General features: G+C 42.4%; 1 protein-coding gene across 1 annotated transcript; it reads left to right on the top strand.

Annotated features, from left to right (window-relative positions):
* The first annotated feature begins 985 nt into the window (after positions 1-985).
* On the top strand, positions 986-111,148 carry UNC80 (unc-80 subunit of NALCN channel complex). The gene is given in 66 exon segments (XM_088523702.1): positions 986-1,336; positions 2,564-2,612; positions 9,924-10,080; positions 10,944-11,242; positions 14,443-14,566; positions 15,530-15,603; positions 16,103-16,242; positions 20,487-20,748; positions 25,009-25,143; positions 25,314-25,536; positions 26,886-27,026; positions 27,819-28,087; positions 28,726-29,094; positions 29,951-30,097; positions 32,005-32,152; positions 33,548-33,696; positions 35,024-35,190; positions 35,855-35,953; positions 37,194-37,402; positions 37,920-38,026; positions 39,052-39,151; positions 43,528-43,700; positions 49,425-49,637; positions 51,049-51,184; positions 53,518-53,651; positions 55,053-55,218; positions 58,705-58,908; positions 60,445-60,545; positions 62,464-62,661; positions 63,295-63,402; positions 64,141-64,225; positions 64,228-64,278; positions 66,455-66,636; positions 67,423-67,554; positions 67,806-67,992; positions 69,138-69,269; positions 69,790-69,933; positions 70,524-70,624; positions 70,713-70,799; positions 71,491-71,674; positions 72,256-72,350; positions 73,241-73,330; positions 73,963-74,064; positions 74,462-74,642; positions 75,553-75,821; positions 76,789-76,923; positions 77,752-77,890; positions 79,004-79,100; positions 79,622-79,792; positions 80,011-80,103; positions 81,772-81,807; positions 82,134-82,352; positions 86,221-86,421; positions 88,780-88,903; positions 91,140-91,265; positions 93,203-93,326; positions 94,035-94,241; positions 95,642-95,826; positions 96,725-96,890; positions 97,453-97,632; positions 99,488-99,626; positions 101,591-101,647; positions 107,611-107,692; positions 107,861-107,972; positions 108,590-108,792; positions 109,610-111,148. Coding segments are annotated over 66 exon segments (9,975 nt in total). The 5' UTR covers positions 986-1,244; the 3' UTR covers positions 109,874-111,148.
* Positions 111,149-112,390: the final 1,242 nt, after the last annotated feature.

Genomic DNA, 112,390 nt, shown 5'->3' with positions numbered 1-112,390 from the left:
TTTCTTGAAGAACCCGTGAGGAATGAAATAGGTGGTATTGATCAGTCTGTCTCCTATCCCAGAAAGGGATGACTTAGGTGAGTTTAAGTGTCTAATATTAAGTAGGGGAATTGAAAGACTCTCATAAGTTTGGCCTTGGCTTTTTGGAGCATCTCTCCTTAAACTTGTACACACACACACACATATATAAAAATATCAATGGATTTTCACAAACTCTTAAAATATAATGGTGGATCTGAGTTGGTCTTTCACTTTATTCTGTAAACTTGTAGTGTATTATCTCCTGGTATTTTTAGATATGTAAGAGGATCTAATCTAGTGGTGATCGGAGACTGAGAAATGTTTCCAACAAACCTTACTCAAGTGAATTGTGTAAAAGAGCAACTTCTCTGGGTTTAAGTTGGGAACTCAAGTACATCTGGCAGTGCACCCAGGCTGTAATGCAGTGCATGCTGAGTTACAGTGTGGTGCCTGAGCTCCACCAGTTGCTGTCCTCTGCACTGCTGTTTTGGATCTTTCTGTGTGGGGGGAACACCACAGGCCACCTCCACCCCCCCTTCCCTGTCTGAGAGGGGTGCACTCAACTGAACCACTCACTTTTGAATTTAATGCTTGCTCCCCTTATATTCCTGCTCTGAAGGGGTGTCTCTTGCCTTGCTCCATGCTGCATGAGGTGCTGCAGGGACGCATGGAAGGCGACTTGACCTTAAACTACTAACAAGCTCTTCTACCTCCTCTTGCCACTCCTCCCCTCTGTGGTTGTGGTGGGACGTGGCCCGCGAGTGGCACGGGAGCCGCAAGGCACGACAGAGGAGAGGCCCTTCCCGCAGCGGCGCCGTCCGCAGCTCCCTCCTGCTGCAGCCTGGCGCTGCCTCCAAACTTTGGCAGGAGGGGGGAGCCGCGGTGCCCGGCGTCCCCCCCCCACCCCGCGCCACCCGCCCGCCATTCCCGTTCCCGCCCGCCTGCGGCTCGCGGTGCTGGGAGCTGTCCGCGGAGGGAGGTGCTGAAGGCAGGGAGGAAGCGGAGGGACGCGGACATCTTCGCTCCCCTAATTTCCTCCCTGCCTTCTGCAGCCATTTTGCACCGGCGAAGCTAAAGGAGGTGCAAGAGGGGAGGGAGGAGGTGGACTGCGGAGCACGGAGGCGAGAGGCTGAAGAGTTGCAGAGAGCAGAGAAGCAACTATGGGAGATCCCAGCTGGTATCTCTGCTAAGAGCAGCTCACAGCAGCAGCTGTCACCAGCAACATGGTGAAAAGGAAAAGCTCAGAGGGCCAGGAGCAGGAGAGTGGCCGTGGCATCCCTCTGCCCATCCAGACCTTCCTGTGGAGGCAAACCAGGTGAGGCTGATCCCTGGGTGATTGGGATGCACCTGCAACAGGGCAGGGGAAGTGAGGGAGTGCAGGCCAGCTGTGCCTGGTGGTGGGGAAGAAGGGGCTGTTGCAGCTGTGGCACGAAGGCATGAAATAAACTGTTCTGTCTGCCCTCTGCATAGGGCAATTGAGTGTATTGGGGTCGGGGGAGGACTGAGGATCGTTTAACTCAGTGGCAGATCCAGACAGCTTCTTGACTTCACTTTAAAACATCTGTGTATTCATGTGTCTGTGCACCTCTTTCCCTTCTCCCTCTCTCCTCCCCCCTTCTAATATGATTCCAATCTACTGGGGCTCTGGCACCAGGAACTATCTTCCATGATGCTGCACCAGACTTGTAGCTTTCATCATATCTGTATTTGCAACAGTTCTGGAAGTGTAATCTATGTTTTGAGAGGTCAGCATGCAAACAGATACGTCAAAGCCTCATCCTATTTCATTGGGTTGGAGAGTAATGATGTATGAGGGGCAGGCTGAATATATGGTTGGGCTTTATGCTCTTTCCGAATCCTGGCTGTCTGTTGCCGTAAGAGTTCTAGACTGAAAACATTGCAGGGGGAGATTTGAAGGTTGTAGCTTTAATTTGAGGCCTCTGCTGCAAAATCCCCCTATTCTGGCTGGTTTCTATGAGCTCTGAGGAAGATGCTGCAAAATAGTGACCTGATTAATCTCATTATTTGATCTCTTTGGAGAGGAATGGCAGCAGAGGTGTGTGTATTTTGTAGCTACAGGGCGCAGGCCTGCATTTTGTGACAAGCCTTCCTGATAAGCAGTTGTAGAGGAAAACACTTAATGCACAACTGATGTGGATCCCTAGCTCAAAATAAAGGCAAGCCCAAGCTCAGTAGTGTTTAACACGTTTTAAACATAATGCTATGAAGAAATCTGTCACTGAAGTAAAATGGCTGAAAACTGTCTAATGGAATATTTGAATCCACTTTAAAGAAATGCAGTGTTTTCTGTGGATAATCTTTCTCTTGGTATACTAGCATGGCTTCTTCTGTAAAAAGTAATAGTATTTTACCAGATGCTATCAACAGGTGCCTATGGCTTATTTTGTGTAATGTCCATCTTTACATATTTTTCAGTTATTTCCAACTTAGTCACATGTGAAAAATCCCTCACCCCCAAATAACCGAACAAAATCCCTACTTTAAGTACCATGTCTCTGACATGTTTGTCTTTCTGTTTCAGTGCATTTTTAAGACCTAAGTTGGGGAAACAGTATGAAGCTTCCTGTGTGGTAGGTACATATTTGTTTCTCTAAACTCATGTTAATAAGTAATACTTCATGCAATTTTATCCGACTGGTGGCTGGTTGGCCTGCTTCTCACCTTACCTGAGAAGCAAATTCAGTCCATATCTTCATTTATTACTTCTGTGTGAAGGGTTTGGAATTTTTCCACATCTAGATAATTTGGATACTGTATACATCTCTAGACACAACAACAATAGTTTGAATATTAGCGGTTCAACTGGCACAGCAAAGAATGGTGTGGGGAGAGTGAGCTAAGGCAACCTGGGCCTCGGTCTGTTGTATGCAGACTTAATTTCAGATGAGGTGAATATGACTTTAGTCTGTGGCTAAGGGAGCTTTTTGGAATTTGAGACTGAAAATATGAGTTTATAACAAACGGTCTTTAAACCACACTTTTCCTGTTGTGCAAGCCAACATATCCTCTGTCAGAAAACTGAATACTCTGTATGTTAACAGCATAATCAGAGGCTATTATGTAGATATTGCTTATAACTAATGCAGATTCATTTCTAACTTTCAGAATGAAATCTCAGTCTAGTTTGTAAAGGGGCAGAAGGGAAGAAATTCAGTAAACACAAACTACATGGATATCCAGGGAACTTAAAAATTCCCTCAACTGTTGCTGATCTTTGGATGACTTGAAGTACATTAAGTAATTGCAGCCAAACTTGACAGAGTGGAAAAATGCAGTCTGGACATGTATCTTAATAGTTTAAAGTAACTAGGTCTCTCTGCAGCAGTTTTCTGACTCTTTTTTCATAAGATGTTAAGCTAGAGAAGCACTAACCACTGCTGACTAAATTTCTAAGAAAGGCATAAATTTTTCAGCGTTGTTGCTAGATGGCAAATGCCGACAGCAGCCTTGCTGTCTCACTGTGTTGGTGGGTTCATGCATGGCAATTCTGCCCTGTGGAGCTCAACATCACTGGTTGTACTGCTGACAGCTCCTGCCTGTACTGGGGATACAAAATGGAGCTTGTTGCCTCATATCCTTCCATGAGCCTCAGGAATGTGCAGGGGCTGTGCCCTGACCCACTGGTGATGGGAGGCTGTGGCCCCACCTGTAAGATAGTGTCACTGCTGGATAGAGGGACAGAGCTGCCTTCTGCACAGCTTCACCTTGATGCAGCTCCCTAGGAGTCTGTGACCTTCTTGTGCTTAATGCTGTGCTGTATTGGCAATGACTGTTGCCCTCACCACAACGTGACTCTACAGGTACCTTTCTGTTATAAACATGTATTAGAATTTGGTAGGCTTAAAGCTGCAAGAAAACAAATAGCTTTAGCTGAAGGATAAGGAACTCTAAAACCCTTGGGGAAAAAGGGAACTGCTGGTGCTGGGTGGGCCTACAGTTAGTAGCAGGACAGTGCACCTGCCTCAGAGGCCTGGGGACTTGTTTCCTCCTTCAGCTGGTTGCCTTGGGTTACCCAGCTGCCTCTGCCAGCGATGTGGCAGCTGCGCTTTTACATTCTGCAGGCTTGGCACAATGCTGTGCTCGAGTGTCATGGCTTGCTCACTGGTGAGCTAAGCGTTTTCATTTAAACTCAGGCACATATCTGACCTGAGGGCTGCAGTGTCATGCTCTGGTAGAAACCCCTTATCCATAAAGGGAGAGGGGTGCTTAGTGTTTGAAGAAATGGAAGGGAGACAATTATCAGATCTGTTTACAATAAATACACAGTCTGTATCCACACCTGGAGAAGAGGCTTGTTATTGCTAAAAACCCTTTCAGTTATATATAACTTGTGGATATGAATGTGGGATTTTTGATGCAACCTTAACTAATTTGCATGAACATCCAAGCCACTTATCACTTGGGTAAAGGAGAACTTGACCCTTCTGCAGTTATTAGCATAATCATTAATTAACACCTTCAAAGGTGGAGCATAATTTTGAGTAACTAATGGGAGGCATCTCGAGCTGTTATCTGCCTCTTTCTTTTGCTCATTGGTGTCCTATCCCTGGCACAGCACAGAAATGCCTGCTCACGTCAACTTCCGTATTATCATCTGGAGTATCAGTGCTGTGCGTGTGAGTGAGACAAAGTTTATGGCACTTGACATGTAGTCAGATTGCTTCCTGAAGCATCAAGCTGATTATCTAACATTGCTACATTGACTAACACGCTTTAAAAAACACTGTGTGTGTTGTTGTGATATGCTTAAAAAAAATTCTGCCCCAAATTATTTTAGGCATATCTAAAGGCTGTTAGCTACCCGACAATGGATGTAACTGTGCAGTATTCTGTTGTTATTCAGGCATCAAAACTGATGGAATTGCTAATATTGTTCATTGAGAAAGCAAATGTGAAGCCTACCTTCAGTGAATATAGTGTCTGGTCTAACATCAGTTTGCATTAGCTTGACCTTTATTTAACATTTATTTGCAGATCATAATTTTCAATGCATAAATAAAACTGATCCCTCTGGCTTTGCTTTTCTTTGAAAAAGTTAACAGCTGCACTGACTTCTGGTATAAAGCCTGTATTCAGTCTATTTAATTGACCTGATTTTTTTATTTCCCCCCCCCCCCCCCCCATTTCTCCCTCATTTTCGGACTCAAAACAATAGAGACACAAGAATATTCAAACTTCCTGCTGTTTCCTGTTCTGAAGGTATTCCATCTTAACATTGTACTTTCTCAAGTGCATCCATCAAATCTGTAGGTGACTTTATAGAAATGAGTAGGTAGATAAGGCTGATCCTTTTTGATAGGCTCGAAGGAAGGACTTGAGAGTATGTTTTTAACTTGCACATTAATTAATTGGGCATGGAAGAACCCAAATGCTTTCTGGAGAAACCTGCAAAATTAAAGCTAACTCCACCACAAATGTTATAATGTGCATTTTCTCGAATGATTAAAGGGGTGTGTGTGTGAGAGATTAAAAAATAAAGACTGCTTCTCAAGCTTCTCTAACTGCTGGGTATGTCTGCAGAAAGCAGATGAGCTTTGGGGCACTGGAATAAACTGTGAATAAAGCTTTTGACAGTGAAACACAGATGCCAAGTCATGCACTATATTTAGCTTTCTGTCTTGCTGGTTTGCAACAACAGTGTTTTAGTGAATGAGGAAGGCTTATTCTCTTCTGTGCTCTGAACTCCTGTGCCACGTGCTTTAGGTGTCCCTGCGTATGCAGGGGGGTTGGACTAGATGATCTCTAGAGGTCCCTTCCAACCCTAAGCATTCTATGATTCTATGATTCTATGAACTCCTAGATCAGCAGTTAATGTTTTAGATCTTCTTAGGAATTCCTCTTTAGTTAGAGAGGACCTTCCCTAGATGACAATACTACCTGCCTGTGCTTCAGGTTACCTGGAAAACTATTAGCTTTCTATTTTCTACCATAATGCAACCTGAGTTCTGGAAGTGCAAGGCAGTGCTCTTCGATTGCAGACAGCTCCAGATACAGTATGTTCTAGAGGACTAATGCAAGCCCCCACTTGGTTGATGAGTAAATATCAAGGTGCTTGAAGTGTGTGTAATGAAAGAAGGGATAGGAGTTTGAGGAAAGAATCCTGCTGCCATGGCCCACTGTTTTGTTTTTTTCTTGACTCATATCTGCAAGGGTTACTCCCCTGGATGAGGATTCCAGTTCACCTGGCATTCCCTAGAGGATGGGATGCTGAGCCTTTGAGCTGCCTGAAGTCTTGTTCGTCTAGTGGCCATTGAGGGGTCTGGCTGACCCCCATGCTTCCTAAGGCAGCAAGTACAGCCCCTCTGGGCTTGAAGAGGAAGATCGTATAATTTGAGCAAATGTGATAGGAGACCCATGGCAAAGGCAGAGCTAGAAGCTGCTCTCTCCTTCTGTATACCTTTTTCAGGCATCTACCTCTTCCCTCTCCAGCAGGCAAGGACATGCAGCCTGGCCTTGATCACAAGGTATATGACAGTCCCTCTGACTCTTAGTGGAGAGTAAAAGAATAGCAGCAGTGAGAAGGCAGCCAGCTAAGACTGTCACAAACAGATGGCATCACCAGGCTCAAAGAAAAATGATAATGAAAGTGACCTGGAGGAAGGTGAACACACATGTGCACACATATATGTGCATGCACAAACCCACCCACCTTGAGCAGTACTGTTTCAGGGATAGGCCTTTCTCCAGCCAAGACAGGATACTAACTTTCTTCTGTCATCTTTGCCGGAAGTGAACAGAGGAATCTGATGACTAACCGTGTAGGAAAAGCTGTATATAGCTCAGAAACCCGAAGTATTTGAAAAAGCTGGCTTGTTTTTAACATTAAACCAGCATTCTTCTATTTCTGAAGTATTCAGAATGTAACTTACAGCTTCCAGAAGTGCCTTAAGAACTTGCTCTCTAATGCCACTGAGGTATTGGAAAATGTGACCTTTAATGGAAAGCTGTAGTGACAGTGTTTCCTACCCTTCAAAACAGAAATCCTGTTTTCAGTGATGCTCTTGCCCTTTCTTCGTCTTATGAATTTAAGAGCCTTGCCACTGTACTGAAAAATGTGGCTTTTTTATAGAAAAAACAAGCTCTTGGAGGTGTTTAAAAACAAACAAAGGAAAAAAAAAAAAAAAAAAAAAAAAACCTTGAAAGACATTTAGATTACTGCTAGTTCTGGTCCTTGGCAGATCCTTTGTGTTAATTCAATTTATTGATCTGGTAGAAATTACTTTTATATTGAGCATAATTTCAGCACATGTAAAGGCTGGAATCCCTTCAGTGAGGGTGCCAGTGAGTCCCAGAGCCAATGCAAAGATGATTGTGGGAGAGTATGGCTGGAAGAGCAAGAGTAGAAGGTGACATGCCTTTTGACAAAAATAAAAATCCAGTCTCTTTCACTGGTCTCTTCAGGCTGTGCTTGAGATGATGCATCTCTTATCTTGCTTCTGGCGATATTCTGCTCATTTACTCTGCCTTTTTGTAAAGTAACTCAGGGTGGAGACTTTTGTCCTTGTCCTAATGCTCTTTTGAATGCTGTTATCTTTGAATGATTCAGATTGCCCCGTTGGTCATAATATCTGGACCTTTCACTGAGTACCTGTCCCACTGTCCCTCTGTCCCACTCCTGGCCATCCCCTTATCACAGGGGACTTCACAGCTTGGAGAAACCTGAAGGAGCTGAGACTTCTTTATAGTTGCTGGATATTTTTGTGAAGGATATATAAGGGGCTCTATTTCCCAGATAGGAATAAAAGTGGTTTTATGTATCAACAAAATGGTTCCCAACAGATCTCTGACAGTAAGAAGTCACAATTTTTTGTCTACATGTCTGAGGTGCGTTAAGAAGAGCATCTCCAGCAGGTCGAGGGAGGTGATCCTGCCCCTCTACTCAGCCCTGGTGAGGCAGCATCTGGAGTATTGTGTCCAGTTCTGGGCTCCACAGTACGAGAGGGATGTGGAGCTGCTGGAGAGAGTCCAGCCCAGGGCCACAAGGATGATCAAGGGCCTGGAACATCTGCCCTGTGAGGAGAGGCTGAGGGAGCTGGGCCTGTTCAGCCTGGAGAAGAGAAGGCTGAGAGGGGACCTGATCAGTGTCTATAAGTACCTCAAGGGAGGCAGTGAGGAGGATGGTGCTGGACTCTTTTCACTGGTGGCCACTGACAGAACTAGAGGAAACAGCCACAAACTGAAGCATGAAAAGTTCCACAGGAACTTAAGGAAAAATTTCTTAACAGTGAGGGTGACAGAGCACTGGAACAGGCTGCCCAGGGAGGTTGTGGAGTCGTCTTCTCTGGAGATCTTCAAACCCTGTTTGGACGCAGTCCTGTGCCACGTGCTCTAGGTGATCCTGCGTGTGCAGGAGGTTGGGCTAGATGACCTCGAGAGGTGCCTTCCAACCTTAAGCATTCTATGATTCTATGTTGTAGTTAACGCCTTCCAGCTTCAGCCATTGCTCCATTAAGAAACTTGATTGAGTTTTCAGACAGGAGTCTGGTATTTTCTAGTAAGTGGGGAGGGCAACTTTCTGCAGTTAGGTTTATTGGCAGATCTCGCACTTCTTGTCTATGCTTCCTCACGTTCTATTTGTGTTTCTACAGGCCTAATCACTTCAGGCACACTCGATGTTCTTTCTGCTTCCCTTTCTTTGCCTGGTGCTTTCGGGGAGTTTCTGTCTTATGCTGTAAATGCAGACAAATGCACATTTCTCCCTCCAAGCTGGCCAGAGCAGAGCCAGCTGTTCCAGGGATGCTGTAGAGCTGCATTAGTGCAGTGCTATGTTTGAACTAGCAAATCCTGTTGCTTAGTCTGATGTCTGTCCACACCACTGGAAGTGACTGTGATTTGGAAGAGCAGTGTACAAAGCTGCTGGGGTGTGCAGAAGAATGCAACTGGTTGTTATTCTGTCTGTTGGAGTGGCTGGTCATTTAAAAGGACTAGTTTGATTACTGTTCTTTTTGCTTTCCTCCTTTCTAATTGTGGCTAATTCTGTCAGTTGCATGCTATTAGCGTTTTTCTGAATCCGAGTGAGAGCATTTGAAGCATCCATTAGGTCTTAAATGCCAACAAATGGGGAGTCAGGAGGCTAAGCTAACAAACAGCAAGCATGTGCATTATTGAAAGTACATTTTTTTTTTAGCTTTAGGAACTTCAGTATAGAAGCATGACTGCTTTTGTGACCTGTAATGAGATCTTTGTATCTGGTCAGAGAAAGAGCAGTTGGAGAAACTAGCAGTAAAGAAATTCCTTGGGGATTTCAAAGGCGGGTAGTCCTGTTTTGTGTTGCTGAAGGCAAAAATAATGAATCCACTACAACCATCAGCTCTTTTAAGCGTTCACAAAACTACTACTTCATGGCTCACCAACAGATTTTGCGCACTGATTATTTTTGTGGCAGCGTGTGAAAACATTTCTTAAGGCATGTGTGCCTTCTTAATGGCTTGTCCTTTATATTACACTTAACTGAAAGGGCAAAGAGTATGTGGGTGTGTGTGTGCGTGCGCATGCATGAGAGAAAAATGTACTGAGCTCTCAGGTCCACAAATGTAGATGTTCATTAGCTTCTGTGACTTGCAGCAGGTTTACTGCTCTGTCAGATGACAGCACAACTGCAAGTCTGGCTTGATCTCAGTACTTGTTTATATGGATGTGATACCTGCTTTAATTCTTTTTATTAGAGGAAAATACACTGAGGGACTCATTTCTTAGTCAAATACATCCACTTGTACTTCAGCTACATTCTTTGTCTTGCCAGGAAAAATATCTTAAAGAATGATACAATGAAAATATGCAGATTACATGTTTTTAATGCAGCATATTTTATGTCCTATAAGACACATGCAGGAATAGATATATGGTGTCTTTTTTTTTCCCTCTTTTTTTGCTCCTTCAAGTCTTTCGAAAGAGTTTTAGTAGAAAACAAGCTGCATGGCCTTTCTCCAGCTCTCTCTGAAGCCATCCAGAGCATTTCTCGCTGGGAACTAGTCCAAGCTGCGCTTCCACATGTGCTGCACTGCACTGCAACGTTGCTCTCCAACCGAAACAAGCTGGGTTAGTGCTCATTTTGAGTTTGGTTTTCTCTGTTACTGAAATTAACAACTGAGATGTCACAGATGGATTCTCAGGGTGCCACACAAGAAATTCTAAATCATATACTAGTTTATGCTCTGGGTTACTGGGTAAACTGGGAGAGCTTCCTCAGTGAAGTTAATGGACTTCTGCTAGGCTTAAAAATCATGGGCTTTAAATTATTTCAATAATGTTTTTCTAGTGTTTTTCCAAACTTGCTAGAACTAACTTTAGCATAAGGCTTGCCACTTGACAAGGATGGGAATATGTATTTCTTTCAAGATATGGTGAAATGCCCAATTGTAGCAGATACTTTAAATAAACTTCAATACTTCCCCCTCAGAAAAAAGTAATAGTTGATTCTCAGTGTGAATTCTCAGAAGAAAAGCCAATCACTTAGAATAGGACCAGGTAAAATCTAATATACTTTACAAGTCTTTACTTTTTTCAGCAGGAGTTTGCATCATGAGGCACACTAGTAGGCAATGTTATCAGGACATAGTTTTAGTAGCTTGAAGTGCTTGCTTCCATTTTGTTCAATAGCATCAAACAGACAGGGTTTTCAAGCTAGCATCTTTTAAGACCACTGTATTTCTGTGCACACACTTGCCATGCAACTGATATTTCAGGGACTGAACTGCAAGAGCTGTGAAGTAAATGGAGACATGTTGGGTGGTTTCAAATACAACCTTCCCAAGTGCTAATACTTTAAATGGTAGAACTTTAATTTCCAAGATTGCAACAGGTAGTTGATGGTCAGCTAGCTTTCTGTGTGGCTCTGAATTTTGTAACAGTACTGTGAGAGGGAAAACCTGTGAGATGCTGTGTTGCATTTTTACATCCAGGGCATCAGGATAAGCTTGGAGTAGCTGAAACAAAGCTTCTTCACACTCTTCACTGGATGCTGCTGGAGGCACCTCAGGACTGCAGCAATGACAGGTTTGGAGGAGACAGAGGTTCCAGCTGGGGAGGAAGCAGTAGCGCCTTCATCCACCAGATTGAAAACCAGGGATCACCAGGACATCCCCGGCAGAGCACCACAAATGATGAAGAGGAGAACAACAGAAGGAGGTTCTTCCAGAACTCCATGGCCACAGTGGAGCTTTTTGTGTTTCTCTTTGCTCCCCTTGTCCACAGGATTAAAGTAAGTGAAGCACTGATAATGTACTTTTGGGGAGACACCTCTGGGGAGGGAAGGAGAATGGTCCCGCCTTTATGTTTGTTTTACATCCTACAGGTGACCAGTTAATCCAGTCTACAGCATACCTCAGGCTACAACTGCAGATACTTTAACATGTTGAGACAATACTGCTGCCGTAAGGAATAGTTTCAGTGACATGAGCAATCATCACAGCGTCAGACAGCACAAAGGCAAAAATATCTGAAGTGAAACATTTTCATCCCTCAGAAATGTCAAGTGTGTGTGGCTCTTGTGAAGTCTTTGGGAGCCTGAGACCTGCAGAAAGGATTGTGAGCTTTAACTTGCTCCAGTGATTTTCAGTCATTACTCAGAAGTGCTTTTTTGCACCGTGTAACTGCCACTGAGATTTGTTCTTGTTGTCTTACTAATGATTTTGATGTTAATTACCAGGAATGTGTGCTAATGGTATAAGCGTGGCAGTAGCAGAGGTACCTAAGCATTCTCTTTTCTGAAGTTGGAAGCTGCAGGCTTCCCGTCTGCCAAAGTCCCTCTGTTTTGTGCTGAGGCATCAACTTCACAGAGCTGTGTAATGAGGAGATGTTTTCTTGCATGCTCTGATGCCTGTCTTCAGTATCTCTGAAGACTTTTAAGCCTTCACATTTCCAGCTAGGTCTCAGAAGAGAAACTAACTCTTCAAAGTAGGTGCTCAGAAAAGAACTGTAAAAATAAGCAAAACAGACTTGTTTGAATATCCTTCCTACCTACCACCCTCTTTAAAAGTATGTTTGGCTCTTAAAAGAGACATTATAATTGGCTACATGAGGAGGAGAATACTTGCAAAACATAGCATGCTGTGGAAGTTCTTTGGGAGGAGGACAACCAAAGTGGTCCTGTTAATTGCTCACCCATTTTTCAAACTCTAACAGTCCCTTTCTCTTTGTGTACACATGTAGAGAGGCAGTTAGAGTAAAATTAAGAGTAAGAGATTTTTTTAAAAATCCAGTAAGATGTGGTATTCTTCCCTTTGTTTTCCAACAGTTTTACTAATAACTGACATAATACTCCACCTCTCTGGAAATGAAGCAGAGTCATGTAGCGATGTAGGTTGCCTGCGCTAATCCTGCTTTGTGTGCTGCAGCAGTTGAAGGAGATAAAGTGCGGGAGAGAAAGTATAATCTTTCAGCTAGGACAGGTGAAAGCTAGTCTGGTCAACTAGGTTGTTTCCCTGCTTCTACTGGCAAATTCCTATACAGTGTGCCTGGGTTCATTTAGACCGAGCGTTTCATATATGCTTGCTAATTTCCCGATTTCTCTTTAGGCTATTTGAACTACTGGGACATCATAGCATAAAATGTTGAACTCTTCCCAGTGCTATATACATGAGTGTGGACTGAACTTTGAATAAATGAAATGAAATTGGAGGCAGCCCATGGCTATCTAAGATTGAGTTTCATTTTTTTTTTATATTAGTCTTTCTGAGTTTTAGTTTCTCACTTTCAAAATGAGGCTAGTAACAATATTTGTTTCACCTTTTTAAAAAAATGTGGAAAATGTCCATGAATCTTTGAGATATTGCACTGGAAGAGCCCACAAAAATATGCCCAATTCTATCATGAAAGCAAGACTCAAAAAAAAAAAAAAAAGGTGAGGCCTGTAACCTGCTTGCTCAGAGTCCTCCCTTCTGCATTTCAGGGAGGCAGAGGTACCCGTAGAAGAATGCTACCTGATTGACATAGCTAAAATGATGCATGTGCTCAAAGATAATGATAAATGTTTGTACAGGCAGCCTTAAATGCAGGAATTTCCTTACTTCCGAGAGGATTTATGTATTTAGCAGTGTGTTCCTAATGTAGGCATTTGAGGGATCTAGGGAGGGGGATGCATATAATCCTGCAATATAAAACTGAAAAGTATTGGTGTGCCCCCAAAAGCTAGCAGTACAGAGCAAAACTGCAACAATTAAGTCACTGCTACCACTTCCAAAAACATTGTGAGGTTCTCCTGAGTAAAAATGATTAAAAGCAATAAGCTCAGTTTGTTTCAGAGTTTGTGAGGTTGGTCTAATGAGAGAGGACTAAAAAAGTAGAGAATAGAAGGGCTGGGCATCTCCAAGCCATCAAGTCTTGCTGTTCCTTTAGCACTGCCTATACCACAGACTTCAACCACTGAGGCTTGTGAGGCTGAGGCAAGAGGAAAAGGTGGTGCAGCTGTAATGCTAATGCTCTGCTAAAACTGCTATTACCAGTGTTTATTACAGCTTGTGTGGGATAGATGAGGTACACAAACACCAGTGGTTCCTAATGTGGACTTGTCAGGTAAATGCATACCTGTATGAAAATACTGATAAGATGTACCTGTGTGCTCATTTACACAATATCACAGAATGGTTGAGGTTGGAAGGGACCTCTAGAGATCATCTAGTCCAACCCTCTGCTCAGGCAGGGACATGTTGCTATGTGCCTGTAGCCTTACAAACACATACAAATCTCAAGAACAAACATTTTCATTTTATCTTTCACAATTTGAGTAAATGTTAAGGCCTTTTTTCTTTTTTTTTCTTTTTTTTTTCCTTTTTATTTCAACTACTTGGAGATGTAAAATGATCATGGCACAAGTCTAAGTAGTAGCAATCGACGTTTCTCAATCACTGTTCTTAATAGCAATAGCATTACTGGTAATAACAGTGTTGTATACTATTATTTGATATTAATTTATGATTTATTTTGTTTTCCTCAATTTCTAACTAATATTTTAGGGTTTAATGTTCCTATTCTTTCAGGGTAACAATTTTGGGTCTCAGACCTTTGCAGGCTGAGGTTAAAATGAGGTTAAATACTAGATAAAGGAATTATGTGATTTTTGACATAGGAGTAGCGCTTTCTCTGATGGTTTAAAATCCTGGGGAGGGGAGGAGGGAAGAGAGACAGAAAACTTTTAACTAATATGACAGTTTCACCAATTAAAAAAGTCTCTTGCATAGCTTTATATTGAGACTTCCATATTGTTTTTAATAGCTATACTTCAAATGTATTAATGTCGTCTGAGTAGTGTTGGTGTCCGCCAAGTTAGCATGCACAGAGCATGGTACAGCATGCAGTATCACTTACTTCTTGTAAGCTGCGTGCCTCAGAAGGACAGTCCCTTCCAATTGCAAACAAGGGCCTCTTGTCTGAGCTTGTGTGATACAATCTCTCTCTTTTTAGGAATCTGACCTGACTTTTCGGTTGGCTAGTGGCCTCGTTATTTGGCAGCCCATGTGGGAACACAGGCAGCCTGAAGTTTCTGCCTTCAATGCCCTGGTTAAACCACTCAGGAACATCATTACAGGTCTGTGACTGCTGCTCTTGAGACTGGGATTTCTATCCCTTGGCTGGCTGATACTGCTGCATGTTATGTAGCCAGTGTGTGTAAGGACTATCCTGATACTTCAGACAGTAGTTTAAGGCTGCTTCCCCTCAGAGTCAATCAACATTTGCATAATATTTAAGTAGGAGAGGAAATGAAAGCCCTTTGCTCTTTAATAGAGTTATTACCTGTTGTCTTCCTTAGGTACTACAAGGGTAGAAGTCTAGCACCAGGCTCAGACTGGTGGGAAAATCTCACCAAAACTGGCAAGGGGCCTATTAACAGCAAACAATTAACAATGAATTGTTGTCTCAGTTTGGGACCAAAAGAGTTAATTTTTTTCTTCAAGCCAGAAATGCAAAAAATCTACTTTAGAAGCTTTGCGATGTTTTCTTTGGAAGAAGTTTGATAAGTTGAACCTGAATACCTTGTCGTGTGGCAGGATTTCAAGAATCGTCATCCTGATTGGTGATGCCCTTGTTTTCCTATGATATCGCTGATCAGACTGTTTGACATTCATGTATTTCCCATAATGCATCAATTGTTCAAATTGGAACTCACAGTACATTCAGAGATGTAGAACAGAAAAGGAAATATTAAAAAAGGAGGAAAATGATCCCCAAAAGACAGGCACTATTATATACCAGGAAGACAATATTTAGTGTCAAATGGAAATAATATTTAAATTCAATTTTTTATTTTTTAAAGAACAAAGACTTTCTGTAAATGATGTTATTGATAACACAAGGAAAAGAATTGTGGAAAAAAAAATCTGTTTGTTAATGCTTATTACAGTTAATGCCTGAGAAGTCTGACACAACATAGAGATGCTGTTTTGTTTTTCTTCTGTTTTTTTTTTCCTAATGGGCAAATCACTTATCCTTTCAGTTGATATGACTTACGTGTGTTTCCTGAAGTAGCCTTCCCTTTGTTTTCTTTTATCAGCTAAGAGAAGTTCTCCTACCAACAATCAGAGTGTGATTTGTGAATCCCCTAATCTGGACACTGGACGTACAGAGGTAAATTCAGTGCTAAGGTTAAAAGAACTAACATAGGAAGCTGTGGGCAGGGGGAGAAACAAAAGTAAAATTGGTAAGCAGGAGTCTCTCGTGCAAAAATTGAAACAGCATTTGCAGTTATTACTCCAAATTATTTCATATTCAGAAATTACAATTGCTTCTGTGTCCCACCTTCCTGCTTGCTCTTTTGTCACAGTTCTCCAGAAGGGTCCCAACACTGCCTAGAGAGGAACTGAAAGGTATTGAGTAGAGTCATTGGGATCTCCTTGAGTATATCTGAACTTACAGGATTGGTGCCTTATCTTACCTTGAGTAAGAGCCGTGTCTTACCCTGTTCCTGGACAGTGTGTAGCACTTCGAAGTCCCAGACTCGATCGAACTCTAATGGTGTTATGCCTAAGTAATAGTCATGTGTGGGTGCAAACTGCACTAAGAAAATTAATATGGAAGATATCCTGATGTTTATATACCAATTTCCTTTTATTAAAACTATCCGAAGGGACTGCAAGTGGTCTGTGAGACAACCCAGCCAGATTCTGTACCTGCAAAGGCTGCTGTCTCAGCATGTCACCGTGGAAATTCCTTGGATGGAAGCATATCCTCCCAAACCTCTCAGGAGAGAGGCGCTCCACATCCCAGGTACAAACCCTGTCACCAGAAAGTTAGGCTCACATAAACCTGTATTGACTCCACAGAAGTCCAAATCTTTGATATGTGGTTGTCTCAGCATGCCAAAGGTTGTGGATGCTTAACTCAAACCCTTAATTTAACCCATCTCAGTTCTAACACGTGGATGATGCAACGAGATGGTGACACTTGATATTCAATGCCACTTTCACTGAGGAAATCTCCAGCTGGACTGTTGTGACAGTTTCTTTGGTCTTTTTAATAAGTTGTTTTCTCCTAATTAGAGAGACTTAACCTGCAGGTGCAACCATCCCTTAACTGGATTCAGTCTCAGGTGGCTAGTATCTTTTCTGGCTTCCTTCTTTCCCTTTAGTAAAGGCGTTTGAAATAAGCTCCTCTCTGTGGCCTTTGTCATGGCTTCATTGTATCCCCCTGGTTAGTCAGCTCACTGTTCACTCAGGACCAAAAGAAACAGACTAACAAAAAAGTCTAGTTGCATAAATATCTTCCCCGTTTGTCTTATTGAGCTCAGGCCAAGGTTTTCCAGTATGACACTGATAAATTAACCTCTTTAGACTTGGGTAAGTAAAGATAGAGCCAGATTTTCAATAGCGCTGGACACTGGCTCTATCATGGAATAAATTAAGCTGGTGACTGCTTAACAGTTTCCAGGGGATGGAGAGGGAGGAATGCCTGCCTATATTTTAGATCTTTGTGAATTTGGGAGTCTCACATAAACTCCTGTTGGAATTTTTGATTCTGGTGCTTATCACCTTTGGGAAATGTCATATCCACAGCACCTAAATTTTAAAAAGTTGCTTTATTAGAGAAAAAGAAGAAATGTGGGATGGAGTGGCATTCTGAATATAGTCTATAAATGGCTCTGACTACTCAAGAGTTTGCACCATTTCACTGGTGGAAAGGGCAAAGCTATTCTCTATGGTTCTAATCCTGTTAGGCAGCTTCCCTTGGGATTTTTTTAATCAAGGCTGCAGTCCTTATTTATTTATTAGCTTGTGTTAATGTGAGCTAGTGAAATTGAAGCTGTGCTGTGGGTTCACAGAATTGCCTGCCTACGTATGAACACTCCTGCTCAGAGTGTGCACAGGCATAAAAGAGAAATAAACAGCCTTTTAGGAAGACAATCAGGTGATCAGTTTGTCAGGCTCCGTCTGGTGGTTGCTATGGAGCTGGAGCTTCAGACGAGCTTTGAAGAGCACGTCATTATGTCTCCTCATTTGCAGGTCTCCTTGATGGGTTGAAACTGTACAGGGAGCACTGGTTGCTGAGCAACAGACAACTGGGATCTGATATTTGCTCTGCTCCTGCCAGCCACAGTATTCCTTTGTCCTTGGGTCCAGCCAGAAGGCAGTTGCAGGCACCCAAGGGCTGATTGGATGGATGAACACTAGACTTTATTCTAAATGAAGCGCAGGTTTTAATTAGTGATATCTCAAACACTTCTCAAGCAAATGACTGGTTCTTCTGATCCTGGAATCTCTGCTCTGTGAGATTTTTCTGTGTACAGGTGATGCTTTAACACTGGAGCAATTAAATCCACAGCTCTTGATTCAGCTGCTTTCTTGAACACACTGCCTTGGAAAGAGACTCTAGTGACAAATATTTCAAAAGGAGAAAATGCCCGGTTTCAGGCTGCATAGTGCCCTGAGTGCGCCATTCAGGGAGGCCTGAATTAGTGTTGTACTCGCACTCGTCTGGATCTGGCAGTAGGGCTGGGGAGCATCATCCTATATGTCCTGTATGCTGTTGAGAAAATGGGGTTATTTCTATGCATTTATATCTTTGTGTTGAATAAATGCAGCCTGTACAATCTTGACTGCAACAAAAGCCATTCTGCCATCAGTCTTATGTGGGGGTGGGGTGGGGGGGGAAGATAATATATTTTTTTATCATTGTTTCCTCCTTTCTAATTCAGTTGTTGTGTTTTTGTTTTGTTTTTCTTTATCAGCTCATCTTAAAGTCATCAAACTTACACCTTGAATACAGCACTAGGGAAAAAGCACGCAGTCTATAGATTGAATGTAGTGACATATGCTGACACAGATGGGCTGGTCTGCAGTCTCCTTTGGCCTGTGGAGCTGGCAGCAAACCAGCTCCAGCAGGTTTGACTTCTAAATGCTCGAAGACCAGCCTTCCCACCTGCCCCTTTTTCCAAGCCTGCAACTTATATGATTCCAAGTGGTGTCAACATATCGCTGCACACTTTTTTCTCTTTTTCCAGGCCTATACTGGCATTGTACGTGCAGGGTAGCTTTTGTAGTCCTGAGCAACAGACCAGCAAAGCACTTAGGCACTTAGAGGAATTTCACTGAAGTCAGTGGTTGCTGCTCACTGCTGAGTGGGCTGGTGGTTTGTGGCCTTGAACTCCTCTCTTCTCAATGTGGTACCCACCTGGAGTGGGCTGCCCTGCCAATGTCTACTGCATGTTTTTCAGCAGAGGTAGTAATATAAATATTTTTAAATGAAATATGTGGTGTTTTTGTCATGTCTCCCAAATGCCTGAGAATACAACGTACGCACTTGCTATTGATTTTTATAGAGTCTAAAAATTGCAATGGTACCGAGTTCACAGGAATATCTTTCTAAGACACTGAGCAGAGATTTAGGAAGAAATGAGAGAGGAAGGGAAGAAAAAAAAAAGGAGGGGGGGAGGGGAAGGGTGAGGGGAAAGGTGTGGGACAGGTCTACAGCATTTCTTGTCCCCCAAGCATTTCTCGCTACCTTTTGCCATGTTTTAACTTTTACTGACAGATGATCTCCTACCAGCAAGGTGCAGAGGGTTGATCTAGGGTGCATCTCCTGGGTGAGAAATGGGGAAGAAGTCCTCCAAAGACTTACGCCAGAATTCGTTAACTCCTTTCACAACTTTTGTTTTTAGGCTGTCTATAAAATTGAACATACAGATATTGCATCAGTTAAAGTCAGATCACATTTGCAGTCCTACAAAGCATGCAATCAATGCAGCACATAAATGACACAAGGGATTCTGCTGTAACCACCTGACTCCAGGAGACAGACCTCTGTCTTCAGTCCTGTATTGTTTACACTTTATTAGAGGCCTGTGAAGAACCTGTTCCTGACAAAGCAGAATAAGGTCAACAGTTACTGTTGAGTCACTGGCAAAAAGATTCCTTTGAGACCAAGCCAGAAACTGCAGATTTTCTGTATAGAATGGCCTGGTTTTAGGCTTTTGTTTGAGGGGAGAGAAGACTGGAAGAACTGTAACTTAATCTGTCTTGATAATTTCTGTGGAAGTATGGGGGTTTTTTTGTTTGTTTGTTTGTTTGTTTTAACCTTAAAAATATTAAGTTTGGCATGTTATTGCAATAAGACTGACTCTGAAGAAAGAAATGGTCCCTTGGAAAAGATCCTTGATTTCTGAAATTGTTGGAGTCTTTTTTCAGGCTTACCACAGACATCTTGCTTTTGCTATGTTCAAGCCTCAAAAAATTCTGTGCTAGAAACCGTCAGGAACTGATACCACCTAAAAGGCCAGGGAAGCAATAGTCCAATTTCTAGCACAACTTGGCAAAGAGAATTTCCGTAACAGTATCTTTTAACTTGCATAAGTGTCAGTTTAATTGTATTAAATAATTAATTTAGCTGTCCTGCCTGCTTGTTGTGTATGAGTGTAAATATTTGATTAAAATATATTGCTAGTATGTGAAGAGCGGGCGAGTGAGTTGTCTGTTTCTAGCTAGACAAATTACTCATTTAACACAGATGCTCAAGGACTATCTTCAGACCACAGTTTAGGAAAGCAACCCTATATGTAAGAAGGCACTTAAAACATGTGTCTGAGTTCCCTAGGGACCTGAAAGCTAAGTGTGCACTTGCATGTCTTCAGGAATGCTCCCTCCAACAGGCCTGAGTGTCAGGGGTTGGTTTCAGTGTCCCTGTAAGCCCAAGCAGGCACAGCTATGTGAGCATCCTCATGATTCCTACAGACAGCAGGAGAGCAGGACAGCTCTTGATGAATGGGCAGATTCCAGGCCAGTTAGTAAAGCTCCTAGGTATTTTGGGAAAAGCAGGTTTGTATGCCAGTATAGATGTGACTTCTAGCTATCAAAGAAAAACTTTGGTTTTGCAATATCAAGAGTGACCTCCATAGAACAGCTGGACATACAAACCTGCCACACCCTCCTTGAGCAGTCCTTTATTGCCAGGGCTGACTATTTAGGGAGGGCTTTAGAGCCCTGAAAGCTCCCTGTTCACACTTCTCTCTTTTGAAACAGGGTGTCTATGGTGATCCCACCATGCCAGAAGTCTCGCTATGCTACCTACTTTGATGTGGCAGTCCTGCGCTGCCTGCTGCAGCCACACTGGTCGGAGGAGGGCACGCAGTGGTCACTCATGTACTACCTGCAGCGGCTCAGACACATGCTCCAGGAAAAGCCTGAGAAACCCCCTGAGCCAGAGATCCCTCCCCTGCCAAGACCTCGCAGCAGCTCTATGGTGGCCGCCGCACCCTCCCTGGTGAACACCCACAAAACCCAGGTGAGCAGCTGCTATCAAAAGCAGCAACTGTGCTGATGCTAGAAAGCTGTGCTTGGATGCCTAGGGAAAAACACAGCTTTGGTAGTGGTTAAATTGCCTACAGGTCAGCTCGATGCCTTGCTTCAGAAAAACAGTCATAATGAAGGTGTGGAGGATTAGTTAGAATTGGGGATTACTGGAAGCTTGTGAGTTTGTTTGAGAGAATCAAGCTAGGGTGAACTGTTATTAAAACTCTATAATATGGAAATATCCTAATGTGTTTGTCAGGAAAAAAAAAACATACTGCCTTGATATTGCAGCATAATGCAAAGCTCTCTGGCTTAACCACCCAACAGAGAGAAGGGGAAGTGTGCTCGATACAGCGCTGGACATTCCATGTGACCAATTTTGTTAAAATGTTGGAGCAGATTTTGCAAGCGGTGACAGTGAGCAAAACCTCTGTGTTGTTATTATTGCATAACGTATATATTTACACTCACTAGAAAAATCCTGGTAGATACAATATCCTGATAGGTGTCAAAATATGTTCCTCATTGTCCTGGAGAAGGAAGCCTGGACTCTTGAGCTGGATACAGTAAAAGGTTTTGTTTTAGAGCATAATTTGTTTTTTGTTTGTTTGTTTATTTAGGGTAGCTCACTTCTGATCTAGGGATAAAAAAAAGATGCTGCTGCAGCTCCAGTTAATCTCGTCATTGATTTGTGCTACTTTTAGGTTGTGAACTGTTTTCCTGGTGTAGATTTCTAACAGCAAATTCTGACTTAGTAGGTTGGTAAAATTGCCTTATAGAATTTAATACAGGATTCTATTTTTGTATCTACTATTTTCAGTTAATGTTGCTGTCTGTTTTTGGTTGGTTTTTTTTGGTCAGAATTCTCTAAATTTTGGATATTTTTTCCTTAAAATCCTTGCCTTCCATGTCATAGAGATCTGGCAGTTTTTGAACCCTTATTTTATAAAGGAGAGAGGTGGAATATCTTTTCCTGTCATACCAAGAGCCCAGATGCTCATAAACCAGAAAACAAATATAAGTAACATAAATATCACTAGTTTTTTTAAATCTCGGGATTTTATAACCATTCACATGGTTTTGGAAGGTCTAGTGGTTACTCAAGATCTTAAAGTCTTAGAAGTGTCAGTGCTGTTAAAATTATACTATATTTGAGTATAATTTCTCTAAACTGTTGCCTATTTCATTCCTGTAAAAGCTCAACATAGCTTCATAAATGCTAGGTGATACAAATTACTATTCAGTCTTATTCTGCTTTTGTATGGGGATTTTATAGGATTGCTCTGTATGAACAGGATTTTTTTTTGTAATATTATCTTCTCGAGGGAATGCTAGTTAGGAGAACAGCCCATGAGAAGCTACTGCTGTAAATGAATTTTGCTGTTTCCGTGCATGTCCTGTCACTTTGCCTTTATCTGAACAACTGAGTTATTTTCCATGTAACACCATTGCTACTAGTGGAGCAAGGCCTGTAGTCAGAGGCTCTCAGCACAGCAGTAACACAAATGGAATTGTCCTCCTTGGGCACTCTTTGCACCAGCATTGTGCTGAGTTTTCTTCAGATAGTGAGGGACTTTTCTCCTTTCACACCCTTGGCTTTTTCTTGCTTTTCCAGATTGCTTCTCTTGTTCTTCACTAACATTTTTCTGTTAAATCCATTTGGCAATTCCACTGGGTACTTTTAGCTGTTAAAGTTCAGGGCATTCTTCCCTTCAGGACTAGATTTGATTGCATTTGGTAACCCCTGTGACAGTCTTGGGTATTTTTACTGTACTTCATCAAACTGTAATCCTGTTTAGAAAGGTTTCCAATTTATTAAGCAGAACAGCTGTGATGGAGGAGGTGAAAGGGTCTTCTATGCAGCAGAAGTTTCAGCTCATTTCTCGCTTCTTTATAACACTGAATGCTGCAGAGCATATGGAGACACCTAGGCCCCAATTTATTTCAACTCACTGCAGGTGCTTAACTGACCTTCTTAAATTAGGGCTTCCATCACCCAAGTATTTCTGCTGGTCAGAAGAGAGAACACCATCTCCAGTGGATAAAGCAAGGTTCATAAAATTTGTCATTTCTTTGTACCAGCACAAGGAGTTTTAAGATGACTTTACCAACTCATCAGTAGGAAAAAATCAGTGGATATGCTGAAAACCTGCATTTTCCGTCTAGAACTTAAATTCATAACCAGATGTCATCATTTTTGTTCAGAGCTTGAGGCAAGTAAAATTACTGCTTTTCCAGTAGCTAATTATGTTCTTAAAGACGTGATAGCACTCACTGTTGTTGGGCTAGCTTTACAGTGGCAGCCAGAAACTGATTAAAGACAAAAACAACTGCACTCAGATCAGAAACAGAGCAGTAGAATTTCTGGTAAGCTGCAGAGCAACAGAAAGAATGTGGTAATTATTAAAGGTAAAGGTAAGTTAGCTTCCTGCATCTCCTAGTCTCCCCAGAAGTCTCATACTTGTTGTTGTTTGTGCCTGAAATCACATTTCAAATATAATCTTGGCATAAACAAGTTTGGATCAAATGTTAGGAGAACCCAAGAAATGCCTAATAAATTGAAGAGCAGAGTAAGAAAAGATTTACAATGAAACATGCCAAAAATGCCTGTTGCAAAGCAAGAGGGGGTACTGGATGAAGCGCGAGCAAGATCAATACTAGCTTCCTGTAGAAAGTGACTTTAGTCTGAAGATAATTCAAATGAGAGGCCAGGGCTGAAGCCTCATTTGCTGTCTATTGGATTTTGCATATGGCTTCTTTCTGGAATCTTTGCTCATATTTGTAAGATGATTCAAAAGTATGTATTGAATGTCTCCGACTGAAAACAATGTGAAGAAGAATCCTTCTCTTGTGAGTGGTCTTCATTCTTGCATTGATTTAAAAAATAATTGAAAAGATTTAAGGGTAGTCTTTGACTAGTGTGAAAAGTCTTGGGAAGTACATCTGGGCTCCAGCATGCCAGTATTGCAAATACTGCAGCTGATGTTTAGCACTTCTGCTACAAAAACTGTCACTGGCTTCCTCTGGACCTTTGTATGCAAAAAGCTAACCATTCATGTGTATTGCACATCTGGGGACTGCTCAGCCAGGATGTAAACCTTCTGTACTAAAGGAGTCGCTTCTTTTACTACTCACATATGGCCCCTCTGGATTGAGAGGCAGAAGGGTTTTTTAGCATGATCCAGTCCTTCAGCATAGCCTATCTAGCGGGGACGCGAGGAAGAATAAGGAAGAATAGCATCTCAACTTGAAACAACTTGATATTTAGGCAGAAGAAAATTATCCTGAGAGAATTTGGTGAGGTCAGCTGCACAATCATCTCATGAGAAGTAGCTTCAGATCTTTAATAAGAATAGATGGCCAGGAGCTGAGTTTATGCCACCTTTTATAGCAAAGTCTTTCTCTACCATAAGCAAATATAATGTGTGGCTCCGTGCAAAAGGGGTGCAGAGTGCCCTCTACAGAACTGTCAGTAAATTCCAAGTTTTTGCTGTCTTGGGATATTCTGCGCTATAGAGACTCTCACTTATGGGAAGAGAACTGTTATATAGACAAGTAATCTAATCCTGGAGAGCTGTTATTGCAAGTGAAGGAAGGTGACTCACTAATTTAAAGTCTTAGGTTTCTTTAGTGGGTAGATAAAGTTGAAAGTGAGTGTTGCCTCACTCTGATCTCTCTTCCTTCCCACAGAACAACCCACTTGCCAGCAACAAAAGGCTTGCAACTTTGATAGGAAGTCTTACACTTGTGAAACTATAATACAAAAAAAATTACAAAACAAATCTTTCTTGAAGGGACCTTACTGCTTATTGCAGTTCAATTCTAAAATATGCTATTAAAGGATTATATTATTAAGGACGTAGTCTTTTGGATCATAAATAAAGTACTTCATAAAGGGTGGCCTTCATGATTGCTTGTAAATGTAAAACAAGGCCTCAAGGAGATCATTTGCCATCCAAGGTCATACTCAGGGTCAGAATCACAGTAGACTGAGTCTTGCTGGCCACTAGACCACATCAATAGCAACCTCTGTGGCTTTCTGTAGCAGCACAACAGCCAAAATATAAACTAATTGATAACTTTGGAAGCCTCTAAATCTTTACAATTTTCTTTAAATGCAAGAATGAAGTTCTGTGTGCTGAACTGAAGGGTCTTTTCTTCTACAACCCTCTTATGACAGATCTTAGAATTAGCTCTATTTTTAAGTTGATTTTTTCTCCTTGTGCTTATTGTCCTCTGTTGGGAGTTGCAGGATCTTACACTGAAATGTAATGAGGAAGAAAAATCACTAAGTACTGAGGCGTTTTCTAAGGTTTCATTGACCAACTTGCGTAGACCCGCAGTTCCAGATCTCTCCACTGACCTGGGCATGAACATCTTCAAAAAGGTGAGTGGAAGAAAACTGTACTGTGATTTATCTATGGTTCTGGCCAAAATGAAAGGCTTAGAGTGGAAGGTTAGAGGTGAGCCGCAAACACTTGTCTTATTCCCTCAAATGGTAGCTGCATTCCTCAAAGCTGTCACCTGCTGTCATCTCTGCTCCTCTTGCTCCTACAGTTTAAGAGCCGCAAAGAAGACAGAGAGCGTGAGCGCAAAGGGTCAATTCCTTTTCACCATACTGGGAAGAAGCGGCAACGAAGGATGGGGGTGCCCTTCCTTCTCCATGAGGATCACCTGGATGTCTCACCCACTCGCAGCACCTTCTCCTTTGGCAGTTTCTCTGGAATTGGAGAGGACCGGCGTGGCATGGAGAGGGGAGGATGGCAAACCACAATATTAGGTGAGACACTGTTTTCTGTGCCCAGGCTTTGTGTCATCTGCCCTTAGAGAATAGCAGGGGCTCTTTATTTCTCCATCAGTCCTGTTGCCATCTTATATCCTTGGCTCTCTTTGCAGCATTACACAACTGTTTTCAGAAGTGATAACTATGCTGACAGCAGGCCTTGAACTTGCATTTAAGCTCACTCGTTCTCTGAAAATTACTGTCTTTGCTGGAAAAGGCTAGTGGAAGAACCTGTTGCCATGACTGCACCACCTGAGTGCTCTTTCCCTGAATGGTAACATTGGACAAATGCAGCTTAAAATTGATTCAAGTAATGGTTGCAACCTCTTCTAAGGAAAAATCTCTGGAGTGGCAGCAATATGGCCATTAGGGTTATGGCAAAAAAAATACTTGCAGTTTCCCTCAAGTGAATTTGGATGCAAAATAAATGGGGTGTTGCTTCTGGTATTTACAGAGATACAGTGTTTAAATATTGAATCCTTCAGGCTTCTGAGTTCACTGAATGGCTTCTACGCATTGTTTCTGTTTCACTAACTTACCCCTAAGAACATAGATTTTCATCCTGCTTACCTCCTTGATATGGTCAGCAGCAAAATGTTTGCCTCATGCTGTGGCGGAGTCTTCTCGTGTCCACTTGTTTAGATCTCACCCCTCTCGTAACTTGTCACTCTGTGGGACACATGACAATGAGTTTATCCAAGTGTATTCTTAGTTTTGCACACGTTTTTTCAATAGCTAGTATATTGCTGACTTGTTCAAGAATAGCAAACTTGGTTTACAAAATGCTCCTTTATAGAAAGGAACATCCCAAGAAATTTGTTAAATTTTGATCTCAGGGGCATCCTGGCTTAACTTTCAGTTGTTTTGTTCTGACTGAAGCCAGAAAGTCCAGGTCTGATGGTCAACATATCCTTCCTAGTTCAGAGGCAATTTCCTTCTTTCAGCAGGATCTTCTAATATGTAGCTTACTATTCCTGGAGAACTTCCTTTGCTTCAGCAGCCCTCATCCCACTATACCTGTTCTCTTCAATATGTCTATTTCTATGCTTCACCTCAAGGTGGGGAGTGTTTCAAGCACTGAGCAGTCTCATTTTTTCCCTAGCTGCTGGCAGATGATGGTGGGAAGGGGTCTGTTTCAGCTAAATCGGTATGTGTTGAGACAAAGAGCCTTATGGCGAGTTTGCACAGTCTTTGTGTGCCACACCATTAGGGCCTGTTTGAATCTGCTTCACAGAGGCCTTGATTTTGTCTCAATTCCTTCAGTTTCTAACATCAGGTACTGTCTCTTGCCTCCAAGCCCTTCTCAGATGTGTGAGCTAAGTATCAATTCCTTGACCTCACCCTAGGAAAGTTTACCAGACGGGGGAGCTCTGACACAGCAACGGAGATGGAGAGCCTCAGCGCGAGGCATTCGCATTCTCACCATACCCTGGTCACTGACCTGCCGGACCACTCGAACAGCCATGGAGAGAACACAATCAAAGAAGGTGAGTTTAACATAGTAAAAAGGTGAGCTTAACATTTTCAAAACCAGTGCAGAAAAACAAGAAATAGATACCGTTGCTAATTATCAAACTTGCTAACTCGGGAACAAAATTTCTTTGTTCTATGTTTTCATTATCATTATCTTCACCATACAGGCATCACTGATTGTCACTAGAAAGTCATACTTGCCAGCAAATAATCATATGACCTCATATTAGGTACAGCAGGTACTTCTTGTCTTAGCCGTTGTCCAATTTGTAGCCTAGTTCCAGGTAGTGCCATTGACCTTAGAACATTTCTTTTATAAATAGGCGATGGTTGAAGACTATGTTATTTTATTCATCAGAAAACATCATATAGCCTTCAGTATAAGTATAAGCCTTCCATTTTCTTTGTAGTGGTGGTGCTGCTTATGAGACCAGATGTTGGAGCAGTACAAGTTGCTGAGCAAGCCAAAAGCTAATCGCCCTATTAGTAGGACTAGAGTTAAGCTGATTGAGCTGCCAGATCTACCTAACTGCATAGCTGGCTGCGATCAATTTAAGGTGCCACGAAACCAAACTGTTAGAGCAACCTTGGAGTTGCAATTTTTTCTGGTGACCAATGATAATGTTTTAAAAAAAGAAAGAAATGTATCTGTGCTTTTGTTCCTTTACCCACAGCAGGAATTAGGAACTTGTCCTTTTTGCACTGTAAGCTACATCTTGAGCTTCTCACCTGTTAGTAAATAAGCATGGCCTCATTTGATAAGTGCAGAGAAGGAAATTCACAGGTAGCCATTTTCTTCCTTGCAGTGCGGTCCCAGATCTCTACCATCACTGTGGCCACCTTCAACACTACCCTGGCCTCATTCAACGTGGGATATGCCGATTTCTTCAGTGAGCACATGCGGAAACTTTGCAATCAGGTGCCCATCCCTGAGATGCCCCATGAGCCGTTGGCATGTGCCAACCTTCCCCGGAGCCTGACAGACTCCTGCATCAATTACAGTTGCTTGGAGGATACGGATCACATTGATGGAACCAGTAACTTTGTCCACAAGAACGGCATGCTGGATCTCTCGGTAATTGGCAAGGCGTGCGAAAAGCCAGGTCTCTCTTCTGTCAATATAGCTGTACCACTGGGATCAGGGTTTTGACGGGCTTTTCCTCTACCTCTTTATATGACTTCTCTCAGCAGTACATAAAGGTCAGTCAGATAAATTTGTGCGTATCATAAAAGTCTTTTCTGAGTTAGTGCAACTCCAAATACTCCTCTCAAGGAGTGCATGTGCATGTGGAATGCACACATCAAGTCTTCCAAGTGCTATTATTTAATGGTTGTGCTCCTGAGGCATGCACCAACTTCCCTGTAAAATAGCATAAAACTGAACACCACCTTTCTTCTAATAGCACCTTAAAACTCACCTTTGCTGCATTCCCCCTAATGACTTGACAGCTCCTGGTGCACTGAAGCAGTGTTCTTAGGCTCACAGATGTCATCTCATGGTTTCCCTTTCTGCCTGACTGTGCCCAGCCTGTGATCTCCTGTCTTATACTTGGATTGTAGGCTTTTGGGGTTGAGGGTTGTGTCTTCTGCATTCTGAGTTTGTACAGTGCCTGCTATAATGAGCTTCTGGTCTGTGACTGGAAATTCCAGGCACTAAGTAGTAGTAGGAAGAAAATAAGTCTGACTTTGGAATATGATGTTTGAATCTACCAGGTGGTCCTGAAGGCTGTTTATTTGGTTCTGAACCATGATATCAGCTCCCGGATCTGCGACGTGGCACTGAACATTGTTGAGTGCTTGCTTCAGCTTGGGGTGGTACCCTGTGTAGAGAAAGTTCGGAGGAAGAGCGAGAATAAAGAAAATGAAGTCCCTGAAAAACGACCAAGTGAAGGATCCTTCCAGCTCAAAGGGGCTTCTTCTGGAGGTTCGGCCTGTGGATTTGCGGCTCCCTCAGTCAGCGGAGCTGGAGATGGAGGAGAAGAAGGAGGTGGTGGAAGTGGTGGAGGGGGAGGAGGTGGAAGCGATGGAGGTGGTGGAGGAGGAGGAGGGCCCTATGAGAAGAATGACAAAAACGAAGAAAAGGTTTGTCTTGCTTCCCTTTATAAAGTTCCTAGGGATACTTTAAGGTCTCTAAAGATGAGCGTGTCTGCATATGCAACTGCTCTTCTGTTTTTCTTACCTTTTAATTTGCACCAAAATGAGAGATTATTTTTATTTTGGTGTTCACAAGGGTTCCTTAGAAGAAACACAACTGGGAATTCAGGCACTGCGATTATTGTAACAAAGCAGCAGCCATGAGCAGATTTTGTAGGCATGGACATTTTCATTACCCTGTCAAATTCCTGAAATCCTCAATTACAAAGAATTTTTAGGTGCATTCAGTAAATCTTTTGAATAAAAATGAAATCTAGTGTTAAAGTACAGTTGGTTTACTTCTTTGACCGTAAATCATAAATTTTTCAATATTGTTATGAGACTTGGCCAAGACAGGCTGCTGCTCACCCCCGAAGTTGCAATTCATAGTAGCACAATGCCTTAGACATTTTACAAAGATTTTTTTTCTGCCCAGGCAAGCTAACTCTCTATTTTTCGGGCAGAATTTGTTTTCCTTATATATATATATATATATATATATATGTATGTGTGTATATGTCTATGTATATATATATATATATATAAAAAGTAGTAAGCAGTGAGTATTATTAACAGCAGATTGTAAGAGATTTCCCATTTATAACATGACTATTTAGGGGAGTTGAAAGGGCGGGTGGCCCCTAGAATTAAAAGTAATTAATTGCAGTAGGCATTTCAAGAGTAATAGCCCAGTAATGAAGTGTCTGAGACAACAAATAATAAGCAATTTGTATAGAGTAAAATATTACAAGTGCCAGTGGCTGGGCCCGTGGTTTCACACCATGTTTTCTTCTCTGATTCTTAGGATGAAGGCACATCTGTCAGCACCCACAGGCTAGCACTCACAATGCTGATCAAAATTGTGAAATCTCTGGGTTGTGCCTATGGTTGTGGAGAAGGACATCGAGGGCTCTCTGGAGATCGCCTGAGACACCAGGTATTCCGGGAGAATGTAAGAAAATTAAAGCTCATTAAAGTGTCCTACTTGTAATTCTGACATCAGCTGCCTGAGATCACTGTCTGCACCCTCTGTAGTTTCCTGTGTACTGGCAGTAGATCTGTTGCTGTTTCTCCCATCTTGCAGACCATGGTGCAGCCCAGCCAAAACAGATTTTCAGCTGTCTTCTTGCCTTGTGGACTCTTGGGCTTGTCTGGAGTACTCCTGAGGCCCATGGTGCTTCTGACCACTCCAGCGGATGGCTTGGTTAGAAGAGACAAATGCATGGGAGCAAAGCTTCTGTGTGGGGTATTATAAATCATTCTGACATTGGCAGCACCCCAATAGAGTGGGCTGTTTAGAAGAGCAGCTATTTTGAGTTGCATATCAGAATTCAGAAGTCTGAGGTGTAACTATATTCACCTTTCCTTACACTGATTATGACCAACTGCTGCTGGGCTGCTCCATCAGCTCCTAATAGTTAGAGTGCACTGTGTATGCAGGCATGTCCATGTGGCGAAAGGAAGTAGAAGACTCGTGCTTTAGGGAAGGGCAGTGGGGGTGGTTGCCTTTAACTCCTGACGTTTTTGATTCTGCCCAAGTTACAACAGTAGAAAGTTCCCAGGACATAGTCCAAACTTCTGACTCATCCAGAAGTGTTTTGAGTCTAGGTCTTGGGAATCCTCCTAAGATTAGTCCAGTGCACTGTCAGAGGCAGTCTCTAGCACATGCTTCTTCCTCACTTTCCGTGCTTGCAGCACTGAGCATTCCTGATGTCTATAATGAGAAGTTTCCCTGTGCTCATCCATGGTGGAGGGTGGAAGCCAAGTGTTTCTGCATGGCTTTGGTGAGTCTGAGCCATGCCAATGGTGGTGCTATAATTCGGTTCTAGGCTCTGAGCAAGCTTGCTCGGAGGTCGATCCGCTGCCTCCTTATCATACAATATTCTTGTTAGCCACACTTTTTGGTCCTTAGGAGACTCCTGTAGTAATGTCAGTTCTGGACACAATGGGACAGGTTGGGTCCCAGTGGTAGCAGCATAAAGGTTCTATGCAGAGCACTGGTTCATCAGAACAGCAGAGTCATGTTGTATTGGAGATGAGTCAACAGACGTGCATAACATTAAATATAAATGAACAGGCCTTTTGGAGCTAAGGGTTTTATAACGACTCATTGAGGTCTTTATGGGACAAAGTTTTACTACAGTTTTAAGTCTGCTGCTTTTTTTCTGCGTGTTTGTTTGTCCAGACTGCTTTGCTTGCACCATCTGTGTTGTCTGCATGCACTATTGCATGTCTGAGTTCCCTGGAAAGCTGAGCACCCTTTTGTAGGCAGTAGGAAGAAAACGTGATCCCCATAGAGCTGATATGTCAGACTTCTGCTTGGGTGCCATTGGGATCGGTACTTTGCACTAAAATGTTGACAATTAATGGCTTTTAAATGAAAAGTTGGTTTACATAATATAAATTGATGACTGGGAGCAGGTTCATCAAATGGATGGGGTCTGAGCTATAGGCTGAAAATCAGAGGCCTGAGGCTGAGAACCTGTTTCACCAGGACAGTAAGTCATGTGGTGTGTTCCTACTTCATTCATGTTCAGTAAGGTTTTCTTTTTCTGAGTAAAAGTTGGGGAGGAAAAGAAATGAGACATGGCTGGGAGGGACTTCAGCATACCACCACCTCCAAGCAGCAGCACCCATTCTGGTGCAGTGCTTCCTTGTGCTGAATTTCTTGTTTGCTTCAGATATGAATTCATTTCCTGTTATAGGACCTGAACCTTCTGACTAGGAGAGGTTACTTTAGACAGCATAGTGGAGCACTGGCAAAGCAAGAGCAAAATAAGGACCTCAAAATATTCTACTTCTCTTAACAAAGCTCGGACATGTACTTTGCGTGATTTGGTTTGATGAATGTCATTGCAGGCTCAGAATTGCCTCACAAAGCTGTACAAACTGGATAAGATGCAGTTCCGGCAGACCATGAGAGATTACGTGAGTAGGGATTCTCTCAATAATGTGGTGGATTTCCTGCATGCCCTACTGGGATTCTGCATGGAGCCAGTCACTGACAGTAAGTATAGCTGGCATCAGAAGCTATCACTTGAATGTTCCTGAATGATAACTGTCAGAAGGAAATTATGCCTTTTCCTCTTCGTTTAAAGAGGAGAAAAAAGAAGTGTATTTCTACCATCAGAATGCAAACATCAAATCCTCAGCCAGTGTAGATCAGCATAATTCCAGTGAAGGAGCTTTAACTCCTCTGATTTTACCACTCAGTGGTCTGGCCTAGATATCTGCATTACCTAATAGAGCTAAAATTGAGGGCCTCTCTTTTGATTTAGCCTACCTGCTGTTCGTGGCTTCACAAAGAAAATATCTTCCCTCATCTATGCTTCAGGCATGAACTTTTCTGCTTCATGACATGACCTGATGCCAGCTGGAATTGCCTGTATTATCCAGGGTTTATTGTGAATGGAGATATAATTGAGCATTAAAACCCTCTGCAGTGCCGCAGGTGAGGCAGTAAATAGTGAGAACAGATTCTATAAACAAGAAATGAACACACTGATGCACATGTCTCTGCAGTATGAGTCTCTGTGTGTATATATGAGTATATATTCTTCCTTTTTCTTGTTAGGAAAATGATTTCAGATGCTATTAGAAGGACCAAATGTTTATGTTTGGTCACTGCATACAGCAACAGTTAGCAGTGGTTGTTTGCAGTATTGGAATACCTGCTCCAAAGCACACCAAAAGTCTGACTGATCTGTTAGTCCATTTCTGATCCCACAATTTCAAAGAAAGCATAAAGAGGAACTATGTAGCAGGCTTTGGTGAAGAAGATGCCCACAGAAAGTTTTGGCAAGTGTTCATCAATTATTGATTGGCTTGCTTTGAAGCCTGGCTCCTCATGCTTTTGAAAGTCTTTCTTTTCAACTAATAAAACCAGGATTGCTCTTGTTATCTGTGTAAATGTGTAATTCCTTTTTTTTTTTTTTTAATATATAAATTAGAGCTTGGCCTCTTCGGGTGCCTTTTGAGAACAGCATTTTTCAAATTTAGAAGATTTTCCTTTCATGGGCATGAAGTTTGCCACTTTTCACTTTAATCAGGCAACTCTTGTTCTTTAGAAATAGTAAATGTAAAAGCTGGAGCTATTGTTCAAATTTACTGTGTTATTTTGTACATCTCTTAAATGAGAGGTGTGGATAAAGGAAAGCTGAACTGGCCCTGATCTTTTCGATCCATTTTCATACTAGAATAATTTCTGGGAAGATTCCATCCTTCTCATTTATTTTACCCTTCCATTCAGCTATATTATTCATGAATATAAACCTGCATTTATCTATATATATATGATACCTGCCTTTGTCCAGTGTATCTGAATACCTTTACATGTGTCTTTAAGACATCTGTTTTAAATTGTTCTTTACAAGAGGCACTTGCTTGTGCTTGAATTTTACAGACAAAGCTGGATTTGGGAATAACTTCAGCACAGTGGACAATAAGTCGACAGCCCAGAGTGTAGAAGGTATAATTGTCAGCGCCATGTTCAAATCATTGATCACTCGCTGTGCTTCCACAACACATGAACTGCACAGCCCAGAAAACCTGGTAAGCACTTGACTTCATGTTTGCAAAGTTGCCTTTTCACTTGAATGTCACCAGTAAGGTTTTAGTCACGGCTGAATTCGGTCTAGGCAGATCCCATGGGCATAGCAAGCTATGCAGTCATGGGTGAAATGTGAGAAAAATGTCATGCTTCTGTTCCTTCCTGTTTGGGAGCTGACATAGCCAAAGTAAACTTGGGCCCTCTGAATCGTGGTTTCTTCTGTGTGCAAACAGCCTTTTTGGTGATTTTTAACATGAACTTAACCCTTTCCAAGTGGATTAGTAGCACTTGGCTGGAATAAGAGATTAATGAAAAGACCACAGCCAGCATAAATCAACTTTCAGAGAAGATAAAGCCACTTTATTTCCTAGTTGCTGTTAGGAACCCCACATTGGGTGCCTTTAGTGGGCCAGATCCATAAACAGGTAGAGGATATGGCTCACCAGTGATGGACTGTTTGAGCTCCCTAGCAGCAACTTGGTAGAACCTCTTGGGGTTCAGATCTGCATTCATGTCCTAAGCATGTGGAGCAGAGTAAGGTAGGACTGGCCCTGGCTGTCTGCGGCTTTGAAATCAGCCATGTCTTATGTCTTGCTGAAGAAGAGTTTTAATCGGTATGCAGATAGAATTATCTGCTCTTTATTTGCTCAATGTTGGCTCCAAAGTTTCTGCCTGGGAATTTTCAGAATAATCCATCATTTTCAAGGGAGTTTGGGGATCAAAAGTTAGGGCTTCTAAAAGTCTTTCCTTCGTCCACTTGCCCCCAGACATAGAGATGACCTTGGCACATCATGATATGAGTGAATGTTTGGAACTAAAAATACACTCGAGTGTAGGAGTTCATTGGGAAATGAGTGAGTCATTTCTCTCTCTTCCCATGATGTAGAGCACTAAAATAATTAAGAAAAATCCCCAAACACCCACAGATTTTGAAACAAAGCATGCAATTTCTTACACTGTGTTTTTTTTCTGCCTTCATTTTGCATTTTTTCATGCCTTTTGACATTATGACCAGATAAATGGGATAAAAGAGGCTTTAATTCATCTTTGCATCTTATTCATCTTGCAGCTGTTCTAGCCTCTGATACCTCTACAGCTGCCTTAGCTGATTGCAGAGCATAACAGTAATGTCTCCTTGTCTATTTCCCTGGATAGAATTTCCAGGTTTGGATCCAAGATAGAAAGCACAAACCTTGTATGTAGGAGAGTAGGTCAGACAACAGTCAAAGGAAATTGTGGCCTATTTCAGAGTGGTACTTCAGAAACTACTGATTCTTGTTGCTTCTTCACAAACTGTAGGCTGTGTTCTCTTTCCCTCTCGTTAACCAGGGCTTGTACTGTGATATCCGACAGCTGGTCCAATTTATCAAGGAGGCTCATGGGAATGTCTTTCGGAGAGTTGCACTCAGTGCTCTCTTGGATAGTGCTGAAAAGTTAATACCGGGGAAAAAAGCAGAAGAAACAGAGCAAGAGCCGAAACCATCTGGGAGCAAAAGGTTGGTATTTGAGAAGGAAAAAGCAAATGACAGACTTGCGTATGACTCTGTGATGACATTCACTGAGGTCAAATCTAGAAAGTTTGAGGGGGTAGTTTGGTAGCAGTCTCCCTTAAATTGATGCAGTTGTAAATTTGCAGCAAAAAATGTTAACCATCCTATACAAGAGACGTAAGAGACCAACACAGTGGAAACACTGGGAGGAAGAAGGTAAGAAAAGTAAGAAGCCAGATGTCAGTCCTGCAACATTGTGGCAACATTATTTTTCAGCGTATTATATCCTGGGAGAGATGAGAGTTGTTTATCTGACAGATGCACTCTGGTATGCAGAACAAGGCCCAAAGAAATCTAATCCTGACATGCCTCTATCACAAAGAAATTTTTTTTTTTTTTTTTTTTTTTTTGCTTTTTGAGGCTTGTCATGTTACAATGCTGGAAGAAAAGTATCAGAAAGAGTTGAAAAACTATTAGACTTGCACTGGCTTCTAAGACCTGGTGCATATTTGATGAGTAATACATTTGAAGGAAATAAGATGCTACAAAGAGGATATATCTCTGAAACTGTTACATTGTTCAGCAGAGCCAGTTTCAGTGTCCAGGCATGTGATAATTACGAGATGGACCATCCATTTGCTGTAGCTGATGATTTACATTGTCTGTATAGATCCGAGGTGGGAAGCGTCATTATTGACAAAGGTCAATCAGCTGCCCCTGATGAATGTCGTAGTTACATTTCAAGCCGTCCAATGCAAACTCCAGAACAGTAAGTAAATATTGAATAGTTTGACTACCTTAGTACCAGCAGCTTTCCTGGTGTTTGTGCAAGTGGGCAGGACCATAAGAACTCTCCTCTCTGGATCAAAAAACAACAGTTTGGTAAAACTGCAACTGAGCAGATCATCTGCAGCTACACAGATCATGCCCAGGAAGTGCCTGTTTTCAGTGCTGCCAAGTGGGCCCTGCTTGATTTTGGTGGGGAACCATTTGAGATTCTTAAACAAGACTACAATAGTTTTGCCATGAATAAGATGTTAATTCTTAGAGATCTTATCGCAGCTATTCCCTGTACTCTGTTTGCACTTTTGGGGAGTGATTTCATTCATTTTCGACTTCAAGCTGTTGCAAGGGTCATTAATCTTTTGCTGCTTCCCAGAATTAGCCTGCTTCTTGCTTTAACAGTTCTTTTAAGCAATGAATCAACCTCTTGATAGGTGTTATGCATGCTTGAAGCATTGCCCAAAGGATTTTGCAATTTAGTACTGAAATAAATTTAATCAATATTCTGAGGAATTACAGAAGATTTTATAAATAGTCACTGGTCTTCTAACAAAGTTTGGACAAGTCACTTAACAACTTTGTGCCTTTAAATCCCCATATGTCTTGCTAAATTGCTTTGAGATGCCCTGTTGAAAGACATTGCACAAAGGCCCAGAGCGCTGTGTTATGTATTCTCTTGTTGAACTGAGCTTGCGAAGCCTCACTGTTGCTGAAATTGCAAGAACAGACAATTCTTTACTGCTATGCAGAATTAGAGCAAGTTATTCTGCTCTGAGTCCTGCCACAGCCATGGAATATCTCAAGATTATAGCAAAATATACAGTTGTCATTCCAGTACAGTAGTGAGAACTAGGACTGAAACAGATTCTTAAATGGCCAGCATGAAGTGCAAAAGTTCTTCAGTATGCACACTTGTAAGAGGCACCAGTGTAGGCTTGCCCAATATGGGTCATTTTGACCTAAAGAAGATTATTTGGTTTTTGCTTGTAGGAACTAAAAATTGGAATGACCTGCTCAGCGGGCAAGCTCCTTGGGTAGAAAAGATAGTTATTTTGTGCCTTGAAATATATCAGGCATGTGGTTGGACTTATTTATATCCCACTGAGAAGAGTATGTTTCAAATTCAGAATGTGTAAAAACCTCAAAGAACATAGAGGTCAGTTAGGGGGCCTAGGAAAGAGAGGCCTCGTTCCCAACTTCATGCTTTTTTGCATCTTTTCTTCCAGTGATGAGCAAATCCAAGGGGCTGTTCTGGGACGCAAGGACTTCTGGCGAAAGATGTTCAAGTCGCAGAGTGCAGCAAGTGACACCAGCAGCCAGTCCGAGCAGGACACGTCTGAGTGCACCACTGCTCACTCTGGGACAACCACCGACAGGCGCTCCCGCTCCCGTTCTCGACGAATCTCCCTCCGAAAGAAACTCAAACTCCCTATAGGTAAATGTATGTCTCTTCATATTCTATATACATACTGCATGTGAGAAAAATGCAGATAATATATTTGTCTTAAGACATACTGTATTTTAGTCCTTGCTATCCATATGTACTGTATATTCTCCCATGGAAAGCTGGGAAATGCCACTCACTCCACTTTACAGATAGGGAGCTGAGGCAGAGGGAAAAGTAAGCAATTTGTCTAAGGTGGAAGAAGGTACCTGGCAAATCAGAATACTGAATCCCTATCTCTGAAGTAGTAGGCTAGCACCCCAAGCTCCCAGGCATTATTCCTTGCTGTAGAAATTCCACGTAGCATTTGATAGATAAAGGTGATTATTTCCTTACAAAATCCTACCTTGCATGATAGTTAATGCACATGAAATAGAGGCTGCCTTCCCATTTCCTCCCATTTTCCCATATCCTAGTATGGCCAATTCAGAGAAATATGCTAGAATTGCTAATAGATTCTGCCTGGAAGCGTTTTCAGAATTGTTCTTCGTGGCTCATTCTGCAACAGGGAATTGGCTGAAGCGCTCATCCCTCTCTGGCCTTGCTGATGGTGTGGAAGATCTCCTAGATATCAGCTCTGTTGACCGCCTGTCTTTCATCAGGCAGAGTTCAAAGGTAAATAAGTCAGGAGGGAATCTTTGGAATCGCTTGCTGTAGGAATTTGCTGTTGGACTGTTGTGGTCCTCAGCAAAGTGAGGGAGTCTCAATTTTAAATACAGATACAGTCGCTGTGAATTCAAAGAGCCTGTGTTTTGTGTAGTGGAGTGTATTCATTCTTTTACTGTTTCATTATTCTCTTTCTTCTGTGTAAAGACTGTGCAGAGCTCCTTGACTTGCCATTCCATATTGCAGAATTTTCAAATTCTGTCCCTCCCAAAATGTCTATGTGTTTCCCATGCATCAGGCACAGTACATGTTGTCTCCTCCAGTGCTGTGCAAGAAAGCATTCTTGTGCAAAGTGGCAGCTTTCTCCCTTACTTTAAAATAAGGGAGGTATTGTCTGGAGACAGGCTACCAATGCAGTCCTTCAGTGTTTTTGAACATATGGTCCAATGTGTTCTTTACTGTGTAACAAAAGAAAAACAGTAAGGAGAAGCTTTAATGAAGCACAGACAGTCTAATGATGAACTGTGTGCACTTGTCTGGGTATGTGGGAGACAGAAGACAGCACTTAGCTGAAAGGGTAATGACGTTATGAGTAAGGAACGCAGTCCCAAGATGTTAAGATTCTGTCAGGAGAAATGTTGCAATTGATTCTCTGCATGAAGGACATGGTGATGGAGACTGGTGTGCGAGTAGCTTCTCAAAGACTCCGCAGAAGTCTAGGTTAAACCTATGGTGTAATTGTCCATCTGTTTTTGTTCACTGAGAGGGAAATGTAGGTCGTGTCAATACATGTAAGGTTTAATTGCAGATCATAATGCTCCTCCTTCTTTGTGTCTTTACAGCCTCTTGTGAAAGGCCAATCTTTTAAGTAGAAAGCTTAAAAAACAGAGCTTCAGCGTGTCTGCACACATGCAGAGCCAGTTGTGTTGCTATGGTTGTGCTGCAGCCCTCCTGTAGATGCTGTGTGCCTAGGCAAGGCATGTCAGGAGCTGCTGGCCTGCAGTAGCATGACCTGGCCTTCTGTTTTTGCACAGGTGAAGTTTACTAGTGCGGTGAAACTCTCTGAAGGAGGAGGGCCAGGAGGTGGCCTGGACAATGGTCGAGATGAAGAGGAGAATTTCTTCAAGCGTCTTGGTAAATGGCGCACCTGCCGAAGACACCCATCCAAGCTTCATCACACAGAAGAAAAAGATGGTTAGAAATCAGGGTTCTCGTCTCCTTTTTTTCTTTCTTTTTAACCTTCTTTATTTTTTTATCCTTCTTTCTGTGTTTTGCCCCTTTCCCTTTTTTCCTGCTTTCTCCATAGTTTTTGTATCCATTCTAGCCTTCTCCAACTTTTCAGTCTTTGTAACTGTTTTCTTTCCCTTCCTTCTCTCCTTTGTTTTGATTTAGAAGAAAGGCTAGCAAAATAGAATTTAAAAAAAAAAAAAGAAAAAAAAAAAGTCTACCCAAGTAATTAAGCAAATATGACATTTGGGCTTTTTGCATCAAATTGAATTTGATCAACATATTTGAAAAATTAATGCTTGCTTCAAAGCACTGATTCAGTTCAAAATTAGGTGTGTAAATCTTTCATTGCCTAGTATAATGATGGGTGTTCCATCAGTTTTTTTTGTTTCCTTTTTTTTCAATTTGTGAGCATTTGACAGTTTTAGCTAAGATCAACATTGATGAAATGGAAAACCCTGCACAAACCTTGTTATAATTATCTCTTTTCTTCTGTGTTTGCATGTCTAGTGTCTGCATACCATTCGTTACAGATGCTGTCCCTTTTTCTTAGCACACAGCATAATAATAACTAATTGTCCTTTCTAAAGAAGTATATTTAATTGCAGTGCATTTTTTTAAATCAGCAATGTTTGAAAAGTGCCTTTATAAATAATACAGGGTCATGATATATTCTGTTTTCAAATGTCATGCAGCCATTCATACGCTCATGTCCTCAGCTCAGAGCTCTCATCCTTGTTGCCAGGGAGACAACCTTGTATCTTCAAGTTCTATTGCTGTTTATTAAAAAAAAAAAAAAAAAAAACCTCCTAAAAACACAAAAAGAATAGATTTTTGCATTGGTTTATGCAGCTTTTACAGTATGTTCCCTCCTCTGGCACTGTTTTTTATTCTGTGGCACTGCAATGTATGTATTTCACCGTCATCTGTCCCAGGCCTGCAGTGTGATGCGCGTTAAGTCATTGCTCAGACACGTGAGAGTAGTGGAGTATGAGACGTGTTGCCAGTGTTCACTGCTCATCGTTCACCACTGCAGAAAACACTGGTGATGATTTTAAAGTAGCTCCAGGTGAAGATTATTGTTCCTTTAGAAGGAGACCTGCCAGACCAGCAACTTGTTCTTTGTAGCTAAAGGTGGGTACTGCCACAATGGGATGAACTGTGCTGTGTTCCTCATCTGCCCCTTTGTGCTGAAGTAGAACTGAAATGCTCCCTCCACCTCTTGCCCTAGCTCTTACAGGGAGCAAGCAGTTGAAGGGCAGAAGTAAGATCTTCAAACTGCTGCAGCTGTTTCTGTAGTGCTCATGTGCTCATATGCTGGTGTTCATATTTTCTTGCAGGAAGTATGTTTTAAAATTTTTCTGATCTTTGTAATTTTACAGCACTGTGAATTTACTTATGTCTAGAGTTCCCATATTCCTGATTCAGTGGCACAGGTTTAATCTGGGACCTGTGAGCAGCAATAGCCTTATTGTGTGGTACATGTTACATCTGTACAAAACCGATATGACACACTAGTTACTCTCTCTGTACATTTTGATTAACATCATACTTTAATTATTTTGATGAGGAGACCTTGAGACCTCTTTTATATTCCCATGAGAGAAGAGGTGTCTGCAATGTGCTTGGTTTTGACATACAATATGTATATTAAAAATACTATAATAAAAGTAATGCAATGGGCTAAGGACAGAGACCCTTCTATATGAATATGAGAAACAGGCAAATTGTCCATTGATGTTGACAGGGAGTGTTGGGCTGTTGTCTGGGAGTTGATATCGAGTTTGATATCAGAAGGTTGTTGAGGGTAGAATAGGCATCAGGGACCTCATCTTGGATGTGTTTTTCGGGATGCGTTCAGCCTTCCTCTTCTTGTCGTTGGTGATGCTATGGCCATTGCTATGCTTGTGCTTTTTTGTGTGGTTCTTCCTCCTGTGTTTTTCTTTTTAACATTATAAGCTTAAAACAAGTTTAAAAAGAAAAAAGAGATAGGAAAAATACATTGCAGAAAAAAAACCACAATAAATATAATTTGTCACATCATTTAGGAATTGTAATCTTCATCGTGGTATATCCTTGAGATTTGACTGGAATTTCTGTCTGTCAAATATGTATGTATGCATGTGTGGGGGTGTGTATATATGTATATTTACATATATATAAAAACTTGATGTATATGTGTGTATATATATATAAACACATAAATATATGCACATTTATACATAGCTAAATTTTATCTTGAATGATCTTCTACTAAGAACATGGCATACATACAGAAGTGAGTAGCGGTGTGCTTTCATGAGAGCCTTAACATTTCTTCAGGCACTTACTAAAGGCAGTCTAGGTGACCATAGAGGTTGCCAAAGTGTCCAAGGCACACAGCACAGCTGAATTACAGCACGAGCCTTGCTCTGAGGGATGATCTCACGTTCACCCAGGAAGCAATTGCAAGGTGGGAGCTTCTTGGACATGCAGTGCCCTCCTAGGTTAGGACATGGTCTCTGCTCGCTGGGGGAAATTGTCAGCAGGTCTGAGTGGCACTAACCCTCTGTGGCCCAGTGAGAGTTGCCCTGCTTACAGCAAGGCTCTTCCCCACAGAGGCTTTCTGGAGGGTGGCGCACAGCCGTCTCTTCAGGATTCTCCTGACAAGCTTCAGCAAAGTGCAGCGTTGGGACTGTGAAGGCCTGCAAAAGGCTGTAGAGATTGACTGTAGGTAGTACCACTCACCCCAGAGAAGGTCAAGGAAGTTGCTGTTACTCAACAAACCTTCTGCTAGATCTTAATTATACTGGGGACTGGGAAGGTGTCTTTGGCAGGCCTTTCTGTAGCAGAAAGTCAAGTTTCTGTTTTTTATCTCACACAGGTGCAGCTCTAGCATTAGCCCTGAGTCAGAAATACTTGTTTGTTCCTGAAATAAACATGTTACAACAGCTATAGTAGGTGGGCTCAGACAGCGTGCTGCAGATAATAGGTAAACAGGAGGGGCTGGGCAAAGAAAGAGGGGATTGTGCCCACTCATTTATGTAAGTGTTCTATCCATTCTTTCTGCTTTTTTAATTTGTTTGATTTTTAAGCAATATTTCCTGACATCTTGTTTACTGGAAAACTATGTACAACCTCACTGGAGGGGAAAAAAAAAAAGGCAGAGACAACCTAAAGAGATCTCTTGAAATTCTATCTTCAGCAGAAAAAAAAGATCTACATTGTCATTTTTTTGTTGCAACTTGTTTATAGTACGTAAGTGCTTCCCAAGTGATGCTTAGGAGTGAGATCTCAAATAGACTTTGAATTTTCTGTCATTCTTTCCTGAGGGAAGTAGTCAGAGTCCTGTACAACTGATGTTTTGCCTCTTGTCTTCTAAGTCAATGTTTAAAACTAATCGTGAACTCTTCACTTGGTGTTCTGCTCTTCAGTGCTTTACCCTTCATTATTCTGTAAGCTTTTATACTTTAACATGCAAACAGGGAGAGTATTATGGATAAAGAGAAAAAAAACAGAAGTTGGCCAGCCACTGTGGCCGATTTCTGAATTCAGTAAGTAGAGATTAAAATCAGGCTTGGAAGAAGTTGAGGGGGTGGGGAGCTAGCTTGATTTTCAGAAGTAACTCTTATGTGGAGTCTTTCATCCCAAAGTATGCAAGACACTTCAAGGAGAGAGGTTGCACGATAACCAGGATTTGAGTTCGGTGTTACTTTGGGTGTTCTGGTCATTGCAAGACTTGTTAAAGGCATTTTTTAAGGCTTAAAAAAAGGACAGTGTTTGATTCCCACATAGAACATTTGTAATTTTTGCTACTGATTTTTCTGTCCCACGAGATAGTATGATACTATTAGATTAATATATAAGAAATACGGTTTATGTATGCTGCACTATTAACGGAGGTTAGAGACCATAAAAAAGATATAGCAGATTATTCAGGGAAAAAATAGAGATGGTAAGCTTTCCATTTTGTGTTAAAGAGATGGGGAGGAAGCACCATATTCTGGTTCACCTGTGGTGCAGCAGTTCCTGGGCTTCCATGCTGAGTACAATGGAATAGTTTTGAGCAGACATCTGTATGACTTAGACCAGATTTTGGCATGCTGTATGCCTCTCTCACTTAAGTCATGAATGCTCTAAAAATACCCCTATTACCCTCAAAATAGCATATTAAGGTAAGGCAAGGGTTTGGACTGAAATTGTACTCATCAGGATTTTTGTGACACTTTTTTTATTGGTGAGAGACTGTATTCCCTTCTCCCTCCCCCCTCCCTACATCCCCTCTCTGCTCCCTACCTCTTTAGGTTGCCATAGCTTTGATGATCACTTGACCTCCAACCAAGAAGGAGGAAAATCCAAGAATGTTGTCAACCTGGGAGCAATCCGCCAAGGCATGAAGCGCTTTCAGTTCCTCCTGAACTGCTGTGAACCAGGCACTATTCCTGATGCCTCCATTTTGGCAGCAGCCCTAGATCTTGTAAGTCCTTCACTGATGCATTTTTTGTCTGATGAGTCAGAGTATGTTCATATGTGGTGGTCCAGTCCTGTTCACTAGTGTTGGTCATGCCCACACAGCATTTGGGTAAAACCTTAACTGGTGGTGGCATTATCAGCTGGAGATTTTGTATATGCGACTGGATGAGTATGCAGAAAAAAATGGATCTTTTTATTATGTGGCTCCTCATAACCAGGTTATTACTAGCACAAAACTTTTGCTGTCGCACTTAAAATTTTGCTAACAGTCATTCACCTTCTCCTGCCAGTGTCAATACCAAGGTATAGTATAAAAAATAAAGACTGGATAACTACCTGGAGAGGGATAGTAATTCCACTCAGGATTCTGGTAGTTTTAAATGAATTAGGCAGCACTGAACTATCAGTCACTGGAGCCAGTAAGTAGAAAAACTTCAAATATCAGAATGGGCATGTTGTTAAATGCAAATACTGCTGATTTGCAGGTCCAAATCAAACAAGTGACACAAGCTCAGTCCATCCTTCCTGACACAGACTCTATCCTCCACATCCCTTCTGCTTCTTTTCCTTGCAGCCGCTCTTCTCTTTTTTTGTTAACAGTCCCTCCAATCTCTAGAGCAGTAACTTTCAGCCTGTAGTCATGGAGCAGTTGGGGTCTCTGAAATGGTTTTTGGAGGCTGTGGCAAAGACATCTAAGGAAAGTCAGTAACTTCTCAGCATAGTGGTCTTCCACCTTCATAAATGGTTAGATGCCCGCAGACTGAAGCAATTTGACAGCTACTGCTCTGAGGCCATCTGCCTTCTCTCTGTGCTTTTGTCTCCCCCAGCTCTCACATATTTGGCCATGGTACCTTTTGCTTGCATTGATTTTTTTTGCTTACATTCTTTTTTTTTTGCTCACCACTGGTATTACCAGGCCTATGGGCTCTCCCATTCTGCTAGTGTTGTGCTGCTGTGTCTTTTTCAGGTGTAGGGAGGATTCACTCTTTGTGCACTACTTCTGTATACATTCTGCTTAACCTTGCACCCCTAGGCTGCAAGTCCAGTCTGCATTAATACTGTCTGAAGGTCACTGTTGCTCTGTGTTTACAGTCAGCTTTACTGTTTTGACTGGTACTCATCTATCTTCTAGTAGCCAGCAGTCTTCTCCAGCGCCTCCCTTTCCGATTGGCATTAGTTGGCCCTCGGGCTGGAAGCTGTGGAAATGGTGGCTCATACAAAAGCCTGTCTTAATTTTTCAGCCTCAGGAGTGGTTCCAACCAACACGGGTCGTCATGAGCTGGGAAGGTTTCCAACAGAGGCAGTCACTTCTGCTGTGTGTCCTGCACAAAGGCAACTTTATTCTCCAAGACTGTCATGCTGTTACCCTGTTGTGGAATCTAAATTACAAACACACAGTGTGTGAGGTGCATGGGCAGAGAGGAGCTGGAATATGTCACTAAGTTCCCTCTGGGGACACAGTACTCTGGTATGCTGATAAACCAGACTGTAAATCATGGGTTGGCGGTGATATGCCTATTGCCTGAAAATATCTTGTTTATTTTTTAAAATGTGCCACACACTTAAGCCGAAGGCCAACTTACCCTGGGCCCATGTGTGAAATCAACTGCAAAGCAAGTGGTGGTAGCGAACTTCTTGAATGTCCTTCCTGACCTCCACAGCTGACTTCCAAAAGGGAGTTGCACTGTTTCCCACTGAATGATGCAGAGGGCTTTGGTGAGGAGCTGAATTGTAAAGGTACCTGTTTGTGGCCAGAACTTATAGTAAGGGGGCATCCTTCTTAAAAGGCTGAGTATGGAATCTGATTTGGATATGGTGTTTGTATGTTACTCTGCAGTAACTCCTTTAAAATAAATAGAAAATAAATATTTATAGTCAATAAAATCATATTGATTTCACTGTAGCTTCTACAATAGGAATATGTTATGTAAAAAGTATATTATATTGCATTCCTTATACACAAGCAAGTACTTCCTTGTGTGTAAGTCACTAAAATTTTAGGGACTTCAGTTACCTTCTCAAAGCTGACTTGAATAGCTTGCCCCATTAGAGGATATACACCAAGTGGATATATATGCAACAAAACAGCTACTGGAATACATAGACACCTTCTCCATTTATCATCTTTTACTGTCTTTTACTGTAACAGTAGCTTTCTGAGAAAGAGACATTTTAAACTCCAGTCTGTCATTTCAGTGACCGTGAACTGGACTCTCTCTCTGTGTGTTTTCTAATCCTATTGCCTGTGCATATTCTCTGAACTGAGAGAGCTACTCTGTGCAGTCATCTAATTTTGGAGGTTTGGTTGTTAATGGGAGCTCAAGCACCTGAGCTCAGAATTTTACAAGGCTCACAGCTAAAGATGAAGGAAACCTTCCTTTAATTTCACGCAGGGGAGGCTTCTTATAAATACCTGCTCAGCTGACATTTTGTCTACAAAGGATTGGAAATACTTGGAAGTTGTCGCATGCACTGTAGGTTTCAAAAGGTGACAGTTTGTCATTTCACTGTAATGCCGGGTACGCTGTTATGGAAAATTCGTCCATTTTAGTTCCATAGACCATAGCCAACAGAAACCATTGTGGGGTTTTTTTAACTTCTGTTTTCGAGCTTTTGAAATATTGTTGAAATTGGGCTTGATGCAAATTGAAAGCTCCCCAAGTCATTTTACTTGGCCTAGTTGCTATGACAACCCTTAAAAAATAGCAAAAAAGCAGTTCCAATTTCAGTTTGTCCTTCAGCTTTTTTCAGCATGGTTTTTCATGCACATTTTCACAAGAAATTCCATTCTTACAGTGACCTGAAGATCTTTGATTAGTCTGGGTGTTTATACAGATTTGCCACAGTGATTTAAGGGAATTATTAAAACAAAGGCTGCATCCTTTATGGAAGTAATGATTTATTTTATTTATGAACTGGGAATTGCCTTACAAGAATATATGTAGGGATGTTCTTGATTGAATTTTGTAAATTTAAAAGTGCTTTATGGCTTAGCAAATATCTAATGGCAGTTTAAAATACTTTGCAGACAGTTTGATCCTTATGTCACTGCCTGAAATCCAGACTTGGTAATAATAAAATTGAATCTCTTTTCCTTTATAAGAAACTTTGGAGGCTGAAAGGCAAGTGATACGATATCTTAGTCTGTGGTCAAGTTTCTGCCCAGAATTCCAATAAAACGGTGTCTGGCGTGGTGGAAAAAGTGTTGTTTTGAGTATCATAGAATAATTAGAAGAGATCTTCAGAAGTCATCAAGTCTGGCCCCTGCTAAAAAACAAGTCTTAATTATAATTAACTTTCTGTAGGCAACCTCTTCCTGTATTTGTTTGCTCTCATAGTAAATTGTTTTTTAACAAAAATCTCTCTGGAATTTCCCATGTTTCAACTTGGGTCTGTTGCCTCTTGTCCTATCACTGTGTACCTCTAAGAAGAATCTGGCTTCAGTTTTCTGTATCTTCCAGCTGGACATATGTAAACAGCAAAAAGTAACCAATTCTCTTGGTCTCTCCACGAATGTAATGTTCTCCAGTCCCCTGACCATATTAGTGGCCCTCACTTGGACCTCCACATCCTGTTCTGTGGAGCAGCTGCCAGGACGGTCAGCTTCCAAGATTTGCTATTGCAGGGGATATTTTATCTCACATGGAAGACTCTGCCTTTGTTTATGCTAAACTTCATGAGGTTCTAGGCATGCATATCCTCTACTACTCATGCTGGACCTACTTTATGACTAGATATCTAACTAGAACCTTTGACAGTACTTGCATTTGCTTTATTTAGTTTCAAAGTAAATTAATAACTAATGGTGTTTTGCTGGTTTTTTTTTCTCTCATGAAGATACTGGGTGATTAGAAATGAATTTTTCTTTAAAGTGCCTTGAAGAAGATAAGGAAGGGCACAAGAAAAGTAAATTGATCTTCTAAAATTCATTGTCCTTGAAGAGAAAACCAGACCTAAAAGCTAATTGGTTGTAAACCTCTCCAGAATCAGGTGTACTTGACAGTAATGTCATGCTATAAAATCCCAGATTCATTCTATATGTGCTCCCACCCAAGTCTTTACCTTTTCTGTTACTATCTGTTGAAAAACTTCAATGGGAGTACTTGAAGTATTGTTAAGAAGAAGGCAGATTCTTACTCATGGAAGCTTATACAGTGCAAAAACAATTTCCAAACAGCAAAGTGATATGGTAGATCTAATGTCGAAAGTGACTTCCGAATGGTTTCCTATGCAGGGGCAGTCTTCTGAGCATATTGCTGCTGTGCTGAGTTTTGACAGTGACTATGGTAACTTGTGTTCTTTTCAGCTATGTATCGCCTGCCTGATTCATTTATCTCCATTTGTGATGTGTTTCTCTGTGGTGTGAATCCATCCCTGTCCATTCTGTCACATCTTCATCTTTCTCTTGCTGCTGCTTCAGGTTGCTCTAAGCCTCAGGTAAGCAATGACAGGGAGCTGGTGCCCTGTGATGTTGAGAACATCCTCCTTCATACACAGGGTCCTTTAAGTGTTTAGATTTTGGAACTCCTGTATCAGGACACATTCTTCCTCCTCTTTGCCTTCCATCCTACGTGCCCTCCATTAGTTATGTATTTAAGTGCTTCCATAATGTTTTTAACATGTAAGATTCCTGTATGGTAAGCAACTATGACATTACTGTTAATAAAATCCTCACTTATCCTGTGTCCCATCTTTCATGCAGGCAACAAGTAGTTTGTGATGGTTTTTCCAAGTACTGTGTAATGAGCTTTGTTTCTAGCTCTTGCTGAGTGTCTGACTTCAAATTTCTGCCTTCCTGGTCATGAATTGGGTTAGAATCTTGGGCCAATTGCAATGTTATTCAGGAGAAGTGTTAGAAGATAGATATTTTCTTCCCTCATTTGAATAAAGTATGAACAAAAAGCTGCAACAGGATGCTTCATAAGAAAGCAATTAGCATATATGTTAATGCAGATAAAAATTTTTTTTGCCCAATTCTCTAAAAAAGCATAAAAAAAGCATAACCTTTTTTTCAGTCCTGTTAGTAGACTGATCTAACTAGAGGCTTATATGCGCTGTAGAATTGCTGTGAGGCAATTCCCAAACTTTTGGATTGCTGGTTCAAAATCTAATGCTTTGAATTCTGATTAAAGCACAGTTGCAGGCACTACTTAGTAATGTTCCACTGAAACTAGGCCAGTAAAATTTTGTTAATTTACACCAGTAAAACCAGATTTACACTTCCATATCTGATTGCTATTAGTGCACAACATTGCCTCTTGTAATTCAGCAAGTCTTCATTCATGCTTCTACCCCCAAAGCTGCAAAAGCAGAAATTAATCCTGATGTGAAAAGCTAAGATTCACAGGCCTAAATGGGCATTTATGCTAAAGAAACCCTGATGCGCTCCTCCAGTAAGTGTTAGCTGCATGCTTCTTTTCGGAAGTTACAAGGTTTCTGAAAGAAAGGTTTATGGAGAGTGAGATGGAAGACTGCTTATGAAGTGGCACTTTTTGCCCTCTAGTGGCTGGATTACGTGTAACTGTTGACTGTTCTTGCGTCTTGGTTTTAGCACAGGAGGTGAAACTCATGCACAGAGGGCAGAGATCCTGGTTTCAGACTCCTGTGGGGAGATTGCTCAGCCTGTGCGACTCCGTGGCAAGCTCATGAAGCAGTCAAACCTCTAACATTTGGAGGACTTTTTTGAATGTGTTTGTACTGAAGGTGGTTTTTTTTGCGAACGTTTCAGGAAGCTCCTGTGGTGGCGAGAGCAGCCCTGTTCCTTGAGTGTGCCCGCTTTGTTCACCGCTGTAATCGTGGCAACTGGCCGGAATGGATGAAGGGCCACCATGTGAACATTACCAAGAAAGGCTTGTCCCGGGGACGTTCTCCTATAGTAGGCAACAAAAGGAACCAGAAGCTGCAGTGGAATGCAGCCAAGCTCTTTTACCAATGGGGAGATGTAAGTGTCTTGTTCTCATCTACTCATATTCAAAAATACAGCAAAATGTCATCATAACTGGGCCATTCGTAGAATTTCAATGCTAGTAAAATTGGGACTCACAAGTCTCCCTCAAACTAGCACTTTATAACCTATCAGGATCAGCTGGTCTCCTAGCAGAAATGGACTTTTTAAAGCTGTAACACTGGCTGCTCTTGTTCAGCTTGACAGTTCATCTGGTGCACTGGTCTGGTTCCAGCACTTGTCATGCGGGAATGCCTAATGAAAAGCAAGAGCATCTACATGATACTATCTCCTTTTTTCTAGTTTCTGACTGTATTTAGCTTTGCACTGCTTGAGCTAGAAGCGATACTGTGCATTTTGTAACCCGAAGTGACCCTCTCTGATGTTCTCTCTATCTCTGAACCCATACAAAGTGTTAACCCTCAGCACCTTTTGACAAAGAATTCTATGGTTATGCTATGTTGTGTGAAGAACCATCTTTTTTTGCTTGTTTTAAACCTGGGTGCTTCAATTTTCATTGGATGCCTTCTTTTCACAATCTCTTTTAATATGTGAATTAGCCAGTTACACTCTCTATCTGCTCAGTGCTTTATGCAAGTTGTTTCACACAACTAGAAATAATGGGAGAAGTTCCTTTCGTTTTTATGGTGCCAGAGATGTCATATATGTCTGGCTGAAAGTGAGCTTTCTGCTTCTCACTTCTTTTCCCAAAGCCAGTGATCTTTTATAGAGAGTGTCCCAGGCCAGAGGAAAGACAGAAACAAAGAAAAACAAAAAAGAAGGAGGCTTACAAGGAATCTTGTGATTTTGGAAGCTTGAAAATCAAGAAAATTCCCTCTCCTGTTTTCCTTGCCCTCCTGCTTTCCTTTTCTTGTCTAGTAAGAGGCATTGAGTTTATTTAGTAACATGCAGGCTCACAGATGACTGAGATTGGCAACTATTTGCATCAGCTCTGAAGTGTCCTAGCAGGGAATCATTCTTCCTGCTAACACATCCTTATCTGTAGCTTTGCTTGCTACAGCACCAGTGAGGGCTGTTTACACACTGATAATGATGCTGGTAAACAGCCATGAGTGAGCAGTCAAAATCCTTCTAAAGAACGTGGCTGTATTTGTTGGAAATCTGCCTGTGCTCTTATGTAGATCTCCTTTACCACATTACCAATATATCTAGCAAGCTTTCCTATGCATATTATGGACTCCTTGGAAGGTACATCAGGGAGTCACTGCTTTAAAGATAGAAACATTTCCAATGGACATGCAACAGTTTATGGAGGAAAGAGGGAATCGTCACAGGCTTCTTAAGTCAGACTAGTGTTTTAAACACGTAGATATGTGTTACATATCTACATATCTATACACATATATATATACACACACACACACACTTTCTCCTTTCCCATCCACAGGCAATCGGCATCCGTCTCAACGAGCTGTGCCACGCGGAGAGCGAGAGTCCTGCCAACTTGCTGGGCCTCATTTATGATGAGGAGACCAAGAGGCGCCTGAGAAAGGAGGATGAGGAGGAAGACTTTTTAGATGACAGTAAGGAGACTCCCTTTACTACAAGAACCCCGGCTTGTAAGAACCTCTGCTTTAGGAGCACTTAATTTTTCTTCTCTTTTCATCCTCTTGCCACCCAGCTGTATTTCCTAGTCCCTCACCTCCACCTCCACTTCCTCCCTTGTGATTTCCCTACTTGATTGTACACCATGGCAGATAGGTAGCAACACAGAGAGACTTTGAAAGACAAGGAGGCAAAAACAAGCAGTGAGTTGCAATTCCTCTGTATTAGCAACTACAATTATAAGCAGGGCAATTGTTTATTTCTTGGGTCTTGCTGTCACCTGACTGCCGAAAGTGGCTTAGATTCTCATTCTTTCCAGTTATCCCTGCCACACTATTTTTGTAGGATCAGCTGCTTTTGTGTTTCTTAGCATTGAGGAGTCATCTCCACACCTGATGTGAATTGGCACACTTCTAAAAAGCTTTTAAATCTTGATTTCAGTATTTCTGTCTAGTTCTCAGGCAGAAGTATAGGACAGTGTTATTAAAAAGTGGTATAAAACACATACTGGTGTAGGTGAAGGTAGTAACACACATTATGTCCTCTGCAGACATCATTTGTACATCAGACATATGTATACATCTGTGTGCTGTAATGTACTGATTCCTGCGTATGTGATTGCTGTTCACCATTGGATGTGGTGTGCTAGCACTGTATATGTATCTCTGGGTCTCTTCTTCTTGTGTTCTGTGTTTATTCTTACCACTGCATAAAGGCCAGCGCTGGGGCAGAGGGGAGAGATGGCAAGGACCTCCAGATGGAGTACGGGGCCTAAGCTAGATCTCCATGGGTGCCGTTATGTGGGGTGTCGGTCTTAGCAGGTACATGAGTCTGGGTAGCTGTGCTGGGTATTTGATCAGCCCTTATGGAGGCATATCCAAAACAGGATGCCCTAGAATTTTTCCCTTCACTGCAGCATGGATGACTTTTGAAAGATGGAAAAGAACTGTGTTGCCCTGGCACCAGGTGATATCAGGCATGCTTAAGTAGATATGGAGCAGCTTAGCAGAATGGACTAGGACGGGCAAGGAGAGAAAATAAGCTGTAGTCTAGAAAACTTAGTAGAAACTCGAGGATATTCTGAAAGCAGGTGTCTGAAGATAACCATCCCGCATTCTTTCAGAAGGCAGAGATTCTTCCAAAAGCTACCCAAGCCCTGCAGGGGATGGATGGAGGAGCATGTACCATGCAGTTGGATATTCCATCGCCCTGTGCATTACATCTCTGTTTGGAAGTAAAAATTATTTCAGTTCCTATGGAGTCCATTATTCATTATGAGCAGTGTGTTCAGAGAAGTTAGTGAGCATAAGCAAACTAATCTGGTTTTGATCCCTGCAGAGTCCCCTATTTTGTTTGATTTGGACAGTTTCTTTGTGAAAAGTAGGTAGATCAGAAGTGGGGAGAGAAGCAAATAAAAAGACAAATTTCTCTCAAATGTATATAGATGGTAATATCAGGCAGTATTTAAAAATGGATGTGGTTATTTGTTGTCACATCTTTTTTTTTTTTTTTTTTTTTTTTTGCTTTCTGTTTGTTATCTGAAATAGTATTTTCCAAATTTGTCAAGTCTCGAAAAATGCTTCATACTTTTAAAGGTTTCAAGGTTGGAATGGCATTAGAGTATAATAAAGATTGCAAACTGTAGTGTTTTTAAAGTTGATTGTTTAGACTCACTTGAAGCCAAGCTACTGATGTGTGTGTTTTATATTCAAGTATTTGATAATCCTTCTTTCTCTTTGTCCTTTGTGTTAAGGTTAGCATTTGAATGCATAAATTGAATAAACAGCTTGATTATTTATTTCTTGATTATCTCTCAATGGCACTTGGATGCTGTGCACATATAAAGGAGACTGATTTTGGAGGAAGCTGACTTTTTCTGTTGTCTGAGTAGTGATTAATAATAGGCATAGTACCTCTTTGCTGGCTAGTCATAACTCCGTATTTTGAGATATTTCTCTTGTTTTAAACTGGAGCTTTTTCAGAATTTCAGTAGATTTGACTGAATACAAAAGGCTATCTTTAGCTTTATTAACATTAAATGAAGAGTGTATAAAGAGTACTATAAGGTTATGTTAATAGATGCTTCAATAACAATACACTATAGTGTGCTGGTACTATATCATGTGGTGAATACATGGCTTGATAATTGTATAAATTGGTTCCTTTTATTGCAGGAAAAGTAGCATAGGAGTCTAGATTTTCCTTTTTTTAATGCAACTTGCATTGTGCACCATATGTGAAATGTCCATCACCTCTTGGTTCCAGATGTTGCCTAATCCCCTTGCTCACCATAGAAATTTATTTTTTGCAGGCACTGTGAACCCTACCAAATGTTGTTGTCCTTTTGCACTGAAAATGGCAGCTTGTCAGCTCCTCCTGGAGATAACCACGTTCCTCCGAGAGACCTTTCCTTACATGCCCAGGCCACGTACTGAGCCTCTTGTGGTGAGTAGGAGCACCCATTAAATGGATCAACTCTGACAACTTATTTGGTGAATAACAGCACCCATGAAACTTGACTTGCTATGATTTCTTCTTGTACAGATTTTCTTATGTCTAGTAATGTGGTTTAACATTGCCTTGAGCCTCTTTTTCTCGTGAAAGGCACAGACACTCAGGATATCTTCTGTGAAATGAGGTTGAAAGTGGCCAGGGCTTCAGAGGTGATGAAAACAGAATGAGATGAGGGTTGTGACAGAGCCCTGGAACAGGCTGCCCAGAGAGGCTGTGGAGTCTCCTTCCCTGGAAATCTTCAAACCCACCTGGACACCACTCTGTGCCACGTGCTCTGGGTGTCCCTGCCTGAGCCGGCGGGTTGGACTAGATGATCTCCAGAGGTCCCTTCCAACCTCAACCATTCTGTGATTCTGTGATTTTGTGTGTGTTAAACAGTATGATCCGCTAAGCTTCATTTACTTAGGAAATAAGGCTAAAAAAATTCCAAAAGAAGAATGAAAAGTAGATATTTCCTTGTGAACCTAAAGAAAAATGTTGCTTCACCATTCTGTTTTTTATCCAAAAGGATGACTGGTTTACTTGATTTCCCTTTTAAAGAGAATCGGGAAATAATGTTACAGACAATGGAAGCTGAAATTCCAGGAGAGGCATTTGCATTTGTCTTATGTTTTCAGGCATACCTGACTGAGAAATTGGTCCTGAGTCATACCTGAATGTTTTCTGTTCCACAGATCTAACACAATCTTATAAGCAATGGAGAATGTTGCATTTGTAACTGAAATAGCTGTAATCAACCATTTTAAGTACACTTTAGTTCATTTGAGGCTTGCTCAGCTGAGGGCATGAGCACCTCCAAATCTCTTTTTCCATGGGATACACAGTGCTGACTGAAAGTCCAGCTAGAGCATTTTATTGAAGCAGGTAAAGTAGGTACCATAAGAAAACACCTGTATTGGTACAGTGGTTCAGCGTATGAGAGCTACCTTATGAAGCTGCTATAATTTATTCATGTTTGAGGACATACTTTTACCCTGGATTGCTTTAACATTTGTTTCACATCCTGAGCTGTCTATTAGATGCATTTTAAGCTATTTATGTGAAAATTCAGTGTGCCAATTCACTCAGCAGTGTTAACTAGGGAGGTGCGTATATCCAGTTACTGACACCTGTTAACTCTTCCGTCCTGACTGTGTTTATAACATGGCCTGGCATTCTGCCAATCCAAAGGGGGCCTGAATTTGAAAGTGTCAGAGTAGATGAAGAAACATGTGGTAGAAATAAAGTCTCATCTGAGACAGTTCTTCCTGAAGCTGCAAGTCTGTGGCTGTTGGGAAAAGGAGTGGGACTTATGGTGGTTTGCATGTCTGTGTGATCTGTGTCCTGCCACAGGATCTGGAGAGCTGCAGGCTGCGTCTGGACCCTGAGATGGACCGGCACAGGTATGAAAGAAAGATCAGCTTTGCTGGGGTTCTGGATGAAAATGAAGATTCAAAGGATTCCCTGCACAGCAGCAGCCACACCCTCAAGTCCGAGGCTGGCTTTGAGGAGAAAAAAGGTTTGTCAGCACAAAGCAGCTTTTGTATTCCCAGGGCTTGTGAAGTGGCGCTTGATTTTATGTTTTCATTTGCATAAACTGTGTTAAAAAGCAGGGAGCCATAGAGCTGAGTGGCTTTGGATAATTTCTGAGATGCTTCTGGCCTTCAGGATTTGAGATGGTAAATGTGTGAAGCAAAGACTTTAAATTTTATAAAACTACTGTTATGACTGAAACCAACTGAGAGCATTGCAGTATTTCTAAAAAGGAAGATGCCTTATTTGAAACTCTCTCAGTGGAATGCTGTTAAAAGCATCACTATTTGATAAACTTTAATTCAAATGAGTTTTTATTTGATTTATTTATTTATTCTGATTATAATTCTTCTTTGGAGGAAAGCCACAGATAGGAGAGAAGGCTGGAATCTTTCTGTGAAAGTCTTTACCAGTTTGGAAGTCACTGCAGCTTGCAAAATTAGTGGTTGATCACTGAATCTCTTAAATTCTTTGCTACCACATAAAAGACATACCTATGTGGCTTTTGGCAGCTAGCAAATTAATGTTGCCAACATACTGTATACTGTACAAGCAAACCTTAAAGTCACTGTGTTTGCTGAGGATAGCAGATTGTTTCCATTTTAAGTCATCTCATGCAAAACTCACATACTGATGGTACAAGTGTTGCAATACAATATACAGTCATCGTTAATATTTGCAATTAGAGGCTAAACTGCCGGACAGTTATCTGTAAATGTTTCTCCCTCTCATGACTTTTCTAGATGAACTGTTCAAATTCTGTCTCTTAATAGCTGCTTAAAAGAGCAGATGTTTGAATGATGATTTTCACGAAAAGGATAGATGTTTGATGATTGTTTGCAAAGGATGGAGCCTGTGGCTAGTTTTCCTTTAGATATTATACTGTGTGTTAAGGATGCAGAGGTGCTTTTCCTGATACCAAAGGACTTTGAATAAAGCGTGTGTTGTCTTCAGCTCGGGTCCTACCACAATTACTAGAGAAATTTTTAGAAGTTCCTAAGATTTCAGTGGTGTAAAACTGCCTCCAAAATCCTGTACATCGTGAAATAGTTCCTTCTGTGGAGGTAACCACCTAAGAGGGGTAAGCTGCATACCAGCTTAGGTCTCTGTATCGTTGGCATACGGCTAGCCCAGAGAAGTATGTGTCCTTAGGTCTGACAATAAGATCAACAGGAGAAGAATGTCTCTAACTGTTTGGTTGAAGAAAACTTTTTATTTATTTGTTTATTTTTAAGATTGTTACAGCAATTACTTGAAAACACTTCTCAGCCTGTCAAGTAGCAGTCCCATCCACCAAAATGTTATGAGTGGCAGAATGGCTACAAGCTTGTAGTATAGCTGGAAAAAGGTGTGGCAAGCGTCTAACTATTCCATTTTCCTTAGAGATAGTTGTTGACCTAGACTTTGCCTCCACATGTTACTGGGCTACTGGCATTGTCCAGAATTGAGTTATTTTGCACAGATGGTAGTATTGACTTTCTGCATCCCACATTTTTCCTGCAGTTTCAGTTGAGTCTTTTGCCCCCTTCTTTCTTTTCCCTAAATCTTCACATACTTTTCCTTTACTAAATTTACTTCTTTACTACAATTCAGGGATGGGAGAAGTGGCTGTGGTAGGAAGGCTGAATCCTAATACACATTAACAAAACTGATTATTTAAGAAACTAGATAAATGCAAAATTATACTGTATTTCAAAATAATAGTAATAATAATGTTCTTTTCTCCGGCCGCAGCATATTCTTCTGGGGATCTACTTGGTCCAAACATAACAGATGCAAAGGTGCATCTTTTGTAATCTACACTTGTTTAGATAAGAAAATGTTGTTGTGTGACTGTAACTAAATTTCTCTCACCTGCAGTGATAGGTGTCTCTATCTCAACCTCTTTGATAAGTACTAATCTGTTTCCTTTCATTTCTCCTGAGTGTTAAAAACTTTGCTCTCGTTGCTCACCCCAGGTGTGGCTTAACAGCTATCCAAAAGCTACGGTTTTTCTGTCTAGAATCTGCTCCAGGTAGGTCTGAAATATAGATAATTAAGCTAGGTAGATACAGGCTTTCAGAGGATTATATATACTATTTGGATACTAAAATGGAATTTCTGCAGACTTCAAGAAATGTAGTTACGAGTGCTGAAATAGTTTGGTGCTTGTGGGGCTGAGCAGCTGTACGGAGCTCAGTCTGGACTGAAGGCAACCAGTAGTGATTGCCAAGGGACTTGGAGGGAGTTTCTCCAGTTGCTTGACAGTGATTTGCCTTCCAGCTGACTTGCAAGCACTGAGGAGTAGTCAAAACCTACCCAGCTATGTTTGTCCAGGACATTAATTAGTCAACAGAAATGGGAGTGGGGACTGGGTTCTGTGAGAACAGGGGACTTGTCAGAAGTCAAAGCATGTTTGATTTTTTTTTTTCCCCTACATCAAAATACAAGTCTTTTGAAATATTTAGCCTACCCCTTTTACCTAAAAAGCTGTATCCTGTTCAATGTCAACCACACACCAAAAGGTGATCGATCACACGCGGCCTTGGGTGATTAGACCTGCAGTACAATGACTGAGTGTTGCAACATTTGGACTGACATGCTGCCATGTACTACCTTTGAACTAAGAGGAGAATGAAAGTGCAAACGGTTGGTGCTTTGAACATTGAATCATTTCATGTCTGTGCTCATCAAAAATGCAGAGTGTCAATGGATGTTGTTAATGCCTGAAAGCTGCTGATTTGTCTGAAGGAGAGGATCTACGTGCTCCTGTTTCCTCTAAAGCATTCTAATGATGAAGAGTAACATGCAGAGACACGGATTTATGCAAATCTTACTTCAAAGAAGTCATGTGTGCTAACCTCATGAAGCAGACTACACTTCTGCAGTTACACGTGCTGTATGAATAAATAGTTGATTCTACTGCAGAGCTCAGTGGTGTTTACAGAACCCAGGCCCACAGGAGATAGGTTTGTCTGTGATGCCTTGTTCATTCTTGGGATTCAGCCATCTCTCCCTAGCAAGAGGTGATCCTGCACTAATGTAAACCCCAGGGGCTGGCAAAGAAAACTGCAATTTGCACCCATTGGGCAGACTCTGTTTCTTGGCAGGTGCTGATTCAAACTGGTGTGAATCGTGGGTTTTCCTTGTCCACGTTTTGGGTTTCTGTTAGAGCAGCTGACTCTACTTGCTGGAGATTGAATCAGGGCTAAATCCAAATACAGACAAGGCCAGAGGTGAGGTACCAGATGTCCGTGAAAGGAGATTTTGGACACATTTCTATAAAATGTCCTTTCTGGCTGATTGACAGAGCTGCATTGGCGGTGGCTTTGGAGGGAGCCTCTGGCCCATATTCCTTGGTAGAAGAAAGGGTGCTGCAATACAAGCTGGCAGAAAAGGGTCGGGAGGGAAGGGAGGGCCAGGATATATATATTTTTTTTAAAATGGGGAAAAATGAAGGGGAAAAAAGTCCTCTCTCATTCTTTTAATACAGTTCCCAGCAGGAAGATCAGGATAGGAGGCTCCCGCTTGCTCCAGATTAAAGGAACCCGCAGTTTCCGGGTGAAGAAGGGGGGTTCTCTGTCCAGCATTCGCCGGGCCGGCAGCCTAAAGAGCACCAAGTTATCACGGCAGGATTCAGAGTCTGAGAATGAGGAGCTGCAGCTGTCCCACAGCAGGGACACTGTCACTGATATAGGTAACTTAGACAAGTGGGTGGAAAGGGAGGGAATGACTAGGCAGGATCTAAACCCTTGATGTGATTGCAGCAGAACTAGAAATGACAACAGATCCCCCACCACAGCAAGCTAGGAAAAAAACCTCAAGTCCTCTTCATGGGCTGCCTGAGCTAGAGCCTGGGAGGATGAAAGTAGAAATCCTGCTGCTGGCGCCCTGGGTGCAGAGTTGGCTCCGTGCACAGGTTGTCAATCCAGAGCTCCGTGTTAGAGCATGAACTCTTGGAATGCTGGTGTCTGCCAGCCAAACGCATGCTGTCTTTAGGGGTGCATGTGTGTGTGTCTATACATGTATATGTATATGCACACACATACTCCTAAATCATGTGATACAATGAATATGTGAAGTCACATGCACATATGATATTTTATTGTCCATAGAAACTGACAGGCTATATGTATGTACAGATGTGCACTTCATATTTATGATGTCATAGGCATGTCATATGACATACATGCTATTTATATTCCTATATGTAGAACACAACATTTATGTACATGTTACTATCTTTCTACATATTGGCATATATATATACATTTTTACATTTTAAAGATGCTTTCTTTAATCCTCAGAAGTTGAGTCCCCATATGTTTATCTTCTGGAAATCAAATGTGCATCCTGTGAAAAGAGTCTCCATCACATTTAAAATAAAGGGGTTCCCCCTGCTAGGGGTGTTGAGCAAAAACTGAAGTTTGGCAGCTGAAATAACCTAATGAACATAATGGTCATTTTTATATTGTCCAAAAGTTAATTCAGTAGGTAAACTGAGAGAGTGGGATTGCCTGTTCTGTAGACTTTGGCAAGTCAACTTTGGCAAGTTCACTTAAAGAAGAAAAAGAAAGGACTAATCAGAATTAGTAAGCCAGACATCTATTAACAGCATTAACATTAGAATTACAGGATAATGAAATGACTGCAGGAAACACAGGGATCAGTGTAGATTCTTGAAAAAAAAAAATGGCCCTTGTCCCTTTTCTAAGTTCTCTAGAGTTAGCATGCTAGAATCAGGATTTTTTTCCCCTTTCATCCCCGTGTTGTTAGCTGTGTCCATGGGGCACCATGAGCAGTAACATTGCCCATTGGCATTTCTGGTTGGATGCCCCTTCTGGTTGGATTTTTGTTGACATTTTAACCACAGAGCCCAGTCAATGCAGATCACTAAACCAACTACTTGCAGCCTCGAAACAGTGCAAAGAATTTGCTTCCTGTTGATTTTATTTTACCTTCTCCCTTCCGTTAAAGGAAAAAAAGTGGGGAGGGATAAGTGTTTGCTGCTGAAAAGATGGCCTGTGAGCCACTATATGAGAGGTTCTTGTAATTGTCAAGCCAGCACAAAACGATTGGTGAGGGGTGTCCAAAGGCAGTCTTTCCAGTGTGGCATATTCTGTGTACTCTGATCCGTTTCCACGAGGCTGGCCTGGCTTACAAGTGCTGTCCCTAGGCTTTAAGCACACAGGGAACAAAAAGCAAACACCTTTTGGGTATTTTTCTTTTGAAGAAGGGAGCCCTTGGAGCGCAAGCGAACCTAGCATTGAGCCCGAGGTGCTGAGCAACACAGGCACGGAGGAGAACTATCATCGGAACATGTCCTGGCTGCATGTAAGTACTGGTCGCTGGCACTGCTCTCAAGGCTGGTATTTTTAGTATGAAAACCTTTTTGGTGCCAATGATCTGATCAGAATCTCTGCTTTCATGATGTAGCATCAAAGATCTCAAGCGTAAGCAAGCTGCAACCTTTGGAAAGTGGATGTTTGCCAACTGCAAGTATCTAAAATGGAGAAAATCTGGAGAATTTTTGTCTTGCTCCCTCTGCCCATTTCATGTTTTTAGTTTATAAGAGACTATTTCTCACTAGGCTTGCAGGGACAGCCATGCTGAAAAGTTTTGTCTGATTTAGTATTTTATTTCCTGCATAGCTAGTCGCAATAGTTCAGGAAGATAAATGGGTTATAGCGTTGACCTTGTCTCCTTGCTTCTGCTAAACGATATTTTAGGAGCTACTTGGGTTTGGAACTTATGTTGTGAGCACTATGTTTAATAGCTATCAGAATATTTTTCCTTAGCAAGCTTGTCCAAGCCCTTTTTGAGCCAATTTATATGTTTTTGCCTCCATGAAATCCTATGCGAATGAGCTTAGTTGTGCACCTTGTGGAAAGAAAATACCTTCAGAACATTTTTTTTAATTGCACTGAGTGCCTTCTATAACAATTCCTAACCTACCATAGTCTTGAGTAGTTTTAACTCTGACACACGTAGTATTACTGTCAGTGCAACTTGATGTCTTGAAAGGGTGTTTACCCCCATTTTGCAAGGTGACAAACCAAGACACACATGCAGGGACTCTGCTTAAAAAGCAGTGTAAGAGGTAGTGCTAATGGATCCAAATGGTGTAGTACTACGTGAACATGCCTCGTGCTTTTGGAATTCAGTGCAGTAGATGTGCTTGCTCGTGTGGTTAAGGATGAAGTCATTTCCCTACCTAGCAGTCAAGATAGGACTTGGTGCTTTTAGTTGGTGTGGGAGGATGTATGGATTCATAAAAATGAGGCATAAACTGGAGGAAACTTGAGCTATTTCTCTCACTTTGCATGTGATTAGCCTGCATAGGAGAGAGGAAGATTTGAAAAATAACCTGCTGCAGTTATTACCACGCAAGTATCAACACTGCATGAGAATTTTCTCTTCTTGCTCATTGCAAAGAAAACATGGGTGGATGGTAGCTAAAACTTCAGCAAAACAAAAACTTATTTAATAGCCACTATAAACCACTCAAAAGGATCGCTGTGACATGGAGACCCAAGTATGAAAGGACTGTTGGCTGGAGCTTCAGTTTGGGGGTCATATTGGTGTATGTGCAGCAAAGCAGGACTCAGTATAGATAAATGCCCAGATATTTACTGTGTCTCTTAGAGTGGTTTTGCAGCACTCTGCTGCCATATGACAACACCTAGTAACTGAGTAGTAGCTGAGCCAACTGATATGAAGCTAGGCCAGATGGTCTCCACGTACAGTGAGGGAAGCGAATACATGACAACTGACACAACTCGTTCCTAGTTGAGAGCATATCAGGACATTTCTATTCCCTTTCCATTGAGGAAACTAATCCCAGAACCTGCCTAGGTTTGCTGCTTACTCATGATGATTGTTGTTGACATTTTCCAGTCTAAGTTGTTGCCTCAGAGTTAGGGATACAACAATTTATCTGCAAATGGAGAGGATGCTCTTTCTCTGAGCCCTAGTCCTGCCACCAGTCAACATATAAATCTACAGCAACTCTGACTGCTTTGTTAGCATTGATGTTTCTTTAGCCAAATTGAGCACATTTATAAACTACTTGCAAGCATGGAGCTCAGCAGAGCCAGCCTGACCTTTTGAAAAAGCTGCGTTGGGCTCCATGTCTCCCCAGCTAAACTGTGGAAAAGTTAGCTTAACTGTCCCTGGCTGCCCTATGTAGTTCTCTGTAATTCTCATTTCTGTAAGTAATACTCCTTTTTTTTTTTTTCCCCCTCCTTTCAAGGTTATGATTCTGTTGTGCAACCAGCAAAGTTTCATATGTACCCACATTGACTACTGTCACCCCCACTGCTACCTCCATCACAGCCGGTCCTGTGCTCGCCTTGTGCGAGCAATCAAACTCCTGTATGGGGACACTGTGGACTCTCTCCGAGAAAACAGCACATTGAACAGTGTGTCAAGAGGGAAAAAGCAGAAGGAGGTGAGTAGATGACAAAAGCAGAATGTTCTTTTTTTTTTTTTTTTTTGGTCCACGCAGGGCATAATTGTCATCAAGGACTGGGTAAGGTACTTAAGCAAGGTTCTTTCATGGCAAATGGAACACGGTACTTCGCACACACAGCTCTACTGTAAGAAACTATTAAGTCATTTAGTATTACGAAAGATATGTAATCTGTATTGATTGAGAACAATCTTGGTTACTGCTAAGGACATTTAAAAGCCTAAAGCCTGGCCTTAATTTTAATGTTCTTGTATAGCCTCTACTTTTCAGCTCTTGGACTTTAATCTCTTTCTTCATATGTTCCTTCTTGTCCATTAATAAAATTATTTTTGAAATCTCTATAAACTTTTCCATAATTTCCTTTTCTCAGGTGTGAATTCCCAGGTCTGTTCTAGGAATTATATACATTAGTTATACATTAGTTGCTGCCTTAATCTTTTATTGATTAAAAAAAAAAATTGGTGAGATATATCATCCATGCTGCTAGGCCTGTTAGAAGAAGACTACGCCCATGCTACTAGTCTATAGAAATTCCTCTTGTACGTGATTTTCTCCTTTCCCAAATTCTGGGAAACCTAAATCTGAATTCCTTTTTGTTTGTTTGTTTTCCAGTGCTCGGACAAGTCATGCTTGAGAACACCCTCTCTAAAAAAGAGAGTGATTGATATCAACTTGGAAGGGAAGAAGGACTCTGGAATGTTAAAATACATCAGGCACCAGGTATTGACTAGGTCATGTGCTTGTGAAAGTTGGTACTTAGATGTCAGGTCAGATTTCAAGAAGAAGAACAATGTGTATGGAGCTCTGAGCCTGTCTGCATGAAAGAACTGTGAGCCTGCATATCAGTGCAGCCCTACATGTTTGCCCTAACTGAGTAATGTTAAACTTAAGCCTCTTTAGATGGCACTTGTCAAAGAAACTGTTGAACACACAGCTCCATCTAATGGTAATCACTGTTTCTGACTTCCTGCAAACAAACAGGCAGCAAATATTAGGTCTACAAAAATAAAAATAATAAAGATCCACAAATATGTTTACATATAAGATGTCAGTTTACAGCTAGATGAAATAGTTTTTTTGTCCTTTCTTGCTCACTGTTCCTAAAGAAGCACAGGGCTGTTAACAGGACTGTCCTTGTCAGTCTACGATACTTCCATGGTTATATATGAGTGTGTGTGCACCACTCTGGAGGAGTTTTTGCTATATTTTTGTCCTTTTTGTCAGTATTTTGGGGGCATGAGTGACTAGCAACAAACTCAGTGAAGTAGCTTGCAAACTCTTCTGTTTCAATGTAGTTCGAAAGCAACGATCTCTATGGAGCATTAACTGACATGGCTAAAATCAGAGGTTAACAGTGGATAATCTGCAGCCCAAAGCCTAAGTGCAATTACTAAGTGTATTATTCACTGTGTACAGTTTGCACAGCTCAGTTCTGAGGCCTGGCTTTGGTTTTTGCAGGTAATGAGTCTGTCGCCTGCGCCTTTGTCACTGCTGATCAAGGCAGCTCCTATCCTCACAGAAGAGATGTATGGGGACATCCAGCCGCAGCTTGGGAGCTGCTGCTCAGCGTGGATGAACACATGGCTGGAGCAGCAGGTAGGGCAATGAATGTGGTTAGGAGCTGCCCTGCTGCTCACCTCGCAGCAGATAACAGGGCCTTGCAAGTGTATTTTGTAACAGAGGAAGCCTTAATGACATCAGGATTTTTAGGGGATGCTATATAGTTTTGAAAGACTTATGCATATTTTTGTGCTCTGTACAAAAAAGGTAGTCAGAAGGGTCAGGAAAGCAATTTGTCAAGCCCTGATTGTAGAGGATGATTACAGAATAAGCAAAAATGATATTTGTGTTTAACTGGCTTTATAAGCAGAAGAAAAACAGTCTGTCCACAGAATTTGCTGAAATATTTGGTATTTTGCCCCCTGGAAATTGTGAGTACCAGCTGGGGATTGATACAAAAACCAAGAAGAGGGATGAGAGTGGAACTCTCACAACTCCCCTGCTGTGCTGAAAGAAAAATTCTCATGTTGCAAGGAGACAGCAGTGTTGCTCAACAAAGAGTCTTGGTATTTATCTTTATTTTACATTTTCACTTGCTACTAAATTGTACAGTTTATATTTGTTGGTGATACAAAGCTGGGAGGCATCTTTAAGAGAAAAAAGATGAGGGTACAAGATACGTGTGAATATATTACCTTGAAAGGGAATTCTAGAAATGAGATGAGATTTGTTATTACAGCATCTAAGGTTTCAGCCCCAACATAAGTTGCTTTTATCAAAGAGGAGTGAGAACTAGCAACGTCGCATGCTAAAAGGAACTGCTGTGTTAATGCGAGGCAGCACCATCTACTGCCCCTTGCAAGGCTGGTTTGGGTAGTGATGCCCTCTCAGCATGCCCCTCACTTTTAAATCAGACCTACTAAGATTTGACATACTTACACTGAAAAACACTGAAAACACCAAAGGGCAGAAAATTTTCGGAGGTGACAAAACCGAAGGGCCACGACAGATTTAGAACAGAACTAAGGGGCAAGACTAAGAGCATTTGAAGTTGAAAGCTGAACCCAAGCAGTGAAAGAGCAGCCTTGTTTTACAGATGTTTAGACTGCCCCCTTCAGCATGACTCAAGCCTGGCACCTTCTGAATAAGCAAATGAGATCACAGAATCACAGAATGATTGAGGTTAGAGACCTTTAGAGATCATCTAGTCCAACCCCACTGCTCAAGCAGGGACACCTAGAGCACAGGGCACAGGGTTGTGTCCAGGTAGGGTTTGAAGATCTCCAGAGAAGGAGACTCTGCTGCCTCTCTAGGCAGCTTGTGCCAGTGCTCTGTCACCCACATAGTAAAGAAGTTCCTCCTCACATGGAGGTGGAGCTTCCTATGTTTCAGTTTGTACTCATTCCCCCTTGTTCTGTTGCTGGCCATGGCAAATGTCATCTTTCTACTATGGGAAAAGAGCCACATAATCTAGAGAAACTGCCTCCAGGGATCTATGGTGAGCTAGTGGGCTAAACTCTGACCACCAATCCAACTCCCACAGCACCACTATTCCCCCTGCTATTGTTTCCTGCTCCTGCCCCACAGATACCCCTCTGAATTATTTGACCTCCATGGGTTGGGAGTTATACTATGTCTGCTTATGCTCAAACGAAACAGCTATGGGCCAGCTCAACTTCTCTTGCGTAACTTTCTAGTTTGATCTGGTCCTTTCTTTACCAATTCATAGCAGCTCCATTTTCTCTTGGGGGCAGCCTGTGGTCGCTGCATGGTGTCCAGCTGGCTAAGATCATTTCTTTTTGATTTTACTTATAAAAATAGGCAAGTAAGTCCTCTATTGGGGCACTGCCTCCTACTGTGAGAGGAAGGCTGAGCTTCTCATGGTTCTAACTTTATTAATTGCTACAAAAATCACTTAAAAGTGAATCCTTGAAAGCCAAATTGTATTAATTTTGTTACTCCAAGAGGTGCCTGCTACTTAAAATTGGTTGTGACCGAGATTTTAGTGAGAAGAGCTGTATTTTATTTTAAAAGCGAGTTTGTCAGAACCTTTTGTAAGCATCACATTATAAGACTGAAAGGCTCTCAAGGATGGAATCTTGCTTGCTTTCATGAAGCAGTTTGGTTTTACCAGCAGGGCTGATAAAGTGCTGATCTCATTTTTGGAGTCAAGATTTCTTTTTAGTGTGGGAGTTTGTACAGCTGCAGTTTTTATCTTCCAAATAAACATACTAATGGAGAAAACAGATGATCAGATGTTGACTCCTTGCAGCTGCCATGTTCCTGCTGTGTGCTGTGAAGGTGCCAGAGGCTGTTTCTGACATGCTGATGTCCGAATTTCATCACCCAGAGACAGTGCAACGGCTGAATGCCATTCTCAAGTTTCACACGCTGTGGAGGTTTAGGTATCAAGTTTGGCCACGGATGGAAGAGGGAGCACAGCAGATCTTTAAGGTAGGTGAGACACAGGAAACACCATGTTGCCATTTGTAGCTTGCCTTGTGGAATGGATGTGTTGTGACTTGCTGCCATGAAATAGTCTCAAAATCAGATGAAGAGAGAAAAAAATGGTCTCATAAGCACCACTATAGAGGGAGGTGATGTCTAGAATTCTTTGGTAAAATGGAGAGTCCAACTGGGACACAGGTGAGGAAAAACACCAGACATGGAAAGAAACCTGTGTCATACCTGGTCTCTTACAATGTAGTGAGATACACAGTTGGCATAATTTTGCAGAGCAAATTAATGTCTTGGATATTTTTGCTCACATTTCTTTGGGCAGTCTCTTCCACAAATTACAGAAGAGACATTGCATGACAAGTAGGTGTTTTTCAGTCTGACCCAGCATGGATAGAATCCCTTTCACAGAGAGCACTTTTTTTGTGTAAGAGCAGTGTTACAGGTGAAAAATTTGATTGCAGATGACTCCAGATAGAGGTTCCATAAATCCCAGAGCACATATATTTTAACCTCATGATGAATGTGTTATTGACAGGCCTATGAAACTCTCTACTTTTAAACTGAGAAAACACCAATTAGGTGAAAAAAACAGCTCTTTTCCTGCAAAATGCACTATAGGATAAAAAAACATGGCTTGTTGCTGAATCCTGTGCTAGGTGCAATTCCATGTTTGTCTGGGAAAAGCACTAGCAGAAGGAACAGAAGTCTGTTCAGCATTTACATCTGTTCCCACAAATATTTTTCCCTCTCCTCATTTTAATCCTCTGTGTTTTTGTTCAGATCCCTCCACCAAGTATAAACTTCACTCTGCCTTCACCTGTCCTGGGGATGCCATCAGTGCCAATGTTTGACCCGCCTTGGGTCCCTCAGTGCAGTGGGAGTGTGCAAGATCCTATCAATGAAGACCAGTCAGTAAGTAAAGAAGTTGTGAGAGTGAATGTTCTTACTTCCCATTACAGGCATGGTGAAAGCTAGAGCCAAAAGAGATGGTCTAAACTCTTTTTTTTTTTTTTTTTTTGTCACCCTCATTTGGAGAGGATTTAACAGTTTGTATTTAGAAACTTAGTTGCTGAATGTCACCGAGGCCTCCAGTGTGAAAGCCAGGATGCATGAGTCTTAACTAACTGCTTCAGGCTGTGTTTGTTCTCTTTCCTTCCCAACAGAAATCATTTTCAGCCAGAGCAGTGTCACGTTCCCATCAGCGAGCCGAGCACATCCTGAAAAATCTGCAGCAGGAGGAAGAAAAGAAACGCCTGGGCCGGGAAGCCAGTCTCATCACTGCCATTCCCATCACTCAGGAGGCCTGCTACGAGCCAACCTGCACGCCCAGCTCAGAGCAGGAAGAAGAAGGTGTGCGGCGGGGCCAGGAACTCCCTTCCAGGAAAACTGAGAGCACCTGCCACCACTATGGAGCATGGCTGAGGCGTGGGATGCCCAAGAACAGCAATAGTTAGTGGTAGGGAAGGCCCTGCTTTGGTGTGCTCGCCACTTCAGCACTGTAAGGGTCACAAGCAAGCACATCAATTCTTTGAAGAATCCAAATGAATAAGAACAAGTGTAATTAAAAAATAGTGCAAGAAAAATACCTAAACTTGGAAATGTTGAGTGCTCAGTATGTGTCCTGAGTCTCCTCTATCCTGACCTCAATGGGAAGTGCCAGCAATTTTGGGCATGGGGAGGATTGCCTTGTGGAGTTACCTCTCTTTATAGTGACTAGAGCAGCCCAGACACCCATCTTAACCTCAGTACTGAACTTTCAGATGACCAAAATTACATGAAATGAGTTTCATCCTACAAGTTTTGTACTGAGTGAGGATTTTTGTTGGTTTAGGCCAGTGGAGAGTATTCATTAAAAGCATTCCAAGGTATGTCCTAGTAGGTAACTTCAGTGGTGCCCGGGTTTAGGCTTGCATTGGTAAATTGGTGAGCAGAATAGCAGCTGGATGAAAGTCAGCTTACTTACCTTAGTAAAAGGTAAGCAGCAGCCAACCATGTTGAATGATAACATAGAATCATAGAATGCTTAAGGTTGGAAGGGACCTCTAGAGGTCATCTAGTCCAACCCCCCTGCACACACAGGGTCACCTAGAGCACGTGGCACAGGTTGGCATCCAAGCAGGTTTTGAAGATCTCCAGAGAAGGAGATTCCACAATCTCTCTTGACAACCTGTTCCAGTGCTCTGTCACTCTCACTGTTAAGAAATTTTTCCTTAAGTTCCTGTGGAACTTTTGGTGTTTCAGTTTGTGGCCATTACCTCTAGTTCTGTTGGTGGCCACCAGTTAAAAGAGGCCATGTATGTAAAGAGAAGCACAGAGCCACTCTGGTGGTTCCCAGAGGATGAGAAAATGACCTACCTGATCTGTACAGATCTGAAATTCTTTTGAGTGTTGCCTGACTTCAGTGTTCCATTTGGATCGTTAAGTGCCCTCCCCTAGAAAGCTTTTTCGATTCTGTCAGTAGGCTCCGGATTGACGTTTCCCACTCTCTTTGTCAGTAGAAGAAGTTGCCAACCTGGCCTCCCGCCGTCTCTCTGTGAGTCCCTCCTGCACCTCCAGTACATCTCATAGGAACTACTCTTTCCGCCGTGGCTCCGTCTGGTCAGTGCGGTCAGCAGTAAGTGCAGAAGGTGGGTGGACTTCACTTTGGAGTATCTTTTCCTACAGTTTCAATCTATGGAAACCTTCCCTGCTGATCTACAAAGTTGATAGCCTTTGCTTTTTGCTGAGTGTGTTCACAAGCTTGAGCCACTTCAGAGTAAATAACTGCCCTGCATTATTTCATTCATTCCTGCTGTCACAATGTCTGCCCTTGTATCTCTTTTTTTGCATTTACACTGAGGAGTATTATGGAGAATACTGTGAGATACAGTAATGAATTTTGATTTCAACAAAAAGAAAATGAGTTGTCTGGAAGAAAAAAAAAAGTACACTGGAAAAATAAATATTTACAATGAAATTCTTGATCAATAAGTTGTCTGGAGGCTCAGTTTCTTCTTGAAGATACCAGTAAACCTGCCATGTTCACACAGTGTGTTCGAATAGATTCTCATTTTGTTCTATTTGTAGCATAAATGTTTACTTAACCTATGTGGGTGATGTAGCAGCTCATTCATTAACACAAACCTTCTACTCTTCTTACTGCTTCAGATGAAGAACACACTACAGAACATACTCCAAACCATCATGTGCCACAACCACCTCAAGCCGTGTTTCCAGCATGCATCTGTGCTGCAGTGCTCCCCATCGTCCATCTGATGGAAGATGGAGAAGTTCGGGAGGATGGAGTAGCTGGTACTGACCTAACCTGAATGGCTAGTAATTCTTGCTCAGGGATGACAGAGCAATGGCTTGCATTTGTTAGGTGCTGTCACTTAAATGTAAAGAGATATGACACAACATTGTACTTGCTCGTAGTTCCTGTTGCTTGTTACAGTGCAGCCATTTTACAGGCAGAACAGTTATAGGGACTGTGGTGCTAAACTCTCTTTCACTGTGTCAGATAGTATAACATGAAATAAGCCTCAGCTTGCAATTTGGGAATTTCATGCTCTCAGAAGTGTATGAAGTTATTTTCTTTATTGTCTGATTTGTCCAATTTGGAGATTCTAATCTGAATAGTTATTTCCTTATTATTTCCCTGCCTGCACTGGTGAAGTGCGTCCTCTTATATCACCAGCAGTTAGGGAAGGTTTAAATATTAGACCTGTCATTATTTGCTACGATCACTACCCTGGCAACCAGGAATCCTGTTACCCCAAAATGGCATCAATTCATTTCAGTACAAAAATGATAATTGTAATAGTAGGAATGTTCGCATCTAAGTGTCCCACTAAGACTTTTCCAAGGCAGAGGATTCTGACTTTCTTTTCTTTCTTTTGCAGTAAGTGCTGTTGCTCAGCAGGTACTGTGGAACTGTTTAATTGAAGACCCCTCTACAGTTCTACGCCATTTCCTAGAGAAGCTCACAATAAGTAACCGACAGGTAGATATTTTGACTGCCTGGTGGTGTAAGCATTCCATAAAGCACAGATGCAGCAGTATCACTGAAGCAACTTTTATTCTTCTCCCAGGATGAGCTGATGTATATGTTGAGGAAGCTTTTGTTGAACATCGGAGATTTTCCTGCCCAAACGTCTCATATCCTCTTTAACTATTTGGTAAGTAAGTAGTTCATGGGTTTACTGTGTAACCCATAATCTCCCTTCTGTCTGTGTGCGTGTTTCCCAACAAGAGGATGTCACAATCGGCAAGGAAGCTAATGTTCTGTCACTTTTTCTTTATAGTTTGGAAGTGCTGCTGACTGTTGATGCAAATCACCAGGCTTACACCTGTCTTTTATTCCTTTTGTTTAGAGAGAGGGAAAGAAATCTTTCAGTTTTCTATTAAGTCCCTAAACTCTGTCATGGGCTTCTGAGTTTAACCTTACATGATCAGTGGTAGACCAGTGGAAGCCTTTAATTAATGCACTTAATTTTGATTCTGACATTTCTTTGCTTTTGGACAGTCTGATTGGAGCAAGTCTAGTAATTTTATCTACCTTCTCCTTACCCACAAGGATTTTTTAAGCTGGGCTGGAATAGTCATTTTCCCAAACCACCCACACTGCCTCTCCCTCCTCCTCAAAAGAAGAAAGAACAGTATGTTTACAGGCAAAGTTATGGTAGCATGCATGGATTTTCAGGGGTTAAGTTTAGTGAGCTGATGCTTCTCTCAGTAAAGTAAGATAATCTTGTGCTTTGTTTATAAAATGCTCTGCACAATTAGAATGAGTATAACATGATATTACTCTTTTTTTCTTTTTTTCTCTCTCTCTCTCTTTTTTTTTTTTTTTTTTTTTTTTACCTGCAGGTGGGACTGATCATGTATTTTGTACGTACTCCTTGTGAATGGGGCATGGATGCCATTTCTGCCACACTAACCTTCCTTTGGGAAGTAGTGGGTTATGTAGAAGGCCTTTTCTTCAAGGATCTCAAACAGACTATGAAGAAGGAACAGTGTGAAGTGAAACTGCTGGTGACTGCCTCAATGCCAGGTATAAGAACTGAATCCTTAGAGGTATTTCACTTCTGAGTTTGCTTACTTGTTTACGACCACTTTGCTGCCAAAAGGCAGATCCATAAGAAGTGAATCAGAAAAAGCCTTGCTCAGAAAGCTACATATGCAAAGACAGTTGTCCTTGAATTGAGGCTTCAGTCAGTAAATTCCAAATCTAATTCATGGAAAGTCAGAAAGCTCTTTTAAGAGAGAAAGAAGTAAACAAAGTGAATTAGAACAATCTGTTCAACTCAGAGCTTTGTGCCAGTTGGCCTGTGCAAGGCGAATGGGATGGGACATTGTAAGACTGTCCCATTCAGAGGCAATTTGATTTGATGCAGCCTCTTGCTTAAGTCTTGCAAGAGGCCAAGAGGACCATGCTATGAGCCGAGGTCTTTAAGAGCCAGATAAGAGATTTTTGATTGAAAAACAGGTCTGACCTGTTAGATTCCAGAAAGGACTGAAATTTTCTGTCCACCCAGGAATGAATTTTGTCTATTACTTTTGCTCCATGGGCAATATTTAGAAATTGAGTAACTAAAAGAAGCTAGGGAGAATGCAATTCTTTTCTTCCTTTAGGCACAAAGACTCTTGTTGTGCATGGACAAAACGAGTGTGACATCCCAACTCAGTTACCAGTCCATGAGGACACACAGTTTGAAGCTCTTCTGAAGGTAGGAGTGAGTTTTTTGGAATTAGACAGGCCACTTAATGATAGATTTAGCTGCCATACCTGTATGCTAGCAATATGTTCCACCTGATCTTCCTGTTTCAGTGTGGAGGAGAGGAGCTGTATTCTGACAGGCATTTTTGATTTCGTATCAGGAGACGCTGATTGCAACAGGATTCCTTTTTAAAGGCTAATAGAAATGCCCTGACCTTACAGACAGTCAAAACTCCATAAATGAAACTACATTTGAAGAAGCTGCCATGTGTTGGGTTTTGGCTACATGTTGTTCTTTAGGATACACATTATTCTGAGGGAGAAGTGGTGATTCACTAGCCATGACGATGTCTTGGGAGATGGTGAGGTCAATGACCCTCTCTGTCAAAAGATACCCTCGTGACCTTAGCTGAGCCAGATAGGAAGTAGGCTTGTAAAAGCCTCCGGTCTGTCCAGCTATGTTGGCATGTAACAACATAGCATGTAACACAAGCTGGAGATGGGCATCTCGGTGCTTTGAAGGATTTGAATTTTAAGGCTTCTGTACATCTCCTATCTCTAAAACTTGGTAAGTACATAATATGAATATGGAATCTACAATATCCATATGGATCTTCAATCAGACAAGTATACTCCATACCAAGAAAGACATAGAAGAGAGCAGTATCAATTCTCAGGACCATGTTACTAGCATATTTTAATTGTTACAAACATATTTTTGTATTTTTTAATTAAAAATGGAAATTCAGAACTAATGCCTGGGGAGTTTATCAGACTGACTAAGAAGGTCAGGTTTGACCTTGCACATGTTAACTAGAACTAGTAGATTTTAGGGTGTAGTAGTCTTTGCATAAGACAGCAAGTAAATAACAAGTTGGTTTTTGTTTTCTATGTCCTCAGGAGTGTTTGGAGTTTTTTAACATACCTGAAACCCAGTCTTCCCATTACTTTTTAATGGACAAGCGATGGAATCTTATTCATTACAACAAGGTGAGGCAAATGTCAGGTACAGATGACTTTGCTTTTTTTGTCTCATCTTTTTTTTAAACATTGGGGTTATCTGAAAGAAAACAGACAGCCCATAAATGACCAGAATTTTGTTCTGTGGACACAGTATCTCTGATGTTTGGTTCTGTGTGGTGAAAGACTGGAGTTTGTTAGAAGAGGGAAGAGACAGAAGTGGAAGCCTTTCTCTTAAGTCCTTAATATCTTTCTCAGAGAAGAGGGAGGAAAAAATTCTCTTCTGTTTATGCTCTTCTGTGATGCTTCACACTTTGGAACCCCCTACTCCAAAGTTTCAGAAAGTTCAAACAATGCCTTCTAAAATTTTTCATTTGGGAGGCTGCACATATTATCTTTGGTTCAATATCTCTGCAGTGTCAGGACTACAACTGGATTGTATCTGGACAGCTCAAGTGCAAGCAGAATGATTTTGGGTTAAACCACACCTGCCTGTGGTTTAGAATGCTTTCTGAGAGTGAGGAGCAGAGGCAATAACACTCTTGTTTTATCAGTGCCAGTTTCCTCATCCCCGCTAAAGGACCTCATACTTAGTCCTGATGAATGATATTGTTACAGTTGCATTTATTTAAAATACGTATTATTGTTTCCTCTCCTGGCAGACCTATGTCCGTGACATTTATCCTTTCCGGAGATCAGTTTCTCCCCAGCTCAACCTGGTACAGATGCACCCCGAAAAGGGTCAAGAGCTCATCCAGAAGCAGGTATCTTATTGTCACCAAAATTCTCTGCCCAGAAGGAACTAAATTCTAACTAAAGCAGCAGGGCAGTGCCTTTGATGTACTGCAAACCCCTCAGAACATCATTTCTTCAGAGAGTAAGATGATGGTATTTTGTTCGCTCCACGTATAGAAAGCCACTACACCATTTTCCTGCAAAAGCAGAGTTGTCTTAGTAGCACAGGACTGGGTATTTAGGGAAAAGTTGCTCTAGGTGTATTTGAAAAGGACAACAGGAAGTAAAGACGGAGGTGAGCGTGGTTACACTGTTACAGTTCACTGTTAGAATAGATGATCTTAAGTAAACAGGAGTTTTTCTGTTTCATTACTGTCTTTCTTTTGCAACCATATACAGAGTTGCTGTGGCCTTTTTCTCTCCCAGGTGTTCACACGCAAGCTAGAAGAGGTGGGGAGGGTCTTGTTCCTTATATCACTGACGCAGAAAATCCCTACTGCCCACAAGCAGTCCCATGTGTCCATGCTCCAGGAAGACCTCCTCCGTTTGCCTTCCTTCCCCCGAAGTGCTATTGACGCCGAATTCTCACTCTTCAGTGACCCTCAAGGTATGGTCTTTTTGCAGCTTTCTCTGATGCTTCTGCTGGGCCCAGAAGGTTTCTGTGACACATTTCATTTGCCTTAGTAACATATAGGCTCTGAGCACTACTGAAGGTTTATGAAAAACCTCTTTCTTGGGAAAATGATACACAGACATCCGCATGTAAGCATAACAGCTGTGCTGTGTTAGAGGTCTGCAGGCAAAGCTGCTTTCTTTGTATCCAAGGCAGAATATGTTATAATTATGTATTATAATAATTGTATGTATTAAAATTATGTATGAGACAAATATATGTATGAGCTGAAATACTGTGTCCTGCTTTGGTATCACAAGAGTGAGAGCTGTTGTGTGAGAAGTAGGAATATGGAAACAGCTCTCATTTTAGAGACTTTACCTTGCAAGTCCCCTGGGATTTCCAGTTTGATTTGGGCATTAAACAGGCTATGTTTCTTGCTGAGTGTAAGCATTGACGGGTTATGTTACTGGCTCTGAAATGACTTCCTTTCCTGAGCACTATTGTAACTGTGGGTTGCTCGAAGGATGAAAATGCAGCATGAATGTGTGCAACTGTCCAAGCTGTGCGAGGCAGATAATGAACTTCTGAGTGTATGCAAGCTCACATTTCACTTTTAAGAGAATGAGAATTTCCAGCCAGTGGGGAGCAGATAAAATGAGCTGTGTGATTGTTATTACTCTTAGGCTTCAAATCATTGCTTTTAAGAAAGGATGGCCAAGCCCAACAAGTGGCCAAGTCTAAAAGTAGGCACTTGAAGAGATGCAGGGTGGGTGAACTCATCTCAGAAAGCAAAACAGAGGTTAGTGTGATGGCAGGGATCTCTGTGGAGGCCTTTGGCCTCTGGGAGTGCTGTGAGGCTGGCTGTGGTGAGCAAGATTGATTGTTGTTGCTTTCTCCACAGCTGGGAAAGAGCTCTTTGGACTTGACACTCTTCAGAAGAGCCTGTGGATTAAGCTGCTGGAGGAGATGTTCCTTGGCATGCCCAGCGAGTTCCCCTGGGGAGATGAGATCATGCTGTTCTTAAATGTCTTCAACGGTGCCCTCATCCTGCACCCTGAGGACAGTGCCTTGTTGAGGCAATACGCGGCCACAGTCATCAACACAGCCGTGCACTTCAACCACCTCTTCTCCCTCAGTGGATACCAGTGGGTGCTCCCCAGCATGTTGCAGGTAAGCAGCTCCCTCAGTCCTAGCGAAGTTACCGACTTTGGGGACCTCACAAAGACAAGCAACAAATCCAGATGGAAAGGCCCAATTCAACAGCACCAACGCTACATTTTCTTAATTTTAAGCAAATAAACATCTGTTTCCTTCATTGGTACTTCCACAAAGAAATGTGAAACTTCTGGAAATTTTCTGGAACTTCAATCTTCCCCAGTGCTTTTCTCCTACCAAGATTGGCTGAAATTTGGGAATAGCTGAAATATCTGCAATAGATGATTTCTATACAAAACTAAATCGTATTCACTTCAAGTATGATAAATGCACCATCTGTAATTTAAATAGCAGTAGAAAATAATGCTAAATGTTTATGAAATAAAGTGTGTGTTCTGTTTTCATTTAAGCAATGAAAGTATTAAGGGTGCCAGATACAGGAGATGAAGTTTCACTTCAAGGAGCTTAAGGATGTCCTTTTTCCTGTTGACGTTTTTGAAAAATTAGATACCTAAAAAAAAAACCAATAATAAAAAAATCAATATCGTTCCCTTCCAGACAAGAAGATTATGTCTGCAGGGCTTGATGATAGTGTTTAAATCTAGAAAATATGACACATGAGAGAGGGCAAATGGCAAATGGGATATGATTAACTGAAAAAGGTGCAGACTGATGGAGAGAGCACCATGTGGCATCAAACATCCAAAGTGCTTCTAGAAAGGAGAGGGGAAGGATTTATCTCTGATAAAGAGGACAAAAAATAATGGACCAAAATTGTGACAAAGATTCAAGTTTGACACAAGAAAGCCATTTTTCCATGTATAGTCTGAACCTAAAACACAGCCTGGGATGGTAGTCAAACCTCCATCTCTTAAAAATGTGTCAGAAATGACAAGGCTGTATTTGCTTCTGCCTGGGATGAGGAAGTGGAGAGCTTTCCCCCAGAGTAGCAGTACCTCCATGTCCTTTTTTATTTGCTTAGGTATATGCTGACTATGAAAGCAACCCGCAGCTGCGCCAAGCAATTGAGTTTGCCTGCCGCCAGTTCTACATCCTGCATCGCAAGCCCTTTATTCTGCAGCTGTTTGCAAGTGTGGCCCCTCTCTTGGAGTTCCCTGTGAGTAGGAGACTTATCTGGACTCTGGAGGAATCTGTGTAGGCAGCCAGGCCCCCATCGGAGTTCACAAAACGTAAACACTGGAGCAGCAAACACAATTCCCATAGATCACTCGCTGCCCTCAGTGCTGCCAGAACCATTTCCTGACTTGTTTCTGCAGGCTTTTGTTCATCACTCGATTTATGCTTTGTTTTAAATCCTGAACCATCTGACAACAGTCACTGCTGAGCAAGATGCTGCAATAATGGTCCGCTGGTAAAAGTGGTTTCACTTAAAATTTCTATGTATAAGTAAGTTATAAAAGGACAATGATGGTTTGTAGCACCTTAAATACATACCAAGTCCTTTCTTAGAATCCAGCAACAAGAACCAGAAGGTAATTGCCAGTTTTTACTGCATGTGAACTCTAAGACTGGATTAGCCATGTTTTGTAATATCTAGTGATGCAATGATGACTTTTTTTTTTTAACCATTTTAGTGAGTTAAAACAAATTAATGCAATTTTAATTTTAATGAGGACTACCACATCAAAGCAGGAGCACATACAAACTACTCCTTCACAGGGCAGCAAGGATGTGCTTGTTCTGGGAAGCAAAGCCGTGCAGTTTTCAGATCATATTTCCACCATAGCATCAATTTGCTGAGACAGCTTATTATTTGATAGTAGTAAATTAGTGAAGTCTCGAAGTCAGAGCCATATAGAATATATACATATACATGTATATATATATAAAGGAGTTGTGCATATCTCCAGAATCTCCAGATGAAGATTCCTAGGATGTACAAGTTTCTCAGAAAATCAATCACAAATGCATGTCATTGAAACAGGATGCTGCAAACAATGGATCCAACAAAGGAGTGTCAGCTCAGTGCCTGTTTGACCTGCTGCAGTCTCTAGAGGGAGACACTCCAGACATTTTGGACATCTTGGAGCTGGTGAAGGCAGAAAAGCCTCTCAAATCATTAGGTATCAGAACTCTCTATTAAGTAATTCTCATTTGTTATTTATTGTCTCAGCATGCATTTGATATAGCATGCTTTGTTCAGGATCTTTTTCTTCTCTCTGAGCACAGCAACACCTGTTTTTTTTATGCTTCATGTAGCTTTTAAGGTTGGCTTTATTGCCACTTCCTCTTACATATTTTCTGCAGAAAGGGTATAATTAATTTAATTTGTTCCAGAACTGCTACTTCTGCACTGAACTGCTAGCCTGAGATTAGCTCCTGGCATTTTGAATTTATCATGCGTGGGTGAAGAATAAAGATACCTAATATCATGCTGAAAAGATCAGTGTCATTCTCTCCCCTGCTCAAAGTGGGTAGAAAGCAAAAGATTCTCTCCTGTGGGCAGGCTCTGACTAGTAAATGATGGATGCCATTGAGAAATTTAACAGTGTTTAGCTCTGGGGAGGAGGCATTTTATCACAAAGCAGAATTTTTAGGGCTCTGTAGTGTATCCAGGACACTGTGCCTCTTGGTAGTAATCCATGCAATGCAGTATTTAGGAATTCAGCTGCTTTATGGTTTGCAGAGGAATAATCTTTGCTGATTTTTATAAGATTCTTTGATTCATTTCCAGATTTGCATTAAATAATGCTGATTTTGATGAATTGTGGTGCTGTACAGCAATGTAATAAGTTATAATATAAAAAATGATATAGAAATGGAAGATACTTCACCCGCTTTATGGATTGTAGTAAACATTTATATAAAGCTTTATCTTATCTTTGGGTATTCAAAGGCATCTTTGAAAATTCCTGAGTGTATGTTAAAGATGATACTGTAAATGAAAATGTTGCATATCTGATGTTTTTCCTGTGAAAATCAAAATTATCTAAAGCATCTGATGGTGGGAAGGAAAAAAATGTAGAAGGGAAGATAAAGAGTGTCCTTAACTCATGTATTCTTGCCTTGTATTAACACAAGGAAAATGTTGTATTAAGATTTTTCTTGTGAGCCTTTTGAAATTGTTAATGTGAGAGGCAAGCAACTGCAAGAGGGAAGAAGAAAGGAGTGTGTTGGTTCCTTTCATATTTGATATATTTATGGGATAGTTTTCTCACACTGTTTTACCTCCTCAGACTTCTGCTATGGGAACGAGGACTTGACATTTTCGATCAGTGAAGCCATCAAGCTCTGTGTGACAGTGGTGGCCTATGCTCCCGAATCATTCAGAAGGTGGTACTGTGTTTCTTGGTTTGTGCATACTCAGGAAAGGCTGAAGAGTTGCAAATTATGTGAGAAATCAAGGACGACAGACAAAGAGAGGCAGAGTGTATATATAAGGGCATTTCGAGAATTTGGCTTCTCTGTGAATCCAAGTCATGACTCCCAAGTCTTGGCCTACAGTCCAAGGACACTGGCTCCAACTGCTGCCAGTCACTAGCAAAAGAGCTAAGCTGGATGGTGGTATTTCCATAATGGCAAGTGAGGTGGGGATCACACTTTGTTCTAAGGGTTTCTGTTTTCAGAAGATATCAGCGTGTTTTTGTTACTATTACTTCATGCATCATCTACTTTTTCTCCTTAAGTCCCCCGTAAGAGTTTTGTAGGCCCAGGAGCAGGTACCTCATGAAAAGATAGGAAATCCCAGGCCAGTGAGAGATCCAGGTGCCTTCAGATAGAAACCTAAACCTTCGACTGAAGTGAGTTTGAGGATTGATAGAATAAAGCTGAATAAATACTGGCTGTCGTTCCAGCCTCCAGATGCTGATGGTCTTGGAAGCACTGGTCCCCTGTTACTTGCAGAAACTGAAGCGACAAACCTCTCAAGTGGAGACTGTGACAGCAGCTCGTGAGGAGATTGCTGCTATGGCTGCACTCGCCACCTCTTTGCAAGCTCTCCTGTACAGTGTAGAAGTTCTCACCAGGTAACTCCCAGGGACCAAAGGTCTCAGCCTCATCTAGTGAGCAGTTTGGGGGAGCACATGAGCTTCATGGAGGCTTGTCGTGATGTGTAACTTAACCTTGTATAATGACTAAGTTTTAGATATGATAAAATTAGTGTGAGATTTTGCCGGATTGCAGGCAGAATTTCAGTGAAGTTGTTAGATTCAGTTTTTAGTGTTATTCATCTTTCCTTTCACAGGCCTATGACAGCCCCGCAGATGAGCAGGTGTGACCAAGGCCATAAAGGAACCACAACAGCTAATCACACTATGTCAGCAGGTGTGAACACCAGGTAGTTTTTCTTTCTTTCTCATTTTTCTCACAAACTTTTTTTTTTGAGTAATATCTCATTGCCCAGTGTTCTCAGACCACCTCCTCAATTACCTGAGGAAGTGCCCTAAATACTGGCAGTGTCTGTAAGAAAAAACAATTACATTAAATAGGAAACTAAACACATAGTACAGGAGTGAATTTCTGTCAGTAAGCAATATCCCCATTTCTGGAGTTGTGTGACTAAACTGAGTATCAGAAGATCAAAATGGAGGACACTTATTCTAGATGTCTTCTTTGTTTCCCTTTTATCACTCTGGAAGTTTACTGACGTAGCAACCATGTCCCTCAGTTTTCTCTTTTGCTTCCTTCTCAGTCCATTGTAGAAGAGGTTGTTGAGCAGAACCTGTCTGCTCAGCAAAAGGGTCTGTTCCTTCTGGCCTTGTTCTGAAAAGTGAAAAGCTCAATGATGTGTTTTGGTTGAGATTCACAGATTTGTACCTCCTCTAGTTTTCTTTAATTGTGTTTACAGTCACCTTTACCTCAGCATGGTCTAGGTTCTTTTTGCAATTGCAGATAGCAAAGCAGAAGGTGTAGAGCATTTGACAGAAATGGAAGAATGAGAGGGCATATTTTTGCACTATGTTTAAAAAGCCAACGAACAAACTAGACACAGATGAAGGAAATAAGGAAATGGAGTCAGAAGCTTGTAATACTGCTGCTTGGCCACTGTGGCCTTTCAGATTAGTCTGCTGTGAGAACAAGGCCCCACTAGACTGGAATTTATCCAGTCACAAAGCAAGGACTTAAGAAATCTTTTCATAAAAGCCAACCAAAAGCCTTTGGGACTTGAGGTGTTTTTCTCTGCAGTACGGGATATTCTTCTCGGCCTGTCCCAAACAGAGGCCATGCTATGCAGGCTATGTTTTATTGTGCTTAGATCTTAGTGCTTGTGCTGACCCAGAGAGGAAGTTTTCTCCTAGCAGGAACTGGAGTAGCTATTGCTTTCACAGCAGAAGATAACCGCTTGAATTTTCTTTGTTAAAAAGCAACTAATAAGTCCATTTACAGCCAATAGGCCAGAAAAATATTATAGGCTGTATAGGCCTATAGACATGCTTTAGCAAGACATGCTTTCCAAGCTCTTCCTTTTCTTTATATTCAAGGAGGATAGAAATCACTTGGGTGCCAGGATCATTAAAGGATGTCAATTCATATGTCGAGTTACGGATGTGTAGCGCACGCATCTTGGTTGGTAACTCCTGGAACCAGTCTGTTACTATTTAAGATTAGTTAATCCAGTGTTGGAGTCTCAGAGGTGTATCCATCATTAGAGAGAATAAAATCACAGCTTGTTTTTTCAGGCCAGGATCTGAGAAGCAGATAAACTATTTCATGCCATTATATCTGTGGTGGATATATGCTGCCTGGAAGCTGCCTACTTCCATTGCAAGATTGCCCAGTCTAAGAAAAATAATATTCAAGGGAAAATACTGCTTCATATTTCTTGACTGCTATTTTTTGAAAAGGAGTTAATATATACCTGCTAGCAGGTAGTTTAGAGAGTCCTGATACTGTGTGACTTGAACTGGACTTGAATGGGCTGGAACAGTGTCACCCTCTTTCAGAAAGGCACAGTGTAGCCATTCCAAAGTTGCTGTTTAAAACCACACTGTTTCTGTTTTCCCAGGTACCCAGAACAGGGAGCCAAACTACACTTTATCAGGTACAGTAAATCCTTACCTAATCTTCCCTACCATGTCACTGTCTTCTGCCTAGCAGTTTCCAGGTTCACTGGGCCCTTCCCACTGCTGCTGTGACAGGCAGCATAGTTTCAGGGGAAGGTAGCAAAGGATAATTCATATGGACATTATTCTCATTCTTAACAAGACTTTATAGGGGTAGTTTCCCACTTTACCTTAGATGCAACTGTCTTCAATTGCAGAGGAAAGCATCTGTTACAAAACAGCAAGTTGGAGAGGCTGTTGCAATCTACCCTGCTCATCCACAGCATATGACACTTCCTTCTTTTTCTTTTTTTAAATGTTCCAGAGAAAACCTTCATTTGCTGGAAGAGGGCCAGGGTCTTCCCCGAGAGGAGCTGGATGAGCGAATTGCTAGAGAGGAGTTCAGGAGACCACGGGAGTCGTTGCTGAATATCTGCACGGAGTTCTACAAGCACTGTGGCCCAAGGCTGAAGATTTTGCAGAACATGGCTGGGGAGCCCAGAGTGACTTCTCTGGAGCTACTGGATGTCAAGTCCCACATGAGGTATGACGTAGGCATTCTGCTTTTGCTAGTTCATATGAATAGTTTTCCTTTAGTTGTGATTTTTCATGAAAGCAGAATGGATCACTTTTTAGTAGAGTTCCAGAGTGCTGTCTGGACCGCACAGAACTTGTTTTGGATGTTCCCTAGGTTCTACCTTATGCTGCTTGTGTGTAAGAAAGGTTTCATATGCTTCAGTGGTCTCTGAATGGCTCTCAGCTCCAGTGGGGGAAATAACTCTGTGGGAGAGATGTCTAATACATCAGAATAAAGTAGAGATAAACTAGAGTGAGAAGCAGTGCAGTCAGGCCACCTCTGCAGGGGAAGGGATGAGGAAGCTTCCTGACTGGCTGAACACAGGCGCCTTTCCTTTCCTGTGACTCTGTGCCCCAGACCTAGCTGCCAGCAAGCTGGGAGAAGAGGAAACCCCTGCACTGTGTTGCATTAGCACCTGAAATGCCAGAGAGGATGAAGAAGGAGCTGTTTACAGGATTCTCACCTCAGTGTGTGATACAGCAGGTGCACAGTCTTTCACGGAGGTGCAGCACTGAGCACGGCTTTCTGTTTGGACGCTGTCTGTAGACTATTTCATGTGGTGTTTTCACAGGCCTAAGAGAGACTGTGCTCCACATCCTAAATGGTTCAGACCTGCTTCTCTCCTGCTCTGGCCTTCCTGTTCAGGTTAACCGCAAAATGGGCAAGTTGCCACTGAGAAACTTGCCCAGATGGAAAGATGACAAAAACAGTGGGAGATGAGGTACTGGGACGTGTTTCTGTTACTAGGATTTCATCTGTCTTCAGAGGAAACTTATCTACCATAATCTCTCAGAAAGCATAAGCTCATTAGCATTTATCATTTCTGTCATGGCAAGATTTGTCTCGATGGAAATCGAAGAACCTCCCAAACTCTGAAGTAAAAATCTATTTTCTTATTTTTACTAAGCGAAGATTTTCTGAGGTAAAATCCCATGCAACTTTCACAAGCTTTGAGGTTAAAAAATCAGTAAGAGAAAAGTCACAGTTAGCACTGTACTGATTATCACCTGTAGCAAGAAAAATGGGGGCTAGTAAGAGGCAAACTCAGGGTATCTGTGTGTGTGTGTGTGTGTATTGGCAGGGGGAACCAGGTATAATAGTGCTTTTAGTGGAGTAATTCAAGATCATTCTTAAATTCAGAACAGCCATATATCAGCAGGGTGTTTCTTTATGACCTAAACCCAAAGAGTGCTCAGTAGAGTATTAAAGTCAATAGGAAAAATCACCAAGATATCATAGACTCTCTGGCACTGGTCTGGCCCCAAAGGTAATCAAAACCACCTTAGTAGTAGTTTAGGTAATGCCCTGAAGCCCAAGAGGACATTCTGGCTCTACACTGTTCCCCAGCTCTGCACTGTTTCCCCAGGACTGTACTGTGAACAAAGCTGAAGGGACCCAGGCACTAGCAGTACACTGAACCAGCTCTCTTCCTGCCTCTACACCATAAAAAACCCTCAGAAAGCTCTTCTACCTTTTACACGCACATTCTGGTGTTCTGCAGAAAAACGGCAAAGCTCCCATGCAGGCAGATTCTCTCACAGTTGAAGGTCTATCGAGGTAGAACAGGAAATTAGGTTTGATGTTAATTTAGGTCTTGGTTAAGAAATGACCCAAATTCCTTGGGGAGTTTGTAGGAGTTTTTGATTGCACACGTGCTGAATTTTGCTTTTCTGTTCCATAATAAATGTTTAATAATTTAGAGGGTAATTTCAAACAAGAGATGCCTGCTAACACACAGGCATATCATTTTTATATAGTGCTTGGTTGCAAACAAACTGGTTGAAAATCTTATGGATGTCGATTCTTTCTCAGTCCCACTTTGATGTTTTTCCCAGAGTTGCAAACTTCAAAAACACATCTGTTTGGCTGCATTAGAAACTTCATGACTCTTAGAAATAGGAGTCTGAGACGAGATCTTAAATTTTGTGTTGGAAGGCAAATGTGAGACTCTCAGGACAGAGCATGTCCTTAGTTTGACGTGGGTTTTTTTGATGATTTCGTTGGGAGCCAGGAATATGTGTTAAATGGTGGAACTTGCTTTATTCAGTGCAGTAATATAAAGGACTTGTTATTTTTATTCCTTTTTATCTTACTATCCCGGGCTTACATTTTTATGCAATATAAGAATACTCTATGTGCGCTCCCTGGAAGTATTTACTGGTTCATAAGAATGAGAGAACTTCATTTCTTTGAGCTTTTATATTTTGAAGTTATTGAGCTTAATTGTTCTTAAACAAGGTTGTATGCCTATCTTAAGACAACTAAAATCCAGATGTACAGAAGGTAGGAAGATATTTTCCTGTGAGCAGTTTGCAGTAAAACAGAGTCACACCACACAATAGTAGCTGTTAACTATTTCTGCATTCTCTTCAGGACAGAAGTTGTTTCATGGCCAGAGGTTACAGCAGTAAAACTAAGGGTTTGATTTGCAGAAAGTGGGTTATACTCCAGTTCTCTTATGTTTCCTAGGAAATGCTGGAAATTATTATTTTAGTGGGGTTGGAACCAGGATTGCTTTATTGTAGTTAGCACTAAAAAAATGGAACATCATCCTGACTCTTATGAACGCCTTTCAAAAATATCAATGAAATGACCGATAAGATGTAGCCTCTGTAGGAAAGAAGCTTTTCTAAGTAGAGGTTTAACAGAATGTGATGTGACAGCTGTGGTCTTGGGAGGCTGACAGATGCCATTTCAGAGACTTCAGAAAACAAGGTAATATAGTATACAATTCAGATGGGTTTCATCTCACCTAATTTTAGCTATTTAAAGGATTGACACCCCAAGTTTGATGGGATGGATCTCACACTGTAACTATAAGAAAGTTTTCATATGCCATTATATCCTACTGATATTGTATTGCCAGAGAGAAGCATAATCTATATGGTAATTTAAATTTTATAGTGTTTCAGAAAGCAGACATTTTCCACAGAAGGACAATGAAGTTGTAAAAGTTAAGAGTAAAGACATCCTGGATAACAAAACACCTTTATTCCACTTTTTATTAACTGTACGACCTCGGTGCCCTTGATATTGCTATTTTAAAGAGGATGGATATATGTCCTATTAAGTACAGACATTTCAGAAAAAGCACTCACAGTATGAGTAGGATTATTCCATAATTGTCCACTGCAAAGTCCATTGAGGCTTCAGGGATTATACAAATTACTATGCCTTTTAATTAGTAAAAGGCATAGTATTAGCCTCGCTGTCTATATTGACTGTGAAATATAATGGCAACATTTGCAGTCAGTATAGAAAATGCCATCAGTGAGGCTAACTGGGATGACTAGAAGGAGCAACAGCAACACAATCTGTAGAAGTGTTAGGAAACACAAAGTCATCATACATAATACATGCTGTGTAGACTTGTGAGATAGCACATTATTTTTAGAATTTATCACCTGAAAATTGCACAGTGAAACCTCTTAGATTGGTGACACTGAAAAACAAGCATGAGACCAAAACCATTTACTCATCAGTTGACATAGATGGTGACTGTGTTTCACAGGCATTGGCAGTGTTGTAACCTTACTTAGCAGCTCAGGTGTACTTTGTTTTTAGCAACACAAATCATTTAGTATCAACACAAAAATACACAAGCTAGTATATCCCTTAGATGGTTTATATGTTTATAGATATGAACAGTAATTCCAGCAAAGGAATGAGCCAAGAAGTGTGGCAGTTGGGCCTGAGGGTTTAAATAGCAGCATATTTAACTCTTGCATTTTTTTGTTACTAAGCTGATGATGATTTACCCGTTAGTTGTTGGCATGCCTGGAGAAAAGCAAATTGCACAGTATTAGATTGCCCTTTTAACAAACCCTGGTTTTAGGTTGGCAGAAATCGCGCATTCCCTTCTGAAATTGGCACCTTATGACACGCAGACAATGGAAAGCCGAGGTCTCCGGCGCTACATCATGGAGATGCTGCCCATCACTGACTGGACAGCTGAGGCGGTGAGACCTGCCCTTATCCTCATCTTAAAGAGATTGGATCGTATGTTCAATAAAATTCACAAGATGCCTACTTTGAGGTGAGCAGGTATAATGGAAACCTCTCGAGTCCGTTTCTGGTGTTGCAAGCCTTGAAATATGGGTATGTCGTTTTACTGAAACCATCCTGTTGTACTGAATCTTCACAGCCTATCAGAAATTGAATATGTACATATGCATTTAATATTAGTGTGCATTTATGTTTTTCATTGTGGTGTCTTTTGGTAGCAAGAGAAAAGAAATGCTTGGTAATTGAGAAGTTGCAGAAATCTCATTTTTCTTTTCCTTTTCTCCTATTTAAGTCTATAGATTTGCACCATAGCTCCACCCCCCTTTTTTGTTTGTGAGTTGAGGAGGTAAATTTTGTTTTTTTAATGGAAAATTAAATTGTAGTATTTTTGGAATAGCTTCTTATGAAAACAGTGTTATTTCCCCTGTAAAGATAAGAACAATCTAAAATCAAGTCATAGCTTTAGAATGCTCCTTCATAAAGGGAGCAAAGCTGAAGTAATTGCATCTAGTCAGCGGTTGGTGGAAGTGTAGCACATCACAAAGTAGTGCTGTGGTATAGGCAAGTATTCACTATGGAGTTGTTCCACATTAGAGGCAGTGACGCAAATCCTGTCTTAGTAGCATAAGGTTTTCCAGTGCTATTGACTTTCCAGTGATCTGACTGAAAAGAGCTGTTGGTCTCAGTCTCCTTCATGGACAAATGCTGTCACTCTAAAAGCTGCTCGATTCAGTTTTACTCACTAAATTATCAGTAGTCTGAGCTGAGAAGCCAGATGATGTTGGAGAATATCAGTATTTGGGACTTAGGCCCAGTGGGAATCATGCATACCCAGCTAAGATGGAACAAATAATAGGGAGATGACCTCTTCCTTCTGGCATGCCTACCTACTTCATTTCTTTTGACTAACCATCTCCTTTAAGAAACTCCTGTCATTGTAGGGAATTTAGGGAAATTTTGATGTTTTCCCTTCTTGTCGGTTTGATCCTTTGCCATGTCTTTTCTGCTTCTTGCTCATTCTTTCTTTATCTTGGCCTCAAAAAGGCAACTCAGGGTACTCCCAGTTCCTGAAGATCTTTCCTCTTTGTGTAAGTTGGATGAATGCTCATAAATTTGAATTCCCTTCCTATCCATTTGTAGCTGTGCCTGTACCTCTGCCCAGCTGAAACTGCCCTTCAGTACACACAGGGCTGGACACAGTCGGGCTCCTGATCCAAATGCAGCAACCAGCCTTAAGCATGATTGTGCCAGGATGCTCAGTAGAGACTGGGCTGGGGAGCAGACCCCAGCAGCATCCCACTGAGGTACTCACATTAGTCCCTCACATGCTGCCTCTTGTGGGTGCCCAGCCCCAAAACCAGTGCCACATCAGAGTGATGTGTGTCTAAGAGCAAGTACGTACTATTCTGACATACGTTTGGGAGCAGCAGATGCTGAAAGACAAGATGTGTGTTTGCATGCCTAAGAACTTACACAGTGAACACTTGATCCTCCCTGTGCCTCCAGGAAGTCTTCTAAAGAGCTTGACCAAGTGTTTCATTAAACCCTGAGCTCTCTAATAGCTAATTGTCCTTCTGTCCTGTTTGGTGCAGAGTCAGATGTTGACTTGAGACGTGTGCTGCTTCCAAAGAGTGAGACTCCAGAGACGAAGATTGGGAACAACTTTGATGTTACCTATGTTGTGTCTGCTTACGGTTAGGAAGGACTCAATTCAGCATCTGTCACGAGTCCTAAAGGCTGTTCAGCTTAAAAGAACCTATCAGAGAAGAAAGAATCCTGGATTGAAAGTTTTTGGTGCTGGTAGTCCCTTATCTGGGGCAAGAGAGGTGAAGACTGAGTGCTCCTCAGTTTAAATTTAGAGTGGACTCTGCCTGGCAGCGTAGACCACACTGCTCACAGAGGACAGTCACAGCTCATAGGGTTTGCTCTCTTCAGGCTAGATGGATGAGATGATCCACGAGGCAGAGCAGGCTGAGGAACTGCTCTGTCAGAAGAGTGGCACAGCCAACGCTCATTCCCAGGCAGGCAGGCCTGAGACCACTGTGTGGTGGCTCCCTTTAATTTATCCTCTAAGAGAGGGAAGGTGTTAGGCAGTGGAACATAGCACATCCGCCATTGCCACCGTGGGAGATTATGTGCCTCTTAACCCAGAGGGGCAGGAAGGCCTGCATTATGTTTATGGTCTCTTGAATGCCCAGTGTGCTCCGTGCTTTTCCGAGCTGCGTGGGTAACATCCTTTCTCTGTGACGCCCTTCGTGCTCGTCTTGGACGTCATTGGTGTCTGCAGCGTTTCCTCTGTGGGCGTCAGCGTGTGTCAGTCGCCATGTTTGCGAGTGTCTGGCGGGGGGCAGGAGGCCATGGGCTAACGGCACCTACTGTTGTATTGCAGACGCCAGGTTGAGTGGGAGCCTGCCAGCAGTTTGATTGAAGGGGTTTGTTTGACACTTCAGAGGCAGCCTATCATATCCTTCCTGCCTCACCTTAGGTCCCTGATCAATGTGTGTGTCAATCTGGTGAGTAGCTGAGCGGCGGCCCTGCGACCCCCTCGCTAAACCTCGGTCTGCCTGTTGACTTCTCTGGACTGCAGATGTCAGTCATTCCCCTTTCTGCCATTCTACCTGTCCCCTTTACTCCTCACAAGGGGACTTCACAAGTGACACTAGAGATAGCGAGGTTCATTTTTGAAGTGGTGCATGGGGAGATGCAGCGACCGCCAGCCATGGTCAAGCAATTGAATTCCGTTCCTTCCCACGCACCACTTTGAAGATCCACCTTTGCCACACTGAGCTGAGAGTTGAGGGCTGCAAGTTGGAGAGTGGGGTGGTGGAGACTGCACACACCTGGTAGAGACGGGGGCGAGGGTGGCACTGGGGATACCTACCGTCCCCAGTGGGGAAGGGACCTGTTGGCTCTGTTAGAGGCCACCAGGTGTTGACTAGTTAGAAGGGGCTTTGTGGGTGCATTCACCCCGCTGTTTGTAATGTCCCTGGCTTGATCCAGCGTAGATTTGCAGTGTACAATGTTCAGATCCCACTCTTGGTTAGCAGAACTTACATCCCTAAGTATGTTACACTGGAGAGATGAGACAAATCGAGACAGCAGCGCATGTCTGCTCATTCAGTGGTGGACTGTGGGGCTTCCAGAGCGGTTACACTGAGGGGAAACCATCAATTTGAAATCAGTGCAACTACAGTACTTTGTACAAATGTACATACTTGTGTTCTGTGTGAGGAAAAAACAAATAAAAAGGGTATTTTTATTATATTGGATTTAGTAATTTTTAGAATGCAATCTCTGGAACTTCTTTAGCAGTAACAGACCACCTGTCCAGTTCACCATTGCTCTGAGCAGGACTGAAAACACTGCTGGTCAGTTCAGGGGCAGAGCCAGTGTCTGCCAGCCTGCTATGCCTGTACAGGGCTCTGCTGTGAGGGCAGAGGAGCCCCAAGCTGACAAGTTCATGAGACTTCTTTCTTGTTTAGGCAGATATGGCTGTTGAGAGGCACAGCAAATTTGTGTTCTCGGACTGTGTAGGGTTGGTTGTTACAGAGTAACCTACATAACTTAATACAGGTGAGAGTGCACTTGCAGTATGGGTTGCAGACACGGCGGAGTGAATCCTGCCACTGAGCACCCAGAAGGGCCTGTGATGAGAATCAGCCAGAGCAAACAAAAAAAGCAAAAAGCTCTGGCAGTGCCAAAATGCAGTCATAGTGCTTTCATTTAGCTGGCTGGGGACATCAGGACATCTGAGAATAGCTACCAGAAACGGATGTACTCTTATTAAGTTGTTTTTTATTTTTATCTGCCCAAACTGCGAGACTACAGGCTAACATTCATGTATAGACCAGGTGCAGCATGAAGCCCAAAAAGAGAACAGCCAGGAAGGTGGGAAAATATCTAAATGTTAAAAAAAGGGCAATTCCTCCTCCCCTTCTAAATTATCCTTTGACTTTCTGGAAGAAGACATTATTGCCCTTCTTCACATGCTGAATTTGGAGAAACAGAGTGCATTTATCTTGCCTAAGCTTAGGAGTTTGCCAAGTAGTCTGTCCTTGTTGCCATGATGGAGGGAAGCAGGCAGATAGAGGGTTGTGATGTAATCTGAAGGAAACATCCGAAATAGATCAGGTAAATCTCCCTTAGAAGTGGTGTTTTCTTGTGCTGGTTATTCAGGGGATTCCGGACAACCAGCTCACATGCAGATGGCTGCATTTTAGACATCTGGAGTCAGGTGAGATGAATCACCCTAAGAACAGACTGTGTTTGAGAGGAATCTGAACATTGTACAAAATCTGGCTTGGTTCAGGCTTAGGACATTGGTTTTCCAGTAGATCAGTAAGAGGAGGGGAAAAGATGTCCAGTTTCAATGCAGACTTTTTGCTTTGATGACATATTTTTATTTGTTACAGCCGTTACATGACATATCCTCCAACTCTAAATGTTTCACCAGTCCAGTGCTGGTCATTCAGGGCTGGTACTGGGTACATTTATGAATGTACCAGGTTACCTCTGCACTCCTCCCATCCTTGCTGTTTTCCCCTTCTCCCCTCCCTTTTCCTGCTAGAACTCCTTCCCTTAACTGGCCCTGGCTCCTGCAAGGTCTGCCAGGAGGGTCAGTTCTCCTAGAGCCACCCCAACCTGGTGCTCAATGGAAGGCCCCCTCCATTTCACATCATCTTGGAGGATATGGCATGGATGAAACTGTAAGTAGTCAGCTGTTGGTGATGTGCTCTGTTTGTATTGCAGGTGATGGGAGTGGTAGGACCCTCCAGTGTGGCTGACGGATTACCCCTTCTTCATCTCAGCCCTTATCTCTCGCCACCTCTGCCCTTCAGCACAGCTGTTGTCCGGCTTGTAGCATTGCAGATACAGGTGTGTCTGCCCTGGCCTGCAGCCAGGCCTGTTTTAGCTTCTGGTTGAGACACCAACTCCTCGGTGCTCCATTTTTTTCCTGCAAAAGCTGGGCAAAAACTGTGGAACATACACCAAAAATCAAAGAGAAGCAACATGCAAATTTTCCCATATTTGTGAAGCTTCAACTGAACTCAGAATATACCTGTTGGAGCCAAGTCCACAGCAAGCATCCACCAGCTTAACACTGTCACTGAAGTGCCAGGAGTTCAGCTGATTGATGCTATTTAAGGCTCTGACAGGTATATTAGGGTTTTTTACAGAATCTAAGGGGCTTACGTATGTCTCCTGTGGTTGGAGACAGGCCCAGGCCTGGGTCATGCCCATGCAACCCTACCTCTTTTCCTGTGGGTGCATGTGCGTAACCAAGAGTTTGTGCTTGTCTGTCCTTAGCTGGCCTGGTCACCCTAGCAGTGTGCAGGCTCCAAGAGGCAGGGCAACTTGGCTGTTCAGCTGCTGACTGAAGAGCATCGCTGTGGTCTGGAATAATAAACTCATCCTGGACTTTTTGGAGAATTTCATCACTATTCCTTTCTCAGAGCAGTGCCATGACTAGTACAGAATCTTTCTTCCTCTGTAATCCTTGGCATAAAATCAGTGGAGACCATGGCAGGGGTAGAATGCAGGGACAGATTTCCTAATCCAGCTCCAACTTGTGTTTTTAAATATGCACTGGCACATCCAGTTAGATTCTTCAGTAGGCATTTCTGAGCTGTGGGGTGGCTTGGGGAGGAAGGCTTTCAAGGTCAGGGATCAAAGCACAGTGCTGTCCCTCTGGGCAGAAAAGGGCTTTCTGGCACCAACTGACACAGAAATAACATAGATTTCTTCCAGCTCTGAGGTAATAGTTCTTTAAATAAAATAAAAAAGGGTCACTCTCAACTTCTCTCAAATCTTTGCTCTTTTTTAAAAAAAACAGACACCAAATTAATCACGTTTTTAACAGTATTGGGAATTTTCATATTATTTAACTGTTTATTTATTATCCTGTGCTCCCTGTTTGCCCATTCTTTTCATGAGTTTTAAATGTAATGAAAACTTAACATGCCATAAAAACACCTGACAAGCCATACTGCTATTACTTGCAACAGGATATGAAACAGAATTGCTTCACACCCCATCACAAACCATCTCCTGGAACTTCTCAGCCCAAGTGTGCAAACTTGGGGGGGTTGCAAGGTTTAGTTTCATTTCACAACTAAGTCTATAGCAACTGGGAAAAGCTGTGAATATGCAGATGTTCTACTGTCATTTGTGTTTTTACAACTAAAGAAGAATCATAGAATCATAGAATCATTATGGTTGGAAAAGACTTTCAAGATCATCCAGTCCAACCGTAAACCCATCACCACCAGAAGATGAAAGACCTTATGCTTTAGGCTTGAGTGTCAAGAAGTAAATGTGCATTTTATTTTTTTTCATACTTTGCATTAGGTATGATGGTAGGGTAGCATAAGGTGAGGCAGAACAAAGGCTGAGTTCAGAAATAACCTTATGCAGAGAGCAGAATATTCAGGTTATATCATTTTTTAACACTATTCATTATTTTCTTCCCTGTATTCTGGGCCAGATCCTGATGTCATTCACAGCAATGTACAGTTTGGGTTTAAAACCCAGCTGACCCCCCTTGAGAAATATCTGTCTTTGCTAATGATGTGTGAGAGTTAGGAGTCTGGGCTTCTTATCTTGTGGCTGTGACAAGCAGGTGATGCCTACGTTACTCCATGAATTCCTCCCTCCTGACTAAGCGCTCTTAGAGTTTCTAATTCAATCAGGTCATTGCTGCCCATGTTGTACTGTGTAAACAGGGTGCCTGGGGGTCATCATTCCCTGCAGTAACTTGTGTTGTGTGATCTGCTGATGAAATCGTTTAATCCTTTCTTATTATTACTGCACAGGCTTTGAAAGAAGATTTTCCCCTAAGCCATGTCGTCTCCCCATTCACCAATCAGGAAAGAAGGGAAGGAATGCTTTTAAACCTACTGATTCCATTTGTGCTCACAGTAGGATCTGGAAGCAAAGGTCTGACTAATTTAACAAAAAGAATATTTCTCCCCCTTTTCTGACAACCAATGTTTGTACTTTGACTGCTCTCTGTTGACTTTTTTTTTAATTTGTTTTCCTGTCACTGGCAGCATGTCTAAAATGCCCATTGGGTCTGAAACTGAAAAAGGCCCCATTAGGAGCAGTTGTTGTTGTTTCTCCTCTTTGTTTCAGCTGTGCCATCCTTCTTGAGTCAGGTCTTCCACAGATGCGCTCCTCCTTTCGAAACAGGAGCGCAGAGCAAGACAAACCTGTTGTAGCAGGAGCCAGAGAGGGGAGCAGATGTCACGGAAATGGTGTGCCCCTGTGGATTGCTCTCTGCCCAATCCATGCCACTTGTCTGGCACAAATCCTGCTCCTCACTTTCTTCTATAGAGGATGACCACTGTTAAGTTCCCAAATGAAAGCAAAGAGAGGGGGAGGCCAAAAACAAATGAGATCATTAGATAACTGAGCAGGACCTGTCGTTGTGCTGCGTAGCTCTATGTTTGTGTGTGTGTGTTGGTGTTGAAATAAACTTTGCCTTTGCTTGCAGGAGGAGGAGAAGATAACAAGGTGTGGGGGAACTGATTTTGGCTTTAGGGGACTTTGAGATTGCACTGCATTTTGGAACTGAACGAGGTCTTTTGAGTGTCTTTGGGCCATGGCCTGATCTTTCTCTCTCTCTCCCCTCCCCATGCATCTCAGACAGCCCCTGGCTGGAGCAGCCTGAGGTCCTTCTGCTGCTCCAGACTGTTATCAATATCCTGCTGCCTCCTCGCATCATCAGCACTTCCCGCAGCAAGAACTTCATGCTCGAGAGCTCCCCTGCCCACTGCTCCACCCCAGGGGACGCGGGGAAGGATCTGCGGCGGGAAGGGCTGGCTGAGTCCACCAGCCAGGCTGCCTACTTGGGTGAGTGAGGGCTTGCTCACTCCTGCGGAGAGACAGAGATAAAACAGAGCGTTCAAGACTGTAGACAGCACCACAGGAAAGCAACCCTGGCAGTTGCTGAGCTTCCACCCTGCCAGTCTGTCGCAGTGAAGGCACAAGAGCAAGCCCCTAAGGCCACAGCTTCTGTGCTCTCTGGCTAGCTGAGGTGAGGTGTTGTGCAGTCTGGCTGCTGGCCCTGTGCGTTCGCCGTCCTCGCTGACCTGTATGCCTCTGCTCACTCTGTGCTGCTGCAAGGTAGTGCTACATTTTGTCACCTATGGCCCACATGTGAAAGGAAAGGAAAACAAAAAAAGCAGTGCAGGTTATCAGGGAATATGGAGAGAATTTTGTCTCAAAGCCCCCATTCCTCCAAGCAGCTTTTTTGTTTCTGATTTTGTGAGAGCATTTAGCTAAAACCTTCTATTTCCTTACAGTCTTTTCTTTAACCTGTAGCCAAGACATGGGCTAACATGAACCAAAAAATGGCAATTCCTTACTGGTTTATCCTGCCCCCCCGCCCCCCGCCACAGCCTTGCCCCCAAAAACCTGCATATACCTGTGTGATAGCTGAGATGCCTTGGCCAGCCCACCAAGAACCACGGAGTGCATCCATCCCCCAGCTGTTTCCTGGCCTTCCTGTTCCAGGGCCCAAAGCAGGGGAGCAAGGAAGCAGGTGATTCCTTATCTCTCCTGTAAGCTGCCTGTTGGTCACTGTGCCTTAATATATAGCCTTGTTTTGAGCCTCATCTTTGTTCAGTCCCATCTGTAGTGCAGTGCTCTTGTGAATTATGCCCTTGGCTTACTGAACCCTATTTTTGTTTAGATTACAGTTTGTCCCCGACTCACGCAGCTGCAGTACCAGAAAGGTTCTTTTCACTACCCCGTAAATAACGTGGAGGTTGTGGTGCTCATAGGGTGGCTCTTGGTGTGAAAATGCTTGATCTGGATTTCTGAGGTTGGCTGAACAGACAGGACTGTATTACAAGCCTGAGCTGGTTTCATATCTGAATTCCAGGGCAGCAAAACAAATGTTCCGGATAAACTTTGCAGGGAGGAAAAGGGGAAGCTGGAGCAAGAAAACACAGAGGAACTTAGGTGTAAAGTAGGAAAATATGTAGTAACTCACAGGAAAAACTGGAAATGGAACTCATAGGCTCTGAGCCCAACATCTTTGCTATAACAAGACTGCCCTCCTTCCATGCAGCACTTAGAGTCTAATAGGAAAAAGACTTGTGACTTTGGGAGGGGATGTGAGGGGGTGCATGTGCATGCATGTCTATGGAGGTCCATGCCCACTGTGGTCCCCTGCTCCTCACCTGGTGCTTGTAAGGGACACGAGTCACATCTCTGACCGCCCTGTGCTGCTGTGTGTTCCCCTGTAGCCCTGAAGGTGATCCTTGTTTGCTTTGAACGCCAGCTGGACAGCCAGTGGTACTGGCTGAGTCTGCAAGTCAAAGAGATGGCGCTGCGGAAGGTGGGAGGGCTGGCCCTGTGGGATTTCCTCGACTTTATCGTGCGAACACGGATCCCTATCTTTGTGCTCCTTCGGCCCTTCATCCAGTGCAAGGTAACAGTTGCTTTGCCCCCTGCTAGATTGCTCCCTGAAGGCAAGGTATCCTTTATTCCCCTGCTGCGACAACAGCTCTCCTGGAAGAACTGGGTGTTTTCTAGGGAGTGACTTTTCAGAAGTCTGGGTATGCTGTTAGGCCTGTGAACCCTTTGAAAATAATCACAAAGCTCTTTCCTAAGAACAGTGAAGCGTATGCCAGTCATATAGAAGCTCTGATGCACAAAGCTGTAAATCAGGCTTAGCTCCCCTGGTTGCAAAAGCACTTACAGGCTTTCCTAAGAGGTCTTGCATGTCAGCTTAGTTTTGTGACAAAGACAACCAAAGCCCATGGGAGTAGTGTGGATGCTCCGAACCTAGGAGGGTGCCGGTGCAGTTAGCAGAAAGCTTCAGGAAAAGCTCTTCTGAACAGAGCTGGGCAATGCACTTAAGAGCCAGGAAGCAGCTCTCCATCTCTCAGATGCAGGTTCTGATGGGAGCCTTGTGGATGGACAGGCAGCTGCTGGGGCTTAAGCTAATCATGGCTCTTCCTGGCTTACCGTGTGCTACTCCACCTGGTTATTTCGTCTTAGCCTGATGTGTCTTGCCACCCGGACAGACTGAATCATCTTGGAGGCAGGAACTGGCTCTTATATGTGAGGGTAGAGCTTGGCGTAAGGAAGCCCAGACCCTCATATGCTAATGTCAGTGTGTGGTTCTGGTGTCAGTTCAGTCAAATATAAGATTGTCCCTGAAATACAGGTGAAAACCTTTTATAGCTGCAGTCAAAACCCCATGTCTACAAAGAGGGCAGTCTGCTGGCTACAGGCTGATGGTCCTCTGGAGACTCGTCCCAGCTTGCTGGGCGTCATTTTGTTGCAGTGCTGACATGTCCCAATGTTGTTGATGCCTCTCTCAGCTGCTGGCCCAGCCGGCTGAGAACCACGAGGAGCTGACTGCCAGGCAGCACATTGCCGACCAGCTGGAGAGACGGTTCATCCCGCGCCCGCTCTGCAAGAGCTCCCTCATTGCAGAATTCAATAGCGAGCTGAAGATCCTCAAGGAGGCAGTGCACAGTGGGTCTGGTAAGAAGGACACGGGCCATCTGCCCAATCTGGCTGGCTGGCTGGGCATGGAGGGGCACTTCTGAGGCAAACCTAGCAGCCTCTCCCTGGCTATCGGTTTCTGTGTCCAGCCCATCGTTGCCCTGCATATCTTGGCCCCTTTCCAGCACCTCTGGAGCTGCCATCAAAACACTGCCTGTTTATCACAGCAGGTTCGTCTCTTCCCTTCTCCTCTAAGTCTATTTTTGTTTTTCTTTACTGTTATGAAGCAGTGAAGTCCAGGATAGCATCTCTGAGCATCCTGTGCTAGTCACTGTTGTGACCACGAGATGGCAGCCACGGCCTACACGGGGAGAAGAGGTTTTACGTGCTTGGTACTTAAGAAAGGGAATGAAATTTAGAAGAAAATGTCTTTTCTCCTTCATATCAATTTGCCTCGTTGCAGCTGATTTGGAAAATGTGGCAGTGAGGTTCAGGGAGGAAACCAGAGGGCGTAAGAAAACCAGCCCCAGGAAAGAGTTCAGAGAGAACAGGAGAGCCGGGGCAGCTCTGTTCACGCTAACTTGGGTTTGGTTTTGCGCAGCTTACCAGGGGAAGACATCGGTCAGCACCGTGGGCACCTCCACGTCTGCCTACCGCCTGAGCCTGGCCACCATGTCGCGCTCCAACACGGGCACGGGCACCGTCTGGGAGCAGGACAGCGAGCCCTCCCAGCAGGCCTCGCAGGACACGCTGAGCCGCACAGATGAGGAGGATGAAGAAAGTACGTGGCTTTTCTTCAAGAAATTGGTGTGACATGCTACAGTAAGCTCCATCCTGAGCAGAGCAGAACTTCCCTCCACTCTCCAGAGTGGAGAAAAGGGAAGAGCACAGGGAGATTTTAGCATGTGAGGTGGGCTGGCACGCAGTCGTCACAGCGCTGACAAGGCATTTAGTTATCAAGACTCTGACCTTAATCCCGAGAGTAGGCTAGGGCTGTTGGCTGGTTCCATAGTTAGTATCCTGTTGCTACAAGACCTTAGTACTTCCTGCTCCTTGCTTCTGTCCAGCTGCTCTGACGTGGAATATGTTGTCCTCATGCTGCATGGGATCCAGCTGTGCCTCCCTGCAGGGTGAACTGGCTCTGTGCTCCTGCTATCTGATGAGCAAAGAGGAAGTTAAACCTATGGATAACAAATGCTTGTTCTCTCTGGGTAGCTGGCAAGTCTGGGTTTTCTGGCACCAGTTTGAAAGGAGTGGGCTGGTGAATCATTTTGGTACTAACTTGCAATCCCCTGAATGTTGCTTCATTGTTGCAGCTGAGTTCCAGGTTATTCTTGGAATCTTCTGAGTTTTCCATTGAAGGCCAGGGTAGAAAACTACTCATATGTGATCAGGCTTGGGCTTCCCTCTACTTCATCAGGGATATTGTCTTCTGATGCTGAAATGGTTGGTTGCCTCAACATCTTCTCACTTTTGTATTTGAGGACTGCTGGTTATTCCCAAAAGACAGTAGACAAAAAACATGAAAATGGGTGCCTCAGAAAAAGAGTATTTGTTGTTATGAAGGAATTCTTTTGGGAAAAGACAGCCTCAAACTTTTCAGGCTGAGTCCAAATTTTTGGAGGTCGTTACTGAACGTTGCATAACGCACCCACCATTGCACTACTAATACATTGCCCAGACACTGTGGCAGTTGCTTGTTACAGCCACAGATTAATTGTGAGCCACTGTGTGGCATGATGAGTGCTGCCTTCCTCTTGGCTTGCAGCTGTATTACCTCAGCCCTGCCTTTGTTTAAAGCTGCCATAAAATACTTTAAAAGTTTTAAAAATACTTTAAAATACTTTAAAATACTTTTTTTTTACTTTAAAAGTTTTAAAACTGCAAAAAAGCCCAAAAGGAAAGAGAAAAATACACAAAACTTACCCTTTGTTTTATTTATTTATAATTAAAGTTCCTGTGGTTAAAAGAAAAAAAGACACCACAGAGTAATTTTTTCTAGATAATGTATATAAATCCAAAAAAGAACGGAAAACTTTAAGCAGTCCTAATCACAATACAACTGTCTGCATAATTCAGCTGAAAAATTATGTGTTTGAGGCAATTTATCTTTCTTGTGTGTGTCTGTACGTGCATGAGAGACTTGTAAAATGCATGTCCCAAACCTTTTGAAGGTAAAAAGTCAGTTTGGTATTTTGCTTTTTTATGCCTTTCATATTTTATACATTGCTTTGCTATATCTTAGTGGCTGTTTATTTTGTACCAGCAAAGCGTCCAGTTAACAACTTTTTATACCACAGAGCATTGTGTATTAGTGAACAACCCAGTAATGGGAGGAGTTGAGCTCTAGCAGAAGCCAAATTCTCCACTTTTTCCTGAGAGACATATAAACAGATAAATATAAATTTGTGCTGTGTGTACGCTGGGGTCTTCATCCTGCAGAACTTTATGCATCTATCTTTCTCAGTTATGACAGTAATATCTAATAGGAGCATTCCGATTGGCAGGCTTGGAGCCTTGATAAGTAACGGCCACATTTACCTTTGGGGTCCCGTTATTACTGGAAGGGCCTACCTGTGTAGGTGCGGGCTGGGGTGGTGGTTTCGCCTCCTCTCCTGTGTTTTCTTTCTCTCTAGATGACTCCTTGAGCATGCCCAGTGTGGTAAGTGAACAAGAAGCATACCTTATGGGTGCCATTGGGAGGAGGCGGTTCTCCAGCCATCTCTCCAGCGTGTCTGCACCTCAGGCTGAGGTGGGCATGTTACCCAGCCAAAGGTAACAACACTGGCTTTTCATCTTTCCCATTGCATTCACGAGAGCAGAAATGGCACAGGTATATTATGTGCAACTTGGTAGAATCAGTGCCAAAATAGCGATGCTGTATTTCCTCAGTCTGGGGTAGTGTTTCACCAAGGGAGCAGGTTTGGGAATACGCAGGCCGATCTGTGTTGCACAGTCTGGAAGAAAGAGCTGTCATCTCTAGAAACATTCATCTTAAACAATTGCAGAAATCCTCAGCTTTGCTAATATAGTGGATAGCAAAAAGAGAAGACGTGATTTTGGGTTCTACATTGAGCCAGAGGACCCTACATAATCCCTATAGGAAGTAGGGTGGAATCCAAGGAACCTGTGAAGAAGGTTTTCTGTCCAGTTTACTTTCTTCCACGCAGTCTTTGTGCTTTCTAGGACAGTAACTTGCTCGTCTGAGAAAGCAAATGTCAAATTCAAATATGTGATTTAATAAGAATGTTTTAAACCAGAAATATGCTTGTTGATTGAAATAACTCCCAAATGCCTGTTATTTCTGGTTAGCATTGAGTGGGGAGAAATGGATTAGGAATTTGGGAATTGTACATATCTTTAGGACATTTAGAGAGGGTAGTTTTGCATTTATATATGATTTTTTTCTAAGTAAGAATTCCTTCTTTTACTTTTCCTATAGTTAGGCAAAGGTATCTGACAATGAACAGATTAATTTATTATTTCCTGTGAACCTTTAAAGAGCAAATTCAACATTATCTCTTCACCAGTCTTGGGAAATCAAACAGCATTCTCCTCTCCCCTGTCTTACTTGCAATTAAAGGAATAATCTTGATGCATAAAGGAAAAGTAAAAGCTGTGGTACATACCAGAAGACACAGAAGTGATTTATAAAGGCAGAATGGCACAGATTTTATCTGGGAGTTTTCACAAAAGAGCTTGCGGGAACTCATTTGACCAATTCATTCAGTCCTTTTGTTTCTTGAAAAATTAAGATGCAAGACTGTATTTTCTCCAATCTTTATCTACAACCTGTAATGCATGAACTTTGTATGAGCCACAGTTGATTGAGTGCAATGTTTCTTAGCGCTATTTCACGTCATGGCGATGCTGAGAAAGGGAGTTTAATTAAAACAAACCTTTGGTCTCTTTTTTTTAAGTACGTGGTATACCAGGAAAATTGCTTTTCATCTATGTAGGGGAAGTAAAGCTCAGCAGGCATAATCATAGTCCACAACATCATGCCCTTTTGAGTTATAGACGGTCTCTGGGCTTTTTGAGTGCCTCACAAACATAAACTAATTAATGTTGAGTAATATTATTATTGCTCTCTTGCTGGCTCCCCAGCAGACTGCTCGCTCGCTTTCTTTCATGTTTTTCCACGGAGCTGAGAGCTGCTCCTGCCCGAGTGGCTGAAGTGCAGAGAAGCAATGTAGTTGTGTCCTCATTTGCCAGGATCCGTGCCAACTGTTTATTTACAGCTTCTCTGCTGTACAAGACCTTGTTCTCCAGATGTTTGTCCTTAGCTTTGTATCAGGATGAGGTGGTCTGTAGCTCATGGGAAATAGATGAGCGTTCCCTCAGGAAGAACTCCGGGAAGGGGAAAGAAAACGGCTTTATACAGAGCTACGAGTAAGCAGAACCAAAATGAAGGAAAATGCTGCGGGAAAATGGCTGTACATGCAGAGCCCTGCCCCTATTTCCTGTGAAAACGCATCCTTCTGAACTTCCCAGCTCCCCAGTTCACAGCAAGAGATTTAGTCTCCATTTAGTGTAAACACCCTCTTGAGATTGCTTTCAGCTCCTCCTGAGTCATGTATGTGCTGTTAAGCGTGCTAGACCAATTAATGTTACCGTCCTTTTTTTTTCCTACTTTTTTTCTTTATTCCGTTGATATTTTTTCCCTTGCAAACAGAGACAATCGCATGCTTCTTGCCTTTTCTTTCCCTAAATTCTTAATCTCCCTGCCCCTCCTGCAGTGAACCTAATGTCCTCGATGACTCCCCGAGCCTGGCCACTGAGGGCAGCCTCTCTAGGTACAGTGTTAACACTACCTGTCTGTCAGTGTGTGTGCCGGGAAACGAGCTGTTTCCAATCTCCCCTGTCTCTTCCCCTCACCTTTTGTTGCTCTTTCCATCTCTGTCTCTTGTGGCTCATTGATATTCAGGCCTTCAAGGCAAAGGTGTAGCAACCCACCTTCAGTTTTCAGCTTTGATTGCTAATTACTTTGAGGAAGTCAAGGGAAAGGGGAAAGAGAAACTTGCAGCAAGTTACAGAGTGGTCTGGCTAGCCGTGAGGTTTCCCCCTTGTTAGCAGTTACTTGAAAGACCTGAGGAAGATCATCCACAAGGCCTTAGCTGTAGCCAGCTAAAAGCAATAGTCTGGAGGCTTATATAAAATAAAGACATCTGTTTTTCCATTCATCTCACAGTGCTGTCACCACAAAGACTTAATAACAACACTAAGCTGTGTTCTTCTGCATTCACTAATAAAACTAATTATGATAAATCCTGTGGAATATAGTTCTCCATGGACACTTTACAGTCATTTTACTGTTTTCACAAAGTGCTTCCAGTCAAAAAGTTGCTCAAATAGCAGCTTTAGGAAGCTTGCAGGTAAACACCATTAATACGTATTTGAAGTACATCTACCTCTGGCGACATGGAAGGTAACGCGCTGCTTCGTGGCTTGACTTCACCAGCAGCAGATGTGGATGTGTTGTAGCTGCCTGTGTGGATGGTTTTTATTTTGTCAGCTTGATTTTCAGTGTTGGCAGTGGCTTTGGGGTGGGGACGAGGCTGCTCTGTTTGTTCATTCTTCTCGTTGCTGAAAAATGGCCACTTTATGGTTGGTTGTGTCACTGAGATCATCCCATGATCGACGGCATCCGCTGTGTGCGTGTACCCTGCCTAGGCAGAGCCGGCTCTGATTGGTGCTGCTGTGAGGGTGGCATGAGGAAAAGACGTCAGCTCTTTGGCAGAGGCAGGAATATTATTATCATCAGTTTTTGTTATGTGGCAAAATGAATTGCATGGTCATTTCAGCGTATTTTGGAGTCTAGAAAGAACAGAAATTATATGACTGAGGAAGTTAAGGGCACTCCTTTGGCTAGAGCTAGAAACTCGCTACTTTTGAAGAGGATAGGGAAAGGAGAAGATCCATATGTGGGCTAAAGCCCTCACGAGCTTGTATCAGGTTACATCAGTGCTAAATTTGAAATTTCTCAATCTTACAAGTGGGAATTGCTCTTAGTAACAACTCCTGGTGACTAGGTCAAGGAGTCTACAACAGCTAAGTCAATTGGTGAGTTCGAATCCAATAATTTATTTTGATCTCTGAAATTTAATCAGTTCTGCAATGGGTTCCTACTAATTTCTGTCATAACAACCTCCACGAGGAAACAGGACACCGTATCCTTTGGCTGTTCTACAACATAGAGCTCTCCTGAGACCAAGAGATTGCTAGATGTGTTTGGGGACTGCTTCTGCTGTGATTTATTTTATTGTCAGGAGCAGGTCCTGATATCTGCATGGGAGGCACCAAGGCTACAAAACCTTAGAAAGGAATAAAAGCAGCAAGGCAAATACTGCAGATTCTTCTGAAAAGTCTGGATTGCAGTTCTGTGCGGCAAGAAAGGACAATGATTCAGCTACATTGTTAGATCTGCAGATTGGATTCTTCCTCAAAAGGAGAAAAGCAGTAAAGCAAATGTTGTAGAAGTTTATTGGGCTGTGGGAGTCACAGGACTGAGTGGATGGGATTTTATATTCAGGAACATCACCTTTGACTACACCTGGCTTCACTTTCTCTCCGGAACTTTGATTTTGGCTGAAGCACTATGATAACAGCAGTTTAGCATTGCCTTGTGAATTCAATGCTGATGTTTAGTCATAACTGACACAGAGAAATATATCATATGGAGAATAGAGCCACATAGAGGGTAGGAGTTCCAGATAAATTAAATAGTGACAAACACAAAGGAAATGCAGTCCATTTCCCTCTGTTCTTGCAGCAATTAATTAGTCGTGTGTAGCAGCAAGGATGGCAGGAAGGGGGTGGCATTTAAGTGCTCTGGAGTAAGTAGGCCACATGCTGTACGTAGTTGAGGAGCATTTGTGTTCAGCATTGTGATTTACTGTGGTTATACTCTGAGAGGAGACGGTATTTCTCCAAATCATGACTGGAAAAAAAATGAGAACTCTGCTTAACAGAGATGTTTCCTTTTAAAATTCCTAATTATATCTATCTTCAACTAATTGTGGCTAAAAAGGAAAACTAGAGCAAATTCATATTTCCAGGGCAAGTGTAGAGGAAGAAGAGTTTTATTCTACTGACCTAACACTAACTTGTCTGAGAATGTTATGAGCTGGAGTTCATCTGTGTTTTAAATGAGTTCATCTTTTCTCTATTGACCTTTGTCCATTAACCCCTCTCAAATGTCCTGGACACAGTGTGTACCTGCTACCGTAATGGCTGGGCAGGCATGTGCACCATTTTACCAGACTCCCAAAACTCTGTCCTTCCTTTGCTGTGTTTTATGTTTCTCCTTTTTTTTTTTTTTGTCTGTTTGTTTGTTTGTTTGTTTGTTTGTTTTTGTTTTTCCCCAGCTGCGTATCACTACTCATGAAAATAACTTCATTCACATTCATGCTCTAGGTGACACTGCGTGTGCAGGGGGGTTGGACTAGATGACCTCTAGAGGCCCCTTCCAACCTTAAGCATTTTATGATTCTGTGAAACTTCTTTTCATGAACTTCATTTCATATTCATGAAAATAACTTTCAGTGCCAACCTGATCAACTTTCTTTTAGCCCCTACATGATGCACAGCATGTTTTTCATGAAAGTCAGCTTTGTTTGTTCTTCCTTCACCTGTCTGTGCCCTAAATACCTGCTGGAAGTGCCGTTGCTGTGAACAAACATACCCCCTCCAAGATGCTCCAGGGGTGACAGAGCAGCATTTTGGTGGGCAGGAAAACTTGCTGGTTTGTAATTCCCAAGTGTATCTGCTTTACATATTGTAACAAAACCCCTGGTATCAATCACATTAGTGCAGGAGAGAAAGGTGCTGTTAGGTGAAATGGCAGGTGATGCAGGATTACTTGACTGGGTCCCTCTAGGCTGACCAGTGTAGCCTTCATTGGGTCTGGTAAACAAGGAGAAATGAAAGGAGAGGGAGGGTTGGAAAGAGCCAACGGTCTACACTGATTTTCACTGGAACAAGATCAGTAGTGCTGCTCTTTGACAGGAAACAAAGCCTCCTAAGTGAATTGTTATGTCAGGGAACTCAGTCACTCATGTGAGATTTGCAGTCTTCATATTTTTTCTCTTCCCGCTCTTTCCTTCCCTCCTTCAGAACTGGTGGGCAAAAGGCAGCAATACTGCAAAAATGCAGGAGGGCTTGTGCTGTGCACAGGCAGCTCTGAGAAGCTCCGCTGCCCCCTTCTGCTGTTTGCCTGCAGTAGATATCTGCAACATCAGCTCATAAGATCATCCCAAATTATACTAATTTGTGTAATGATCATATGTACTGGAAATAAACATCCACTCACTAAACTCACTTCATTTATGACAGAAGCCAGGCTTAGAATCCCAGACTGCAGCAGGAAGACACAAAGTCCAGCTACTTTTCTGCTGCCCTCCCTAGTGTTCAGTGCACAGACTGTTCCATGGGGATCGCTGCTTCCCTCTAACTGTTACAGCCTCTGTGCACTCACATGCTCTCTTTAGGAAATGACCTTTCTGAGGTGTTTCCATGATGCCCATGGATTTTTTTTTTCATGACTGTAAATAGCTGTTTACACTGAATATCACTATAATCTTTCTGCTACAGACATTTAGGTATCCTCACTCATAGAAATGAGTCATCTTCATTCAGAAATTGTAACATTATTCTTAAAAGTAAGTTCAATAGAAAAATATTTTTACAATACTTTTCCAGGCAAATAGTAGTTGTTTTTCCTGCTTAATTCTCTGCTCTTAAAACAATCACTGGAGAAAGCTTTTATGTAATCCTAAAAAAAAAAAAAAAAGGAAGTTTTACAAGCTATAATTTGAGGTAGTCTGGATCATAAGTTTAGAGACCAATTTGAGCATGGGCTCTTTGATTTCATAATGAATAGTGTCACTTTAGGGCCAAGCAGGGGTATGTGCTGCAGGCCGGGTCAAGGACACAGTCCTACCAACAGGAAGCAGTGTGAAGGCCTCTGCCTACTCGTAGCCGGTGTTTGCATGATGTTCAGGATGCTTGGTATATAAATCATTTAGAAACCTGATGCAAAAGCTGCATAATACATTCCAGAGGCTGATGATCTCATTTCAAAGAGCTGTCTGAGGGAGGAAAGGACTCAAATATCCTGTGGTTTTCTTTTCCTCTGACTTGGAGCTTGCAGAAGGTCTTCCCTTGTTGCAGGCCGTTGCAGTGAGACTGCTGAGGGCATGGCTGGGACTAGGAGGGCTCCGGTCAGCCAACCAGAAGAGAGAGAGTGGCAGGGGTTTAAGACAATGTTTTTCTACTGGAGTTGCCAGTTGCCTCCCCAGCAGAGGAAACACATGGGTATGGTTCCGTGCCAGGTCTGACTTCAGTGTAAACTGATGAGAGAGGAGGAGTAGGACTTTCCGCTCCATTAACAAGACTTTGACCTGAAGCAGAGTGGGAGCGCTCTTGAGGTCTGTGCCACCAAGGCTGCCCAGGGCAGCATAAGCAGTGTAGGAAAGAGCTCTCCAAATCTCTTCACATCCTCCGTGTTTTTTTCTGACTAACTCTTTAACTTTGTCGTCGTCTCCTGCCCCGCTAAGCTGGGCATTAAACCTCCACTCTGGTGATACTGAGCAACTCCAGGAAGATCCAAGGAAAACATCCACAAAATGATGTTTTTCCTTTAGATTAACCATGCCAAAGGCAAGATGTATTACAATACTGAATCTTCAGCAGTGCCCACCAAATATAGCTGGAATTTGCTTAAATAGGACACGTGGCTCAGTGGTTTTCAGTTGGTCTCAAATAAGCAGCTGCCTCCTTTAAAATAAGTCTATCTAAATGCTAGCTACTATTGTAGCCATATGTCTCGCACACACAAGTCATTTAGCTGAGATGTTTTGTGAAAACAGTTAAAATTGTTTGGAGGAATAAAGTACTTGGATTTTTTTTTCTTTTAAAGAGGGGAGGATTGTATTTTTATTTTAAATAAATCATTAAAATTAGTAAACTGATGATCAGTTGAATAGTAGAATGAGTTGGTACCTAGCTGAGTGTCTCATTGCTAAAGACTCTTATTACTGGAGGTTTTCAGATATTTTGTGTGCAGATGCTAACATCTAAAATATGTGTTTATGTATACATATATATATTTATATGTATTTATACTTACTTGTGTTTTTCATTTGTTAGCCACAAAGAGACTTAAGGTTGCAAGTGTTGAGTGTGGGGCCTTGTTCACATAAATCATGCATCCATTATGTGAATGGATCCTTTGTCACTTTGTGTTTGTTTTCTGTTTGTTGACTTAAATTGAAATTAAAACCAGATGACAAAATTGTAATGAGGCTGTGGGCTCTAATTGGGAGGGGGAAAACAAGCTTTTAAGACATGGTCCTTGGAAAAGGAAAAGCAAACAAAAGGCTTTTGAGCGAGGAAGCTGATATTCTTGCCTTTGTTGATGAAGCCCGTGTGGCAAAGGATGCAGAGAAGTGAGTGTTGTTCAGTGGGATGCATCAATCAATGACTGAAAACTGAACTTTGCAGTTATTTACAGTTGGATGCTACCTGTGCGTGGCCAAGTCCTGAATGCCATGACTCCTCCTCTCACCCTTTCCTAAGCCCTGGAAGCCACAAGCCAACAGAAACGTCCCCCCATCCTTCAAAGGCAGCATTGCGCTTTGAAGTGACCGTGCCATTAGTGGATTATTTATTTATATATTTACTGTAGTCACAATTGCCAGGACCGGCTAATTGTTCAGGGCAGTTCTGTGCTTGACCTAACACTCTCGCCATCTAACAGGGTGGCGAGTGTGCAGAGCGAGCCGGGCCAGCAGAACCTCCTTCTGCAGCAGCCCCTGGGCAGGAAGAGAGGCCTGCGGCAGGTGAGAACACGGCACGCGCTGCGAGAAACAATTCTTTCCTTCTGGTCACTCTGGCAAATTTTTTTGCTAGCCTGTGTTGGGTTTGGAACGATCTGTGAATATAACCTGTCCCTTATGGGACTAAAGACTGTGCAATATGTGATTGTGCCTCTTTCTTCCAATATTTAGCTTCGAAGGCCGCTTCTGTCCCGTCAGAAAACCCAAACTGAACCTCGTAGCCGTCATGGAGCTCGACTTTCAACCACACGGCGGAGCATCCAGCCAAAACCAAAGCCTAGCGGTAGGGCAGCGCTGCGTTTGCAGAACTAGCACTTCATATTTTAAAGTAGAAAACACTGTGATGTTGTTTTGGCTCTAAGGAAGAGTTAATATGTTTGAAGAATACATACGCTCATCTCGTAGAAATGAGGTGCCATGTTTTACTAGCCTGTGTTTGGCTCAGGTTGGTAATGGCTGGGTTGTTAAAATCTACTTGCTGTTCACCACCATATTTGATGTGAAATCCCAGCAGTCTTATCATCAAAAAAAAAAAGTCCCTTACATATTTGCCTCTTTGTTTTGCTCTTGTTGAGGGCAGTAAGACCTAACTTAGATAGGAACTCAGTCCTAGGATGGAAGAATGTTGTGGGTGACATTTATCTCATCAAGCTGTGACAGAGAGCTAGGATGAACAGTTTTCAGGAAATTCTTGCCTTTGGCATTGGCTTTAGAGTAAGAGTAGGGTAAAAAGCTTGAATATTAGACTCCGTTTAGACAGATTACAAAGATGCAATGAACCATGAATGCTGCCCTAGCTGTGAAAACTTTAGGGATGCTCTCTTTGCTGTGTGTGCTGTGTTTTCAGTCCTTAATCAGAGCACTTTAATACTGAATCTTCTGTATTTTTTGTACTCTTAGTGGAGCAGAAGCGGTCAGTGACTTTCACTGAAGCCCAGGCGGAGGCAACGGCAGCTCCTCCAGGCAGCCCCTCGGCCGCAGTAGCCCCACAGCAGGGGAGCAGCCCTCCGGGGCCTAGCAAGCAGGGAGCTCCGGGGAAACCCCTGCTGACTTCCTCGCCTGCCATCGTCGTAGCTGATCTTCACAGCCAGACCGCCGGCCAGGTAGCGGCACTGGCAGCTTCACCCACGGGGGGCTGCTAGTTTAGCTTGCGGGGGAAAATACAGGGAAATGTGTGACACATGGTGACACAAGTTGGCTTGTGAGTAAAAGCAGCAGTCCTCTGTGTGTCTCTCCTCTAAGCTGTCTCCTGCCCATCCCTCTGCTTTCATAACCACTGACTTCTGGATGTTGCAGTGATTCTTTATCTGCAAATATGTTTCCTGCATTTTCCCCTTTCATTTTTCCATCACACACAAACGCCCATCCGACCCTGCTTGCCAGGGCAAGCACTGACCGCTCGTCCACACACCTTCTGCATTGCAGGAGTGGAGCTGAGTGTTTGCTAGACCGGCTCGTCCTTAAGGAAGGGTTCCTTTAAAAACTCATGACTGGTTTAGCAAAAGTATCACATTTCAAAATAAGCTGTTTGTCCAATGTTTCTCTGTGTTGGGCACCGCTGGGGGCAGTGCAGGGACAATCACAATTGTCATTCCAACCCATTGCTGACATTAAGATCACATTTATAAGCCCGCATATCTCATGGATGAATGTTCTTTGCCATGAACAACGGCAAATAAAGATACATATTACAGAAAAAATACTCAAAAGTGAAATGAAGAAATACAAATGATGAAACTCAGCCTGTCTGGTCACTGCAAAAATATGCATCATGAGGTGATGCATCACCTATAAATGCCTGGTTCTTTAAAAAGTAGTTATGGGTGAGAAAATATTTTATAGATGTTCCCTTGAATTTTTCTTCCTCCCTCCCCTCTTCCCCCGAGTTGCAGCCTGACTGCTGGCTCTGCTCAATTCTAGAGCGAGGCCCTTTCTGCTGAGAAGGAAGAGGAAGAGGCTATAGAGTCCCGGCCAGCCACGGCACAGAGCAGCACCCCCACGCAGCTCTCAGACACCGAGGACTTTGCCGGCCTGGAGACCACCAGCCTGCTGCAGCACGGGGACACGGTGCTGCACATCAGCGAGGACAACGGCATGGAGAACCCCCTGCTGGCCACGCACTTCAGCTACGCGCACGTGGAGCTCGGCGAGACTGACGTCGATCTAGATGAATCTCACGTTTAAATCTTGGGCGAGTGCAGTAAAAAGAGGAGGAGGAGAAGCGGCACCTCCTCCTTTGAGCGCCCTGGTAACTAATTAAAGCAAGAGCACTTTATTATCTGCGACAGCTGAACAGAGCTCACAGCCTGTTTGCTAGAGACTGGCAAATTTCTGTTTGTCAAATCTGTTTCAGTTCAAGGCGAGACTACAGGAGCAGAGGAGAATTTTTACATAATTCTCAGGGTATGAGAGTGTGTGCAAGTACATGGGCCATTAAGCCTTGATTTGGCACCTGTGTACTGTGCTCATGATCAGCAGCTTCTCGGGGTAAGCAGACCTGTACGGTAGGAGACAGAAAAGGAAAAAAACCTCTTTGAGGTTGTGCACAGGGTTTATTTTTGTAGTTTTGGGGGAGCAGGGCTATATCCAAGGCTCTTAAAATTTGGTACTGACTGTCAAAATACTGACAAAAAGTACCAGTCTGAAGCTTGATTTTTTTTCCCACCTTGGGACCATTGTTTCTGACCAGGGAGTGGTTAGATCCAATTTTTGTGTGTGTGTGTCACTGTACACTTTAGTTGAGTTTACTTTTGTCTGTGGGTTTCATTCCTCTCTGTAAGATATTACCCTTGTGCTACAAAAATATTTGCTCTGTAAAGCTAAATACAGTGCATACCGTAGGAAGGAATGCACGTGCTGTGCACAGATATAGATGGGCAGGGGGCGAATGGTCTGCAAATGGTATAAATAGTCCTCGCTGTCCTGCTTCAAGGTACTGAGTAATTCATCCCTAGTGGTCAAAAAAAACAGGAAAGCGCATCTGGAATGCAAGGACCTCCTGGTACTGAGCAACTGCTCCACTGATGCTGTCTTATGTTCTTAGTTATAGGGATTTAAAGTAAATATTTAGATATGGAATTTTCATGTTCCTATATATAAAAATATATATATATACGCACACGCACATATATAGTACATTGTAAACAGAAAATGGATATTGCAGGGCAGAAAGTTGTTGAAAGAATCTATTTTTGGCATGTTGAAAATTCTGTTTAAAAGAGTTCCATTTTATGTACGTAATATCCTAGTGCAAGTCTGAGATACATCCACATCACATTTATGTGTAGGTGGTGAGGCCCTTGGAGGATCAGCTGAAGTCACGGCTCAGTTGTGGTCTATGCTGCAGCATCATGGCAGTAAACTGAAATGTGAATTTAGCCATTAGCTGCTATGGGCAAACTGCAGAGCAGCTGTCAAACAAGCCATGAAATCATAAGCAACGCCCAAAGTTACCCTGTGCCTTGGGATTCATCAATACTGGAGTTTGTAATCATGGGGTTGCTGAGCACAGCAAAGTCCTGAGATCATCCTAAGAGTTTCTACAATGTGCTGATTAGGAGATGGGGATTTTTGGGTCCTGAGGGTTCATAATATGAACACGTGTGTCATAAAACTGTCTTTCTGAAGAGCTAAAAAGATACCCATCTCCTAAAAAGGACTCTCTAATCTCTTCAGAATTCTGAAATAGCTATTCAAAATACTGTGTTAGAAACAGCAGTCTCAGTGCTGTAGCACAGCATGCAGGTTCTGCTGTTGCTTGAAGAATTACTGTCCATCTGACTGAGGGCAGCCCTCACACCCTCCTGCTGTGTATTTGACTTACAGCGTGAGCAGTGTGAGGAGACAACTCGCGCAGGCCAAACATCCCTCCCGGCTTGTGCAGCGCCCGCCTCGCAGGTGCTGAGCGGGCTCGGCTCCATTGCCTTGCTGGGAGATGGAGCCTCAGCACCTCCTGGGAAAAGCAAGGATAGAGGCAAATATATATATATATATATATATATATATATATATATGTGTGTGTGTGTGTGTGTGTGCGTGTGCGTGTATACATACGTGTATACATGCATACAGATGGAGCACTGACTGATGTTACTTCCAGGCGCCCAGGATTTTGCAAAAGAGGTAACTGGGTGAAGATGGCAGTGTCTCCGGGTGCTCTGGGTGACAAGCTGCCTACTCTGCTGACCAAAAATTTGCTCTCCTGCTTCTTACCTTCTCAGCATGCCACAGCCAGCACCAGTTACCTATAGGAGCCTGCTCTGGCTTAGCTGCTAGCGTGGAGGTCACTCAGTTGTTCATTTCCATCTGCTGAGTCTTCCTAGGGACAGCAAGGCGCACGTGGGAGCAGCTTCACTACCGAGTGCCAGGTAGGCCAGGTGCCTGGCAGCGGGGCAGGAAGGAGAGCCCATGCTGCAGACTGGGTGCACGGCTGAGGTGCGGAGCCCAGGGCGAGTGTTAGAGCGTTTTCTGCTGATCCTGGGAAGGAGGAATTCACTGTAATGCCTCACCATGGTGTTCCATGCTGATCAGAGTAACTGTGATCCGCCTCATTGAGTTTGGTGTGTGTGATAAATGTTTCCATTAAGGTTTCGCACTGTCACTGGTGAAGCCACAGTAGTAAGCCATAACAAGAACTAAAATGCCTCTTTTTAAAGTCTTATCCTGCTAGAAATCAACGCTGCTTATAAATGATGTAACCTG

This window comes from Tinamus guttatus, unplaced genomic scaffold, assembly GCF_059628265.1.
Source record: "Tinamus guttatus ecotype Peru unplaced genomic scaffold, ASM5962826v1 Tinamus_guttatus_pri_ptg000197l, whole genome shotgun sequence".
In the NCBI taxonomy this organism is placed as follows: domain Eukaryota; kingdom Metazoa; phylum Chordata; class Aves; order Tinamiformes; family Tinamidae; genus Tinamus; species Tinamus guttatus.
This window is presented reverse-complemented; position numbering and strand designations above follow the sequence as displayed.